The 129,188-nt window shown below is 41.9% G+C and overlaps 4 protein-coding genes across 12 annotated transcripts; 2 read left to right on the top strand and 2 right to left on the bottom strand.

The window, feature by feature from the left end:
• The first annotated feature begins 8,608 nt into the window (after positions 1 to 8,608).
• Positions 8,609 to 13,706, top strand: dpt (dermatopontin). Its single transcript, XM_058072726.2, has 4 exons — positions 8,609 to 8,971; positions 10,391 to 10,516; positions 12,892 to 12,999; positions 13,079 to 13,706. The coding sequence occupies exons 1-4, from the start codon at positions 8,688 to 8,690 to the stop codon at positions 13,143 to 13,145; spliced, it is 585 nt and encodes a 194-aa protein (XP_057928709.1). The 5' UTR covers positions 8,609 to 8,687; the 3' UTR covers positions 13,146 to 13,706.
• A 13,871-nt stretch (positions 13,707 to 27,577) lies between these two features.
• zbtb11 (zinc finger and BTB domain containing 11) lies at positions 27,578 to 34,866 on the top strand. Its single transcript, XM_058072871.2, has 10 exons — positions 27,578 to 28,115; positions 28,637 to 28,866; positions 28,948 to 29,179; positions 29,246 to 30,240; positions 30,518 to 30,826; positions 30,897 to 31,296; positions 31,372 to 31,489; positions 31,561 to 31,719; positions 31,801 to 31,976; positions 33,698 to 34,866. The coding sequence occupies exons 1-10, from the start codon at positions 27,806 to 27,808 to the stop codon at positions 34,210 to 34,212; spliced, it is 3,444 nt and encodes a 1,147-aa protein (XP_057928854.2). The 5' UTR covers positions 27,578 to 27,805; the 3' UTR covers positions 34,213 to 34,866.
• A 1,252-nt stretch (positions 34,867 to 36,118) lies between these two features.
• Positions 36,119 to 91,160, bottom strand: tp63 (tumor protein p63). 6 transcript variants are annotated; one of them, XM_058072872.2, is made up of 15 exons: positions 91,017 to 91,157; positions 68,562 to 68,706; positions 64,607 to 64,741; positions 63,642 to 63,753; positions 51,893 to 52,150; positions 43,276 to 43,462; positions 43,081 to 43,196; positions 42,622 to 42,731; positions 42,419 to 42,555; positions 42,172 to 42,254; positions 41,968 to 42,092; positions 39,531 to 39,676; positions 39,143 to 39,290; positions 37,084 to 37,177; positions 36,119 to 36,995 (listed from the first exon to the last, which is right to left on the bottom strand). In XM_058072872.2, the coding sequence occupies exons 2-15, from the start codon at positions 68,612 to 68,614 to the stop codon at positions 36,699 to 36,701; spliced, it is 2,001 nt and encodes a 666-aa protein (XP_057928855.2). In that variant the 5' UTR covers positions 68,615 to 68,706; positions 91,017 to 91,157; the 3' UTR covers positions 36,119 to 36,698. The 6 variants fall into 6 exon arrangements, with proteins under 6 accessions (XP_057928855.2, XP_057928857.2, XP_057928858.1 ...); XM_058072874.2 differs by having other exon boundaries at positions 42,431 to 42,555; positions 91,017 to 91,156; XM_058072875.2 differs by lacking the exon at positions 68,562 to 68,706 and having other exon boundaries at positions 91,017 to 91,158.
• On the bottom strand, positions 90,556 to 120,240 carry tprg1 (tumor protein p63 regulated 1). Of its 4 annotated transcripts, XM_058072885.2 has the most exons (6): positions 119,922 to 120,240; positions 119,035 to 119,126; positions 115,739 to 115,915; positions 103,583 to 103,736; positions 94,354 to 94,476; positions 94,153 to 94,179 (listed from the first exon to the last, which is right to left on the bottom strand). In XM_058072885.2, exons 1-6 carry the CDS (start codon positions 120,087 to 120,089, stop codon positions 94,168 to 94,170), a joined length of 726 nt encoding a protein of 241 aa, XP_057928868.2. In that variant the 5' UTR covers positions 120,090 to 120,240; the 3' UTR covers positions 94,153 to 94,167. The 4 variants fall into 4 exon arrangements, with proteins under 4 accessions (XP_057928867.2, XP_057928868.2, XP_078646371.1 ...); XM_058072884.2 differs by lacking the exons at positions 94,153 to 94,179; positions 94,354 to 94,476 and adding an exon at positions 90,556 to 91,209; XM_058072883.2 differs by lacking the exons at positions 94,153 to 94,179; positions 94,354 to 94,476 and adding an exon at positions 98,092 to 100,020.
• Between the last annotated feature and the right edge of the window lie 8,948 nt (positions 120,241 to 129,188).

Genomic DNA, 129,188 nt, shown 5'->3' with positions numbered 1-129,188 from the left:
TGTTCCAACATGTGCAACAACATGCAGCAGCCTTACACGGGCATGAAAACTACAGCATACAGCAGGTACACTTTCAGCTTATTATTATTTCCCCATTCACATGGGAAGCAAACATGGCCGACAGCACTGACAGAGGTGTCAGTCATTGGGTGCGTCAACAACAAAGTGCAATTATTTACAAAGTGTTACTCCGAGTTCTCGGCGAGGTCACCTCAGAGTACGATCCTTGCCAAGTGCAAGCTGCTAAACCAGAACAGCCGCTAGGTCACACACACTTGCTTCGAAATGTATCTGCATTTAGATGTAGCGTGGATTCAAACCCAGTAGGAAAATACATACTGATCTTGCGGGTTTAGGTGTGTTTTTGTTTTATTTTTAACAAAGAAAAACATTTTTTGAGGTTTTATACAGTATATACAGTGCAGTGAATTTAATATTAGTGTATTTTTAAAATATATTTTCATACAAATTTATTTATTTATTATATTTTATTATTTATGTATTATTAAAATAAAACATAAATTAATGTAACTTTTGTTTTAATATTATAATAATTATAATAATATTATAATTTATTTTACTATTATTATATTTATCTATATCTATCTGTTATGTAGGTATTATAAAAAAATTACATGGTTTTAATGTTTTTACATTTTTTATTTTAAAAACATTTTAATTTTAATTATTTTATTTTAATTTATTATTATTATTGTTACTTTTATTACTATTATTTTACATGTCATATCCATTTTACATATTTATTAGTTGATTTACTATGCAGTGCACTGGTTTTAATATTATTTTTTATTTTAAAAACATTTCATTTATTGTTATTATTATTATTATTATCACTTTAATTACTAAATAGCAGTGTAGTCATTTTAATATTAATTTAAAAATAATCTATTGTTATTCTATTTTATTTCTATTATGTATTTTTATTATTATTATTATCATTATTTATTAATTGACTAATTGATATGTAGTTCAGTGCAGTAGTTTTAATGTTATTAATAAAACATTATTAGTATTGTGCTTATTATTATCATAATGATCATATATAGATATTATATTATCATATAATATCATTATTATCATTATTATTATTATTGATATTATAATATATATAAATATAATATAAATTCATGGATTTAAAAATCTATATAATTATTGTTAATGTTATATTTTATTATTACAACTATAAAAATATTTTTATATTTTATTATTTAAATACTATTTAATTATTAAAGATAGAAGAAAAGAAAGAAAAAAGAAAGAAGGTCAAAACAGCCTGTGATGCTTCCCGTGCTACATCCTGACTTTTCCTGTTTCAAATCGTCAGGTTTTTTTCAATGATCTGGCTTCTTTTTCCACTTGAAAGACAGGAGCAAATAGCTTATGGCTGTCGTTTCATGATGGTGACAGTTTGACTCTGGAACAGATGATGTCTTTGTAGAGAAGTAGATACACATTACACATTGTGTTAGCATGAGAACCCTTCCAAAGCACATGGAGTATTAGCATTGATCAGTCAGTCAGAAAGCAGTATAAAAATATCCCTGACATTAGCAGGAAGTCATCACAAAGCTGACAAACTGTCAAGTTTTGGAAGGAAATCAGACTTGAACAAAGTGCAACAACAAAATGTTCCTTTTCAAGGCTTTGGAGTGATGTCATGTACTCCCACCTCACCTCCACTTGGTCACAAAAGAGGAAGCACTATGATTTTGCAAAACCAGAAGTAACTTTTTCCGATGTGGACTTCTGCTGTGTTTTCATGCCGCTCAAAGTCAACAATGTAACGCGTGCGGTGGTAAGGCTACTGATTTGGAGACGATAACACAGCGAGTGTCCTGCTGTTTGCATAGATCAAGGCTCAGCCAAGATGACCAGGAGGTGCGGCATTCCGAGATAGCTTGTGGACTGAATCTGGTATGCGGGAGTGCGAGCCCACCAACAATAGTGTGTCTATGTGGCCCACCATGGACTTGTGCGGTCTTGGAAAAAGAATACTCCAAAACAATTGGAATCAGTATTTTCTGTTACTTTTTGATACATGACCTACTGTATCTTCCGAATGTGAGTACAGGGGAGCCTCTGTTTTTGCAAGGCTGTTACATTTTGTAGAGAATATGGAATGATACAGTCGAGGGCAAATGGAATACTTTGCTACGTGCAATATTGTACAAAATAGTAAGAAACGCTGATTTCTGGAACTCATTTTATTCTATCTTGCCAAAGTTAGATATACAGTAATGTAATGTGGTTGACTAAAGCCAATTATAAGTAAAAAGAAATATTTTAGCAAATTGTGAAAATGAAAATGGCTTAATGAAGTCAAATACAAATATAAGTCATGCAGAAGACGCGTTCAAAGATATGTAGGTGTCAGTAATGTTACTTTAATGTTGGACACACAAGACACACAAGCACCAGACTTGATGGCTGCAACAACATGCATTATTGCAGGTTTGAATGATCTCAGGGCAGCACGTCTGCAGCGCGCAGACCTCACAGCCAGGAGACCAGGGTTCAATTCCACCCTCGGCCATCTCTGTGTGGAGTTTGCATGTTCTCCTCGTGCATGCGTGGGTTTCCTCCCACATTCCAAAAACATGGTAGGTTAATTGGTGACTCCAAATTGTCCAAAGGTATGAATGTGAGTGTGAATGGTTGTTTGTCTATATGTGCCCTGTGAGTGGCTGGCCACCAGTCCAGGGTGTACCCCGCCTCTCGTCCAAAGACAGCTGGGATAGGCTCAGCACCCCCTGCGACCCTCGTGAGAAAAAAGCAGTAGAAAATGAATGAATAGGTATAACAATCCTGAACATGGGTTCCTGTTGCAGCCGTAACCTACGCCAAGATAAACCTCCTGTTTACCCTCCAATCAGCTCCCCCAGCACTGGAGCACAGTTACAGCAACGCACACAAGCACAAGTCTTATTTATGTCATTATTTTCCATTATAATCCCTGCTATATTGGGTAATAGGAGTGTAAACGTGATTATAGGGGTGTTATTTCATGTCTAGAGGGCTCTAACAATGTTAAAAAGCATATTTAAAAGGTGGTAAAGATGTTTTTAACTTAATTGGTAGCCTGTTGTTAATTTAGTTAATTCTTGAAAATAAAACTAACCAAAAATGCCATCATTTTCACTATTGAGAAAAAAACCCCATCTTGTACAGTGATGCGGCTAATTTCTGGCTAAAAACTACATTTCCCGTTAAGCTTAGAGTGCAGCTTCAGGAAGTAGTGACATGCTAATACCTTTTGAAGTCATATTCAGCAATCTCTGACACAATTGAAGTAAATTTGATCAATTGTAGGATGACTGCAGCTTCTGTTTGGACTGCTCGGACCGCCAACTGTTTCAAAAGGCTGGACCGTTGTGTAATGAAGATGATAGCTCATGCTAAATGCCGAATTTGCCTCGAGACAAAAATGACAACAAAAGGACAAAGAGGCTGACAAAGTGTGTGAAAAAGGGATTATAAGGAAGTTGAATTGTGATGCTAAAGAAGCTGACTTTGGTGGTTTTAGTTCCCAGGAGGTGGATGAGGACTACCATGAATGACTTTTCTGGTAGGCTACTGTTTAACTAACAATATTACATGCACTGCTTCAAAAAAAGCATTTATTTAAAAAATGATTTCTGTGTAACATCTTTCTGTGTGGCCGCATGGTGGTTGAGTGGTTAGCATGTTGGCCACACTGTCAAGAAATTTGGAAGACCTGGGTTTGATTATCCGCTTATAATAATAAAATATATTAGCCGTTTTACTTTCTTACTTTGTTCAGATTATAGATAATCTCCGTCATCCTTTTCTCCTTGAACCTGCTGACCCTCATGAGGCGACAGGCTATGACCTTTGCCCTTTATGTGGCAGGCCTCACGCTGTTGCGTCGCCACACGGCGTCTGTCAACCAGATATATATATATATATATACATATATATATATATATATATATATATATATATATATATGTGATCAAGTGAAACTGCAATATTTGAAGTGCCAAGTAATGTGGACTCCAGTGAAAGTATCTCCATGATACAGACGTATCCCTAGTCCAAGTCCAAGTCCAAGTCCTGATGCTAGCAAACTAACCAGTACCATCCCAACTGGAGGCGGGGCAACTCAAAGCTCCTGAAATAGTCGAGTGATGCTTCTTTTTCCAGGCAGTCACAGTGAGGCTTATCGGCCCTCCTCCTCCTCCTCTTCCTCCTCCTTTGAGCAACCGTGACTGCTTTGTCCGAGTATGGTGATTTGTAGACGTTATTATGCTGGCCTTTTGGCCGGTATCTTAATTTTATCAGTGCAGCCCAATTAAACAGCAAAGGTCTGACGGGAGAAATGGAACCACGCTGAGTGACCTTTTGACATGCCGGCGGTGGCGCTTGCGCAACGCCTGCATACCAGAGATTGTTTTCTTTCTTGTGTAGCTGTTCATTCATAATTATTAGCAGCAATTGTTAGTCATGTTGGTCGCTTGTAGGAAATTCCTTGCTTATGCCAGAGGCGAAGTAGAGGGGTTTGTAGCAAAGTGTTGTGGATCTTCTAAAACTGTACTTCTCAACCTTTTTTCAGCTAAGTTCCCCCAAACTAGAAAAAAAGCTAAATGAAAGGAAAGGTATACAAAACTGTGAAAACAGAACAAAACAAAAAACAGACTGTGTACATATATTTATACTGTTATTCTGTATATTTTGAATTTTTCATTCTTTTTTTAATAGATGTGTCTGCACCTACTATACCAAAACAAATTCCTAGTATGTGTTTGATCATACCTGGCAATAAACCCTTTTCTGTTTCTGATTCTGATTCTGATTCTGAACTGTGGTGAGACCAGCCATGTTGTTTGGTCTAGAGACAGTGCCACTGAGGAAAAGACAGGAAGCAGAACTGGAGGTTGCAGAGATGAGGATGCTGAGGTTCACTTTGGGAGTGACCAGGATGGATAGGATCAGGAAGGAGTACATCAGAGGGACATTACATGTTAGAGGCCTTGGAGATAAAGTCAGAGAGGCCAGACTCAGATGGTTGGGACATGTCCAGAGGAGAGATAGTGAATATATTGGTAGAAGGATGCTGCGTTTAGAGCTGCCAGGTCAGAAGTGTAAAGGAAGCCCAAAGAGGAGGTTTATGGATGTAGTGATGGAGGACATGAGGGTAGTTGGTGTGAGAGAGACAGGGTTGGATGGAGGAGATTGATTTGCTGTGGTGAACCCTGAAGGGAAAAGCCCAAAGAGAAAGAAGAAAACCGCCCAAACTAGAAAAAAGCATTCTGTAACTATCTGATTTATTCCCATCTAAAACAGCGCTCATCTGTTGTGGTGGAGCTTGAAACATTTGGAAATAAATGCATTGAGTGAGTTTGGACGATTTGTTCACATTTTTCACCGGTCCTGACACCCTTGCTAATGTTTGAGGTTTCATGCATGGTAAGAACTCCCCAAAACTGTGTCAAAATGTATGGAATAGTAACAGCAGTAGTCCATCAGTGTCCCCAGTAAACTTCAGGGTGCCATTTCCATCATACACACCAATTATGATCAAGATCTGACCTCATGGATTTCAGTTAAAAAAAAATTGTGGCGACCCAGCTTGTCACCATGCCCCCCCCCATATCCAATAGTGTAGGCTAAAAATGCTTGGCAATTTGTCATCATCCATCCATTTGGTATCTGTGATTTTGACTTTTGCAAACTTTTGCAGTTTCATGCATGTTTAGGCCCCATAAAAATGCGCAGAAATGCAAGGAATAGCAACATAGCAGATGTATCACTCAGTTCTTTTCCCTCTCAGTTACAGTAAACCTACCATTAAAGTTCTGCACTCTTCCTGTTCTGCCCCGCCTTACATTAGCATGACTGTCACAATACAGAGCCTACATCTTCATTTGGGTAATTGCATAAAACGGTCAGAAAGGTCACTTCTTGTCATTTGGTAACAAATGATGAAAAGCCTCCATCTCACACACACACACACACACGCATGTGTTGCTAAATGCTAGCATGCCCTCATGGGACACATGCAGCTGCCATGAAGCTATTAGGGTTTGGGATGGAAGACACAGTCCCGGCTGCCTGTTCCTGTGAAGATGTTCTTGTAAAAAAAAAAAAAAAAGTCTATTACTTTTATTTATGGGATGTCGCCTTTCCCATCATCACCCTCCCCCTTACCTTACATCATGTACGAGCGAATAAAAGATTTCATAACGATGGCATTGGGTCACAAGTCAAGGTGTTACATGAAATGTAAAGTAGCAAATACGCTGTCTGTTTGTGAAGGTCGCATGTAATAGGATTTGTCAGCAGTTTTAATTCAGTGTCAGTCGTGTACTACAAGGGTGTCCAGACTGGAAGAGGCGAGGGCCACTTGCCAAGTTCCCCCAAACTAGAAAAAAAGCTAAATGAAAGGAAAGGTATATAAAACTGTGGTGAGACCAGCCATGTTGTTTGGTCTAGAGACAGTGCCACTGAGGAAAAGACAGGAAGCAGAACTGGAGGTAGCAGGGATGCGGATGCCGAGGTTCACATTGGGAGTGACCAGGATGGATAGGATTTGGCACAAACGCCAAATATGGTTAAAGAATGTTAATTAAAGAACCCTTTAAAAAATTCCTATATCCAGACGATGATCTGGATCACCCCCAAAATGCCATCACTTCTGTCGTATCCTGTTTCCGACAATTCCTGAAAATTCATCCAAATCCATTCCAAACTTTTCACGTTATTTTGAACACAGACATACAAAACATAACCTACGTGCTGCGCTTTGTCGTGCGCTTGGCAGAGGGAAACTTTTCTACTGTTTTTATTTTTTTTCCAGCTATTTAAACTTTCTTCTTGTAAACTTCATTCATTCATTTTCTACCGCTTTTTCCTCACGAGGGTCGCGGGGGGGGGGGGGGGGTGCTTGAGCCTATCCCAGCTGTCTTCGGGCGGGGTACACCCTGGACTGGTGGCCAGCCAATCACAGGGCACATATAGACAACCATTCACACTCACATTCATACCTATGGACAATTTGGAGTCGCCAATTAACCTAGCATGTTTTTGGAATGTGGGAGGAAACCGGAGTACTTGGAGAAAACCCACGCATGCACGGGGAGAACATGTAAACTCCACACAGAGATGGCCAAGGGTGGAATTGAACCCTGGTCTCCTAGCTGTGAGGTCTGCACGCTAACCACTCGCCCACCGTGCCGCTCTTTTTGTAAACTTGATTCTCGTAATTATCACTTTATTCCCACAATATTTTGACTTTATATGTGTAATATTGCAACCTTTTCCCAACCAATTTTTTCATAAAATTACAACTTTACCCGTTGTTTGCTTCTCATAATTTTAGGAAAAAAATATTATTTCAACAATATGCTACTAAAATTACATGATTTATACTGAGAATATTATTTTTTGTAAAATTAGGGACTTGGTTAGATCACAACTTTTTCTCCTAATATTTAAAAGTTATTCCTGTAAAATTACTGCAATTTTTGCAGTTTTTTAGGTTTTTTACTTGTTAAATTACAATTTTAGAATTTCCTCGGGGTCAATTTAAAAACAGCTAGAGGCCATACGTATATGGGGCTGCACTTGACACCCCTGGTTTACACTCTCAATCCCACAGCAGCTCTTTATGTTGATTGGTTGTTATCAAGCATCCTTTGGTCTCCATGACGACATAAGGAGCACCTTTTTGTCACCTTGATTAGCCAGGGGAGGAAGGCATTTGCTCTCTGAGTGATTGGACTCCCCCACTGCCAAGCCCACCACGCAGCATGAGATTATCTTCAAAGCATCCTAAAATAAAACATGTTCCAAAATAGCAAGTCAAGGAGTTCCACAAAAAAACAGGGAGGGGGGCTGAAATAGCATTTATTTATAGACGGCGCTGTCTATTTCAGGCCGTCTATTCAGAGCAGAGCCTTTGACTGAATGTAGAACTTCATTCATAACGCATGTGATTGTAACTAACACACCCGGAGGCCATTTTGCCACACGTCACGTGACGGAGGCTGCACGCTGTGTTGTCATCCATCATGTGACGTGTTATTTACTGTCGTTGCTGAGACTTGTCGTCTCTGCACCAATCCATCTCAACACCACTGAGCTCCTCACTCCATCAAGTCCGCATTAGACCCACTCACCCCTCGCTCGGCTGCCAAGCATGAACTTCAATCCATTGTTTACTCTTCTCATTTCAATTAGCTGAAGGCAATGAAACGCTAACTTGTGGAAAACTGACGTAGCTGCTTTGGATACATGGAGATGTCATGTTACAATAAGTGGTTGCAGGGACATTTGGAGCTACACTCTCACGTGTTCCTTGGTCCAACAAAACAGTTTATATAGACGCTTTGAGAAAGGGGAACACATGGCAAAGATTGTTAACACGTGAGAGAGTTCACACTCCAGAGCCTCGTAAAGCATGACGTCAATATTTGAATTGCATGTCATATCAAAGTTCTGGAATTTTTAAGGTGCCCCCCGCCAGTCATACTGACACTTGGCTTTCTTTTTGCAGTGTCCACCTTAAAATGTCCCCTCATCTCATGTATATGGCAGCTGGATGCCAAACATCTGGAGCTTTTTTTGTGAGGCGGGGGGAGGAGGAGGGCTTTAAACCTAGGCAGCTGTGAGTTAGCGGGCCAGACAGACCGCTTCCTTCCTTCGACATGAATCCCGCTCTTGTTGCTCTGGCCTTGGCCCTGCTCGCCTCAGCAGCGGCACAGTCTCAGGACCACCATGACCACCAAGACATGGGCTGGGTCAATGGCTACCGACAGAGCTTCAATTTCCAGTGCCCGCACGGCGAGGTCCTGGTGGCCATCAGGAGCTACTTCAGTCAGAAGGACGGCTCGGACCGCTTGTGGACGTTTGAGTGCCAGCCCACGCCTGAGGGCCTTGGCGCCCCCACCGACTGCTGGTGGGACGACATCAACCGTGGTGGGATGGAGTGGTAGGTACTTCTTTAACCTTTCCATAGAAGAGTAGTAGAATTTGTCCGTACGTTCACCTTGAACTCACCAGCTTTTTGGACTTTTGCAAGAGTCACTATTAGCACACAACAAATAGCACGTGTGCAGTTTGTAGTTACAACAACATTGGCAAATAACGCTGATACTTTTATGATCGAGCCTTGTTTGTTTGTGTGCTCGCTGGCGCCTTTGTCCTGTTTAGTTGAGGTAAACAATTTGACTCCAAAAACTAAATGACTACACTTCAAAATAAAACCTGTTTACAAGTTGTCAAGTTTTTCGCAAGCACCCGTGAGTCACTGGAACTCGAGCCTTTGTCAATTACCTGCGAGTCAGTGAAAGTTTTTTCGAGTTCTTGTTGCTTTAGCCAGTGAAACTTGTGTCTTTGTTGAGTACTCATAAGTCAATCAAAATCTTGGTCGCGTACCCTTGAGTCGGTGAAACTCCAGTCTTTGTCGAGTACCCATGAGGCAGTGAAACTAGAGTCTTTCTCGAGTACCGGTGAGTAGTGAAACTGGAGTCTTTGTGAAGTACCCATGAATCACTGAAACTCAAATCTTGGTCGGGGACTTGTGAGTCGGTGAAAATGGGTTGTTGTTGTGTACCCATGAGGCAATGAAACTCCAGTCTTTACCAAGTACTCCAGCAAAACTGGAGTGAAACTTGACTCTTTGTCGGGCACCTGTGAGTCAGTGAAACTGGAGTTCTGAGTACCCGTGAGTCAGTGAAACTCGAGTCTTCACTGGGCAGTGAAACTCCAGCCTGAAGTGAGTGAAGTAAGTCGGTGAAACATGAGTCTTGTCATGCACCCATTAGTCATTTAAGCTGGAGTTTTCTTCGAGCACCTGTGAGTCAGTGAAACTTGAATCTTCGCTGTTCATGATTTGACCATGTCAAACTGCAAGGGTGTGAATGAACCCTGAGAAAGCTGGTTTCCACTTTGGAACGGCATGTAAAACACATCAGACACGGGACTTGTACTGTAGCCTGCCAGAAGTTTGAGCATAAAAAAGCCATCAGACAAGGAACAGGATGACTTCAGCGTGAAGAGAATGTGTCCTCTTTTGATTTACTGCCAGTTGCTCCCACTGCACAGATTCAAAATCTTTCCTTATTAACGCCACACCTGTTGCTGCTGCTGTCTGCTTCCATTTACACTGCTGGAGACGTCCGCCTGCAGGGAAACCACCCCCCTCTATGAGCTTGTATATGCCGTGGGCCCATGGAGGCCATGTTTCCATGACAAACGTCTGCACACGCTGAGGCTCCCCCTGCTCCCGCATCCTATTATTCCCTGGATGTGCCACTGCGACAAATATAAAATGCAGGAGCCAATAAACACAATGGTGTGAAAGGAAAATGCATGTATTTGAATTGATGTCTGCACCTTGTCTTTGCAGGACGTCCACATGCACCCGTAACGGCCTGGTGGCGGGCGTGCAGAGCAAGTACTTTGACAGCGTTCTGGACCGGGAATGGCAGTTCTACTGCTGCTATTACAAGCGCCGCTGTCCTTATGCCTGCATGTATGTCACGTATTCAAAATGAAAAAAACAATAGAAAAACAAAATGACATTTGAACTATGACAAAATACAATTGCATGCATATTTTAATGCACAAATGCACACTGCAGTTTAACTGTAGACCTGTTGCATTTTTGGATCTAAATATAGTACCTTTTTATGGGCTGCAGTAGGCCTAATGTGCATTTTAACTGCATTTTGTCCTGAAAATACAATAGCATATTTGAGAGAGTATATTAAACTGCACATTTTAAAATGGCCTGTTTTGTGGTCAAACAAAAAATATAAGGTAGTTTAACTGTAGATCTATTGTATTGTTGAATCACAATACAGTACTTCCTTACTACCTTTTCATAGGCCACAATTGGCCATAATGTACATTTAACTGTATTTTGTCCCATAAATACAGTACATCAAACTGCATGTTTTGGAGTAGCCTTTCATTGTGGCCAACTTGTAAAATACAATCGTTACTAAATGTAAGTTGGCTTAAGTTACAGTAAACCAAACTGCATGTTTTGGAGTGTCCTTTTATTGTGGCTGACCTAAGTTTAACAATTGTGTTAAACTTAAGTTTAACAATTGTGTTGGGCACAATAAAAGGCCACTCCAAACCATGCAGTTTGGTTAATAAGTTAGGCCAACTTAAGGTTAACGATTCTGTAACATGATTTGAAGTGGCCTTTTATTGTGGCCAACCTGTAAAACACAACGTTAAACTCAAGTTGGACACTCCAAACATGCAGTTTGGTTTACTGTAACATGTTTTGAAGTGGCCTTTTATTGTGGCCAACCTTTAAAACACAACGTTAAACTCAAGTTGGACACTCCAAAACTTGCAGTTGGGTTTAACATGTTACAGTAAACCAAACAACATGTTTTGGGGTGTCCATTTATTGTGGCCAACCTGTAAAACACAACATCAAACTCAAATTGGACACTCCAAAACATGCAATTTGGTTTACTGTAACATGTTTTGAAGTGGCCTTTTATTGTGGCCAACCTGTAAAACACAACGTTAAACTCAAGTTAGACACTCCAAAACATGCAGTTGGGTTTAACATGTTACAGTAAACCAAACAACATGTTTTGGGTGTCCATTTATTGGGGCCAACCTGTAAAACACAACATTAAACTCAAGTTGGACACTCCAAAACATGCAGTTTTGTTTACGGTAACATGTTTTGGAGTGGCCTTTTATTGTGGCCAACCTGTAAAACACAACATTAAACTCAAGTTGGACACTCCAAAACATGCAGTTGGGTTTAACATGTTACAGTAAACCAAACAACATGTTTTGGGGTGTCCATTTATTGTGGCCAACCTGTAAAACACAACATCAAACTCAAGTTGGACACTCCAAAACATGCAATTTGGTTTACTGTAACATGTTTTGAAGTGGCCTTTTATTGTGGCCAACCTGTAAAACACAACGTTAAACTCAAGTTGGACACTCCAAAACATGCAGTTGGGTTTAACATGTTACAGTAAACCAAACAACATGTTTTGGGTGTCCATTTATTGGGGCCAACCTGTAAAACACAACATCAAACTCAAGTTGGACACTCCAAAACATGCAATTTGGTTTACTGTAACATGTTTTGAAGTGGCCTTTTATTGTGGCCAACCTGTAAAACACAACGTTAAACTCAAGTTGGACACTCCAAAACATGCAGTTGGGTTTAACATGTTACAGTAAACCAAACAACATGTTTTGGGTGTCCATTTATTGGGGCCAACCTGTAAAACACAACATTAAACTCAAGTTGGACACTCCAAAACATGCAGTTTTGTTTACGGTAACATGTTTTGGAGTGGCCTTTTATTGTGGCCAACCTGTAAAACACAACGTTAAACTCAAGTTGGACACTCCAAAACATGCAGTTGGGTTTAACATGTTACAGTAAACCAAACATGTTTTGGGGTGTCCATTTATTGTGGCCAACCTGTAAAACACAACATCAAACTCAAGTTGGACACCTCAAAACATGCAGTTTGGTTGACTGTAACATGTTTTGGAGTGGCCTTCTATTTTAGCCCACCTGTTAAACTTGAAGTGGCCACAATAAAAGGTCACTCTAAACATGCATTTCGGTTTACTGTTTTTTTTTTTTAAAGGAAACTTAAGTTTAATTGTACTTTACGGGTTAGCCACAATAAATGGCCACTCAAAAGTGTGCAGTTTAACTATTGTATTTTCAAACCAAAATACAATTTACAGGCAAATTTGGCCTTTGACCAATAAAAAGCGCTATGGTTTGGGGGGTAGGTCCAAAATGTGCCCAAAATTCTTTCCTCTTATGCATGCTAGCTGCACATCAAGAGTTTTTTTTAGGTACAGACGTGGCACAGAACAAACCTGCGATGCTTTTCGCAGGAAGACCAACGACATTCCGGAACAGTACCATGAGGAGGCAGAGTTGGTGGTTCCAAGCTATGGCTACTTCATCCGAGGAGCTCAAACCACTTTCAGCGGGGTGCTGAGGTCTGATCTTGACTTACCTCGCTAGTTTATGGTTGGTTTTGCCATGTTGACAGGATGTTGTCTCTGTCTTTCCTTGCAGGGATCGCCAGTGGAAGTACATTCTGTGCAGGATGACCGACTTTGACTGCGATTTTGAGAACTTGTAAAGGGGCATTGTTTTGCTTTCCGGAAAGACATCTGTATTTACTCGTTTAAATGTGATTTTTAGATAACGGTTCCTGTAGTTTGCTGACAAGCACTGGCCTGTACAGGCCTTATTTACTCGCATGCAACATAGAAACACAGTCATTAAGTTGAAGTCTTCCAGCAGGACCTGAAAGGGGTTTTCCAAAGCAACACATTGAATCGGTCAGCCTACATCACATGACTGTCATGGCCGTAGAAAATGGTCGCCAACATTTTTATGCATCACAAAGCCATTCAATGAGCAACAGCATTCAAGCCTTTGTTTAGGAAACCTTCAAGGAGGCTCCTTTTGGATCATGGAGTGGCAAATACCAACTTGGTTTTATGATGACACTGTGTGAAACAATTAAAAAGCCCCTTTCTGATTATTCACTGTTAGCTTTTCTGTCTTCAATGTGCCCACACCATACAAACGACACAGTATGGAATGCATTTCAAAACATCCTCTTAAAGAGCTACTATGTACTGCAAGAAACTAAGCAATATTAAATGTCTAAAATCAAGGCACCAAACACCTACATTTGACTCAGGATATTTGTTTTTCCATGTTGGACCAATTTGCTTATTTTCACAAGCATAATACTGTATATACTACAATCTTGAGAAATAAACAAAATACTGCAATCTGCCAACAGAGCAACGTTTGACTTGCCTAAACACTTTTGACCTTCATTTCAGATATTGAGTCTTCAGGAGTTATATTATTTACATCATCATTCAATCCAATTTTGCTCCATGTCGTGTTTATTAGCGCTATTGCACTCACTAAAGCTTCTTCCTGTATACGTTCCTTCCACCAATAAGATACAATGGTGATGTCATGTGGTATGAACATGGGTGTTGTACATTACCGTACCAGGCAACAAAGATGTGCCAATGTTGGACTGATGAAATACAGTAGTAGTTATGGAATTTTACTCAATAAATATTGACGTGTCTGCTAATATTCACTTTGTATTCTCAGGAAGTTGAATCAATTGCAAGTGGCTCAGGTTGTCTTAAAAGACGTTCTTGAACATCATGCACAAAGACTATATAGCAGGGGTCTCAAACTCAGTTTACCTGGGGGCCACCGGAGCTAGGTTCTGGGTGAAGCCGGGCCGCATCAGGTTTTCAAAAAAACCCCAAAACGCATTTATTAAAAACTGGAAAAAAAATCAATAAAAAAACTATCTTCAATGCTTTTGCTTCTGCTATACCCTACACTTTTTCAGTACTTTGGTTCTGGTTTTCCACACCAAAATATCTGATAAAACATTCCGCTGTTCTCAAATATCTTAATTTTTATTTTTCTATACACAAAATAATATTAAAAAAAATAAATAAATTAAGAATAAAGACAATAAATCAATCAATCAGTAATAAATAAGTAAAATAATAATAAAACAGCAAATAAGAAAAACGTAAGAAACCACATACAGTTGGTAGAGAAATTATATTTTTCAGATTCAAATGTACAGTATTAACAGTTATTTAACCTTTAACATGAACATTAATGAAACTTAATAATTTTACCCAATTAGCAAGTTAGCATCGTACTCAGTTCCATCTGGGAGCAGCGTCGTAACTTTAACAACATGTTTGATGAGATGCTTTATCTTGATGTGTATTTTCCGTTTTATTCCAAATCATTTCCTGCATTTATTTGTACCTAGCATCATAAGCCTTTAGCTTCATTGCTAATCCAAAACAGGGTAGGGTAACAGTATGGGCAGGGCAAAATCATGTTAATTGTGCCCGGTGTGCACACAGCTTTAAGCTGTCATTTCAACATTAAACCTTGGTATCAAGGTGGGGGCCTCAAACTAGCGGGCCGCAAGTTTGAGACCCCTGCTACGTATATAGGATAGCTCTTTTGTGAAAAGACTGAAACCATTCTCGATGTAGGGGCTACTGTTACCATAGAGACCTCTGATACAACACCATTCCCTCGGATTAGAACTGTTCTATCTAGTCTTCTATCTAGCATGCTGCTGAGATGCAAGGCCAAACCTTTTCTAAGACGACCTGCACAGTACAGCTGCAATTGATGCAATTCCTTGAGACCCATTTTGGGTCCTTTAACCTGACTTTGGGAAATCCTGGTAGAGTTGAACCAAAAAGTTGGTCCAAAAGGTCCAAAAGGTCAGTTGAAAACCAAAGCATTGCAAGTTTTACATGCAGAAGATAAAGTGAAGTCATAAACAGAAAACTGGTTTTGTCAATTATACAAAAATGCGGGCTTACAAAAATTCCATGTATTTCTTTGTCTTTCCGATGCAACTTTTCCAAAATCCTTTGCCAGAGTTCCTGCTGCAGCGTGTGGTGTTTCCCACGTGATGTGAACTCACCGTGTGTTGGGAGCAACTATGGAAAAAATGAAGAGTCCCAAAGACAAGCCGATGCTTTGTTCACGCTCACGCTTGTTTAAGGCGGGAACGGCTCGCTCTCACTCCATTTAAGTGGACTGGGGGATAATGGCCGAGTGTGCTGGCTAAGGGTCCGTGGGCTCAGCAAGCAGCCTGGAAGAAAAGAGTGGCGGGGTCCGAGCCAGCTCCTTTCAGCGTTGTTTGTTTATGGCAGCTGCTGTCTTGAGGCTCAGGGCCAAACGCCACAGTCCCCTGAGCCACTGGCCCATGGCGAGCCACACGCCTGCTGAGGCCTCCCACCCCTGAAACCTTCCGTCCCTCAGCGAGAAGGTTCTCCTCCAGTACAAGGCGACTTCTTTTTTGAGGTGAAACTTGCAGGACCTCCTCTTTGGAGATGAAACCATGCCCACGCAACATGAATAGTGTCTAAAACAGGGGTCTCAAACTCACGGCCCGTGGGCCAAATGCGGCCCGCGAGACGCTAGTTTGAGGCCCCCACCTTGATACCAAAGTTTAATGTTGAAATGACAGCTTAAAGCTGTGTGCACACCGGACACAATTAACATGATTTTGCCCCACCCATACTGTTACCCTACCCTGTTACCCCGCCCTGTTTTGCTTTGGATTAGCAATGAAGCTAAAGGCTTATGATGCTAGGTACAAATAAATGCAGTAAATGATTTGGAATAAAACGGAAAATACACGTCAAGATAAAGCATCTCATCAAACATGTTGTTAAAGTTACGACGCTGCTCCCAGATGGAACTGAGTACGATGCTAACTTGCTAATTGGGTAAAATTATTAAGTTTCATTAATGTTCATGTTAAAGGTTAAATAACTGTTAATACTGTACATTTGAATCTGAAAAAAATAATTTCTCTACCAACTGTATGTGGTTTCTTACATTTTTCTTGTTTGCTGTTTTATTATTATTATACTTATTTATTACTGATTGATTGATTTATTGTCTTTATTCTTAATTTGTTCATTTATTTTTTATCTTATTTTGTGTATAGAAAAATAAACAGTGGAATGTTTTATCAGATATTTTGGTGTGGAAAACCAGAACCAAAGTACTGAAAAAGTGTAGGGTATAGCAGAAGCAAAAGCATTGAAGATAGTTTTTTTATTGATTTTTTTTCCAGTTTTTAATAAATGCGTTTTGGTTTTTTTTTGAAAACCTGATGCGGCCCGGCTTCACCTAGAACCTAGCTCCGGTGGCCCCCAGGTAAATTGAGTTTGAGACCCCTGGTCTAAAAGGTTACTTCCACCAAGCACAAGAGATTGTTTTGATGGTGGTTGGTTTGGTAGATGCAAAAACTTGATACACATCTTGGGTAGAGCATATTGGATTGTGCAGGTGCGCCTAATAATAAAGTCAAATATTGTTTTTTTTCTTCTGGTCCCCGGCAGCCAAACGTTTGTCTTTATGCTTCAACGCTGGCCGGCAAACATTCTGTTCTCATGCCGTGAGCTAGCGAGAGGCCATGTTTGGACACGGGGAGGGAGAGCCCGAGTGGGTCAGCGCCGTGCGGCTTGACCCTCTGACCTTTACCCCCCCCAAGAGGGGCTGCCTGTTTATTTTAGGGATCCTTTGGCTGCTCTTGCTGCGTTTGGCCTCAAAAACAGCTGCCTCCTCGTTGCTCTCACGTGCGACAACAAGTGCAGCTGTGGGCCAACCCGGACGCTAGAATCCAGTCACAACAAAGTCCAGCATCTGGGTTTGTTGGCCTTTATTATAATTAGGGATCCTCCGATCGATTGGCCACAATCCATAAATCCATACGTGTGACGTAGGGTTGCCAACAAAGTGACGCGTCTTGTATTGATCTTGACACAGACTACCGACAAATCGATGGGTGCAACCAATTGCCATTTGACTATTCTTGGATCTTTGTTGACACAATTTGCCAGTTTGTCACTGACTGTACAGTAACAAAGAAGCAATGTGGTTAGTTTGGAGCTCGTTTTTTGGAATTCTTGGAATTGTCTAATCTAAATCAGTTAATCCATGTGATTGGTATCGGCCACCATAGTTTCCACCAACTATGTCTCTTGACTAGCCTGGGAATGCCTCAGGATCCGCCGGAAGGAGCTGGACGGATCAGTGGAAGAAACTGTATGGCTGGATGGATGTGAGCGAGTCAATTAGTCAGCCTCTTAGTCAGTCGGTCAGTCAGTCAGTACACCGATTAGTCCCACAGTTGGATGGTCAGCCAGTTAGTTGTGTTGGTCGCTTTGTCAGTCAAGTTGTTTGTCGGCTGTTCAGTCAGTTATTCAGTTAGTAGCCACGTATACATGGACCCAAATATTCCAATTTGGTTTATTTGCTCAAATGCAAAGAATGTAACCTTTGTATATACCTCATTCCGAAAGAAAAGTGCCAATTCGAATGAATAGTATATAATCGGATTCACAGGGTGGAATATTCCTTTCCCCAATCCGATTGAGGTATCTTGTACCTGCTCAAACGGAAAGTTGTCAGGGTGCGTTCTTCTTTGTCATGTTTTTCTTCTTCTGTTGTTGATTGGCGTTTGGCAAGCAGCTTTTGGTGTGCATTACCGCCATCTGTGGAACAGAATCCAAACCCTTCTATACTTTATTCACAGTTCCAGTTTTATTAAAAAAGAAAACATATAACTATATAAAACATGTTCCAAGTTTAATTATAAAATATTAGCAAGATTGAATTTGTTCTTTTCCTGTTTAAATTTATCCCGGGTGCGTTCTTTCAGCGCATGCTCAGATATGACGTAACACGCAGCTCCAGACGTTCTTCAGTTTTAAAAATGGAGGCGAGCAATCGTCACTGGACTGCTGTGGAAAGTTTGTTTTTGATCCAAACTAAATTTCAAGACTGGATGAATGAAAAACTGGCAATACGGAGTTATTCCAACAAGTGAAAAAAAAAACCTACGTTTTACTGCACATGCCCCATTGACAATTCTGTTTGATTATAGCAGCGCATGTAGACAGGAGATTGGAATATTCCTTTCCATGTATACCAATGTTTTCTGAAAAGTCATTCGGAAAGATTCCATTCGGAAAGAGGAAAAACTCGTGTAAATGTGGCTTGTTCACAGCCAGTCAGTCATGTAGTTAGTTGTCACCTTGTTAGTTTCTATATCCAGTGGCTATTTTGTTAGCGCTTTAGATCCCCATTCCATTTGGCAATGCCTTAGCTATTCTTCCTGGGTTCCGGTTAGTGACAGGGCTTGAGCAGTTTGCATAGCTTATATAACTGTCCATAAAATCCATAAACTGACAACCTTTGTGAATTTTAATATAAAATGACATCAGGGCGTTGGCAACCTTCCCTCCTGGTCCACCCCGCATGCAGCGACATGTGCAGAACACTGTGTACATTATGGATCAGTCCTAATGGATTGTGGGAGGGACAGCGGGAACGTGTGCCAGCCTGTGTGAGGCTGAGTGGGCGCAGCGAAGGTTAATAAGGTGTCTTCTCCACTCCGCTCGTTTCTCGTCACTAATGTCATTTGCATGCTGCCTCTTCCTTCTTAATGGTGCTCCACTGGAGAGTCACTATGGGCTCTGCAAAGAGTGAAGTCACTCCAGCTGTGAACAAAAATGTTTGATTTAACCCCAGCGCACCCTAACAATTTGTGTTTCAGCGACTGACTCGTACTTCCTTCCATCCAAATTTGCTGAAACACAACCGTGGTCGTGTGTACACGCTCCACTCATGCATGTCCCGTGATGGCAACTGTAGGGGTCCAAGTGGAGATTTAGTATGAAGAAGAATAACAGCCTGCTCCCTCCAATGCTGTAAAGTGAGCTGGGTGACCTTTGTGGTTCCCAGCCTTCCCTTTGGCGCTCTCGCTTTCCCTGCGTGCAGCAGCGCAACCCGAGACAAAAGCGTCATTATTGTTGCACTTGGATTCTCTAGCGGTGGGGAGACATTGCAAAATAAATGAGATGCTTTATGGGCTGCGGTGAGCAACAATTGACTGCAGCTCGGCCAATGTTTGGCCTCATTTTCCACTCATTCTGTGCCAACATCTCCACCGACTCCCTCGTTGGTCAGCCCGTCCTGCACTTTCCTGAGAGCGGGAACGTGGAATAAAGTGGCAAAGACACACTAGTTGGTCTGTCCAAGGGTGAAAGTTCAAAGCACTGATGTGGAGTTAATCTGACTGTCAGACAGAGACCCGGCCAGAGTGCTGAACAAGGCTCTGACAGGATTGTGCCACACAAAACAGGCTCTTCTCGCACCGTCAAGCATGTGCTCATGTCTGAAACCCTATCCAGTGATCCCAAATCACTCACAACCAAACAGTACTACAGCGTGTACACCATGGACTGGACATGTCTACATTAGATCTATAGGGGTCTATGATGTGTAGGGTTAGGATTAGAGGCTAACTCATAATGACGGTATGGTATGTACTGTACCTCAGTTTCAAGGTCATGTTTCAAGCAACAACTAAATGTGTACCTTGTGGGACCTCAGTACGCCTCTGTACCAAACCGAATGTTCCCAAAAAATCAGGCATTACCATTCATCTGTATTCCAGAAGTAAACCTTGCACTCAAGTCTTCTGTAGATAAACGTAACTGTTCTTAAAACAGAAGAGTGTCACTTTAATCTCACCTCCAGTCGTCACCACTGTTTAGTCTTTCAAGCGCAATCAACTGTGACCGGGCAACAAGTAGCAAAAACACACACGTGTTATCACAAGCAAGCAGATTAAGAACTATGCTAGACTAGCCTTGCTAGTGCTTTGCATTGTTCCATTCAGAGTAAAGCGTGTTCACTGTGTTTGAAAGAAAGATAAGAAACCTTTCATGCTGCTGAGTGCTAGGACTTTCTGGTACGTAATAGCAACTAGAGCTTTTTTGTTACATGTCTGAATAACATTAACTTGTGTATTTGGTAAATAATCATAATACAGCAACACTATTTACAACAAAATGTATGAAAAATAACCGACAAAAGCCCATAACTGATGTTGATATATTCCATATTTGACATTTTTTCTACAACTTGAAATTCGTCTTTGAATAAGTCTGTGAAGAAATTCAGAATGATCAAACTTACTTGTGTGTAGGTGCCTGTTTTATTTTCATATTTTCTCTACACATGTTTACAGCATTGGAAAACGTTAAAAATGTTTGCATCATGTTTGTTCCCTCACCCATCTTTTTCCATTTTCAAACATTTTTCAAAAAGCTCCAGGGAGCAGCGGGTTGCCAACCCCCACGCAAGGGCCTCGGAAGAAGGTTTTTGAAAAGCGGAGCAAAGAATTGAGGAAGATGATGGTTTTATAAAATCACATTTGGTATGCTCGTACTCGACCAGAAACTTCAGTCACGGTTACTCAACCAAGATTCAACGTTCACCGACTCACAGTTACTTGACGTAACAAATACTTAAGTTCACTGACTCACAAGGCACTTGACAAAGACTCGAGTTTTGTTGACTTATGGATACTCAACAAAGACTTCAGTTTTACTGACTCACTGGTACTCAATGAAGACTCAGGTTTCACTGACTTGTAGCCACTCGAAGAAGACTCGCATTTCACTGACTTACAGGTACTCAACAAAGACTCGAGTTTCATTGACTCACTGGTGCTCGATGTCTAATGAAGACTTGAGTTTCACTGACTGATGGGTATGCGACAAAGACTGGAGTTTCACTGACTCAAGTTCCACTGATGTACATCCACTCGAAGGAGTTTCACTGCCTCGTGGGCACTGGAAAACTCAAGTTTCACTGACTCATGGGTACTTGATGATGACTCAAGTGTCGCTGGCCCATGGGTGCTCAACAAGTCTAACAAAGACTGAAGTTTCACTGACTCATGGGTACTCTAAGAAGACTCCAGTCTCACTGACTCATAGGTACTCAAAGAAGACTCGAGTTTCACTGACTCACGCATACACAACAAAGACTCAAGCTTGAGTCACAGATACAGGTTGAAGACTCACAATTTCATTGACTCATGAGTACTCGACAAAGACTTTGAGTATTACTGACTCAGATGAACTTGAAGAAGACTTTCACTGATTCACACGCACTCGGAAAAGACTCCAGTTTCACTGACTCATGAGTACTCGACAAAGACTTGAATTTTACTGACTCATAAATACTCAAAGAAGACTCGAGTTTCACTGACTCACGCATACACAACAAAGACTCGAGATCGAGTCACAGATACAGGGCGAAGACTCACAATTTCATTGAGTCATGAGTACTCGACAAAGACTTTGAGTATTACTGACTCAGATGAACTTGAAGAAAACACTGATTCACATGCACTCGGAAAAGTGACTGACTCATGAGTACTCGACAAAGACTTGAGTTTTACTGACTTATAGATACTCAAAGAGTACTTGAGTTTAGCTGACTCACTGGTACTCGACGAAGACTCCAGATTCAGGGACTCATAAGTACTCGACAAAGGCTCCAGTTTCACCGGGCAGCTACAGCTCAGCTGCAGCTAGATAGATGTGTCATGAACAAACCACTAAAAACTGAACGGCTGCTTGTTTTCCTCAATGCCAATTTGTAAACAGGTTTTATTTTGAAAAATTGTTATTCTCCACAAAAAGGAGCAATTCAGTTGCTCAGCCCGCAAGTTTCACCGATTCACAAGGATTTGAAGAAGACTTGAGTTTTACTGACTCGCACGTTGACAAAGGCTTGTGTTTTCACTGACTCGACCTGACTGACGGCTTCTATGCATGAACTCTGTGACCGAAGTTCCAGATTCACTGGTTGTGGGGGACTATTTGCGCAAATGCTTTGTGACAAATGACTCGAGTGCTCGATTCATTTCAGTAAGTGACTCATAAGAGCTAGAGTCAGTAAAAGGAATAGAGTTTTCCATCACTTGGGTTGTATTTTCCCATCCCACTAGGATTTGTATGTAAACATGTGTTATCCCAGTAATACTCATTAAAACCACTGAAAACGGTTATGACACAAGCACAGCTCATTGTGAGCTCTTACATCACCTGCATAGCTTGTTGGACGACCCCCCACTTCCCTGGCAGCGCTGAAATCCCACCACATGAGAAAAGATCAACACAACAAAACCTCTTTTCTCACGTCCACTCTCTCTCTCGCGCTCTCTCACGACTTCTGGCGTGTCATGGAAAAGTACTCCAGCAGCAGCAGTAGCAGACGGCGGGGGCCGTCGCCAGCCTTCTTTCGCTGGCCTTGGCCACAGGAAGATCCTGATAATCAAAAAAGATAAAACGGTGTGCGCTCAGCTAGTTCCCCGGCAGGGTCTGCCCTCTGAGAGGCAGACGCCATTATCTCGCTGGTGAGTCTGGGGCAATCGTGAGATCGTTTTACTGCCTTCTAAGCTTGAGCGGACAGCCATTAGAGTAACAGGCCAGGAACAAGATTACGTCGCTCAAGGATTCCAAATGTAGATTGCAAATTTAGACCTTGCGGGGCTCTATGCTTTTAGTACATCACAGCGAGAGCAAATGTGGAAATATGGAGTGTGCACTCGAGCTGGGAAAAAGAGCAGCACAATTTGGAGTTCATCATTGTCTGGAAAAAGTAATCGGACATTAAAAATGTCAGCGTGACTAATGCCGTTGTTTTCCAGTAACGGTTAATGCAATTCATTCAATACCCCCTAGCGTTTTGGTAGAGAATTGCAAGTACAACAAATTAGAATAGAACTATTTTACATATTTGGAGGTTTTTCAAAAAAGTAACACATAAATGATTTTGCCTGGTAAATAATTACATTTATGAATTGTATTACGAATTCATATACTTCTGTTTTTGGAAAGTAACTAGTAGTGCTCCCAATGCCTATCGCTCCCGGTGGAGCGTATTAAGCCATGCATGACTCCTCGTCTTTATGAGTAACTATAGCTAACTGTAACTAATTACTTTTTTTTTCAAGATTGCAAATCAGTTCCATAAGCATCTTAAAGGGGAACTATTATGCCTGTTTCTCGACTTTGTATTGAGTTGTGGACTCTTATAGAGCAGCTACACACGATAACCATCACAGAAAGCTAAATCTTCCAGAATCTGCACCTATTCCAGTTGTATTTCTTTGGATTTCATGCTTCCCGTGAAAACGGTCTGTTTTAATTAATTCCACCCACGGCCTGCCTCCAGGCACGCCCACTCCGCTGTGGTTAGTCACACTCCCGAGTGCTCAGAAGTGTTGTCCCGATAACTCCCGAACCCAACTTTATAGGAGTTGATAATAAACTACAATTTATCTTTTTTTAAATGTCTGCTTTTAACATACAGCCATATGTGTTGGATCCCGTATCAGGTCCAGAAGTAGAGATTTGACAGTCTGATGTTTCTCAAGAAAATTATTATTGTTATTTCAAGACGTTGCTCAATGGCAAGTAGCTTTAGCATTTTAACGTTTTCTACAGCATTTTTTGTAGGACTACTGGTGTTTAAAAAACTTGGTTACACCCACTGATTGTGGTGGGAAATGGATGTTAGCAACTCCAGACTTGGTGAGCTTGTAATCTGCACCCCACTCCCTGTATGCACACTCTATAATGCTACACAGACAAGTGCTTTTGTTCCACTTCATGACACAAAATAAACACAGTTAGGACACTGTTATATAAACTGTAAGTAATGTTGGAAAGGCGTAGGGCTTCAGCAAGTTTGTCGGCTAGTCCAGCTGCAAAGTGGCCCATGTTCACAAAACAGTCCAGTGTGAAATGCCGTTGACAGATTAAAAATATTTGTCTTTTGCTGGTGGTAGAGAATCAGGAACTACATAACCACTTGTGCCTGATGTTTTCCTCATTATGAATTGTAAACAAATGTAGCTTTCCCTCACACACGTAGAAACACTTCCTGGGAGACATTGCTAACACCGTGAACAAAACTGGACACCCTCTCTCCTGCTAGCATACACACCCCGGGGCTTACCCACACGTCGTTTCACCACTGACCCGTATTGTGGCTTAGCCAGGACCTTGTCACAACCTTGACTACTAAGCTTCAGCCTTAAATGAAGCAAACAGGACTGGGCCGAAAATGGATCCCTGTGGAACACCTGTCAACCCTTTGCAGCATCTACTGTACACTGTGAGCAGAGTACAGAGCAGAGCACATCAACCTCTACAGATAGATGGATAGTTAGCGAGATAACCACTTCCTTGTAGCGACCATAATAAGCTAAGCTAGTCATATAAGCATCACCTTCGTTTTTCCTTGTTAATTCATTACAAAACCGAGGCACTGACTCACATGCAAATCTAATCAATCTGTTCCAAAAACCCGCAAATATTAACAAAAAATACATTTTATAGAGAGTGCAGCGAGTCAGCTGCAGTTCGTTTGGCCAGTTGATGTGTCAGAATACTACAGTACAAGGCAAACGGACTAGTTTGTTACATGCAGCAACGAAGAAGACAGTACGAAGACAACTAAGACAGTGTACAAAAACTGAGGCCAAATTTTAATGAAAAGTTATGACAAAAAAGGAATCATGTGAAAACTAGGGTGTACAAAACCGAGGTTTGACTGTATGTAAAAAAAACTGTTGGTAGTTGACCTACTGCTTCGCTGACCTAATGTACATTCCCGACAAAAAAGCTGAGTCGACAGTCAGTCAGAGAAGTACTTTTCCTGTTTTAAAGCAGGAAGGTCTTTCAGTAACAGCAAATGTGCCATCAAACAATACCACTAACACAAAGAAATAAGACAAAAACTGTTGACAAAACGCCAAAAAAACACTGAATGACCTCCCCTGCAAGTGAGTTATCAGCATGGTTTGTCTTTGACTGAAGCATATTTGACTTGTCTGCTTTGGTATGCGACACATGGATGAGCAACAAATGAAACACCCTCCCCATCTCCGTGCATAATGTGACGAATGGCTTCCAAATTAAAGCAATAATACACTGCCCCCAGTGGCCGCTCTGCTGTTGAGCAGCAATGACACAGTACTTTGTTATTCATTCCATTTTCTTGCTTTTAGCTTCAAGCTTATCATTCAAAAGAGGAACAAGGACAAAAGCTCTGAAGCCGCTATGTGGAATGTGTCTGGAACTGCTGATTGTGGCAATTTGGAAACATCAAAAGAGAATTCATTGTTTTGCCTTGACACCTTGTACAGTTTATGCTGTATGAAAAAATTATGTTACAAAAGTGATGACCTTTCCAGCCTTACGTGTTTATATGCAAACATCAATTCATCAGTCTTAGACAAAACTTGTTTTCTTTCCTTCCAAGAATTTTCAGTGAACTGTGGAGTTAAGGTGTAGTGTTTTTGTAATTATCATATACAATTGTGACTTTAGGTGGCACGGCGGTCTAGTGGTTAGCGCGCAGACGTCACAGCTAGGAGATCAGGTTTCAATTCCACCCTCGGCCATTCTGTGTGGAGTTTGCATGTTCTCCCTGTGCATGCGTGGGTTTTCTCCGGGTACTCTGGTTTCCTCCCACATTCCAAAAACATGCTAGGTTAATTGGCGACTCCAAATTGTCCATAGGTATGAATTTGAGTGTGAATGGTTGTTTGTCTATATGTGCCCTGTGATTGGCTGGCCACCAGTCCAGGGTGTACCCCGCCTCTCGCCCGAAGACAGCTGGGATAGGCTCCAGCACCCCCCACGACCCTCGTGAGGAAAAAGCGGTAGAAAATGAATGAATGAATTGTGACTTTAATTAACCTACAGTGTACCTTTCCGTGACATCTTAAAGACTGCGCTTAAGTCACCTAAAATATGTATTTTTGTAAAGATGGCAGATAATGAAGCGCCTTTGGTGAAAATGAATGTACACCTCGACAGTGTCAAGACACTCTTCAATTAAGTCATTCTTCGATGATTCCAACACGTGTGATTTTGTAAACATTGATGTAACTTCAAGTTTGGTGTTTTCGTAAACATCAAACACAGTGTGCATTCTAATAACTTGAAAATCTATTTTGTCCTTAACTCACCTGAAGTATGTGTTTTTGTAAACATCGCAGATCATTTACTGGCTTTGATGAAAGTAACATACATGTTTACGTACACAAGTGTCAAAACACAGAAGATAATCTTTGATTGATTGAATAAAGACAGACTTTGATAAACCTAGCTTACCTTCTCGTATAATCTTCATGACGATTGTTGTTGTAAAGTCTTCAAAACGTGTTCCTGAACTCACCGAAAATATGTGTTTTTGTAAACATCGCCGATAATGCATTGAAAGTAATGTACAAGTTTACCTACACAACAAATATTGTTGACATTTAGTGTTTGTAAATGAAAATGATGAAATGAAATGAAAGACAATGTGATGGTTCTCACAATCGTTTTATAAACATCCTATAATCATAAAATATTGTAAATGTATAAAACTAAAATACAGAGTCAAAACGTCAAAGAGTTAACATAAGGAAGAAGTCAACATACATTTTTATAAATACTGAAAGACTGTAAGGGTCTTGGAAGAACCTAAAGTACACTGCAAAATTCCAAACAAGCTGTTCTTTGTACTAATAACTATTGAAGTCATTATCTTGACCTCATCTTTGTGAGATTAGAACATTCAAACGAGCGGCCAAGTCAATGACAAGTTGCAATATTCAGTACTTATCCGAGATAACTTTATCTGGAAATACAAAGTGCTTGAAACTGTTGAAGGGATAAGTGTGTAGAAGTTAACACTTATCTGTTAGCTTGCCTTCTGTTTGTTTGTGTAAAAGCAGGCCCTAATGATCTGTTTTCCATCTCTCATGAACACGTTGGCAACATGTAGACTGTGTAAACATCCCTTTGCTTGCTGAAATTGATGTTTACACACCTAATGCTACCTACCTGATGACTTCATGTGTATTATATTTATTAAATTGATACAGTTGGCCAACTTTAGCTACACATTTACACAAAATAATAACGACCGTCTCCAATTGAATAACCCTGTATTAACCTGTAACAATATGTTTACAATTGTGGTTGTAATTTGCAGTGATGTATAATTATATGCATTACTTAAACGTACCACATTATCTTTTCGCGCTCGTTTGTAAAACAAGCGTTGTACCATGGCGCCCTCTCATGGTATATTATTGTGATGTTCACTTCCGCCACCACTGACGCAATATCCGGTGGTGCAGCAGCCATTTTGTCTGTTCGGGCACGTCTACTCCGACGTTTAACAAACTGCCGTTCCACCTTGAGAAATATTCCGAAAAATAGTCACGATGCCTTTGTTTAAAGTTTTATGTTAGCATAATCTGATAATATAATAATTCCGGGTCCGGAGAGTGGCGATAAAAGCCAAAGTTAGCACGGTCCGCGTAGAAACATGTCGTGTGAAGAAAGCTACTTGGCCATCATTCGTTATCTGACGGATGAGCACGAACCTTACGCCCCGGGCACTCCGGGAAACACCAAGAGGAAGATCCGCAAGGCGGCGGCCTGCTATGTGGTGCGGGACGGGACTTTGTTCTACCAACGTCGGCGGAAGGGCCAGGATGCATTCGCGGAGCTGGAAGTGGTGCTGCAGGACAGCCGCAGGAAGGAACTGATCAACCAGTCGCACATCCTCGAAGGAGGGGAGCATCTCAACCAGCAGCTCACCTGGGAGTCCATCTCTCAGAAGTACTGGTGGAGAGGTAAGACCCGCAGCTACAGCTTTATAAAAATATCGGAACCATCTAAAAGGCCAGTTATTGCTACGAGGATGAAAACGTCATGCTTGCTTGTTACATGGAGGCAACTTGTCGTCACAGCGGCACAGGCTGACGCCATCTTGTGGCCAGTCGAGGTAACGCGCATGTATCTGTTGTGCTTGTTGTAGCTGTACTTGAGACTCGGGAAAATCAACATTTTCCTTAATTGTAAAAGCAATATGCCACACTTTGAGAACATTTTATTATTTTAATACAATTATTATTCAGTGCCATCATTATTCTTGATGCAATATATACTATACAATAAAGCACCTATAAAACAGTGCTGTTCGAATAGTGGGGCCTGCTCCTCTGGGGCAAGGTGGGAGGACTTTCAGCACTGTCCTTATTCATAACTGAATGATGCTGGCGCCAGCAACTCATACAGTAGTTTGTACAGATATATACATGCATATTATGAAATTATCAGATTTTTTTATTCTTCCTGTTTCTGACATCTTAAGGTATCCTGAAGCATGTGAAGGACTACATCCGAGAGTGTGGTGACTGTGTGCATCGGCGGAGCACAGATGAAGGACCAGGGCGGGGAATGTTTGGCCGCCCAACGAAGCGCAAGGTCGCCGATGAGGACGGGGAGGAAGAAGAAGAAGAAGACTTCGATGATGGCCTGTTTTTTATGGACCCGGCCGATCAGCACAGATCCAAGCTGACAAAGAAGCAGGAGCTGGTCTTTGTAAGAAAAATTGGGTATTTTGTGTCTTTTCATACGGAAATGTGGGGGAAATCGACCAATCATTCAGTTATTGTCTTCCAGGTGAACAGCACAGGTGAGGTGAGTCAGTTCCTGTCCCAACACGGACAAACGGTGTTGGCCAAGCTCAACCAGCAGCGTCTCGACAATAAATTCTGTGACATCACGCTGCTCATCGAGGGCGAGGAGTACAGAGCGCACAAAGCTGTGATGGCGGCGTGCAGTGAGTACTTCAATGAGCTCTTCTTCGAGAAAGGTGCCGCCACCACACATGAAGCCGTGGTGGACCTTGCCGGTGAGTTTTTATTTTTGAGTGGCACCAGTGCTCCATTTGACTCACTGTGGACCCTCCCTCCTCCAGGTTTCACCAAAGACAGCTTCCTGCCGCTGCTAGACTTCGCCTACACGTCCACGCTCACCTTCAACTTCAGCATCATGGCGGAGATCGCCAACCTGGCTCGCCACCTCCTGATGGCAGAGGTTCTGCAGATCTGCGAGCTGGTACACAAGCAGGTAGAGGAGCGGCAGCTGAAACTGTACAAGAGAAGGGACGTCCACACCCCGATGGCGTCTCCTCAAGACGCTAAGGATGCAGGCGGCGCTTACACGGTCACTATTCAGAGCGATGGCAGCGCCGTTGTCACCCACACGGGACTTGCTGTGGCTGGCGAGCCGTTCACCATTGTGACGCCTGCCGGCCCAGAGGAGCCTGTGGCAACCACTGCTCACACGGTAGAGGGCGCCACGGTGCTGGAAGGTGAGGGCGGAGAAACACTGACACTAATTGCGCACGCTAGCCAAGCGGCGCTTATCCCTCGTGAGGATGAGGACGGGGAAACCATGACAGTGGTCACCCACAGCGGACAGTCGGGCAGCAGCGAGTCCTTCTGCCTCGCCATTGAGCAGCCACAGGCGGCAGTGGCGGAGGCCTTTCTTTTAAAGGTGGAGGCGGACCAAGCCAAGCCCTCAGAAGTCACCCCGTCTGCCGTCACCCCACCCGAGGTACACACCCCGGCAGCAGAGGAAGGCTCGGGCACCGAGATGTTGGCACCAGCACCAGACCAGCTCGCTCCTCCTCCCCAGAAACGTAAACGTGGACGGCCGGCCAAGGTGAGAAAGGAGATGGAGGTGGAGGTGGAGGTGTATGTGCCGCAGGAGGAGGAAGACGAGGTGAGAGAAGAAGAGGAGGAACTCTCTGCTGATGGAGACAAGCCAGAAGCGATGTCTGACTTCAACAAAAGGCGCCTGCGCCATCGCTCCATCGCAGAGGGGGGCTATGCTCGCTTGCATATGGGCCTGGAGGATGACGAGGAGGGAAAGAATGTCACAACCCCCCCGTCGACCCCCACCCCAAAGGTAAAGACATCCAAGTCAGGGAAGACTTTAAAAGGCTTATTAATGTGTTATTTCTGTTAGGAAGCTTATTATAATGAGTCAAGTGTTTCCACAGGACTGCAATGTATTTGTGGCGTGGAGGGGTGCGATGTAATGATGTGAGGAAAAATAGGGAAAAGAAAACAAATATGTTTAGAACTTTGTGGTAATTTTTCTTCTGTCGCTTTTTTAATGGCAGTGCTGTGAGTACTTTTTGCAACAGTACATGCTCACTCTAAAGTCCACACATTTTGTGTAGGTGGGCCCGAGGTCCGGGAAGAGGGGGCGCCCTCCAAAGCAGCCGGTGGAGAACTCGGCAGAAGAACATCCCGATTCTGTGGCGGCACCAGAATCCGAGAGCACTCTGGTTGAGGGTGTGTGCTCGGATGATGCTGCCGGCAAGTCGACGGAACCAGAGGTTGCGCAAGACGAGCAGGACAAGGCCCCGACAGACGGCGGCGGGGAGGCAGTGTACACTTGCGTCGAGTGCGGCGTGTCGTTCCCTCGACGCTACGCTCTCATCATGCACGCCATGAAGCACGACAAAGCGCGAGGATACAAGTGCAGTGTAAGCATCCCATTCACTGCCCCGCTTGGGAAAAACCAAAAGTCTTCATCAAAGTGTTTGTGTCTCGCAGCTTTGCAACAAAGACTTCCAGTACGCCACCTCGCTGCGAGCCCACCTGGCCCGCCACAAGCAGAAGAGCACCCAGCGAACGGTCAACGCCGCTAAAGCGTCGGCCGAGGAGTGCGACAACCTGGGTGAAAAGACCTTGCAGCCACGCAGCACGCGCAAGTTTGTGTGCGACATCTGCGGCAAGACCCTGCCGAGGCTCTACTCGCTCAACCTGCACATGCTGCAGCACACGGGCGTGCGGCCGCACTCGTGCAAGGTGTGCGGCAAGACCTTCGCCCACAAGTACAACCTGAAGATGCACCGCGTGCTGCACGACGTCACCAAGCAGTTCCAGTGTCAGTACTGCAACAAGTCCTTTGTCAGCAAGCGCAGCATGGAGGAGCACACGAGCCTGCACACAGGTCCCAAACGCCACGCACCTGCTTTGGAGAGGAACCTCCAGCTGCACACTAACCTGCGACTCTTGTTTTCTCCAGGTGAGTCCAAGTACCTGTGCAACACATGCGGAGCAACCTTCCACCGAGCCTCGGCGCTGTGCAAACACCTCAAGAAGCACAAACCCAAACCAGATGTCCGCGCCTTCGCTTGTTCCCAGTGAGTGTCACATCCCACGCCGCATCCTCCCCAGTATAGACACTGACTCCGCTTCCATATCTCTCCCGCAGTTGCGAGAAGCGCTTCTTCGAGGCCAAAGACCTGCAGCAGCACATGAACAAGCACTTGGACCTCAAGCCCTTCCAGTGCCAGGTGTGCGGCAAGTGCTACAGCTGGAAGAAGGACTGGTACTCTCACGTCAAGTCGCACAGCGTGGTGGAGCCCTACAAGTGAGTCACGCCACGGGCGCCGCCTGCAGGTGACATCTCTTCCGCGCTGATGCCACACCCTCTCCTCCTCCTCTTCCTCAGGTGTAATGTGTGCGGGAAGGAGTTCCTGGAGAAGGCGCTCTTCAGGAGGCACGTCAAGAAGGCCACGCACGGCAAGAAGGGCCGCGTCAAGCAGAACCTGGAGCGCCAGTGCGAGCATTGCGGCAGGAAGTTTGCCCAGCTCAGGGAGTACAGACGCCACATGAACACCCACCAAGGTGAGGCCATCATATTCTTCTCTGGACACTTTGTAGATCTGAATGGAGCTTGTCGTTCCAACACTGTACAGTAGATGGCATCGTAAGTCTGCTTCTTAACACACCTCATGCACACCTCACCTGCCAGAAAATAAGAAGGCGTTGCAGGACTGACTCGTACTGTCAACAACTTTTTTCTTTAATGCCACAAACTGAGCCGCGTGAGAGTGCTTTTAGATGGTTGAGATGAGCCGTACATGCTTTCATATCAGTCAGTTAGGTCTTTTCACCAGATTTGTTATGAGTTGCTTTTTTGAAAAGGGAAATTAGAGGCGTCTGATTACTCGTTAAATATAGCCATATAGTTTGCAAGACTGATTCCTCTGTTACTGTTCTTATTCTCTGGCAGTAAAAACCGTGCATGGAAATCTGACTCAATCTGTGTTACACCCAAAATGTGTGTACGGACAAAAATATTCTGACCTAACGCACACATTAACACTGCTTGACTTGGTGACCAAATGTGTGTACGCAACTCCACCCCACGTAACGTCCTCTCCACGTCATGAATGCGACGTCCATTCATTCATTTTCTACTGCTTTTCCTCACGAGGGTCGCGGGGGTGCTGAAGCCTATCCCAGCTGTCTTCGGGCAAAAGACAGGGTCCACCCTGGACTGGTGGCCAGCCAATCACAGGGCACATATAGACAAACAACCATTCACACTCACATTCATACCTATGGACAATTTGGAGTCACCAATTAACCTAGCATGTTTTTGGAATGTGGGAGGAAACCGGAGTACCCGGAGAAAACCCACGCATGCGCGGGGAGAACATGCAAACTCCACACAGAGATGGCCGAGGGTGGCATTGAACCCTGATCTGCGCGCTAACCACTCTACCGTTATTTAATGACCCTTAATTTATTTGTGGAGTTGAAACTGCAAACTTAAAAGGAAAACTTTTTTGTATTGCTTTGAAGTAACTTAATAACGCCCACGACCCTCCTTAGGATAAGAAAATTAATAAATGAATGACTGAATTAAATTTTAAATCCAGTGTAGTTATTCTGACTGCCACAAATAGATTTGGCACTTAAAAAAAAGTTTTTAGATTTTAATTATATTCATTAGCTTAGTAAAATAAGTGTTTATTTACTTATTTTATCACTTTTTAAATTACATAATAAATTAAAAATATTTTAAAATATAGAATAAGCATATATAAAATCAGAAACTGTATAATATTGTATATTGTAATCTTATACACATTTTATATTTAAAATTCAGACAATTGAAATATATGTAAAGATGATTTAAATATAAAACATTTTATTTTTAATGTTTATTAAAATCAATATTTCATGTCATTTTGTAAAAATTATATAATTACAGTAAAAAAAATAATCCTGTATTTTTAAATTTAAATTAAAATTAAATGAGTAAAGTTTCATGTGCGTGTGAGCCAGATTGCGTGTACTTTAATCCATCTTTATCACGTTAAATTGGTTCCAGACCTGGTAAGTGAATTTCTGTGAAGGATTCTTTATTTATAATAGAAACCCGTTTAAAACCTTTTAATGCGTTTTTGAAAAACCGTGATAGTGAAGCCATGACATTTGAAGAACAAGGTGTGATTACCATACATATTATATAACATTTCAGTTGGATAAATAGAGATGCTTATAGTTGTAAATTGAATCAGAATTCAGTCATGTGAGCACTACTTTTTTTTTTTAAGGTATAAAGCCGTTTGAGTGCGTGACATGCGGCGTGGCGTGGGCTGACGCCCGCTCCCTCAAGCGCCATGTGCGGACGCACACAGGCGAGCGTCCGTACGTGTGCCCGATCTGCCAGGAGGGCCACATCGATGCCCGCACGCTGCGCCGCCACATGACCAAGCACCACGTGGACAGCCTGCCGGGCAAGATCATGCTGGAGAAGGACACGCTGCAGTTCCACAACCAGGGCACACAGGTGGAGCACGCCGTCAGCATCCTGCCGTCTGATCTGCCGCCCGAGCTGCGCCTTGCGCAGCCGTCACCCTCCGAGGAGATCGAGACTGTTCTCATCACGGAGGAGACGGTGGAGGCCATGGATGCCGTGGAGGCGGTGCAGGTGGCCGACGGTTCGGTGGCGACGCTGTCCGATCACGGCATCATGCAGGTGGTCAACTACGTGCTGGCGCAGCAGGCCATCACTGCCGTCAAGCTGGAGGACGCGCCCGAGGCCGTTCAGACCATGGAAGTGGAGTAAAGTTGACTTGCTAACAATCATGTGTACATAGTGTTATTAAAAGTGAACTTCAAAGAATGACTTTTGCACTCAGGTGAAATATTTGTAGGAAGTCGAGACTCCTGACTTTGACGGCTTCAACGATGAAGCGAATAAAATCAACGCTGACACATCTTGTTTTTGGCTGTTTGCTCACGGCAGGCTCACTGCAAGGTGAAAGGTCGACTGTGTTGGAGCTGTACGTGTAACGCTCACTGGACACTTCATTCGGTACACTTGCCTGAAATTCTGCCTCAACCAAGAAAGGTACTCTTTGAAAATGTTTGCTATTGTTGTGGCTGCATTTACAGTACATGCGCTGATTTTAAAGGGTCAGAATATTAGAAACAGACTTTTTATAGAGCAGCCTTGTAGCGGGTGTCCCCTATTTCGTGTCTTGTCTGTGGATGAAACAAAGAGAAGAACTTTTGTAAAACTGTAATGGAAATTTTGAATGTGGCTAACATTGGCCTGACATTTTTTTTACCAACTTGGTGGCTTAACATTTTTTAAAACTATTTAATCTGGGGAATACGCCATCAACACGGAAATGTTATCCTTGTACCGCACTTGACATTTTGCATATCACATTGATATTTTGCATATCAAAGAAATAAAAATGCTAACAAATAAATAGCTAGCATGCTGACAGATAGCATTTTTGGATGTATGTATCTATAAAGGAAATGTCATTCTATATCATGTGCTGCCATGCTTACAAAGAATGTTGCAACACGTAAATGGAAATTGATCACGTCAAGTCAAATCTAGTGGTGTATCGTGTGGGAGTTCTTTGCACGATGTGACCAAAATTCATCACAAAGATATAATAGTGACTTAACGTGGGCAAAATTTATACATGGTGGTGTGTTTTTTTATGCTAGTCTGTTGCAAGCAGGCCCGTAATAATAAAATTAGCTGCATCTCTTTGCAACCTTGGAGGTTGCAGGCCCATAATGAAATGGGCTGCATTGCTTTGCAGCATTAGAAGTTGCTATTGCACCACAAGCGGGCCCATAAAATGATATGGGCTGCATTGCTTTGCAGTATTGGAAAGTTACAGGCCCATATGAAATGGGCTTCATTGCTTTGCAGCATTAGAAGTTGCTATTGCACCACAAGCAGGCCCATAAAGTGAAATGGGCTGCATTGATGTGCAGCATTAGAAGTTGCTATTGCACCACAAGCAGGCCCATAACAATGAAATTGTCTTCATTGCTTTGCAGCATTAGTTTCTATTCCACCACAAGCAGGCCCATAAAATGAAATGGGCTGCATTGCTTTGTAGTATTGGAAGGTTGCAGGCCCATAAGAAATGGGCGTCATTGCATTGCAGAATTAGAAGTTGCTATTGCACCACAACCAGGTCCATAACAATGAAATTGGCTTCATTGCCTTGCAGCATTGCAAAGTTGCAGGCCCATATGAAATGGGCATCATTGCTTTGCAGCATTAGAAGTTGCTATTGCACCACAACCAGGCCCATAACAATGAAATTGGCTTCATTGCCGTGCAGCATTGCAAAGTTGCAGGCCCATATGAAATGGGCTTTGTTGCTTTGCAGCATTAGAAGTTGCTATTGCACCACAGCCAGGCCCATAACAATGAAATTGGCTTTATTGCCTTGCAGCATTGTAAAGTTGCAGGCCCATATGAAATGGGCTTCATGGCTTTGCAGCATTAGAAGTTGCTATTGCACCACAAGCAGGCCCATAAAATGAAATGGACTGCATTGCTTTGCAGTATTGGAAGGTTGCAGGCCCATCTGAAATGGGCTGCATTGCGTTGCAGCAATGGAGGTTGCTTTTGCATGGCAAGTAGCCCCAAAACAATAAAATGAGCTTCATTGCGCTCATTCGAGGCCCATAATAAGACACGACACAGTGGATTATTCAGGAAGTGTGGATATTTATTTTGGATTTATATCAAAATAGCCTCGGCATATTGCGACATATTTACAAAACATTGTACAAAAATAGGAACATGCAGCTGTTCTTTGTTTTCTGGCCAACGCCATTGTATGCAAACCTTTAATTTGAGTTCCTGATGACAATCCTGCATTGTTTTTAGGTTTGAGGGGAAAGGAACTATACAACATGTATGTACATTAAAAAAAAAAGGTTGCGGCCTGCTATTTAGTGAAATAATCCTCAACCAAAACATAAAAGAAATACTTAAAAATAACTGAAATGCAACATGAGACCTGCTGTTCCTGTACATCACTGCGCCTATATGTGGCGTCACGTGAGCTAAATATAGAAGCTGGATCAGGACCAAATGGGTGCGACTTAAAAATAATACTTTGTATCAGCAAACGTTGAAATGAAACGTGTGGTGAAACACTTGACACAAACTTGAAACCCTCTTAACATTAGTAAGTGCTCTCAACAAGTAGCACAGCCGGCGTGAAGAAGTATAAGTGCACGTCTACGTGAGCTCTACTTGCACTACGAGCGGCGGCGACGGTCCTACTCGCCCTCCTCCTTGATGCGCTGCTGCTTGTTGCGACGCGAGTCCAAGTCGAAGGAGAAGTCGGACCAGTCGTCCCGCTGGGGGAAGGAGATGGTCTGGCGCAAGGTGAAGCGCACGGCGTCGATGACGCGCTCGCCGCGCGCCTCCGAGGAGCCCACGCTGACGGTGGACGCCCCGCTGGTGGTGCGTACGATGTGGGGCGGGGGGGAGAAGTCCATGGCCTGCCGGTGCTCCAGGATGCCCTTCCAGATGATGTGCTGGAACTCGATGGGGATCTTCAGCCGCGACAGGTCCTAGTGGTCATTACACAGGTTAGTGAGGGGGGGGTCGCTGGGGCGAGGAGGGCTCTGTTCCTGTGTGGGACGGCTGGGGGGGGCTCACCTCCATGTTATAGTTCTCAATCTGGTAGATGTTGGTTAGACCCTGTGCTGTGAAGTAATCCAAGCAGCCTGCGCAGCCCAGACGAAGGAGGAAGCTGATGGAAACACAACATTCATGTTAGTCTGTGGCTACACGGCATCGTTTTCAACGCTAATGCTTTCTCGAAAACCCGGAACATCACAAAGCTTCAGCTGCTGGATGTGCAGTGCTATTTTTAAGTATCTTCAACGAGCAAACTCATTGCAACAGTTTCTGAAAGTCTGTGATTTCCTGTGCGATACGGTTCTTTACGGTAACCGTCACAGCAACTCCCATTAGACCAGGCTTGGATCCAAAGCAGATATACAGAAACTTTGTTTTTGTTGAATTGCAAACATGCAATCTGGAAGGTATACTGCACAGCAGAAAATCATCTGAACGGCCGCCAGCAGGAAAGATATTTGGCGAAGTTACTGTTAGCCAAGTGGCAAAATAGAGAAAGTGGAACTAAGTTGAACATTTCATCAGCAGCCCAACTCTACTTCCTTCCAACAGATAATGCCATGCTGGGTCCAACCAACTATACTCTAATTGAAGCCATCATGGTAAGAATTATTCCATTATTCTCCTGTTGCTGTTTATTTTTTCGTGGTCCCTCTTTGCAATGAAAGCTTTAAACTTGAGAGGAACTTCATTTTTGGAGCAAAAATGCCTGAACCAGCAACAGTCCTGATCCAATCCGTCTTGCCGAAAGTGCCACTCACACTGTAGGCACTGTGAGCAGATGTAAATGCGATAACTAGCCTTGTATACAGGAAGTTCTTGTAAACAATAACCATATTTGCCTGCAAAGCCGCAGTGTCCTAGATTTTCAGTGTTTTTTTTTTGGTGCTGTGAAATAATGTGTATTACAGACTACACGACTTGCATGAGTTTCAGGTGGTAGCCATCTTTATTATTATTAAATTGACTAGTGTCCGACATCTGTGGCACCGTAAAAAAATTTCGAACCTGAACGGATTCTTTCAGTCTTGCCATACGGCTGACGCAGACGAAGCGGCGCCGCATGGAGCTGGTGTGAGCCTACAACAGGCATTTCGATCTTATGGAATGCTTGCGGCGGCTGTGATGGATCCAGTGTGAGCGTGGGGGTAACACATACATAGGACTGATGTTGGTGTGTGTTGCTATAAACGTGTTCCGGTGTTGGACAGGTTGTGACGTCATGGGGTTTAGAGTTGAGTTTTCACTTGCCGTGGGTTACGGCTACAACAATAACATGCCAATAATATGTTTTGTTCAACCACAAAACAACATATTTTAATAATATATTTATGAAAAACACCAGCGTGAACCGTGAAATTGGAAAATGGTGATACCGAGAGGGATGACTGTCATTAATATTGTCGTTCTACGCAGCAAACAAATATAGTGCAGCCCAGACGGGCTAGCGAAATCTTTTGAAAAGTCTCTTCTGTGCTCCTCTGTTTATGAACGCTAGGCCTTCCCGGTGAAACATGAAAACTTGGCTTAGATGGGGAACAGGTCTACAAGCTGAAACTTAATGCTGCACTTTATCCAATAAGAAACTTTAGTGGCTACTTTCTGGACAGGCTACCTTGTGACATTGTGTTTTTCAAATAAACAAGGAAAATGGTTAGTTTGGAGCTTGTTTTTGTCCCACAGGACATGTTCATGGGGCACGTACTAACTTTCTCTAGTGTCACTAAACAAATTGAACTGAACAAATTTAGTGAACATAAAAGTGTGTCCAGCGTTCTGATGGTGATACTATTACAGGGGTCTCCTAGCTTCCCCTGTATTTGTATTACTACAAAACATCAATCAAAAACCATCAGGCTTTTATCAATGGCCCCTACCATTGTAATTGTCAAGCAACGGCCCGGGCCCACTCATCATAAATAAATAGAAAGATGTACGCTTCATCCATGCATTGGTAAAAATCTTGTGATTTAAGTTGAAAATATTTATTTTCCTCCAAAAAATGCAGACTAACGCTTTAGTTTGAGGTAGAACGTTGTGTCATGCGGGCACGTGGCTGCACGAGGTGGGCAGGTACCTGGAGATGCTGCTGTCCATGGGGTATGGAGGAGGGGGGGTACAGTGTGAGGAGGGCACCAGGGGCAGCTGGGGCTGCAGGGCGTGAGTGGGGCTGAGTGAACTCATGTCAGCGCTCATGGGGATGTGAGTGCCCATCATGGGAGTCACTGCAGAGACAAAAGGAGCGGCGGTCAGCCTTTCTGCTTTATTTTACTTTGGAAGTCTGACTGTGCGGGGAGTTGGGGGGGGGGTGTGCGTGCAGACATTTACGCTCAACATGACACATCATGGGGCATGGAAAGATGACCTTTTTTGAGGAGGAAGTTTGTTTTTAAAGTGGGCGGGGTGCGAGGGAAGGGAGGCGTGGTTGGACTGACCCATGTAGGAGGAATTGGGGGCACACTTACTGTCAGTCAGGCCTCCAGACATGCTGGACGGAGTGAGCGTGTTGCGCTGCTGGGGGTTGATGAGCTGGCTGACTGATGGTAGCTTGTTGACTTTGCCGTGCGTCGGCGAACTGGAGCCGAAGGTGGGCTGCGGCGGCATCGACGTCCTGTACACAAGAGACGGGGTGCCATTTAATAACAAAATTCAAAGATTAAATCAACTGAATGTGCAAAAACCACACAAAGAAAAGAGGATCCAAACAAAAAAGCTTTTTATTAGCAGCCGCAAAGACAAAGGATCTGTTTCAAACAGAGAAAGAAGAAACTGCCCTGCAGTCACTTGAAAGAACATGACCAGCATTGACTTGAAAGCCACACAAAAATAACCCCAAAAGTCCTTCGAGAGTCCAGCTCTGACGATGCAAACACTGAAGTCAGGAAACATGCAAACACTCAGGAGAAAGAGTCCAGCAGGAGGCGTGACATTCTCATCCTCAAAAGAGTTCATGAAAAGTGGGGAAAGGAGTCAAGAGAGGAGGTCCAAGGAGGACGAGGAGGAATGAGGAGGCTCAGGAGGAGGTGCAGCGCCGCCCTGCAGGCTCCAGGAGCTGACTGCCAAGGCGAGTTTTGATCAGACTGCAAGGAGGAAGCAGAAAGGAGAGAATAAGGACAAGGAGAAAGGAAACAAGAAAGGGAGGTGTAGTACTGCCGGAGGCCACTAGAGGGCCCTACGCAAAGTCTGTACAACTGCTGAACTTGAAATGTTAGGACTAAAAACCATAACATAAAAAAAACATTAGACATTCATTAGACTACATTTTAAAAAATATATTTAAACTTTATTCTTGTAAAATTACAGTTGTCCATTTATTTCAATGTAAATATTCATAAATATCATAATCATGACTTTATTCCCTTAATATTTTGGCTTTGTCATAACGTTTTTTTGTGAATTTTCTTATAATTTTAGCTCATAATGGTAACATTATAACTTTTCCCCCAATCTCATTTTTATGACAACTTTATTAGTTGTTTTATTTGCCATGTGAGTTTTTTTTGTTTTGAACATATTTTTTCTCAACACTTTGCCACAACATTTTTTTATTTAGAGTTTATTCTTGTAAAATTATGCCTTTTTCTGTACAATTTTTTACTGTTAATATTTTGACTTTATTCATGTAAAATTACAGCAGTTTTTTTCCCATTTCTGTTGCTCTTTCCTCTTGTAAATATTCTTAGAATTTTGACTTTATTATGGTATGCTAACTTTTTCCCCAACTTTTCAAAAATGACAAATTTACAGGATCACTTATCTATTTCAACTTGATGCTACTAAAATTGCATTATTTTTTTCCTCATCATATTATGTTGTTCTTGTTAGATAACTTTTTTCTGTTAATATTTTAACTTATTTTAAAATTACAGTTGTCATTTATTTCAATGTAAATATTCATAAATCTCATAATCATAACTTATTCTCTTAATATTTTGGCTTTATTGTCATAACCTTTCTTGTGAATTTTCTTATAATTTTAGCTGTATAATGGTAACATTTTTCCCCAACCTCATTTTTATGACAACTTTATTAGTTGTTTTATTTGCCATGTGAGTTTTTTTTGTTTAAAACACATTTTTCTCAACTCTAAATATTCAACGCTTTGCCACTAAAATTACAGTTTATTCTTGTAAAATTATGACTTTTTCTGTAGAATTTGTTACTCTTAATATTTTGACTTTATTCATGTAAAATTACAGCAGTTTTTTCCCCATCTCTGTTGTTCTTTCCTGTTGTAAATATTCTTGGAATTTTTTACTTTATTATGGTAACACTAACTTTTTCCCCAACCTAATTTTTCAAAAACGACAAATTTACAGGATAACTTATCTATTTCAACTTGATGCTACTAAAATTGCTTTAATTTTTTCATTATATTATGTTGTTCTTGTTATATAACTTTTTTCTGTTAATATTTTGACTTTATTCTTGTAAAATTACTGCTACTGTTTTTTTGGTTAAATGTGTATTTTTAGAATGTGGAGGTAGCCACAAATGCCCCCCTGCCCTAATCTCACCCCAGGGCGGGGTGAGGTGTCAGGGTAGGACTATCAGGACTATTTAGGTAGGACTATTTAGTGCCGACCTGCCAACACGTGTGCATTTTTCATGCTCGGCATGCGTTATGACCCTTGAATAGGAGTAATGCATGTTGTTGCATTCTGCTGGTTTCAGTTTCAAGTTCAGTTCAAGTTCCTCCCTACAAACCATTTTGTGTTGCAAGATGTGCACCCCAGTGCCAACCCCGGCCTAAATCCTAAACCGGTCCTTAACCAAAACACTAAACCCAGCTGTCACCAAATCCCAAACTGTAACCCAAGCCCTATGACTGACTCCGGTCCTAACCACAATCCCAGAGGAGGTTTGGGATGCTAAGGTGCTAAGAAGTCCGCTAGTACTCACTGTTTCTGCAGGAGGTTCTGCTGCTGCTGCCGGTACGACTCGATCGTGTGTTGCGGCAAAAACTGCATCAGCTCCAGAGACTCTTTGATTTTCACCAAAATCTCGTAAATTTCACGTCCCTTGATCTAAGAGGAAGTGAGAGAAGAGGAGGTGGTGAGGACAAGGGAAGTGATCAGGTGACATCGGAAGGCGGGGCTTACTCACAGGCAAACAGAAAACTTCCTCATCTGTGGATCTTCTCTTCTTGATGGCCGACATCTGGATGCCGTGTGAAACCTGGCGGAAGGCTGCAAGGAGGAGAAGATAGCGTGAGTGCGGGCGGCTTTGATTTCGGACTCCTACGCCAGAGCAGGAAACAAGCGGGGGTGGGGGGTTTGGCGGAAAGGTGGCCAACAGAGGACCACGACAGGTAAAGCTCGACAGCCCGTCACCGGCCCCCAGCTCTACTTACGGCGCTTCGTACCCTCACTGCTCTTTGCGGTGTCTGTGATGTGCTGCTTGCGGATGCTGTCCTCGTCCGCCTTGCGGTCTCGACCCGGGCAGGCGCAGATGCGAGCCTCGAAGCAGCGACGGCCCAACACCTGACCGCTGTGACACAGAAAAAAACATCAGCGACGGCCCCGCCACCTGATTGAGGTTGATCGCTTAACGTACTCTCGGGTCTCCAAGGTGACGATGATGAGGATGGGTCGTCGGTTCATGCCGCCCACACAGCTGGAGTTACACATGAAGTTGTACAAAATGGTAGTGAACTCTGTCCCCACCTGGCGGGAAAGACAAGGCACGCCTTTACCAAGGATCGGTGTCAATCAAGACTTTTCTTGTGGAGGGGTGGGGCTTGGGTCAAGGAAGTTTCAGAAACAGTCTGGCCTTGGCAGAGGTCTACTTCCTCTCAGTGAAGACAGCCTTCGCTGAAGACCGTCAACACCTGACTTTGTTGACACTTTGGAGGAAGTCGAAAAGGAAACAAAAACCAGGCTGCTGTCCTGATTCTGCTGGGGGCTTTTGGGGATTTCGGGGGGTCATTTGCTATTGTCAACACTTTGGGGAGACAAGAGGCGACCCCTGTCAGAGGCTCTGCTGTCAGGTGATGATGTGGATGAGGAGGCTCACCTGGGGGGGCTCGTAAGGCACCAACACACTCTGCCTTCCAGTGATAGAGTCCTCCACGTACTGGGCGTGGCTGTTGCCCTCCACGCGGATCAGGTGACTCGGTGGGGCAATCTGACCTGATGTGGGGGGTCGATTGAAGTCAGTTAAATGTGGACATGGAGAGACGTCACAATCAGATCAGATCCATGGACGTACCGTCGTTGAACTCGCGGCTCAGCTCATGGTTGGGGCAGCGTTTGACTACCTCGGTCACGTGCTCCGCCTTCTTGTAAACGGGCATGGCGCGGATGACGGCCCCCTGCGGGGGGGTGGTTAGCACTTTGATCTGGATGGGACACGTCTTGGCGATTTGGCAGTACAACTTCTTCAAGTCGGTGGAGTACTGTCAGGACAAATACACACACAACAGGAAGCATGAAGCAGAGTGTACTTGTTATGGCCGCAGACATCTTATTGGCTACATTTATAACTTATTGGTTACGTTTCTATCTCATCAGAGGTTGATACCGAACAACTTCCTCAAGGACTTAAGTAGTTTGAAAGTAGTTTCATGTCAAACGTATTGGGTTCCAGTCCAGGTGTCTGCAGCCATAAAGTGAGAGCAGGACTCTTTAAAAGTACACAACTATTAGCACATTTTACAAATCCAAGTACCAAAGTACCACTACTGGTACACAAGATCCTTCTGGTAGTCTGGAACCCCAGAGATATTTTTTAATGCAGTGGAACCCGTTTAAGTCAACACTAACTGATGTCAACATAAGTGGTTGTTGACATAACCACAATCCTTATCGATGTAAGCAGCTGTTGACACAAGTGGTTGTTGACATAAGCGGTTGTTGACAAACAAAGTCCATGTTGACATAAGTGTTTGTAGACATAAATAGTTGATGACATAAGTGGTTGTTGATGTAACCGAAGCCGATGTCGGCATAAGCGGTTGTTGGCACGAACAAAACAATGGTGACATAAAGTTGACAATAGTTGATGTCCACCTAAGCGGTTGATGACCAAATGTTAACCAAAATCATTGTTGACATAAGCAGTTGTTGACAGAAGCAGATGTTGACATAAGCAAAAGTTGATGTTGACATAAGTGGTTGTTGAGATAAGCGGTTGTCATCATAACTAAATGTTGATGTCGATATAAGTGGTTGCTGACTTAAGCGGTTGTTGACATAACCAAAAGTCAATATTGATATAAGGGGTTGTTGACATAACCAAAATCATTGTTGACATAAGCAGTTGTTGACATAAGCAGATGTTGACATAAGCAAAAGTTGATGTTGACATAAGTGGTTGTTGATGTCTGCGGTTGTTTACATAAACAAAATTGATGTTGACATAAGCGGTTAATATAAGCAGATGTTGATGTTGACATAAGTGGTTGTTGATGTATGCGGTTGTTTACGTAACCAAAATCGATGTCGACATAAGCGGTTGTTGATATAAGCAGATGTCGACATAAGCTAAAGTTGATGTTGACATAAATGATTGTCAACAACCACGTAGTATATCGACATAACCAAAATCGATGTCAACATAAATGGTTGTCAACAACCATGTAGTATATTGACATAACCAAAATCGATGTCAACATAAATGGTTGTCAACAACCACGTAGTATATCGACATAACCAAAATCGATGTCAACATAAATGGTTGTTGAACTTAACTAAAACCAAAACTAGCTGTTGCGCAGGACTTTAGTTTTGTGAAGGTTTTTGTTGATTCTAAATGGATGAATCCCCCTTGTGTTGCTACTAGCTAGGATCCTTTAGCATCGTGCTTCAGTAAAAAGTGACATCGTTTACAGGCGAGGCCACTTTAAGGCTGGAAAACAACAACAGGCTGCATTTTAGGATGGATGGTCGGGTGGAACACCTGTTGGCTGGACTGAGCCTTCAGGCAAAAAGGAGGGTTAAAGACCAAGACTGTGATTAGGACCCACTTGAAGGCACACACACACAGAGGGAAGAAAGAGTGTGTATTGGACAAACTTTTAAGAAGTCTGAAGGAGCCTGTGGGACTTCCGAGCGTCTCCATAAAAAGGACGCCTCAAGCGGCAATTAAAGTGGGCCCAGCTTTCATCTTTAAGGGAGGGTCGCTGTGCCGTAGCATCTTAGCTAGCGCCATAGGTTGGATTCAAACCAGTCCGGCTTGACGTTGGCGCTAACATGTACTAGAGGTGGGCTTTATTTCCTCAATGTTCAATTCCAACGGCATTATGTTTACGCATTACGATTAGTAATGACTCAAGCTGGGCTTCCTTCAAGCGCTAACTACAAGAATGCTAGGATGCTGAAACCACAACATACACTTCTGTATTATTATTATTATTATTAGTTGTATGGCAAATACACCACATGGAGGTGCTTGATGTGACATTTCTCACAAGCTCACTACGTTACCGTGTTTTGATGAATCACGATGAAATTTGGTCCACACCTTTTGGGAGACTGACGAGATTTGAGCAAGATTGGTGGAAAAACATGGCCGCCCCATCTAATTGCTCTTATGGTAGAAGGACCACATTGTTAGCACTGGGGAGCATTCAAGTTGTTCTATATGAATGATGCGTTCGGGAACAGGAATGAACCTCCTATCTTTTCCGAGAAGTCATCCTGAAAGCGATGCAAAAGACGAATGATTGCAGTTGTCCCCTTCGCTCCTAACCCGATACTCCCCGCACGCTGCTGTCACTCTGCTAAATGAGGTGGAGAAGCCGGATTGGGGGGGGGGGGGGGGGGGTTTGGGGGGTGCGGTTGGAAGACTGAAGCACAGCACAGCACGGACGGTCGCTGTGTTGTGTTTAGAATAATTACAGGCTGAGGCTTTTGTGTAGCTGTAGGCAAGAAAGAAAGATCTAATCAGAGAGCAGCAAAGTTTGTTTAGATGATATCAAACTATCCGAGACTCGCACCCACCCAGGAGAACCATCCCAGCCCTGCAGCTAAACACAAACTATTTGCTCAGCGCTGAGGTGGGAGCTAAAGCTAACAAGCGCGGAGGGCGGCCGGTTGAATGATGGGATCCAGTAGCAGGCGCAGGGCGCGGCGCTCAGGTGTGAACATGTAATTAGTGTCCTTTCAGTGGAACTTCACCGCAGGAGAACGCCAAACGCGCACCCGGCACTCGTGCACGCGGCCTATGAGACATTCCGAGACATTCCGATGCAACGCACGATGCGTGAGCGGCCCCAACGTAAAGGACGCGCGCTTCCCGTGGTGGAGGCAGGTCTCGGCAGGCCCGCAGCTGTGGCGTTCCTCTGGAGCTGACAGGCGCTGCGGGCGCATGCAGCAGTCAAGTCCTGACAAACACGGGTCCTTAAACAAGCACCGTGTGGCGCCTCTGGTCTTGTCTTCTTCATACCTGACATGTCGCGTCTTGCCTGCAGCTTCTCCTCAACCTGTTGAAATCTTTTTCGCCCCCCTCAGCAAACACCTGCATCCTACTGGGAAACCTGGAAATACTTTTTCCCCCTCTTTTTTCCACCGCTGTTGCTTCCTTCCCTCTTTAGGAAAAACACAATCACTGCTTCTCAGACATCCACTTGCAATCTCAACAGATCTTTCAAATAGAAGATGAAGCTGCCATTCACCAAATCGGCCACTAGGTAGCGCAACATATCCCTAATTTCAGCAAAGTAAATCCACAAGATTCCCTGTGGGATACATTGTGGTCTTCAATCCACACCCGTCATGCTTTTCTCTCAGGGGTGCCACGTGGCCTGAAGAATCAACAACTGGGGGTCAGAATCTTCAACTGGACCACTGATGGCCCGTGACTTCAGTTCAAAAGCACTCTTGTCATATAGAGGATCTTTGATTTTTGCAGTATGTCCTTAAAGCAGTAATGTTTATGCGGATCTTTGAAATACACCCTGAAAACTGTCATATAGATGATCTTTGATCATCATTTTTGTGGTAGGTTCTTACAAACCACAGTGTTTCTTTGGCGAGTGTTCTTTTGCAGTACATCCCAATATCCAGCAGGGTACTCCTGTCATAAAGAAGATCTCTGATCAGAGTTTTTGCAGTTAGTGCTTATAAGCAGCAGAATTTCTGACTTTTTGGAGTAGGTCCCCCCAAAATGGCCGCGTGTTTCAGTTATATATAGGATCTTTGACTCGGTCAGTGATCTTTAAAAGTGCTCCTGTCATACAGATGATCTTTGATCAGCATTTCTGCAGTAGGTCCTTAAAAAAATTTATATAGAGGATCTTTGACTGGTGTTTTTGTCGTGGTTGTTGTAGTCAGTCCTTAAAAATGTGTTTCTGTTATATAAACAATCTTTGATGAGCAGTTATTTCTTTGTTTGCAGTTAGTCCTTAAACACAGCAGAGTGCTCCTGTCTTATAGAGGATCTTTGGCTTGTAGGTTCCTTAAAAACAACAGTGTGTTTCTGTTCTAGAAGATGTTTGACTCGTATTGTTTTTTTGCAGAACATTCAGTATATATCCAGCGGGGTACTCATGTCATATAGAGGATCTCTGATCAGCATTTTTGCAGTTAGTGCTTAGAAGCAGCAGATTTTCTTTTACACTGAGGATCTTTGACCTTTTGAAGTAGCCCCCCATCCCAAAATAGCCATCCTTAAAAACAGCAGTGTTTATGTTGTATAAACAATCTTTGATGAGCAGTTGTTTTTTTGTTTGCAGTTAGTCCTTAAACATGGCAGAGTGGTCCTGTCATAAAGAGGATCCTTGGTTTGTGTTTGTTTTTTACAGTGGATGTTTGACTTAAAAACGGCAGGGTGCTCCTGTCATACAGATCAGCCTTATATACAGTAGTGAATCTGTTGTTGTATTGAGGATCTTTGATTGATTAGTGTTTTTTGTTTTGTTTTTGCAGTCGGTTCCAAACAATGTTAGTGTGTTTGTGTTATACACAGGATCTTTGATGTGTGTTTTACTTTTTGTATTTGATCCTTAAAAATGAAGTGTTCCTGTCAATTAAGTCCACACGGGAACATATTTTTATTTCATTTTTTTGGGTGGTGGCTCGGTGACGTCATCGTGCTCGTATTAAGCTTTCAGATTTTCCCACTCTGGGTTTAAGGATGAGACGATGTACGTATAACAGATGTCTGACTACTAGCATGAATGTATGATTTTCTGACTGTGAGCGTATTAGCAATCCACTGAGGTAAATGTGTGAAGTGAATACTTCATAGTTTGGTGGCCGTCCCTGCTGTCTGCAACATATTTCATCCAGCAGCAGCCATGATGTTGATGATGGTGTTTTTTCTAAAACCGTGTTCCACGCTGCATTTGGTGTTTTATCGCAGCACAATCCTTCAGCGGTGTTTAGTTTCTGAGAGAGTGAACTTTTCCACAACACGGCCCAAATCCTAACCCCCTGCTTTCCGCACCTTCCGTCGCTCGAGCGAGGCGAGTCACGACAAGCTTCCTGACACAAACAAGTCTCGGCCCCATCTCGTGAGGCGTGGGACGGGCCCGCAGATGTTCCACCAACAAGTTGCATCTTGCCACCTTTTCGCCCGAACGCTCGTCTTCTTTGAGCGCCTTCTCCTCAATGGCAGACGCGGACGGCGAGCTGAACTCGCTGCACCCCCACCTTGCAAAAAAAGGCCAGCAGAGCCCAGAAGGTTGACGGTATTTACCCGAGTATTATCCTCGCTCCATTACTGTAATCCCTGCAGCGCCGCCACATTCCTTGCCTTTCAAGACGCATGGCAAACACCCGCCATCTTTAGCCGGACAACGGCGGCTCAAACGACAACACGCCGTGAATTCATCGAGAAGCACCCTGCTTGGAGATGACAGATGTGTTTCTGGGAAGATGCGCTGTGTGTCACCGTCTTCCCAGACAGGAAGCGGTGACGCTGAGGGTGAGGATTAGGTGTGTCTCCATGAGAGTAGTCATCAAAAAGGACGCTACACGGCCCGCTAACACCCCCCCCCCCCCCTCGGGTCTTTCAAAGGATCTCTACCATGTCTTCTGGGCTTGACGGCCTTTACTGGACTTCAACACTAAATGGGCTTTGAGGTACTCTACAAACACTTCAATACAGTTCCCTGTGGAGTCCCACCACTTTTTACTCACTTTATGCCAATGATGCAAACTCCCCGCTCACTGCCGCAAACAGATTGAATAAACTTCCAATGGATGAATGATTTCAAACCAAGTTACGTGCTGACGCTGTAGTAACTTTATTGCTACACTGTGATCAATCACACCCGTCTAGGCGGTGTGTTTGTTTCTGTTATGGGGCAGGAAAACCGTACTTGTTGTAATCCCTCAGCGGATGACAAAGATCAATGTCCCCCCCGCTTTGGACCCGACCGGTCAGCTAATGTCACCATGAGTCCATCTAATCTTTCAAACCTCTTAAAGCAGGGCTGCCCCAACCTTTATCCTACCCTACCTTTGTCACTTTGATATTTTGGAACGCAACACATGCATATGCTGAGAAGTTATACATATTTAAAGAAATATATATACAAATCTTCCGAGTTCATTCTCATTTTTTTATTAGCTCTTTTATTTTATTTATTATTTATTTATTTTAGTTATTAGTTTTTTATTAGTTTTTATTATTTTATTAATTCTCATATTCTCAGAAAATTCATTTCTGCTGTAATTTCTTTTTGAAATTGTCCAACTATTTAAATTTCTTCATGTAAATTGGTTTCTCCTATTTATAATATTTTGACTTTTTCCCCTAATTTTTCAAAAATTACAACTTTTTTGTTTCTCATAATATTTGGCCTTTTCTTTCTTTAATATTTCAACTCTATGCTACTAAAATGAATATTTTCCCTCATAATATTACGAGTTAATTCTCATAAAATTGGGATTTTTTTTTACTTTATTGTTATAAAATTACAGCTATTTATTTTGTCATTTTTTGTTGTTTTTTCTAACGTTCTCTTTGTAAATGTTCTTCTCCGAATTGTGACTTTATTTCTATAATTTCACCGTATTCTCTTAACATTTTAACTTTATTTGTTGTTTTGTTTATTTATATTACGACTATGAGGAAATAACTTTCTTTAATATTTTAACTTTATGCTACTAAAATGGTCAGGCGCAAACGGCTCCTGATCTGTAGCTAACACGTAGCAGCTGTGGAGATGTAAACAGATGCCGGCGGTAATGACAGACGACGAGACGTCCACCTCGCCGGGCATCAGCTGGATGGCCGCCGTGTGGTCTGTCATCATGTGACCGTAAATGTCAACCTGCTGCCGCTTTGTTCCACCAAGGAGTTTGTTGTATCTGGTCAGTATCTGTCGACATGGCCTGGCCTTGTGAGGTATATATTATTATATGCAATATTATATCATATTATAGTTTTAATAATACTTTTATTATATTTATATTTGGATCTAAATTTTAATATTATTTTGTTTAGTTAGTACATTACATGTAATATTATTACATATTTACTAAAATATAGTATTTAAGTATGATGTATATTAGTGTAATTTTACCTCTGGCAAGCACAAATCATAAAAAATGGCAGTTCCAAGACCAGCAACACATCCTCATAGTCAACACCCAAATTGTCAACATCAACATGTCGCTCCAATAAATTAATTTATCCAACGAATACACGACTCCCGCACGTCGGATTAACGATCACAGGGATTCTCAACTGGCGGGTTGGGACTCAAACATGGGTCTCAGATCGCCGACAACTTGTGAAAAGTCACATACAAATATACTAGCAAGTCATTCAGATGAAATATTTCAGTCATCTTCAGTCTTCTTCTAAATAGATTTTTAACTGGATTAGAGCCCTCTAGACATGAAATAACACCCCTATAGTCACCTTTACACTCCTGTTACCCAACATAGTAGGGATAATCAGGGAAACTAAGACACAAATAAGACTTGTGCTTGTGTTCCAGTGCTGGGGGGGCAGGGAGTGACATGGGGGGCAGCCTGTTGTTGCAGCCATCAAGTATGGTGCTTGTGTGTCTCAGCCAACATTCCAGTAACATTACTGACACAGAGTGACCAGTGTAGAATACTACATGTCATCATGTTCATTCAATCCTTTTCTACCACTTATCCTCACAAAGCTCATGGGGGTGCTGGAGCCTATGCAAGCTGTCTTTGGGCGAGAGGCGGGGTACACCCTGGACTGGTGGCCAGCCAATCACAGGGCACATATAGACAAACAACCATTCACACTCACATTCATACCTATGGACAATTTGGAGTCGCCAATTAACCTAGCATGGTTTTGGAATGTGGGAGGAAACCCACGCAGGCACGGGGAGAACATGCAAACTCCACACAGAGATGGAGGAGGGTGGAATTGAACTCGGGTCTCCAAGCTGTGAGGCCTGCATGCTAACCACCCGTGCAGCCCCATATCATCAGTCTTTTTATTAATAAGAACTGATCAAAATATGTATTTAAATTGAAGAATCCATTTGCTTGGTTTGACTTGAATGAAAGTGAGTCCCAGGTTTGAACCCCCACATGGCCACCCTCCATCCATCCAAGCATTTTCTATGCCGCTTATCCTCATTAGGGTGGCGGGTGTGCTGGAGCCTATCCTAGGGGTGGGGCAAATGACTGACCCCAGGCCACACACTGGACACCGCCCCCGCCTCAGAGGCGGCAGCCCCCAATCCAAAGAGTGTGCGTGGCGACATGAGTGCGGCTAAATGTGTGCACTTTAGCAAGAAGAAGCGCCTGAGGGTCGGTGTTGATGTGAGTGACATTCCTTGCAGATGTTGAACTCGTGTTCCTCCACTCCCGCCTGCAGCACCGATGCTCGGATAAGAGGAGTGGATTATGTGACATTTTACATCAGCCGTGCTCCATCTTACCGTCCACGTGGCCGACTTGGCCGTGCTGGACTGCTGGAAGGACACGTCGAAGGTGTGCGGCCCGGCGTAGTCCGTGTTGGACGGGATGGCTGGCGAGGGCGACAGGGCGTCGAAGGTGGAGCTGGGCTGGGCGTAGGGCGACGGTGCTGTCACGTTGTTCTGCGCGTGGTCGTTGTTGTACGGGCTGGTGGATGTGGAACCGCCGTTCTGGATGTTCTGGTCCATGCTGTTCAGGAGCCCCAGGTTGGTGTACTGAGACTGGGGGCGACACAGATGGAAGATTAACCACCGTCTCTACACTCACAACACAACATCTTTCGTGTGAAGAGAGAAGCGGGATACAGACAGGAAGTTACACACCTCTAGTACAGCGGCTAGGAATGTAAAAGACGGGGTGCAAGCTTTGCACAAATGATTTACCATGGCCGCAGTTTGACTTTGGAACTGATTATTTCCCAAATACATGCACTCAAATATACACTCCAGTAAACATAAATATACAATGAAATACGCATATATACCACAGATATACTGTATACTTCAATAGAAATCGTACATAGTACATAGTGTGTAGTATCGCCCACCCACTCGTTGTCAACATGTTGTTTACTGGTGAACAACATGTTTTGAAAAAAAAGAAAAAGGTCAGAGGTGAAGGCGGGGGCATCAATCAGATGCCCTGCTGCCGATGCTGACGCGACTTTAAAAAACCTCCTGCTTCTCCAAAAACGATAATAAAAAAAACATATCCGCCTTCAAACGCCGCCTGCCCCTTCCGTCCTCGCCATTCCGTTGCGTTTATAAACAGCACATTCCTGGACGAGGCGCCCATCAATCTGTCATGTTTATTTCAAGCCCGGCTGACCACAGCTGTCCCGCTTGCCCCCGCCGCCGGCCAGGTGTTAGCGGCACGCTGCCACACCACCGAAACATGACCGACTTATTAAAGCCTTGTCACTTTAATGCCGCTTTGTCACACGCGCATAAACACCTCAGCACATATGGCAGAATGGACCAGGGGTCGTTTGGGGGCAGGCGGGATGCGGGTCAGTGTGCATAACTTTTGCATTAGAAAAGATGAAAATTATCCCCAAAAATTCACAGAATGGGAAAATTATACAAACATAAGAGAAAATTAGGGAAATTATCTGCAAAATAAGGGAAAATATGGAAAAAATTGTGAAAAATACAGGAAATTCACCAGAAAAATACGGGAAAATAAGGGAAAGTTTCTGGAAAATGAGAGAAATGTAATGTAAAGGTAATGGGAAATGAGGGAAAGTCTGGAAAATGAAGCAAAATTATGAAAAATAATCTGGTGTAAAAAGACAAAATAAATGAATATTAAATAAAATTTGAGAAAAATAAAGGTAATTATGTGAAAAAAATAACAGAAATGTTCTGGAAAAAAGAGAAAATAAGAAAATACGTCTGGTAAAATAAAGAAAAATAAAATAAATTCTAAAAATGAGTGAAATATTGTCCAGCAAAATGATGAACATTATCTGAAAAATGTAGGCAAATAAAGCAACATTTTAGGAAAAATAAAGTTATGTGGGAAAAATAAGGACATTTTCTGGAAAAAGGAAAAAACAAGGGAAATTCTCAAAAAAATAAAGGAAAATAAGAGACATCCTCCAGAAAAAGCCAGGAAATTCTCATCTTCCAAAAATAATTCTCCCACAAACACCCCCCATGTTGTTTTACTTGTGTGCTTTTACTTTGAAGGCCTGACTGGATGTGATACGGCAGTCTTCTCTGAGTGTTACTGAACAGGACTTTCTTTTATAAGAACGTTGAGATACGGGAAAGATGGGTGAAATACCCGAGTTCCACTGTAACAATGGCAGGGTTGCCAGGTAGTGTATTTAGCAACGACAGGACAGTGCGGCTTAAAGGCATTATCAGAACAATGGTGCTGCGATGCGGGTGTTGTGCGGATGAGGAAAGACAAGAACATTCCACAGAACACACACACACACACCAATGAACCGACATTAAAAGCCAACACACACGGGAATTCTTCTTACACAATCCCGTCTTTTCCGCGAATTAGGCGGCAGTGACATCACCACATTGAAGTGGGTGGGGTTGCTGTGACGTGGCGGTGATCCGAAGGTGGCGTCTGATAATTACGGCCTGCCACATCTCGCAGAGCATCATCAAATATCAGCGGGAAGAAAAGCACCACGCTGGCCTCCGACCAAAACACATAAAACCCAATTCCAGCCATGGGAAGAGGACTGATGAATGAAGACTTTGTGTCATCATCAAAAGATTTCAGGTTTAATTGAGTGGAAGTTGTCTTGGATTTAAAAAAAAACAAAAAAAACCAACTCTCCCTTGCCTCTAATCACACCTGATTCCTCTACAGGACACTTTAATAAGACCTTCTTGATTCCTCTACAGGACACTTTAATAAGACCCTTTGAGGAAGTCAATCATCCTCACCAGCCTTTCATGATGCCTTTCTTCTGTCCGCTCCAATCCTGGAAGCCTCTATCAGGCCCTCAGGAGGACAGACCGGCACCGAGCAAGTGAACACATCAGGTACCCCAGACAAAACCGTGACCCACGGACCATTGGTGGACTCCAAAAAGCACACCTGGCACCATCATGTTATATATTATTCATGATATATGGCAACTTGCATAACAAGAAACATGTACTTGCAGGAACGTACGCACGACTGGCCAACCTGTATGTATCACATTATATATTATTCTCAATAATTAACTAGTTTTTTCGCCACTTTCCTCACACCCGGCCGGGAATCAAACCTGTGCTATCTGCCATAAAAGGGCCGACTTGTGCAATCACACCTCCAGGGATAAATGCCACCTTGCACAACATCAACAATAACAAAACATGAATATAATCCACAAAATCCAAACACACCACAACACATTTTGCAAGCAATTCAATGGCCACCATGAAAACACAACAAAAACACTCGCAATAAGTCAGGACAGCTGCAAGGATATGGCATGATGTTTGACATCATTCATTATTTATGGTTCATAGGTACATTTTCAGAACGAAAAATGTGGAGCTTTGACCACTTTTGGCCACAAGAGGCAAAGAGGAGGACTCCAACCTCCAGTTTGTCTTATCAACCATTTTTCCTCTAGACACAGTACTCCCTCGCCACTTTGTGTGGCCATTTTCACTGACACTGTTTTTCATGAATAAATCACATTGAACTAATTAAATCCCAGCCATTTCTTTAAAAAGTTGTGCCATTTTTGATGATTTTGACTGATTTTCCAAGCCACACAGAACACTGTGTTCTTGGGCTATATAGACATGGTATATACCAAAAGAAAGATTAGACTCTCATCTTTCATCAGAAAAAAAATGTGTTTTTACCCTTTTCTGTTCTTTAGAAAACATCAAAACACATGTATGTTTCAGCAAAATGTCAGTAAGCAACAAAAAAGGGAGAAAAAAGACACATTTCAAGCATAACTTTGACACAAATTTAGCCATATATACTTGTCTAAAATGTCTAAACAATGATGCCACAACATAAACAACGCATGTTCATATTTGACATGGAAAAAACATTTTTTTAACATTTAATATAACCATGAACTATTTATAATATTTATGTGAATGTGCTAAAATTTCCCTTCAATGCGTAACCTCCTTCACCCACCACGGCAAGATGCCTTCTCACTTTCTGGTTGTTGCATGGCGCTCTTTTACTAGGCCGAGATATAGGCAGTGCTCTATAAAATGCACTTCTGCTACTTTGTGGAACCAAACATGCTCTCTTTTATTGTGGAGTTGCATCATCACTTCCTTGTGCCTTAGAAAGACACACAAATATGTCTTTGCTAGCAAATGAGTTAATATTATTTATCAAAACATATCCATATCGAAACAAATGTATTTTGTTGCCTAAATAAAGCATTTTCAAGCATAAAAATGATTCAGATATGATATGTAGTATTCTACACTGGTCACAAGGTGTCAGTAATGTTACTGTAATAGTGGGTGAGACACACAAGCACCAGACTTGATCACCAGAACAACAGGCTTTTATTTCAGCTTTGAATGATCTCACCACAGGCACATCATTCCTAACACGGGCTACTGTTGCAGCTGTAATTCAACTCTGAACCCCTGATGGCACTTCCTGTACGCCCCACACTCAGCTCCCCAAGCACCGGAACACATTTGCATCAACACACCAGCATGAGTCTGTTATTATACTGTAACTATATTGGGTAATAGGAGTGTAAAGTTAACTATAGGGGTGTTATTTCATGTCTAAAGAGCTCTAATAATGTTAAAAAAGTAGTACATACGTTTTCTATGCCCTAACCATGAAACTATTCCATTTATAAATAAGGAATCCTACTTTGCGGAAATTCACAGAACCCATTAACTCATTAAATTTTGCGCGAAAAGGCAAAAAGATATGATGATGTCACGGTTAGAACAATTTTTAGCTATAAAAACGGCCACAAGGGGGCAGACGTGCATTCAATAAGAGTCCAACATGGATCTTTTGCATGTAAAAACACACTTGACAGCAAGGAGGACATGAAAGAACGTGGAGGAGTGTAGCGTGCAGAAGGTTGCGTATACATGGTAAGACATTTTAACGCATGCACACATACAATTTAGTTCTGAATGTGAAAACATTAAATAGTTCATGGTGTTATATGTTGTGGTATAGTTGTTTAGATATTGGAACTGTCACAAAAGCCAAAAAAAATTGTGTCAAAGTGAAAGTTGTATCGCCCTTTTTTGGAACTGATATTTTCTTAAAAGTTACCTACGTTCTACTGCTGATTACTAATGAATGAATGGAAAAAGGTAGAATAATTTTTTTTTCTGATGGAAGATGAGAGTAGGTTCCATGTTCATGTAGCCATAGAACATGGACGCTGAGTGATTTGAAAAATCAGTGAAAAAGGCAGCTACTGGTGGGATTGAATTTAGAAAAATGTCTGGGACTGAACTGCGATAAACAAGAGACTACGGTATTTATTATTATTCTTATTGCTCATATTATTCTTATATGCTTCCATTGATAGAGAGCCAATCTGCACCTTTACCCAGACTCTCACCACCCTAGCGTGGTAGTTCTTATTGTTTTACTCCAAAAGTCATAAACACAACAACACAAATACTCCCTCGTGCAAAAGATGGACAGCAGGAACCCAAGCAGACCCGGCCTGAGGGAGGGGGGGCTGTGATGAGTGACCACAGAGTAAGGGTGGGGGTGTCATTAAAAGGGGTGGGGCCAGGCAGCTGATTGTATCAACATCAACACACCATTAAAGCAATTACCAGCCAGCCACCAAACAGCAGCACCCGGACGGACGCATTGTCCGCTTCTAGAGGCCGTGTCGGCTCCCGGGAGGCCTCAATGGGAGGGGGGGCGGGGGGGTTAAGCTGGTTGAGGCGCAACCCGATCCCTAGCTCAGTGGATCTGCGGAGGGATTGAGCCGGACAGCACTTAAAGACCCCCCCTCCTGTTCAACAACAGGTTGAAAGACACACCTGTTTTAGTGCAACCTGCAATCTGAGAGTGCCCCCGAACGCCTCATCTTTGCACCAAAAGACCACTTGGTAGTTTGCCACCAAAAAGCACACCCAAAGCTTCTTGGAACGACACACCAAAGCGACACAAATGTTTTCAATGCAAAAACGGATAGCTTGCATTTTGCTGCCCATCAATCAAAGCGCTTCACTTTCACACCCCGACTTGTTATCACAACGCATTTTCACTTTGGCCAAACGTACGCTTAAACTGCACAACCCAGGGAGGTTTCTCCATGAATACACCAGAACATATAAAAGGACCTCAAGAGATTGGTCTTTTTCAGTGGAAAAAGCCCAATTATTCAGTCCAGACTGACAAACATCTGGAAAAGCAGCTGTTTACATTCCGCACACTGACGCACACAAAGCAAATCCCACAGATCCACTCTGCTCATCTCCAAGTCAATCAGAATTTTTAACTCGATGTTGCAGATAAACGCAAAGAAAAAGTGTACGAAAGCAACAAAACTCCATCCAAAACACTCCAGTACTTGGACCATTTTTGTGCCAGCGCCCCCAAAGGAAGGCGGCGTCGCCCCGGGTGCCATCCCCTCACCCTGTGGGGCTTACCTCGCTGTACGGCGTGCTGGTGCCCGTCTCCAGGTACAACATGTTGGCGCTGAGATTGAGCAGAGCGGCTGCTGTTTGCTCCACCGGCTCCAGGATTCCACCAAAAATCTCTTCTCCTCACTCGACGGGAGTGACACGGGCGATGGCGGGATGCGACGTTGGACAGGCGGGAAGCTCCTAAAGGATCCATGGGAAGGCGCATATATAGTGTGTGTAGTGGGGGGGAGGGGTTTAAGGAGCCACCTGTGAGGTACCTGGGTGAGTCCACACCCATCCCTGCAAGGAGAGGCTCCATCTTCTTGAGAAGAGAGGCTTGACAACTGCATCCATGAATATTTTCTGCATTTCAAGTCGGCTTCGGAATATTTGTGCTTCCTGTTCATGTCTTTCACCCATGAGATGATCCACCAAGCACAGCCTATCATCAGCCAAACTCAGGCCGAGATAGCTGCGGCCCACATGCTAGTTAGCATACCAATGACACCCGCTCCAGACCCCCAAGCAACACTTAATGCGTCGTGAGGACCGCCCCCTGCCACCCCCCAACAACAATGTGACTCCTGTAGATGTCTTGTATCCATCACAGATGACGGCTGTAGATTTGTTTGGGGAACGCGATGCTAGTCACCAGCGTGCTATGCTAGCTGACACACTGTCACTCAGCTCAGCACTTGTGTACATGTATTTATATATGATCACCTTATTTACTCTAATTTCACAGGAAAAGCTCTCATTTTAGGTGGCAATATATTCAAATCAAGAAATATATTATATTGTGTACATTTTATATTATATTTACCTCCACCAAGCGCCAACGCAAAGCACCATGCGTTTTTGCCGGTGTTTATCTATTTGTCTATTTGTGTTCAAAATAGCTTGAAAAGTTCTGAATGGATTTGGATGACATTTTCAGGAATTGTCAGAAATGGGATATGGAAGAACTGATAACATTTTGGGGGTGATCCGAATAACCGTCTGGACCCAGGAATTTTTTTTAAAGGATTCTTTTAACATTTCACAAAAAGTGGAACCAACAGGTTCGACAAAATATTAAAAGATTGATCCAAAAAATGTGGGATTACTATTTTGGGGTGAATCCCATGCGCTTGGCAGAGGTCTTCTACAGCATATTTTAAATATCTAAAATAATATCTGTAAATATGTATACATGTATTCTTATGACTTTATTTGCTCTAAATTCACACTGACTCACAAGACTGAAATGTGTCATTTTAGATGTCAATTCCGTAAGAGAGGAAATGTTTACTGTGGAAAAAACACCACAAATATAAATATATATTCATTAATTCATTCATTTTCTACCGCTTTTTCCTCACGAGGGTCGCGGGAGTGCTGGAGCCTATCCCAGCTGTCTTCGGGCGAGAGGCGGGGTACACCCTGGACTGGTCGCCAGCCAATCACAGGGCACATATAGACAAACAACCATATTCACACTCACATTCATACCTATGGACAATTTGGAGTCGTCAATTAACCTAGCATGTTTTTGGAATGTGGGAGGAAACCGGAGTACCCGGAGAAAACCCACGCATGCACGGGGAGAACATGCAAACTCCACACAGAGATGGCCGAGGGTGGAATTGAACCCTGGACTCCTAGCTGTGTATGCACGCTAACCACTCGTCTGCCGTGCCGCCCATGAATATATATATTCTAAAAATATTTATTGATAATTTCAAAATTTAATAATAACGTAATAATTTTGGGGCTGTGAATGCAAATTGCCAGGGGTCCTCTGGATATATACGGTATTATATATTATTCATATAGGATATAATATATGTGTATATACTGTATATATTATTAATAGGGATGTCTGTTATCAGCATAAAACTGCAATATTGGCATCAGATTTTTATCCTGATCATCAAAAAAAATGAAAAATGAAAAATGCAGTATACAACACATGTGTTCATTCCACCACAAGAGATACGTATGTCATGTTACACATATCGGTATTCGCTGATATCGGTGTCGGAAATTGAGAGTTGGACAATATTGGCATATCGGTTTTCGTCAAAAAAGCCAATATGGGACATCCCTAATTATTAGCATCACTGAATAGGTTGAAGATTTTATTTTTATGAATAGTGAATGGTAGATCAGTACAGACACTTTTCTTTCTATACAAGGTAGAAATGTAAAACATAGATGTCTGCACATGACAACTCAGGTCAGGTTTTAGAAGAGTTTCAGTGCAGATATGACAGTTAGACATCTGGGGGGGGGGGGGCAGATGACATTAATTGCCAGCAAGCTCTGGGAGGGCTCAACTTGCCCTTTGGTCACAATCATTTGAAAAGTGTCTTAAGCACAATTATGAGCCGCAGTCAGTGTCTCCAATCAGTGGCGGCCACACCCTGCTCACCGGGGGGTTTGGTGGGTGGGGGGGCGGGGGCGGGCCTCGGGGCTCAGCAGCACATGGACACTTTAAAGTAAAGGCTGCTGCAGCCTTGTCAGGGTGATAATTAGCTGGCCTAAACAAACTTGTAATTATGTTAAAACATCACTGGAAAGGAGTTAGGACCCTCTGACTCACAGTGGGACTTTTTTCATTCCACCTAGAGCTGTGAACAGCAAGAACCTAACCACACTACACTCTCACTCAGTCAGGTAACAGCAGGATGCATATTTACATTTTAGGGGATGAATGTCAACTGTTGACTGTTGATAGAAATCATTTAAACAAAGATTCAATATTTGAAAATTAATTGATTCATTTTCTACCGCTTATCCTCACGAGGGTCGCGGGAGTGCTGGAGCCGATCCCAGGTGTCTTCGGGTGAGAGGCGGGGTACACCCTGGACTGGTGGCCAGCCAATCACAGGGCACATATAGACAAACAACCATTCACACTTACATTCATACCTATGGACAATTTGGAGTCACCAATTAACCTAGCATGTTTTTGGAATGTGGGAGGAAACCGGAGTACCCGGAGAAAACCCACACATGTACGGGGAGAACATGCGAACTCCACACAGAGATGGCCGACGGTGGAATTGAACCCTGGTCTCCTAGCTGTGAGGTCTGCGTGCTAACCACTTGACCACTGTGCAACCCATTATTCAAAAATAAACAATTTAATTTTATAATTTAATTTAGTTTAGATACATTATAATATCATATTATCACATTAATACTAAAAGCATTTAATACTAAAAGCAAAACAAAAGAAAAAAATAAATAAAATAAACCTAATTTTGATTATAATATATATTTATTAAGGCGGAGTCCAGGGTTCAATTCCACCCTCGGCCATCTCTGTGTGGAGTTTGCATGTTCTCCCCGTGCATGCGTGGGTTTCTCCGGGCACTCCGGTTTCCTCCCACATTCCAAAAACATGCTAGGTTAATTGGCGACTCCAAATTGTCCATAGATATGAATGTGAGTGTGAATGGTTGTTTGTCTATATGTGCCCTGTGATTGGCTGGCCACCAGTCCAGGGTGTACCCCGCCTCTCGCCCGAAGACAGCTGGGATAGGCTCCAGCACCCCTAGCGACCCTCGTGAGGAAAAAGTGGTAGAAAATGAATGAATGAATATATTTATTAATTCCATAAAATATGAATGTTAAAACAAATAATGTTAATTAGCTGTGTACATATTTATTCTCAGCCTTATTGCCGCATAATTACAAACATAAGATGTACAGGAAGAAAATGAAGTGACACGCAACTAGGGAGAACTATGTAGTTCATTCCTATTCCTATTCCTATTCCTATTCCTATTCCTATTCCTATTCCTATTCCTATTCCTATTCCTTCATATCAGCATATATTACAAACTCTCGTGCTGTGAATCTTTCCCTGCCACCAGAATGGGATATTCCTCCTTTCCAGAGGCCTGGCTTATTTGGCTCCAATAAGCTCAGTGCTTCAGTGTGGAGAAGACCACCAGCAGGGCTTAAGGAGAACAGGGGGATGAGAGCAGAGGAGGCTTTACCCAAGCTTTTCCCCTCCATTTGGTTAGTATCAGGTGTCACACCTGCTTTGAGAAAGGAGCCCTAGCTTTGCTCCGTGTGCCGTTAAAGACCACGAGCAAGGTGGCAGCGTTAAGTTCCACTATAATTAAGCTCCCGACTTCCAGGCTGCTGATTTGCACGGCAATGACGTCATCACCGGAAGGCTCCTTCAGACGCTGCCAGGTTTTTTTTTTGTTCTCAGAAGATATTCCAATGTTCATTCAAGGTTCTGCTGGTGTGAAGGAACCAAAGAAGCAGGATGCGGTGGAGAAGAACGCCAACACAAACACGTAATCAGATATCCCTGTGTCGATGGAGCTACTCTGCCACCCAACACCCCCATCACCCGGCCCCCGACCCCCTCATTGGTGTCCTGAAAGCTCAGCTGATCAGAGCGTTATCAGTGTGTACAATCAGCTGTTTGGGGTAGGATATAGCGTTTCTTCTGCCGCTATTTCTGCTACATTCCATCGTGTTATTCTACCCTCTCTTAACCCCCCCCCACACTTTTCTCTCACACAGGGAGACACCCACTGATCGATGAGAGATGGGAGCGCTTGCGAGGTGACGTGTTAAATTGTGGCCCTGCAGCTACAAGCGAAGAAAAAAGGAATTTCAGATTAAACATAAAACCCTCCACAATACAAATAAGCCCCCCGGGGCCACTAAACACTGAGCTGCAATCAACAGAGGCACACCTCTACCTGGGTGGGGGCGGGATGGATGGAGGGGGTGGGCCCCTACTAACACCAGCACAGCTTTTCACCTTCATGGAAGCTCACCTATGAGTGCCGAGCTGCACGGACGTGGGCGTGCCAATCACAATGTGGGGGCGGGGCCATTCATCACCAGGTCAAGAGGGCGCCCCCACCCTTGAGGGGGGCATTACTCAAGTCCGCCATCCAGATTTATATTTGGGATTTTTCCCAGCCTGCAGCCTTCCACCAGGGAAATAAACATCTAGCCTCCGTGTTTCAGTGAAAAGGGAAAGGAAGCTTCTTCATCGTGTAGCATAAATAAAACCCGTCCACCCCCGCACCCTCAGGGGGTTGAGTCGGAGTCAAAGTGCAGTGGGGCTGCGTGAGATCATATCTTGGCCCCAGCAGACAATATCTACTGATAACTCTACATCGGACCGTCCTGGGAAATTCCAACAGAAAGTACACACCAAAAATGATGCAGTCTTTTGATTTCCATCACAATGTCTGAGTTTTCATACAATACTCCATGTGACAAACAGAACGGGGCGCCCAAACAAAGCACCTACATTGCTGACTCACATTTTTTAATCGCGTGTGACTGCTTAATAACCCGCCATGGGGCCAAAGAAAGTTGCAAGTGGTAGGTATTTGCTCAAGAAATCACCCCGGAGAACCGCATCATCTCAATTCTTATCCAAGTAGATTTTTTTTCCAGAATGGTGCAGCCGTAAAACATGCTTGACATGGCAGCCAATGGCAGTGCAGGAAGGCGGGACTGACACGGGAAAGCCAAGTCACAGCGAGAGGAGCAACGCGTGCCCACAGAGTTGATGGGATGACTTCATGGACAGTGAATCATCAATCATAGATCATCAATTCAGGGTGATTGTTCTCGCTTCAACACTTTAGGCGCCTCTGAACAGCGACGTACTTACAGATAGCGTTTGGTCCGGTTCGTGCATGGTAATGCAGTCCATACTGATCTGGATGGTGTTTCCTGCAGAGCCGTGAGTCGGACCCTCGCTGTAGACTGAATGTAAGGCCGATCTGGATGCAAGGAGACAAACATCAGTACAATATTGTCATCCTTCATGCAAGACACTCAAGAACCATTTCCATTTTTTGCTGTTTCTTTTAATTTTCCCAAATCTTTCATCTTGTTAATCTTCATAAAATTTCACCTGCTATTATTATGACTTTAGATTATAACTTTTATTATAATATTATAACTTTTGTCTAATAATTACAACTTAATTTTGTGTAATATTTCAACTCCATGCTACTAAAGTGACATTTTTCCTCATCGTGTTATGTGCCCTGTGATTGGCTGGCCACCAGTCCAGGGTGTACCCCGCCTCTAGCCCGAAGACAGCTGGGATAGGCTCCAGCACCCCCGTGACCCTCGTGAGCATAAGTGGTAGAAAATGAATGAATGAATGTTACGACTTTTTTCCTCTTAATATTTTGACTTTATTCCCTTCTTATAGTGTTTTTTGTAACCTAACCCACATTTTTCCTTAATATTCTAACATTATGCTACTAAAAATGATGTTATCTTTCTTCATATTCCAACGTTATTCTTATAAAATTACGCAAAGTTCTTTCTAAAGATTTCTCGTTTCCTCCTAATATTTTGACTTTATTGCTGTGAAATGTTGATGATTCAATATTAAATATATTTTTTAAAAAGTGACGAGCCAATAAAAAAAGACAACACTTGGACACCCTTTGATACACCATGACGTTCACCATTTTCATCGATAAAAAGTTAAAGTTTGAGATCATTTTACCAAAAAAATAAACATTTCATGTTCGCCAAGATTTTATTTTGGTAGGTGTGCACTTCCTGTGACGGGTGTTTAAGTGGTGTTTGTGCTGTTTGACAGGAACGAGCACTCACTGGTCCAGCATATCGAAAAGTTGGTTGAAGACGTCCTGGCTGAAGAGCTCGGCCGTCGGCGTGGATTGACTGTGGGATGAGGCGCCGAGGAAGGGGGCGTCTCTCCAGGACAAACGGGACGAGGGCTCCCTGAGTCTGGGGGGGTAGAGGGGGTGGGGGTGTAAAGGGCGGTTTAGGATCCACGCCATCAAACCACAAAGGCGTTCAAGTCAGACGCTCAGATTTCAAAAGAACAACCAGCTGCCACGTCAGCAGACTTCCAGGATGAACGCTGTTGCCGTGCGGGCCTGAGAGGGGGTGGCCACCCAGCCAGGAGGAGGAGGAGGAGGGAATCAGGGCCATTGTCAAGAAGTCATCCTGCATAATAGTGAATATTTGTCCTGCACATAACGCTGATTGTGCACCATTCACACTTTGACCTGAAACATTACACCTGCTTCACAGCTCATACCACCATTGTTGCTGCTCAAGTGGCGCATGCTGACACCCCTACCCCCTCCTCCCCTGAGACACACGGAATCCCCCCCCTACTAGCTCCACCACCCGTCGACTATACGACACTGTAACTTGTGGTATGAGTACAGCTGGACAGGCAATGTGAAGCATGCCTCACTTAAGGCAGGAGTGGAATTCCCCTTCAGTGGCAACAGCATAGCAATATTTCATAATAAAAAATATATTTCAACGTTTCATGCATTGCTGACTTGGAAATCAAGGAAAATGTCCTCTAAAAATCCTCTCATTCATGCAAAACAGCAGCAAATTATCACTGCAAACTGTTACAAGTATGCACATACTAATATTAATACAACTACTAACAATAATAATAATAATCGAGAAAAGCATGTCTTGGCCAGGAAACATTTAAATAGGGAAATGTGGGTGTGGGGGTGAAGTGCAAAAACAATTAGTGATTACACCCAGCATTTTTACACCCTTACAACAGAGGCGTCCAAAGTGTAGCCCAGTGTAATTTAGGCCTGTCATTTTGTTTTAATTCACCTTAAAAAAAATAATTTCATTATTGATTATAAAGATTTGAGTAATTGCTTGCCGCTTTTCATTTCGAGGCTTCACTCTAACACGGCTTTTTAAAAATATATCAATAAATCATACTGTTTCATGGTTGAATACGGCATATTATTTGCTAAAGCTAATTTTTGCCGAGATAAAGCATGCATAAAAATGAATACAAATATAAGGCATTCACAAGATGCATTCAAAGATGTTGTGATGATATGTAGTATTCAATACCGGTCACTCAGTGTCAGTGATGTTACTGTAATGTTGGGTGAGACACACAAGCACCAGACTTGATCGCCGGAACAACAGGTTTTTCATTGCAGGCTTGAATGATCTCACAACAGGCCCAATAACACGGGCTACTGTTGGAACCATAACCCATGTCAAGCTAAAACTGAACCTACGACGTATGAACTTATGAACTACGACTGAACCTACAACAGGACCCACCCACCCAGCTCCCCGAGCAAGGGACCATATTTACAGCAACACACAAAAGCACAAGTCTTATTTATGTTTTATATGCCTTACTTTCGCTTAATATTGTCTACTATATTGGGTAATAGGGGTGTTATTTCATTCTTATTAAAAACATATTCCATTTATAAATAAGGAATCTTACTTGGCAGAAATTCACATAAAACGGTCGCGTCTGATAAAGGAGTGAGTATTGCATTCCCTACTACACTAATGTGATTTGTCACATATGACATCAGTGTTGGATAAGCAGCATAGAAGATAGATGGATGGATGGAAGAAGTCATTTCATTTCAGAAAGTAACTAGTAATGATAACTAACAACTTTTTCAGGGAATATGGCCAAGATTGCATTGCAAACATTGACCTACATTAGCATTGCTAATGTCTAAAATGTAGAAATACCATTATTGGATGTACCACATGTAATTGACGGATGGCTTCACCCCTTTTGTTTGTCTGCTGGCGGGTGTCTGGTTTCGGAGGCAGCCCGAGGCAAAGGCTGTTCAGCCTCCACTTAAAGACAGCGCAGCGCCTCCAGACGAGGTCGGGTCAAAGGTCGCCTCTAAACAGGGCCGCCCATTGTCTCCTGGCAGGTCGGGCACAGTGGCCGATGAAAATGCAATCAAAACAAACAGGCCGCCCGATCAGGGCCCTTCTCCGGTGTCCTTATTAATCACTTGTTCAAAGACTCTCCCCCCACCACCCAACCAACGTCTGTCAGCCCCCGCTGGAAGGACATGACCGCCAAACAAAAGAAAGCCCAGAAATTTCTCCACCACTTATCCCCTGACTTCTGTTCAACTGAAACAGTCTAAGGTCCAATTCTCTGAGGCGCACATTCTTCTGTTCAAGCTTTGGAATGCAAATACAACACAACTCCAACAGAACACCAACATGACACAAACAGGAAACCAACAGGACTCCAGCAAGATACTAAGAAGACACCAACAGGACTTCAACAAGACATAGGACTCCAGCAAGACACCAGCAGTACACCAACATCACTCCAACAAGACACCACCAGGACTTCAACAAGACGCCAACTAGACACCAACAGGACACTAACAAGACACCAACAGGACACCAACATCACTCCAACAGGACACCAACAAGACTTCAACAGGAAACCAACAAGATACTAACACGACATCAACAGGACTTTAACAATACTCCAAGAAGACACCAACACCGTGATACATCCCAAAACAACATTAAACTTTCACTGCCTCCTACTGTTTGAATTAGAAAAGAAAGACCTCCGCCAAGGGATCCAAGTTGCGCAGGATGAAACCCTTCACAAATTGCAACCTGGCTTGCAATTCTACAAGTGTTGGCCTAAAAGCCAGGTGGGAAAGACTTAATATCTATGGAGTATTCAAATTAAAATCATCTAATTACATAGATATTACAATATTCATTAAAGAAAACATGAAATAATGCACAATATGGCCCATTCATTAATTGAACTGTGAAATAATAATAATCATCATCACTATAATAATAATCATCATCATAATCACAACAATCATAATAATAACTACATGCAATCCAATGCATTCAGTAACAAAATAACAAAGGTCACTAGTTAAACAGAGAATTTAATTCAAGTCAACAAAAGCAGATCTGTAAATTACACTGAATGAAATGATTAAAATTACAACAATATTGTATTACATTTGAATAATGATTAGAATTCAAACATCAAACATACACACTAGATCAGATCAGCGAGAACTTTAACGTTATATCAAATTTATTTTCAATTAGATTTTTGTTTTTTTGCACATTGTTATTGGATTTTTGGCAGCACAAATGTGTGGAATCTCACCAAATTCCACAAGAAAAATATTTGGCCCAATACTCAAAAAAAACACCAACACAGGCATGCAACTACCCATCACTGGAAAAAGCCAAGTCAATGACAACAGCTAATTGTTAGCTAGACTCAATCAAAATGAAAAGCACCCCACCAGAATAAAAGTGTGTTGCTGATGTCGACGCACAAAAAGGATGGATCGGAAAGACTTAGCCAAACACGGCCAACACAGTGACGCGGGCACACAAAGCAGGTTGCGTGTTTGGATTATCACTTTCACTTTCATTTTTGTTTTTTGGTCTTTTTCACGTGCTTGCAAAAAAAAATGGACTGAAGTCGCTTGCAAGGCATCTTTGGCCACTTGAGCCTTGATGCTACTTGACACACGTTTTGCCACCGTGCGACACACGCTTAAAAATACATCCGCACGCAGCGGCAGCTGTGGAAGGAAGCAGGCGGACACAACTGTTGTCAGGGTGGCTTTGGAACATCGGCAGGGGGTCAGTACAGTTAGTCCAGCAAAGAGCGGGGGGAATTCCCAACAATGACTTTTGGAAGAAAATGCTTTCCCTTGCATTTGTGTTGTTAGCCACATCAGGATGTTAGCATCACCGACATGTTGTTGTAAGTACTCACCGGTGAAACGGGAAATCGGGGTAGCACTGCACAGCCGTGTAGGGCGAATTCATGTTGTCATGCCAAATGGGATGAAGCGGTTGCCTTTACGGGTTACTCGTGTGACATTGAGGCCAACGACTGATTCCTCCGCTTCAAAATAGGTCTACAATAAACAGAAATAAATATCAAAAACAGCATTAAAGTGCCTGAGGGTACAGTGCAGAGTGGGGGCTGTCTGAGAGATGTTTTGAATTTAGGTATTTTGGCTTCAGCTGGTCCACAAAGGGGGAGGGGCTTGTGGCGGCCTTGCGACCAATCGGCAGCTCCACTTGTGCCAGATATTACTCATAAACACAGTTGCTAGGATATAGATATCAAGCTGCTCTCTTTGACCCTGTTGCCCTGACACACACACACACACACACACACACACCAGTGCCCTACTGCCAGTGTGTGTTTGTCTGGGACCTCTTGATGTTTCCACTCACACCCACACATACACACACTCCCTGGTGTTGTTAAGGGGGGGCTCAAACAAGACGGTTAGAGTCTGACACCCTCCATTGCAACCTGGTTGAGAAGCAAAGGTACAAGTACTAGTTGGATTGGTTAAAAAACACGGGTACAAGGACTGGTTGAGACACACCGGTACTGTACAAGTTCAGAAGTTCGAGTACAAGGACTGGTTGAGGAGCACAAGTACAGGTACTAGGAATGTTCGAGAAGGACGGGCACAGGTACAAGGACATTTCAGAAACACGGGTACAGGTACAAGGAACAGTTGAGAAGCATGGGTCCAGGTACAAGGAATGGTTGAGAAGCACGGGTACAGGTACAGGGAATAGTTGAACAAGACGGGGCACAGGTACAAGGACTGGTTGAGAAGCATGGGTCCAGGTACAAGGACTGGTTGAGAAGCACAGGTACAGGGACTAGTTGAGCAAGACGGGCACAGGTACAAGGACTGGTTGAGAAGCATGGGTACAGGTACAAGGACTGGTTGAGAAACATGGGTACAAGTACAAGGACTGGTTAAGAAACATGGGTACAAGTACAAGGACTGGTTAAGAAACATGGGTACAAGTACAAGGACTGGTTGAGAAGCACAGGTACAGGGACAGGTTGAGAAGCACAGGTAGAATGAATGGTTGAGAAGAACAGGTATGAGTACAGGGGCTAGTTTAAACGCACCGGTCCAAGGACTGGTTGAGAAGCACAGATACAGGTACGAGGACTGGTTGAAAGGCACAGGTATCAGGTACAAGGACTGGTTAAAAAACATGGGTACGAGTACAAGGACTGGTTGAGAAACATGGGTACAAGTACAAGGACTGGTTGAGAAGCACAGGTACAGGGACAGGTTCAGAAGCACAGGTAGAAGGAATGGTTGAGGAGGATAGGTATGAGTACAGGGGCTAGTTTAGAAGCACCGGTCCAAGAATGGGTTGAGAAGCACAGGTGTCAGGTACAAGGACTGGTTAAGAAACATGGGTACAAGTACAAGGACTGGTTGAGAAACATGGGTACAAGTACAAGGACTGGTTGAGAAGCACAGGTACAGGGACAGGTTCAGAAGCACAGGTAGAAGGAATGGTTGAGGAGGATAGGTATGAGTACAGGGGCTAGTTTAGAAGCACCGGTCCAAGAACGGGTTGAGAAGCACAGGTGTCAGGTACAAGGACTGGTTAAGAAACATGGGTACAAGTACAAGGACTGGTTGAGAAACATGGGTACAAGTACAAGGACTGGTTGAGAAGCACAGGTACAGGGACAGGTTCAGAAGCACAGGTAGAAGGAATGGTTGAGGAGGATAGGTATGAGTACAGGGGCTAGTTTAGAAGCACCGGTCCAAGAACGGGTTGAGAAGCACAGGTGTCAGGTACAAGGACTGGTTAAGAAACATGGGTACAAGTACAAGGACTGGTTGAGAAGCACGTGTAGAAGGAATGGTTGAGAAGTACAGGTATGAGTACAGGGGCTAGTTTAGAAGCACCGGTCCAAGGACTGGTTGACCATGCACGGGTACAAGTATGAGAAATGGTTGAAAAGCACAGGTGCAGGTACGAAGACTGGTTGAGAAACACAGGTACGGGTAGGAGGGCTGGTATGGGTACAATGACAAACACAGGTACAACATTAGCAAAGACGAACCAGACAGACATTTTTTTCCCGCCACATTATTAGCCTCCCCTGGCCTCCTTGCGTCTCAGCCATGTAGTATGAGACTGTAAACCTAGAGGTGCTGCTTAGATGGGCAGCAGGTGAATCAGCATGCTAAAATAAATGACAAGTGGGGGTCACGGCAGGGGGGGAATGCTAATAAATAGATGAGGTGTATCCAGGGAACAACATCCTAGTATTTTTGACTGAACTATCGGTGGGACATCCAAAGTGTGACGTTGAGTACACACACACACACACACACACACTTGGAGGTCTCACAGTTTGAATTATTTCCATAAAGAAAACTAGGTTTTTACTGTGTTTTCTTTGCAGAATTTCCAAAGAATGTTTAAAAAACAGTGGAACCTGTCCATATTTGGTAGTGTGTAATCTAGTCTTAGTTTTCCTGAACTTTTGTCAATATTTGTGGGTGTTTAGAACAGATTCAATAGATTTAGATTTAGATCATTTTTTGTGGAAAAATTGCTCATTTTTTTGTCAGACCTTTTGGATTCAATTAGAGCTGCTATGTCACCCGGTTCAAGGTTTCATTTGTTCCAATCAAAAATTTAAGATCGCCATCACTACCACCGACTAGTCTGTTCCAAACAAAAAACGCCTATATTTATCACAATTACACAGTAAATTGCATAAAAGTGGGCATACACAGTTGTTAATACGACAGGCCATTCACGGATGTCTGGCATTCACATACAATTTACATTCATGTTGTTATGATGATAAACAGTGCTCTATCAGGGTTTTAAAAAAATATATTAATTAATAATCCATGTGGTTTTGTGGTTGAATACCGCCTATCAATAAATATGCATATTTAAGGAAATGTATTTGTTGCCTAAATTAGGCAATTTCAAGCATACAAATGGCAAAATTAAGTAAAATACAAATATAAGGCCTTCAGAAGTTGTGTTCAAAGACACTGCGATCATATGTAGTATTCGACACTGGTCACTCGTCAGTAATGTTACTGTTGGGTGAGACACACAAGCACCAGACTTGATGGCTGGGAAACACAAACACTGAACCCCGATGTCATTTCCTGTCCCCCGCCCCCCCAACTTGCACCGGAACACATTTACAGCAATACACACAAACACATGTGTTATGTTTTCACTCATTCATTTTCAGCTGTCTTCGGGCGAGAGGTGGGGTACGCCCTGGACTGGTGGCCAGCCAATCACAGGGCACATATAGACAAACAACCATTCACACTCACATTGATACCTATGGACAATTTGTGTGGCCAATTAACCTAGCATGTTTTGGGAATGTGGGAGGAAACCGGAGTACCCGGAGAAAACCCACGCATGCACGAGGAGAACATGCAAACTCCACACAGAGATGTCCGAGGGTGGAATTGAACCCTGGTCTCCTAGCTGTGAGGTCTGCGCGTTAACCAATCGACCGCCGTGCCGCCATGTCTTATGTTTTACTTTCTCTTATTAATTCTACTATATTGGGCATTAGGAGTGTAAATGTGACTATAGGGGTGCTATTTCATGTCTAGAAGGCTTTAAAAAAAGTACTTAGAAGATTTTCTATACTGCTAGGAAAATATTCTATTTATAAATAAGGAATATTCGCAGATATGAACTTGACACCGTTAGGTCTGTAATCAATTAACTGCCATAAACGATGATAGCTGGCTTGAATGGCTAAACATTGCCAAATTGCCATCATTAGCTAACAAAAAACGTACCAAGTAGGCTGGGATACGCATTCAAGAGTTAGCGCCCTCTAAGCAGCCGCTTATGCGTGACATACGGCAACTTTAACATACAGTAAATAGATATCAGCGGTTGACAATTCATAAAGTCAAAGCTAAATCCAAATCCTTGTTAAAATCTCAGCATGGTTATGTTATTTATACAACAAAACCCCATTCGTTAATCTTTATATGCGTGCTGTCGCTGTGGCAGAGGACAAAGTGACCTCCAGGTTGCCATCCGATGCTGATATTTACGAGTCCACATGAAACCCTTACATCATTAATTACACTAAGGCCCCGTCACCCAAACCCTATTACTTCATTTGACATGCATGTGTGTGTTTATGACTTAGCAGCTACGTCATGCTGTCATCGAGCAAGGGGAGATAGAGGATGTCTAATGTGCTTATTGCCCTCCCATACCCCGGTCCTGACAAGATACACTTTAGTCGACACCCTAGATGGCCGTCAGCATGCGTTGGTAAGTAAGCGGCTCTAATTGGTGTTGTTCATTGTCCTGCAGCCGTGATTGGAGTTTACATACAACATGCCAGCACGCAGTTGGCCCAGCAGCTGATAAAGCAGCAAAGAGACGGCTGTCAGTCACGGTGGCCCATCACTCTCACACTCCCAGGGGGGGTGGCGGGGTATATGGACATACTTGAGTGCGTCTGTGTGTATATTCCACTTGGTGACTAATGCAGGGGAAATCCAGATGACTCAAAAGCAGCATGCAGTGCAGCGTCTGCCGGGTGATAATTTACAGCCTATAGACTAAACCTGCCTGGCAACCCGGCATTGTTCCTCACCCCAGATATCATGAATATCATGTGGAACGCATAGCTGAAACTTTAGTTCAAATTATGTGTACACAAACGTTTGCAAACATTTTAACGTCGTAAAATTGATGGAAATTAGAGGAAACATAATGTCATTATAATAGCAGTTGCATAGAGCTCTTTTACAAGGCAAGGATGCAGGCCGAGCTCTTACAAAAAGCACTTCTGCCACCATGTGGTCACTTTTTTCAGCTTAAAATGGCACCAAACATTCTCTCTTCTATTGTGGAGTTGCATCATTACTTCTTTTTTGCCTCTCACATAAAGACGGCTGCGATTGGGCCCACTCCCAAGAGTTCCCGAAGACTTCCGGACTACTTCCGAACACCACTTTCTGATAATAAATAAATAAACCCCTTGGAGAACAACTTAAAAGGGGTTAGGAGTTACTGTTAGCTCATGAGCTACTGGCTGGAGACTGACTTGTCGTAAATCAACTCAAACTGTGTTAACATAGGTTTTCTACAAAAGTAGAAATGTGATCATTACATGTCTTTTTGCTAGATTACCCATGTTTAAAACTTAGTAGACCACTGACTCGTCGTGGAAAAAGGCTATTAGCAACTCCAGACACCGGTGAGCTTGTAATTTGCACCCCGCTCCCTGTATGCACACTTTATAATGCTACACAGACAACCACTTAGTACTGATAAATTCTCACTGACTTCTTGCTCTGTTTGTTTTTTTCTGAATAATTGGGAGTGCATGATAATTACTGGACTGATAATTATCAGGTCCATATCAGGGAAAATGTATAAATTAAACATTATAAATAACAGAACGGTCCAATTATGCAAGATTATGCGTACTGTGCAGGTGAGCTAATCAAGCACTTCTTCATTCTTCTGCCTGTGATGTTAATGGACGCTCACTTGTAAACAAACATTAACTTTAAGAGGAAAGATGTTGTATGCAGGGCTTGTTGGTCTAGGCGTATGATTCTCGCTTCGGGTGTGAGAGGTCCCGGGTTCAAATCCTGGATGAGCCCCTCAACTGAAATCATGTAACTCAGTTGGTCTAAAATGTTTTTGCAAATTTCCCCACTGAGGGATGAATAAAGGCATATCTCTTACCAAATGCTCCGCGATGGGAAAAAAGACTAACAAGCACACAAAAACGGCATTAGAAATGTCAGCGCCACAGCGTTTGAGTGCCAAAGGTTTACCAGAGATCTCCATGGCCTCACACTGACTGCTCGGAGTGTGTGCTTGAATACAGTGCACCTTGCTGGTACACACCAGGCGGCTCCTCCTTCGGTTGTGGTGACCTCCATAACGGCACACTAGCTGCTTGGAGCATGTGTCCGAATATAGTGCACCCTTCTGGGCCACAGCAGGTGCCCCAATCTGGTCTATTCTTTGGTTCTCCTGATAGTAGTGATGTGGTTTTAGTAACGTCTTGACATTCAACAGGTGCAGTTGGTCAAATCCAAATTTGTTCTTCTTACCTCCAGGTACGCACAAACTACAGTCACTAAATAAAAAAAGTAGATCTAAAAGAACTTATCTGTATCACACTGGTCTTGAAAAACTGAAGGTGTGGGTTTGAAAGAAAAGATAAAGCGCATCTAAGTGTGTTGTAACGATTGTTGTAACTATTTCAGCAATTTTGTGTGTACCATTGTACCAAGCAATGTACTGAACAATGTTTTCCCACGCTGTAACTGTACTTTTTAAAGTGGCCTTTGTCCCACTGTGTTTTTTTTTAATGACATATTATGTTGCTGTCGTGTTTGGGAAAATTAAACTTGCCTGCAGCAACAAAAACCCAGTGAGTCAGGATTGACTAATCCAGGAGGCGTTCGTTTGCTTGATAGAGAGCAAACTTTGTCCCTTTTGGATGTTTGCGTTCATGACAAACACATTGTCATGTGCATACACAAGAACGTGATTAATGGTTTGACTGGCATATTAACACTTATAACTGGGGTGTCCAAACTTTGTCCTGTGAGGGTCACATAGTGAAAAATGGAAGGAGGCAACTTTGGCACATTTTGTAAAGCAACACGTGTAGATATGCTAAGAAGTTATATATTTCAGGAAGAAAGCACTAATTAGTATGAATTTTTCCGTTTTTTTTCCCCATTTAAAATAATGTTTATAATTTTATTTGTAATATTTTAACATTCCCATAATATTATACCTTTTTTTCTCAGAGGAATTGAAAAAATGACAACTTTTCATTGTTTTTTGTTTTTCATAATATTCCGACTTAAATTAAAATATATTTTTTGTTTAATATTTCAAGTCTATGCTACTAAATGATATATTGATGATATATTTCTTCACAATATTCTCATGTAATTGTGAATTTTCTTCTTGGTACAAAACTTTTTGTCTTAATAGTTTGACTTTATTCTTGTACAATTCCCTGTTTTGTTTCTCAAATTAAGTTTAAAAATATATTTTTTTAACATTTTTTTCTTTTACTTATTTACATATTACATATGTTACATGGTTCAATGAGAAGTACATATTACAACATTATTCTAGTATTCTAGTACTTCCTCATTGGATTACTTATAGATTCTTTTCAGTTTGTTTTTTTTTTTTTAGTTTTCTTGTTAAATTCTATTGTTAAAATGCAGGCCTCAAAATGGACATGCCTGCCTGAATTAGAGTCTAAAATATGCTTTAGAGAATAAATGTGTTTATTTGTCATAATATTAAAATCTTTTTTTCTTTCAAATTTCAACTTTATGCTACTAAAATGAAAGTTTATTCTCGTAAAATTCAGACTTTTCCTTTCAGCTCGTAAAATTATGGCAGTTCTTTTTCCTTTCTGCTGTTTTTTTCCACCAACTATTTCAACTTTTGCAAGAATTATTTATAGTAGTAATAGTATTTCCATACTATTCTGACTATTCTGACTCATTAAATTATAACTATTCCTGCAACCTAATTTTCCCCAAATTAACTTTATTTGTTGTTTTATTAGCTCCTCATTATAAAAATATTGTTTTTTGTTTCATATTTCAACTTCATACCACTAAAAGGGTTAATTTTAACGTTATTGTTTGTTTAAATATTTTTTTGACTTTATTCTTGTAAAATTGCTTTTTATTTTTTCCAGTTTCCTTGTTATTTCCTTTGTTACTTGTTAATTTGTTGTTATAATTATATCTAATTATAAATTAGACGTTAGGCGGGCCAATAAAATTGCAAATGGCCCCTGAGCTGCACATTGGACACCCTTGTCATTCCATGTTCTCATTCACGAGGATGAAGATCAACAAGAGGAGCCAAAAATCCATCAAGTCGTGCAAGAGAAACAAAAACATCAAACTGTAAACTAAAACGCTTTTCTTCTCCCAACAAGTAGAACTGGATTTTACTGCCTCTCTTCCCAAGGACAAGGAAACCCTTTTTTTTTTTGGTACACAACAACACAATCTGAGGTTTCCTGCAATCCGTGCCAATGCTGAGAAACAGAAGTCACGGGAGCGCAAACCGTTAAACAGCAGCAATCCGTCACTAAACCTGTTTTAGCTGCTGTTGTCTTCTGACACCAGTCAACACCTCGCAGAGGCCAAAAACTACTTGAAACATGGCCAGTACTTAAAAAGACTGGAAAATCACATCAATAATCCTGCAGGCTGATTCTTAGGTCTGAGTACAAAACAAAGTAAACAGCATGACATCATCCGGTAGGCGGCAAAAGGGGACAGTAGAGTTCTATATGGCTTAGTAAAAACAGGGATTCTCAAGATTTCAATTTGAAAAAGCACACAGAACACTCAGATTCCTCACACACAGTGCTTATTTGAAAGGAGACAGAAAGGAGTTCTTCATGGTTGTGTGAACACACAACACACAATATACTATATCGGAAAATTATATACAGTATATATGTTTTTTATGGCATGATCAAGGGAATATTCTTGCAAGTAGACTAAAATCAGGTTTGGGTGCCAGGAAGTTGCATAGAAACAAACTCTCACCAAAAACAAAACACCTTGGAAGAGAAGCACTGCCCATCCCACAAGTCCGTAAATCAGAAAAACACGCCCAAACTGATTGTGTCTGAAAATATAGGAAAAACATTCTGATGCAACAATTTTCCTTTTCAGTTTCTTTGGAACTTTGATTTAAGTTAAAATAAATAAACAAATAAATCCCTCGTTGGTTGCAGTAGGGTCTGGAAAAAAATGTAATCTCGGATATAGGATTCAATTTTAATCATGCATTCATTCATTTTCTACCACCAGGGTCGCGGGGGTGCTGGAGCCTATCCGAGCTGTCTTTGGGCGAGAGGCGGGGCACACCCTGGACTGGTGGCCAGCCAATCACAGGGCACATAGTATAGACAAACAACCATTCACACTCACATTCATACCTATGGACAATTTGAAGTCGCCAATTAACCTAGCATGTTTTTGAAACTGGAGTACCTGGAGAAAACCCACGCATGCACGGGGAGAACATGCAAACTCCACACAGAGATGGCTGAGGGTGGAATCGAACCCTGGTCCTCCGAGCTGTGAGGTGCCGCCCAATTTTAATCAATGGAATATTTTTGTAGTTAGGCCTCGAGACAGCCACTAGCCAGCTAGTTAGCAAGCAAACCATTTAGCTTTGAATATATTTTTACTAAACTTAAAGAGGCCCAATACTTACCACTTCCCCACTGAATGGGAAGAGAACTTTTTTTCATGTGGGACATGCCTTGGCTAACTTCATGACTTTATGCAGTGTTAAAGGGGAACTGCAATTTTTGGGGACTTTTGCCCATCATTCCCAATCCTTATGTGAAACATGAAGACATATTTCTTTCCCTTTTCTGTGCATTATAACATTAGAAAAACAAGTTAATTTCAGCTAGCTTCATTGGGATACACCTATTTTGACTATGTTTTGACTATGGTTTTGATATCTAAAAACACTACTCAATTTTCTTTCCTCGGTGCATTGATACTAGCTAACTAACATGACACCTCAGAATGATGGAAGAATTAAATCAGAATCAATTTAAAAAGGTCCGAGGAGGCCGCATCACTAGCTAGTTGTTGCACCTAAATGAAGATAGCATTCATTTGCATTCATTCGCTTTGCACTTGGCAGTGCAGGTTTGGATAGCACTATTTCAACTAAGTCATGAAATCATTAAAGCTCCCCCACCCTCAGTTCATCCTGATTTTTAACACATTTTTGGCAGTCGCTTGTAATTTATTGCTAAGTATATAAGCATGATTAATAATTCATACTTGATTTCCTTACAAAAAACAACAGGAATCTAGGAAACCTCACCTGCGCTGTCTAAGTACCGTACATTCCGGACTATAAGCCGCTACTTTTTTTCCAAACTTTCAACCCTGCAGCTTATTCAGTGATGCGGCCAATTTATGTAATTTTGCTAACGGCCGCCAGGGGCTCTCGAGTAGAAAAGGTAAGATTAAGACTGGTGGAATATATGCGGAAGAAGATATGAGGAAGACTGCAACTTCTTGTCTTGTGCATAAATTAAATTACCCTCATACCCTCATCATGGAAAATGCAAAAAGAAAGGCATATGACGCAGCTTTCAAGCTAAAAGCAATCGAGCTGTCCGATAAAGAAGGAAACAGAGCTGCTGCACGTAAACTTGGCATAAACGAATCCTGTTATACTGTGTTGCTATTGTGTTGCTAGTGTGTTGTTACCATGTTGCTACCGTTTTACTGCCGCGTCACAGGCACCGTTTGTGAAGAAAGTTATATTATTATTATTGTTAAGTTATATTATTAAAACTTTGAAAACTCTGTGTACCGTCTTTCTTTGTAAATATGTTTACATGTTTTAATGTGGGCACATGCGGCTTATATACAGGTGCGGCTTATGTATGTACAAAATCGGTTTTCCTCTAAAAATGTAGTGGGTGAGGCTTATAATCAGGTGCGCTCTATAGTCCGGAAATTACGGTATTTATTTCACAGTCACACTAGTTGAATTTTTGACAAAAAAGTTACTCAATCATTTTTGGATCCTATCGTTCTAAATGAACCAATATCGTGGTTATTAAAACGAATATCTGCTCATGCAACAAGCTAATTTATTAAGATAAATATACAAAAAACAACACGGGCAATAATGTCATAATATGATGAACCGACTAACCAACCGCCATAAACTAGGGATCACTATATAGGCCGGACATCCTTTATTTTGGCATATTTACTACTAAAAGTTTAGTCCTGCTTTAAACAACAGTCCCTAACCCAGTTCCAAGTAATCCCGCATAGCGACACGAGGAAACAGCCAAGAATTCGGACAAGGGTGACGATACTTTACACCGACATAGCAGCTGGCTGCTGTGACCCGCTTCGACGCTTCTGCAAGGTAATTCAATCGTTCATACTCTAACTTTCGGAAATATAGAGCATGATGTAAAAGATCTGGAGCGGTGTTTAGCAACCACACGGGTCAGCATCCCGGCAACAGCCTTGTGACGTGTGCCATTGGTCTGTGCCTGAGCCTATTAAAAAGCATGTCTGCGGAGGGCATAATGATGCCGGGGGGCGGCTCAGCGACACATTAGCCCGCGTCCATGAGCTTCCACTCGGCCGAGGGTAATCTAAGAGAGGGGAAGTTGAAGTGTCCTTTGTCACCGGATATGCTTCCAAAATAAAACATGCTGTCTGTGTTCTGAGACACTTAGAAGAAAGTGGATATTTCACAGGCATTGTCTGTCAGCTCCAGGCCAGACTGTGACATTCCATAGTCGATACAACTTCCACACACCACGCACTTGAAAATACGACAAAAACAGTCATCACGGCTCAGCTCTTACCAGGCAGAATCAATAAAAAATGACCTTGAATTAGATTGATTTCTCATAGTGGCCACCCGGCTGCTTCATGCCCACCGGGTGATGTCAACCCAGGCGGAGATTTGCTAATTGAGGGGCTTTAGAGAATCGACATTGCTATGACCGCATGTGAAAGCCGATCCGGCACAGCGAGCTGGAACGCTCGTTGTGTCAGGTAGAGCGGCTTCCTGCGGCGTAACGTCACACGTCAATCTGTCTGTGACATGGTTTGGGATTGTGCTAGGGTATCTGTTGTATCTGTTTAGGTGTCAGGGGACTAGTGGCAGACCATGTCGCCGCTGGCCGCTTCCGCTCTACTACTTCTAGTATTACTACAGACGGACACCGCATTTCGCTCTGCAGACTGATCACCGCATGCGAAGCTGATGTTGATCGAGGTGGCAAGTGTCTCTTTTAGAGTAATACCAATACTGAATTGCAAATACAATTAAAATATTATGAAGAGAAAATGTATGAAGACGATTATTTAAGAAGAAAGCTGAAGTATTGGGAAAAAACATAACAAAAAACACAAACCTTGGAAAAATTTGCAGGAATGATAAAAGTAAAAAAAAAGGGGAAACAAGAAAAAGATTTTACAAGAATATTATGAGAAAAACATTTCAGTTCACTAAATTTTTAATATTATAGAAAAAATACGTTTTATTAAAATATGACAAACAAACAACAAATAAACTTGTCATTTTCTGAAAATCTTGTGTAGAAAGTTATAAGGCTATGGAAATAAAGTTTAAAAATTGCAAATAAAATAATTACAAGAATAAAATTTACAGGAAAAAAGTTGACATGGTAGTAAAATTAAAATAGAAAAACCTGCTGTAATTGTACAAGAATTAAGTCAAAATATTAAGAGAAAAAAGTATTGTAATGAGAAAAAGTAACCGTTTTATGAGAATAAACTCTATACAGAGAAAAAAAATGTCATTTGAGTAGCATAGAGATTTAATAGTAAAGAAAAATGTCAATTTAAACAAAACAACGTTGTCATTTTTGGAAAATTAGGTTGGAAAAAAGTTATAATATGGGAATAAAAACAAAACGTGCAAATACAATTAAAACATTATGAAAGGAAAATGTATGAAGAAGATTATTTAAGAAGAAAACTGAAATATTGGGAATATTAAAATACATAAACATTGGAAAACTTTGCAGAAAAAAAGAAAGAAGGGGGACCTATTAAGCGTTTTCACTTTTCCACGCTAAAATGCTAAAGCCACTTACAATTGAGAGACGTCTTGAAGTAACCTCTTTTCTTGAGATACTTCCGACTGTCCAGTCGCCACTTCCGGATTGGGTTTGGGATTCAACACAAATGGCTGTATGTTAAAAGCCGACCTTTCAAAAAGATACATCGCTGTTTATTATCAACTCCAAGACCGTTTATCAACTCCTATAGAGTTGGGTCCACAGCTTGCGGCACAAACCGGAAGTCCTTCTAAGCACTCGGGAATGTGACCAACCACAGCGGAGTGGGTGTACCTGTAGGCGGAATAAATTAAAACAGACTGTTTTTGTGGGAATCACGAAATCCAAAGAAATACAGCTGAATAGGTGCAGATTCTGGAAGATCTAGAAAGCTTTCCGTGTTGGTTATCATGTGTACCTGCGCTATAGGAGTCCACAACTCAATACAAAAGGCCGAATAGGTCCCCTTTTAAGATTTGATCAATATTGTTGTAGAATTACTGTCTGTTTTCCATTTTCTCTGATGGTTTTAAAAGTTAAATGTTCTTTACTTGTATTTTTAGAATGTGCAGAGGGCCAATAAAAAAACACCATTGGCTGCAAATGGCGTAAGGCTGCAATTTGGTGGCTATTGTCTCATCAATGTAAGATTACTGACACCCATTGGCCAATGTAGAATACTACATATCTTGTCTTTGAATGTGTCTCCTTAATGCCTTATATTTATTTTTTGTCCATTTATCCATATTTATACTTGAAATTGCTTCATTAAGGCCAACAAATTTGTAATATTTGCTTGAAAATCTTTATTTTTGGGTGAATAAAGGGATGTGATCCACCACAAAACAACTATAACTTTATTATTAACATTATTTTCAAAAACCTGTGGTAGAGTGAAGTCGTGAAATATGTTCAGCAAAGTTGCGACTGTAATTTGAAATTCGAGCAATTTGGAAGTGAAGCAGAAAGATATTGTGTTCAACTTTGGAGGTTCCAGAACTTGGCTGGGTCGAAACTGTCGTTTGTTCAGCCGAGTCCTCATTTAATTGGAAGAAATGCTGTAAAATAACAAATAACTTATGTTCCTCCCCCAGGTTGCATCGCAGCAGTAAAAGGTGAGGAGTCACGTGTGATTTCATGTTTAGAAGGTTAAGGAAGCCCTCAGGTACAACATGCTTTGTTACGCCTGCATGAATTACACCTTCAGAGTTTGTTTTTGCTTTGTCAAACAAGAAGTTTTAAACAAGAGGGAAATAACCAGTCTGGAAAAACAAATGTGTTCTTAGGGTAGCACCAGGCTGGCAAAGAAGCTTGCAGAACTGGTTTGGAGAGCCTCAGGGGTCCTGTGCATCCCATTTGGTTCTAGCTTGATGCTTCCAGAGCACGGTGTCCCGCTTTGACGGCTCAGCTAGCATCTGAAACATGCGTCTTCCTGACAGGCGCTCACATACGACATCCCGAAAGCAACACCATGACGAATCTCTGAACTTTAACTCGGACATCAAACAGCGATCTCGGGAGGACAACGTTTAAAAGGATCATTAATGCGCACCGCTGGCTTTTTAACGCTCGTTATTCCCACCTGGCTGTGTTTGCAGACAAAAGTGAAGGGCGGAAAATGTGATGAATGTGTCATCAGTCAGTTTTTCCATCTAATCTGCAGACACGCAAAATTGCTCCTCTTCCAGCCCCACCCTGTCCCGATCCTTCCCGGTGACTGCTCGGTGTTGCAACATACGTACACCCAGCTAAAAGTCTCAAAGTAGCATTACCAACCTTTTTAGTGTCTTCATGTCCGGACCGTCATTAAAATGTCTATGAAGCAAGGCCAACGTTGGATATATTATGATATTTTGTAAAGCAACACCTCTAGATATGCTAAGAAGTTACAGTATATATGTATATTTCAAGAAAAAAATGCATCTCAGCTATTGTAACATTTTGCAAAATTTTTGAATTTGATTCATATTTTGTTTATAGGGCGGCACGGCGGACGAGTTGTTAGCGTGCAGACCTCACAGCTAGGAGACCAGGGTTCAATTCCACCCTCGGCCATCTCTGTGTGGAGTTTGCATGTTCTCCCTGTGCATGCGTGGGTTTTCTCCGGGTACTCCGGTTTCCTCCCACATTCCAAAAACATGCTAGGTTAATTGGTGACTCCAAATTGTCCATAGGTATGAATGTGAGTGTGAATGGTTGTTTGTCTATATGTGCCCTGTGTACCAAGGTGTACCCCGCCTCTTGCCCGACGATAGGCGAGGAAAGGTGAGGAAAAGCGGTAGAAAATGAATGAAGGAATTTTGTTCATAATTTTATTGATATATTTCATTAATGCAATATATTTTAATGTATATGTTATTATTATTATTGTTATTATTTTCCCTCCATAATATTAAAATGTTATTCTTGTAAAATCACATCTTTTTGACTTCATTCTTGGAAAATTGCTATTCAATATGTTTGGTTTCTTTCTTTCTGTTTTTAATCAGATTAATCACAATTTTTTAATTCACTAATCATGATTAATCACGGCTGCACGGCAGTCGAGTGGTTAGCACGCAGACCTCATTCCAAAAACATGCTAGGTTAATTGTTGACTCCAAATTGTCCATAGGTATGAATGTGAGTGTGAATGGTTGTTTGTCTATATGTGCCCTGTGATTGGCTGGCCACCAGTCCAGTGTGTACCCTGCCTCTCGCCCGAAGGCAGCTGGGATTGGCTCCAGCACAGAAAATAATTGAGAACCACTGAATTAGTGAGTGATAACTTCTTGTTTTTCTATGTCTTTCTATTTATTTTGACCACACATGAATGCATAACTGTGACTATCGGAGTGTTTGTGAATGCATCTAGCGGTCATCTAGTGAAATGAGGATGTGTCGTTCAGAGGTGGACTAGAGATACATTTATGCTGTTGGAACTGCTGTTGATGTGTCCAGGTCAGAATAAAGTTATAAAAGAGGTTCAGACTGTGTGTGACTGGGTAGGGACATTCCACTGTGCTTCCGTCTGCCATCATAACAGCGAGGTATGGTTCCAATAAATTAGTCACCACTGTTAACAAGCTAATATCGACAACCCTAAAGATCACTGCAAATTTTTGCTGTTGTTATTTTTGGTTATATTTTTAGAATGTGCTATGGGCTGATAAAGAAAAACAGCAGGGGGGTGCAAATGGCCCCTGGGTTGCAGTTTGGACACCCCTGACTTATACCTTTCCCTTCATTAACTCCTACTAGTAACCCTTACCCGTAACCCCTTCAACCTACCTCTTAACCCCTAACCCCACCCTGAAGCCTAAATCCCTAAACCAGTGATGTCCAAAGTGCAGCCCGGGGGCCATTAGCGGCCTGCTGTTCATTTTTATTGATTAGGGGCACATTCTAAGAATACAAGAAAACTTGAAAGGAGCAAAAAGGCATAACGTGATGCAGAGCCTGCAAACAGGCAGCTCACCAAAGGATTAAAAAATATTTACTTGGACTCTTAGAACTGTTAGAACTGTTCCAGAACGAGTGGTGTGGAATTGGATTGTAAATATGCTATTTGCAAATGAAAGCACTGGTTATACTGGTCTAATCTGTTGTGTTTCTTTCATGCGAGACACGCTGTTAAGAATTTCACTCATTGTATTAGTCTATATATGGATGTTTGTGCCACATAGAAATGTGCAGCTTTCCAAATTGGATCATTTCAGCATTATTTAGTTGGATTCTTATTGGTGAATATATTAACTATTCAGTCTAAGTAGTGGATAGTAGAATATGTTATTTGTCTGACTATTGCTCATGATCTTTCTGAATGACTATTTTGTTGAGACAAAAGCTTTAAAAATACATATGGCATTTTTTCATCTAACTTATATTACAGGATTTATGTCATTTTGCACAGTGTTTATTTGTGAAATGCATTGATTGGTATCACAGTAAAGAAACATCATGTTTTCAGTATGGTTGATGGGAATGCGAGAGTATTGATTGATATCAGTAATAGAATGCTGAACGGATATTGATATGAAAGTCAATATGTGAATCCCTCAGCACTTCGCACTTTGAATGATCTCACAACAGGCACAATAATCACAACCAATGCGGCCGTAATCTACACCAAGATAAAACTCAACTTCGACATCACACATTTACAACAATGCACACACATTTATTTCCATTTTCTCTTATTAAGTATACTATATTGGGTAACAGGAGTGTAACTGGGACTATAGGGGTGTTATCGCATATCTAGAGGGCTCTAATAATGTTAAAAATGTATTTGGAAGGCAATTTCGATTCCACCGTCTGGCATCTCTGTGTGGAGTTTTCATGGTCTCCCCGTGAATGCGTGGGTTTTCTCCGGGTACTCCGGTTTCCTCCCACATTCCAAAAACATGCTAGGTTAAATGGCGACTCCAAATTGTCCATAGGTATGAATGTGAGTGTGAATGGTTGTTTGTCTATATGTGCCCTGTGATTGGCTGGCCACCAGTCCAGGGTGTACACCGCCTCTCGCCCGAAAACAGCTGGGATAGGCTCCAGCACCCCTGCGACCCTTGTGAGGATAAGCGGCAGAAAATGAATGAATGAATGAATGTATGTAAGGTTTTCTATGCTCTAAAAGAAAGTATTAAAGTATTCCACTTCTAAAAATTAAATCACAGTCAGGTCTGGAACCAATTTACCGCTGTAAATGACGGATTACAGTATTGAGCATCTCTACAAAGCATATTGGATAGAAAAAAACAAAAACAATAGAGGAATACATTGACCTGCATCTAAAATCTCCGATATCAGCACTCTGATACAAGCATTCCATTCCATACTCCTCTCTAACACTTCTATTCAGCGTGATCACAACAAGAGCATGTGCTAACATGCTAGCATGAGTGACATCGAAGTCTAAGTGCAAAACCCATTGCACACAAGTCCCTCGCAGTAGCACAGAACCGGGAATTCGATTAATCCCATCGTGCATTCGAACCAAAAAAATAGAAAGGAGTTCCTAGCAAAACAAACCCAAACAACCAACACCCTCTGAATGTTGTTTCTCATACTGTTGCTGATTATTGTTCTCTGTTTGAGTAATATCACTTGATCAAGCTTTTTCCAATATGTCATAAAAGTATGTATGATACCTGCTGATATCGGATCAGATTGATATTAGTATTAGCCGATACGTTGCAACATCGGTATCATGTGGGTGAATGAAAAGGGTGTTTAACACTAGCCTGGATAAAGTGCATTATTTTGGTGTGGTGCTGTATACATTCAGTCGTATGCGCTGCAAGGCGCCAACGTGCCAACACAACCATAAACACATTCATACACTGCATGACGGAGTCGGCTCCAGTGTCTTTCCGCTCAAGGACACGCTGGCAAGGCAGATCGGGAATGAAACAACAAAAGCCAGAGAGCATGGGCATGTCCTTTTGTTTTGTTCATCGTTATATCCTCTATTTTAGCTTTTTGTCCTCACTATGAGAAGAATACCTTCTGCGTACACACACACACACACACACACACACACACGCATACACCTAAGCCTGTGTCTGCAACAGTCAAAGAGTCACCAGGCAAAGAAAAGAAGCCCATCTTTCAACGAGTGAGGCCTTTCAAAACAACACACTATCCCAGGTATCAAAACAATGTTAAAAGAAGGTCTTGAATAGATTTCAGTGATGCCAGGAAGCATTCAAATGTAACCCAAGTCAAGCCGGGCCTGGCTTACATCAAGCTGCAGACGGAGAGCGGCACAGCAGAGAAAAGCTGCTCTCTCTCTTACGCTGACGGAATGTAAACTCTGTCGGAATGCCACTCGCCGTTCTTTGGCAGAAAAGTACCAATGACAGGTTTGATGCAGTGAATAAGTCCTAACTAATTAGTCATTTTGAGAAAAAACTGCACTTCAGCTTTGCCATATTGGTGGAAATGCATAATAATAATAATAATAATAACAATAATAATAATGGATTAGATTTAATATAGCACTTCTCAGGGCTCTTCACACTGGTAGAAGACTTTATCCAACAACAATAACAATAAAAACAACCAAAAATTACAACATTATTTGTTGGTGTGTTCGTTTCTCATGATTTGTTTTATTTTTTCGTTTTTCATTTATACTTTAACTTTATCCTACTAAAATGTCAATATTTATTCTTGTAAAATCAAACCTTTTTCTGCTAAAAAGGACCTATTGTTCTAATTTTTCGGCCAGTTGTGTGAGTTGTGGACTCCTATAGAGCAGCTACACACGATAACCAGCATAGAAAGCGTTCAAGTTCTTCCAGTATCTGCACCTATTCAGCTGTATTTCTTTTGATTTTGGGGTTCCCGCGAAAATGGTCTATTTTAATGTATTCCACCCACAGACCACCTCCAGGCACGCCCACTCTGCTGTGGTTGGTTACAGTCCTGAGTGCATAGAAAGAGTTCCGGTTTGTGCTGCCAACTTTATAGGAGTTGATAATAAACAGCGATTTATCTTTTTAAAATATCATCTTTTAACATACAGCCATATGTGTTGGATGCCGAATCCGATTCGGAAGTGGAGACTGTACAGTCGGAAGTTTCTCAAGAAAAGAGGTTACTTAAATACGTCTCTCAATGGTAAGTAGCTTTAGCATTTTAGTGTGGAAAAGTGGAAAAAGCATAATAGGTCCCCTTTGTTTTTTGACTTTTATAATTTCTGCTAATTTTTCCAATGTTTATGTATTTTAATTTTGCATAATTTTCTTCATACATTTTCTTTTCATAATACTTTAATTGTATTTGCATATCATAACTTTTTTCCCGACCTAATTTTCCAAAAATGACAACTTTATTTTGTTTGAATTGACATTTTTCTTTACTATTAAAACTCTATGCTACTCAAATGACTATTTTCTTCATATAGAGTTATAAACGGTTACTTTCTCTCATTGCAATACTTTTTTCTCTTAATATTTTGACTTAATTCTTGTACAATTACGGCAGTTTTTTCCATTTTAATTTTACTACTATGTCAACTTTTTTCCTGTAAATTTTATTCTCATAATAATGGTTTTATTCGAATTTTTTCTACCTAACCAGATTTTGTGTTGTTTGTCATATTTTAATAAAACTTATTTTTTCTACAATATTTCAAATTTAGAGAACTGAAATGATGTTTTTCCTCATAATATTCTTGTAAAATCTGAACTTTTTCTTGTTAGATTCCAACTTTTTTCCAACTGTGATATTTTGACTTTATTATTGCTGATTTTCCCATTTTTGTTTGTGTTACGTTTTTTGTTGAATTATATTTTTAGAATGTTTCATGAGCAATAAAAAATAACAGCCACAGGCCACACTTTGGTCACCCCTGGTTTAGTCAGAAGTCTAGCATCACTTCCCGGAAGCCCTGCCACAAACACACCGTGCTCCAGGCTCATACCGTGCATGCACACTACGCATAGGGGATGTCCGGCTTACGTCGGCTAGCAACCGTGGACATCTGGTGAAATGGGAGCCCACAGCTGTCGCCCGTCTGACATCCCCACGCTCTCAAATGTACCTCCTGCCAACGGGACATCTGCGTACAACATGCCAGCCATGTCCCAGGCATATTTGTCAAGTATGAGGGGAGGTTGCTGGGAGAGCGAGAGAGCGATATCCCACTCTCACCCTCAGTCCACCACGCCCCGTACCAAAGGTCAGTAGGCTGGGGGGACAGTTCGAGGAGAGCTGGTTAAACTGAGGCTCAGAGTGACATCTTAACCTCGCTCGTAAAACGTTACACTTTCTGAGCAAACTGGCCCCCCAGGCATAAAAGCCCACAGTGATTAACATTACTGAAGGGTAATAAATGAACTCCAGGCCACAATAGAGCTTGAATACTGGAATTAAAGGAATTGTTTTTTTATATTACTTGGACTGTCAAAAGATTATCAGATTAATCACAGTTGTCAAATTGATTAATTATAACTAATCACCATGTGCAATTATGGATTACGGGATTATAAATTTGAACCACTCCTAAAGTCACAGTCAATTTTTAAAACTACTAAAATTGTACATCATACTGTTTGGACAAAGTGGAAATACTTTTTGTGTTCAAACCCAATGTCTTATATTTGGTTGTCTTTATATATATTTTCTTGAAGTGTGTAATATGTATGATTGTATGCCTCTTATCAAAAATGCTTGAGCAGATTGTGGTAGTGAGTTCACACTTGCGGCATTAATGTTTATTTTTTGTGTTTTCAGATTTTACTATGTTACTTAAAGGGGGGCATATTGTGCAAATTTTTTGGCTCTTTGTATTGAGTTGTGGACTCCTATAGAGAAGTTACACACAATATTCTGCACATAAAGGTTTTTATATCTTCCAGAATCTGCACCTTTTCCAGCTGTATTTTCTTGGATTTCCAAAACAGTCTGTTTTAACTTATTCCACCCATGGCCCGCTTCCGGGCACTCCCACTCTGATGTGATAAGTCATACTCCCAAGCGCTCCGAACTACTGCTGAATGCTACTTTCTAATTTTGTTGGTGTAGGAGTTGATAATAAATCAATGAAACCTTTGGAGAGCTACTTGAAAAGAGTATGGGCAGCGCTGTTGCGGTGCAGCTCTGGAGAACCAGGACGTGAGGATGCTCCGTCCACCTCGCTTGCCCCAGGAGGAGCACTCATTGTCAGACACATTTTGCCAGAAGCACTCAGGAGCACTTGCAAGCACTTCCAATGTGCAAACCTCATTATCTGAAACTTTGCCACCGTTTTACATGAGAATACAACATTCTAACCACATTTATAGGTCAGAAAAGTGGAAAAAGCATAATAGGTCCCCTTTAAGCTTTCACTTTTGACTTTGGAAAAGGCATCTTTGGAAAATGGATGGATGGATGGATGGATGGATGGAAGTGGCTTGTTGCCCTTGACACCATGTCTTTTTCCAAAAGTCTTCGCCTCAGTGTGCATATACAGTAGATGCACTCGATTCTGCCTGCTGACATTCCTGAGCAAGAGCTGCACTGGTGGTACCCCGATTCTACAGTTAAATCACCCTTCAAAGACAATCCAGACGCTGGCTGGACTTTCCTGGGTGCCCTGACGACTTCTTCACAACAACCCAAATCCTTCTTGAAGTTCTTAATGATCTGATGAATAGTTGGTTTAGGTGCAATCTTACAAGCAGCAATATTTTGTGAAGCCCTTTTTGTGCAATGATGATTGCATACATATGTTTCCTTGCAGGAAACCATGGTTGACAGTGGAAAAACAAAAAATTAAGTCAAAACCACCCACGTTTTTAAAGCATCCAGTCCATTATTTTTAATCAATCATCTCCAGCTTCTGTCCTTGTCAACACTCTCACCTATCTTAACCATCTTAACCAGCTGCTCATTTTGTGGCAGGGCTGAAATGCAGTGGAAATGCTTTTAGGGGATTTAGTTCCTTTCATGACGAAGAGGGACTTTGCAATTAATTGCCATTTCTCTCACCACTCTTCATAACATTCTGGAGTATAAGCTGATTGTCATAATAAAAACAGAGGAAATTGGAAATTGATATTTTTGTCATTCTCCAAAACTTTGGCCATGACTGTACAAAAGATGTGTTGAGTCCCCCTGCTGGCCAGAAGGTGAACATCAAATGCAACAGGACAGAAATGTGAGGTTCAACATAATAAACTGGTACAAATTTGGACTTGGACCATCATCACATAGAAGACAGCTGTGCAGTGTGGTATAAATAATAAAGAGTGTGTGTAATGTGTGTGTGTGAGATCAGCTTGCCTGCCCATGCCAACAGACTCTGCTCATTCTTCTTCAGTGAAGCCTTTCCAGCAAGTTGTCATCGCCGCTCACCCTCACTGCCGCTGACCGTCTGCCCGCCTTCGAATGGAGGGGCATCCAAACTGACCCGGGAAGATGACTGACACGGCAGCGCAGATTCACTCTCGGATGCCATCTGACATGTAAAATATGTCTGAGAGTGCAATCATCATTATCATCCACATGCCAGCCCAAAAGTTGCACATGCAGCCATTTTACAACATTTACTTCAAGTAAATAAATTGCATCGATGTGCAAAAGTATTGGGACACACCTCTTAATCAGTTAATCATCTTCATCTGTGAAGACATTTTGGAAAAACGTATGCTTCCAAAAAAAAAAAAATTCCCACACACCCACTCCAACAGATCGAAAACGACACGTTTTCCTCACTTTAAACTGGAGGCGCCCCTATATTTTCATGCACACCTTGCACCTGCAGCTGCAGCACGTGATCAGCATTGCTGATGCTTTTCCATATGCTTGTCAAACCTGGACGATGTTTACCCCAAGCTTTACTATTTTAAAACTATCATACCGGCATTATCTTTAGCTATGAACATATTTTTAAATGTCTGTGCATGGTATTTTTAGAACTTGTTTTTATTTCAGACACACTTAAGAAGATGCACACTCACTGCTGCTTCACTACATGCTGGAAAGGTAAGCTTTTCATTTTTGTGCACTTTTTCAGCAAATGGTTAAATGTCAATTATGAAGTCAGAAAATCATAACCTGAAACAGATGCAGTATTTTAAATGCTGGTAAAATATTCAAGGATCCTCTACATGATAGGAGCACACTGCTGTTTGTGGGGACCTATTTCCAAAAATATGCGACTGAATATTGTTTTAATAAGTTTTTAACCCCCCATCCACACTCATCAAAGATCCTCAATATAACAGGAACACACTGTTTTTGAGGACATACTGCAAAACACTAGTCAAATATGCTCTATATAACAAAAGTGATGTTTTTGAGGATTATGCTTGTCATAGATTCTCTGACAGGAACACGCTGCTGTTTTTAAGCATCAACTGGGCTCATTAAAGATCCTCTATATGACAGGAATTATCTGCTGTTCTTCAAGACATACTGCAAGAACTCTAGCCAAAGATCCTATGTACGTATTTCAGGAGTGCTTGGTTTAAGACTCTACTTCAAAAAAAAAAAAATATTGTCAAAGATCATCTACATAACAGGAGCCCTCTGCCGTTTTTAAAGGAAAATTGCACTTTGAGGGGAATTTTGCCTTCATCCACAATCCTTATGTGAGACATGAAAACATATGTTTCATGAGTTCTTTAGTAATCAGCAGGAGAACATTGATAGCTTAGTGTAACTTTCATTCTGACTCATTTTGTTTTGTGACAGCTCAAATATCTAAACAACTATACCACAACATAAACAACAAAAAATCTACTGCAAAAATGCTCTTCGAAGATCCTCAATGTGACAAAAACACTGGTCAAAGATCCTTAGGAATCTTCTACAGATATATTCATCTCTGCATCATCTCTGTTTTGAACTGAGGCGGTGGGCGGGGTCGGATGACATTCGCGGGAACACATTCAAAAGGACAAAGAACATTCTAAAAAGCTCATGGCGATACAAGCTAAAAAGTATTGATGACTTAAAACCAGCATCAAACTTCAAGGCAGGAATACAAACCGCAAACAGAGCGCTAAAATCCGATAATAAACGCACTTCAAAACAGCCATAGATTTTTATTAGCGTATCTGTCCAACACTCAAACGCTGTTAGTTCTAAATGCAGACAAAAAGAGTGAAATATTTTCATTGCTTGAGAAAAGTTGTGATTATTGTACCGTCTTTTCATCACAGGGTTGTAAGATGTTCCGAAAGAGTTGCTGACTCAGTAGAAAGGTAGAGCCGCGTGTTTATTGGACGTCCCATTTCAGCTTTTGTTTTCCCCTGCAGGAATCCAGGGTGTGTTCTCGGCTGTAACATTCTACATAGTTGGGAGGGTTAATGGATTTGACACTTCTCCAAGGGTCCCATCGGCCGGCGAGTTCAGCAAAAGAGCTCCAGACACAACAGTGACAGCTGGGGGGAGGATAAATAAAAACAGTGTCTCCATGTCTGCGACAAGAGCAGGACAACAAGCCGGTAGCCTGCGTACACATACAGTACATACGTACGTGCGCACCTCCCCTCACACGTTCGCTCCTTCACACTTACTGCATCCGCTGATGCCAGGGCAACAGATGGGGAGGCTGTGGCGCCGCAAAATAGCATAAAAAGCCGATGGACTTGGCCCGTTAGCAACCAGCGCTCCCCTGACAGGTGGAACGTGTTTACCAAACAAACCGGGAAAATGCCGACCAGCGAAAATGAGGCCGGGTTACTTGGGCTGCGGATTTGCAGGTATTTCCGAGAGCCGAAAAGACGGCGTGCCGCACCGGGATGGCGAGAGCGTCTCGTAGAATTTGTCTTATGTTACGCGCCTCAAGCATCCCGAGCAGCTCTGGTCGTTAGCCGGGGCCGTTTGGGGTCGTAGGAATTGAGGGGTACTTTTTTAAGCCTCTCACTTTCCCGATCGCATTCCTCTTCAGGGCAGAGGGGAAATCACCTCGCCTCACATTCCCGAAAGATAACTTCCAGCAGACCTTGACCTCCAGTTAAACCCCAGCGACCAAATCCCTTCCCTGTAGCCTATAAGAGCCCCAATGTCCGGACCTCTGTCATTTTCCCCTCTATTCTGGCAGCTGCATATGTGTGAATGAACAGACAGTTGCGTGACGCGACAAACATATGTTACGTGGTTACACCAGTCCATAAATTAAGTACAATAGCAACCTATACCAGGTCCCCAAATTTTAAACCTTCGTCATTTGCAGCGCAATGGAAAACAATTGCACCCGAGAAGTCTTTGATACAAAACTCGTTCTTTAGCCCGCCAAAAAAGTCAACAGTGTGACTCGGAGGACTGTGCCAACAAAGTGTGTTTTTGTGTCGGTCCAAAAGCCGCCAACCGCCAACTGATCAGTCGACGGGCGGAGAAATAATTGGAGAGAGGCGGGAGGCACATTATCTCCCCCGAGGTAACAACTTACCTTTCAAGACAGGAATGCAATCATTGGCGCGGAAAGTCATTTTTTTGTCTGTAAAAAAAACAGGCTAGTAAGACTTAGAGGCGGAAATTGGACGAAAAAATCACCATTGGTTAAAATCTATCTGAATGTTGGGAACTGCTGTTTGTCTGCCAGTGTTGCACTGCGTAAAATACTGATGCCCGCAGTAGTAGGCATTGTACTGATCAACCTCCATGACCCGACCTCAGGTTTCCCTCTCCCCGCCTGCTTCGTATAGCTTCTCCCAGTCAAGAGAGACATAGTCTCTTCAACGTGTCCTGGGTCTTGGCCGAGGTCTCCGACCAGTCGTACGTGCCCTGAACACATCTGCAAGGAGGCGTCCGGAATCAGAATCCTTTGTCATTTTACATATAGTAGAATGAAATTGCAGCAGCTGCAAGGCATCCTGACCCGAGAGTCCTTATCTGGCTCCTCTCTGTGCCGTGGTGCTGCAGTTCGAATCTGACGTCCTCCGAGACAGAGCTTCTCATCCTATATCTAAGGGAAAGGCCCAGCCAACCTACCCTACCCAAAAACTCACTTTGACCGTTTGTCTCCGCTAACTTTCAGTCAATCGAGGTCTAACTGAATACTTTAGGAGACTCTAACAAGAACGCATGTATCGCTCTTCTCCAGAAGAACTACTTTTTTACCATAATATTCCCCAGACTGATTGAGCACACCTGAATATAAGCTGCAAAAAAGCTTTGTATGTACGTATATAGGCAGCACCTATCTATAAGACACGGGTGTCCACATCACAACCTGAGATATTTCAACTTTTAATTAAAGTGTTTTTTTTCCTAACAGTGCTATGCACTAAAAGCACTAAAGTAGTTTTCTTCAGTGTTGGAATTAAACAACCTCAAGATTCCTTCATCACACAGTCTCTCTCACACTCTATTGTTGTTGCTCTCTGTCTCTTTCATCCAGATGCAAATTAGCCCTTGAGCTTGAGCAGTCTTCTTCATCATGCAGTAGTCTGGCTTTTTGAAACCCGTTGGTGATTCTGCATTTTTTGACACTGCTCCACGCTGTTATCTCAGACTTGAGATCGATCACCTTTAACGTGAAAGCTGCATCACATGCATGTCTTTGTGTGTGTTCCATGATGAGGCTGTGTGCATGAAGCACTAAATGACTGTTCTGAAGCATACAAGATGTGACGACATCTTGCTTCTGTCTGTTTAAGTGGCAGGCTTCAAGGCATGAGAAAAAAAGTGGCTAGCTATTTTAAATTATCTGAGCTTAAAATTCACATTTTGGTCATGCGGATTTTTACCGTCACGCATTACCTCCTCTGGAAAAAGTGTAATAATCTACAAGTCACATTGTCCGTAGGATGCCGTACCTTTCAGATCTTGGTCGAGGGCGGGGGTTGATTAAAATATCAGTGCAGTCATTCATTCATTCATTCATTTTCTACTGCTTTTTCCTCATGAGGGTCGCGGGGGTGCTGGAGTCTATCCCAGCTGTCTTCGGGCAAGAGGCGGGGTACACCTCGCCAGCCAATCACAGGGCACGTATAGACAAACAACCATTCACACTCACATTCATACCTATGGACAATTTGGAGTGGCCAATTAACCTAGCATGTTTTTGGAATGTGCGAGGAAACCGGAGTACCTGGAGAAAACCCACGCATGCACAGGGAGAACATGCAAACTCCACACAGAGATGGCCAAGGGTGGAATCGGTGCAGTCCTGTTACCTAAATTATTTTCTTATGTTACCTGTTTATTTTTAATATGTACAGTGTCAACATGCTTTTGCAAACTCACTTCTGTTACTAAAATGAGTCATCTTCGGGTTAGGAAACTCCTTGAAAAAATGAAATAAAAGTTGCCTGAGATGGTAGGTCCATATGTATATTATACAATTTTGAGTTGAAAAACGACAACATTTATTTTGAGAGAGTAAAGCAAATGCCACCTATTCAGTAGCCATAAATCAAAACAATGTAGCCATGGTGCAATGTGGATTTAACACGTCACTTTGCTAAGCGTGAGGACTGTAGTTCAGGTCCAACTGAATTTAATAAGAGGCACGTTGCAGCACGTTTCGCCAGCTGTTTAGCCCAGTGAAAGGGCGTATCCTGGGGTAACAAACTAGGAAATGGCAACTTTTTAAATCAACCTCAACTTAGACGGAAGAATTTCATCTCTGGTAACAAACTTGAGTCAAGCAGCTAAAAAAAACAAAAGCACTGTCAGTAAAATTTAAGACCCAACGTAAGTATTGTCGACTTTTCAAATGCAAACGTTGATTATGTAGCCCAAGGGCGGTACATAATCTGCAATTGCGAAAAAAGGAGCAGCTGAGGACAGCGCTGATCATTGACAACAACACACCCACGCATACTGGTGAGGCACGCACACGCCCATATTTAACCTATATCCCGACTCTGGTGTCACTTCATGGAAGAAGATTCCACTGAGAATCACACATCTGATAATTAAACAATGGAATGAGCATGTCAATCAAAGTGCGGCCCAGTGGCCCTTCATAGCCCACTGCAGTTTTTTTTAATTGGCCAAGGGCACATTCTAAATATATAATTTAACGAAAAAAAAACATTAACAAAAACCAACAGCAGCAGAAATGGAAAAATCAGCAGTAATATTAAAAGAAAAAAGTTGGACTCTTGATGCTTTTTCCACTTTTCTGACATACAAATGTACTTACAATGTTGTATTCTCGTGTTAAACGATGCCAACGTTTCAGATAATGAGGTTTGCATATTTGGAAGTGAACCCTGAAAGAAATTTGGGATGGCTCAATTTCAAAAGGTGTGAGAAAAACATTCCTTTGTGACATCACAAAGGGGTGGATTTCCTTATATGGTTCATAGTTGGGAAGCACTTTAGGTGTGTGACCAATGCCTGGAGGCGGGCCGTGGGTGAAATAAATTAAAACAGACCATTTTAGCAGGAAGCACAAATCAAAGAAAACACAGCTGGAAGATCTAGAAAGCTTTCTGTGCAGGTTATTGTGTGTAGCTGCTCTATAGGAGACCACAACTCAATACAAAGGGTCAAAAAATTAGCAGGTCCGATTTAATATGAGTTGTAATATTATGAAAGAAAAACAAAACAGGGTCGAGTGGTTAGTGCGCAGGCCACACAGCTAGGAGACCTGCGTTTGATTCCACCCACGTCCATCTCTGTGTGGAGTTTACATGTTCTCCCCGTGCATGCGTGGGTTTTCTTCGGGAACTCCGGATTCCTCCCACATTCCAAAAACATGCTAATTGGCGACTCCAAATTGTCCATAGGTATGAATGTGAGTGTGAATGGTTGAATGAATGAACAAACAAAACAATTAATGTTGTAGTTAATGTGGTTAATTTTGAGTGGTTAGCATGCTGGCCTCACAGTCAAGAGACCTGGAAGACCTAGATTAGATCTCCTCTTGGGCATCTCTGGGTGGAGTTTGAATGTTCTCCCTGTGCAAGTGTGGGTTTTCTCCAGGTACTCCGGTTTCCTCCCACATTCCAAAAACATGCTAGGTTAATTGGCGACTCCAAATTGTCCATAGGTATGAATGTGAGTGTGACTGGTTGTTTGTCTATATGTGCCCTGTGATTGGCTGGCCACCAGTCCAGGGTGTACCATGCCTCTGGGATTCCAGCATACCCCTGCGACCTAATATGGATAAGCGGCATAGAAAATGGATGGATGGAAGAAAAAGTTGAAAGGGAAAAAAGAGCTTATACTACAAAATGTAATATAATTTGTCAATGACATTGGTCGGTGAGCCAGCTGTGAGAGGACAACATTTCTTCAGGGAGATAAGGCACCAATGTTTATGGACGCAGTTAATCCTGCGTAGTGAACATCTTTTACAACCTGGCGAGCAGAAATATGGACGAGCTGCTTTGCTTCAGGCCAGAGCAGCGCTTGATCCCAGATTAGAGACACGTCCTCACTTTGGGAGGAAACACGTTAACCCCTTCTAAGCCCTCAGGTTATGATACGTGATACTGAATGTGCTGAACTTTACTTTTTACTTTGCCTGGTGGAATTGCAGCTGGACGACACTCGCTACTTAACCTCATTTCCTGCCAAGAATGCCTTGAGAGAGACTATTACTGCGGCTTTAGTTTGTCTACATTCAATTGAATTTGTCAATCAGGACGCTACTGCAGGCATAGAAGTCTTACCTTAGATGTTTTTGCTCATCTGTTGTGTTTTCATAAGGGGAAAAACAAGCATTTCAAGTAAAGCATCAGAAAAATTGCCAGAAAAGGTATGCTTTATTTTTTTCTTTGCTGTACAAAGGATTGTTGCCACCAAATCAAATGAAACCGACGCAGGAATAGGACAAACAATTATTTTAACCTCTTAAAGCCTGGGCATAAGTGGACCATTTCGCAAGAAAAAGACAGATCCGGAACATATACAGTGTGTTTATGGCGGTTAATTGTTTCCAAACTTGACCGCAATAAGTTAATTTTCACAAAGTAGGATTCCTTTTTTAGAGCACGTATATAATGAGAGAAAATAAGCCATTTAAGACACTGTAGCTTGTAGTAGAGCAGAATCGAAGTGAAGTGAGTTGAGCTAGAATTTGGGCTATGCCAATTTCTGGTAAAACATGCTGTTACGACATTGCCGTGAGCTGCTTCAAAATTAATACAATTATTTTTGGATGAAGAAGAAGAACTTTTGCCCAGGTCTGTGAGTACCTTCATCCAAGTCTTGCATGGTGACGTATTGGTATATGCGATCAGGTCATTCAGAGTGCAATAGATTGGATGCATATCGGATTTACAGTACGCCTACATGCGAATAAGACCTGAGTTGTATGTAAAACCAGAACTGTACTGTTCACAATGACATGAAAAAAAGATCTGAATTGACCTGCAGTGTGACTGTAGATTCACGTCTTCAAGGAAGGCAAAATTAACCTTAAATGCCAAACGGTGGGCGAGTGGTTAGCGTCTTGGGTTCAATTCTCCGCTTGGTATCTCTGTGTGGCATACCTCCGCGATCCTATCCTATCAGGATAAGTGGCATAGAAGATGGATGGATGGGTCATTTATGTGTATTTTGAATTGTTTTCTGCATGTAAAACTACAACTAGTTATCCAGTTTTTAAATAATTTATGGAAGAGAGTAATAGTCTAAAACGAAATGCCATAAATAGAGCGGAAAGTAGACTTTCAAACACCATCAGATCCCCAGGGATTTGAAACACAACACAAAGACAAACGGTGAATTTTAACAAAACACAAAAGCACACAATAGCAAATATAAAAGCCTGACAAAAGTAGAGCCATCACCAGTGCATGTATGCTGTAAACAAACTACATAAACAGTGACAAATGTGCATCTCAAGCAGCTTTAAACACAGGACACCAAGGGAGGTAGAAAGGCGTCTTGTTGTGAGCGGGAGGAATTAGCATATCAGTGAGGAGCAAATAGTAAAAGCAGAGCGTCAGCAGGGGGTATCCATTATGCGGCAAGTGCAGCGCTGAATGAGAACGTTACCGTGCACTCACTGGAGGAAATCACTGCTCGATTGACGTAGCATAGGCAGTAGGAGTAGGAGACAACTGGTTGATTTGGTCCACATCCAAGTTGGGTTACTGTGTTCAGCGCAGACCAAATGAACCGCAGAAAGCCCGAACACTAACAAGAGTTCCATTAAAAGGTGTCTTTGTGCGAGAGCCTTCTAAAAGCCGAGGTTTCCTCTGGCTAGGCTGTAGCCCAACTTGTTGGTGTTCCCCAAGAAAGACATGAGGCCCACGTAGGCTTCGATGTTGATGGTCTGGTTCAGGACCAGAACACCATTGGCCTTTCCGGGGACCGGCTTCACCTTGTGGGCTTTCTGTGCTGCTTCTCTGAGCTCCTCACGGAAGATCTGAATCTGTGGACAACATGGCCCAAGGGTCAGACAGGTTTACTGGAATTAAAGACCACTTCCTGTCTCAGGATGAGCAGGTGCTGACCACTCGATGATACGGTTGGGGATTCTTGGCTTGAGTCTCAAGAGGTAAGTCGCAAAGAAGAAGTCTAGTGGAACAACTCAAGTTCAAGTCCTCAGATGCGTCTTTTTCCAATCGTGGCATTCCCCCTTCATGGCATATATTTTTCATGATATTCTAAATAAATGTGCCTCCAGGTCTTTTGGCCTATCAGGCAGTACTTTGAGGTGTTGGTCAAACTCGGCTCAAGATTCCACCGCCTACGCCTCCTTCCTGTAGCATGAAGTGGAGCTGAAACTCAGTAAAATATTGTGACACGGCTCAATTGTCATCTCTGGGTAAAAGCTGTGATTGCTCAATTCTTTTCTTCTCCTCATGCTCAGTGCAATTCCTCAACTCTGATGATGAAATTCGTGTGGAGGCTTTGCAATGCATTTGACTTTCAAAAGCACAGTCCAAGTCATTAAACATTTCAGTGCACAGTTACCTTCAGCAACAAAGTTATCTTTTTATCCAGTGTTTGTTTTTTTCTGTTGGAAGGATTGCAAATAAAAAAAATGTAACCTTGCCTTGATTTCCCCGCAGTTCAGAGAACGAGAGTTGAGAGCGCTAACCATCAAAATAAAAGCCCGGACTGTCAACTCGACGTCCAGCACGACTCTTAAGCTGTCAGGGAGTGAAGTTTATTGATGTACACCCACCCCCGTTATATTTGTACGAAACATCTTTGCGAAAATGCCTCCCTGACACCTCTCTGGAGAGATGTTCAGGGCATGTGCAACCGTAAGGAGGCCTGAGGGAAGACATAGTCTCTCCACCGTGTCCAGGGAACGCCTCGGGATACACCGGGATGAGCTGGACAAAGTAGCCAGGGAGAGAGAAATCTGTGGTTCCCTGATTAGCATGCTATCTCCCCGTACCAGCCTTGGAGTGGAAGTGGAAGAAGATGGATGGATGGATCTTTGGAGAAATGTAAGACCAGGGGAATTTGGTTGGTTGAAGAATAAATAATGAAAGTTAATGAAAATATACAATAGATACTGATTAGGGATGTCACCAGACACAACATCTAATTTGCCCTCCATTGGTAAAGCTTGGTAAAACTTGCACAGTAGGTAGTCGGAGGAAACTCCAAAGGTATGCACAAACATCCCCAACAAGATGTTTCCCAGATTACCTTGAGGGTTACCAATTAGTATACAATAGTATTATTTCGCTTGTATTATTTTAGTACCCGTGTCGTCCATATGATGCAGTTCCATTATGTGTTGTGTTCTACATGTAATACTTGTGGTATTTTTGGTTGCACCGTGAGTAGAAGCGCTGTGTTTGTGTTGTGCAAGTATGGGTAAATGTCAAAATAATTCCTTGCAGACAGCACTTCCTCTGGCCAATTATTGTAATGTATAATGGTGGCATAGAGTGTTGGAAGAGACATTTACAGTATGTGGGCGTCTCAATTACTCATGGATTTTTAGCATTCATGGGTGGTCTGAGATCGCAACCCACACGATTACGGTGTTAAGGGTAATAACATTTCAGATTTTTGCAAGTGGTACACATATGCCTGGTCTGGACGTAATTTCCGGAACTTTAAAGCACATTATTGGAACTTTTCTTTCCAAGGTAAAATGTGTTATATGACTCATGAATGATTCCGGTATGTTGCTTTATGATTGCTGTAAGTGACATGAATCATTTTGCCCACGCGAAGCTTCTCATCACGTTGTTATTTTCTTTTTTATGACATAATAGTTGAGTACCTGGTACACACCTTTTCCTCCAGTGTGGAATAGCATTTGAAATAGAAATGGATCCTACAACCTGAACTGAACTGGCGATGTCACAAGTCAATTACAATTCTTACTGTCCTAAAAGATTCTAAAGAGGTTATCTACAATTACGGTGATAGTAAAACATCAAAACAAAGTGCTAACTTCGATCATCTTTGCTGAACTGCATGATGGTGGCTGGCACCAATTCATGTTTCTTTCCTCACAATCTAGGTTGATCACATTATTGACATTGGTATATTATTGGTATTTTATTGTTTTAACTTACCTGCCCTCGGACTGCAGATGGAACCTACTAAATTAAACTAAATAGGGCATTTGATTTTCGAGGTTCTATTGTTATTGTAAAAAAATACAATAAAACAAATTGCAGAAACCCATAAAAACATCTATTAATGTATCTCTCTAATGTATTCAAGCCTGGGCTATGACTTAAAGTGCTCTTCATCACATCCATATTCTTGACATTTCCACCCTTACTCACACAATACAAAGCATCGGGAGGTTATCAACCAAACGCCAAACGCCTACCTCACTCACAGTGCAACCAAACGAGTAACCCCGGAATCACACTGGATCCATTGTGGCTCCGCCAGAGCGTTTCATGTTCCACATAACGATTGTGAATGATGGGCAAAATTCCCCAAAAAGTGCAGTTCACCTTTAAAAAAAGTACAATGAAAGAATATGACCGGACAAACTAACTTTTTTTCATTCAACCATGTCACAAAACAATGCAATGGTTTTAAATTTTCTCTAAAATGTCATAATTCAGGTTGGACGGTGGTCGAGTGGTTAGCGCGCAGGCCACACAGCTAAGAGACCTGAGTTCGATTCCACCCTTGGCCATCTGTGTGGAGTTTGCATGTTCTACCCGTGCATGCGAGGGTTTTCTCCGGGTACTCCGGTTTCCTCCCACATTCCAAAAACATACTAGGTTAATTGGCCACTCCAAATTGTCCATAGGTATGAATGTGAGTGTGAATGGTTGTTTGTCTATATGTGCACTGTGATTGGCTGGCCACCAGTCCAGGGTGTACCCTGCCTCTCGCCTAAAAAATGAATGAATGAATGAATGAATATCATCGTTCACTCTGTATTGTCTCCCAGGCAAGTCGTACTGTGTGCAGCATTTCTTGAAATGCTCGCTTTTCTACTGTGTTAAAGAGCAGCATTTCTTTTGTGATGACTTTCTGCGAACAAACAATATTTTGCGCTGTTCTGTTTGTTCATTTACATTCATGACCAAGTGTCTCAGTGAGTGTTGACTGCCGGGATGAAGGCTCTGTATTTCAATGTGTCAACTTTTTAGGCTGATATCGGGCTAATAATTATAGGTGGCCGATAGTCCAGAAGTCTCCTCATCTATGATGTCATCAGTGATTGACTCTGTAGTTCTTTGCTAACTAACAGTTACGCTGCAAGTCTCTGTGTTTCTTTTGATTGCGGCTGCAAAATAAGTCCCAACGGAGCCAAAGAAAGTACATTTTGATTAAGAAAGTGAGAAACATTCAATAAAAAACTAATGGCAAAACTAGTAAGTGGTGTCCGTTTTGATATCACGGCCATATCTCCGTCTTTGTCAACAATCGCATCTTCAATCTAAGTGCCGACAAATGTACTGTATGCATGTATTCATCTACATAAAAACCTATAATTGCAAGCTAGAAAAGCATGTTTTTCACAATACACGTAGCGTGCGTTGGCTTACATTGCAGATGGAAGAGAAGGCGTCGTTGAGGTGCCTCACAGGGTGGGATGTGAAGGTGACGTAGGGCAGGTCGGTGGCAAAGGGGTTCCACCAGGAGGTGAAGGATGGCTCCCTCAAACGATCCCAGAAGACACGCAAGCCTTCGCCTTCACGTCTGATCACATCAAGACAAGACACAAAAAAGGCGGTGACAAAGTGTCCTTCCCCATGTGGCATTTGAAGAACACCCATGTCTCAGAGGATAACATCATTTCAGTGGGGTAATGGTCAAAACATTACGCAACGCAAGTGAGGTGAAATTAAACATGGTAAATGCCAACCAACATTGGCCACATTACATTCACTCACACGTTAGCGTTCATACTTGGTGGCGATTTTTTCATCAACGTAACATTTACTGACAACTAGTGGCCAGGTTCGCGAGTAGTACACTCTTCTGCATGATGAATATATGTAATAGCAATTCATTTGCACGTTCCATGCGTAGAGCGGACCTGTCAACAGCATCCGCTGCTGCTGTATATGCATTTGTTTATGTTTCATATTCAACCACGAAACAGGGGTTTCGATTTTTTAAAGTCTGCTATACAGAAAGGGAGTAATGTTCCAACAGCAATGTAGTGAGAGAGGACTTTTAAGAAAAGCATAATGAAAAAATATTTTCAAAAATACAACAATATTGTATATTGCAATCTCGTCATTTCATTTCATTTCTACTATTTTCAACTCTGCCCACCTCAACCTACCAAGACAAAGAGACTGTATGACTGAAATTATGCCATTGTTCTATGGAACAAACGCACCACCAAAGTGTTAATGGGCGCTCAATCCAGGTTTTGGGGACTAGACACCTGGCTGGGACTTGTGGCATGCTTGACTAGAGAGTAGCAAAGAATACGGGCATGTTCAGTGAATATTCTCCTGATAGAAAGGCAAAGTGACAGAGATCAACTTAGTTGATCTTGATCGATGCATTGGTGATCCCTGATAAAAACATATGCCAACCATTCAACATACTTTCTTTGTTGCAGCGTTTTGTCTTTGCATACTTTAATGAATTGTCATCAAAGCACTTGTAATGACCTATAGTTTTAGCAGTTTAATTAAAGTGATTATGAAAAGCACAAACTTTCATCTGCCTGAGAACTTTCAAGTTTGTCCCTCTTGTAGTTAGATTTAAAAATATATAGCAGCTCTCTGATGTGTACTCCAATACTGTTTTTTTCTTTTTACCCATCATTTGACATGATTTCCCTGCAGGGGACAAGCGGACACAACGTCTCCAGGGCACACTCATTATGCTATGCGAGCGTGATCTCAGCTTTAGCAGACTTAAAGATAATCAACAGTGCCTTGGTCATATTCTCTTCTTTCTTCTGTGCTCATTTTAAGGAGAAATACCAAAGGTTGTAATGAAAAAGCCCTGGGGTCACATCTTTTCTCGGCTAGATGAGGCCTCCGATGACTGAACGCTCACAGATCCAAGTCTTTGAACCGCCGTTGTTCATCCTCACGTAAGCACTGAACAGCTTTACAACTCTGTGTTATGTTTGTCTGTCAAAAGCAAACTACGTCTCACAATCCAAGACTTTCAAACCTGCCAGGAATACAGTACCTTTGCTGCAGGTTCATAGGAAGTTCAAAATTCTCTCTACTGCAGCTTCGTTCAGAGAGATGCTACAGTATTTACCTCAAGTGCCGTGTGCTAGAAAGGTCTGTGATAGGAAAAACACAGCAGTGCCGGCTGCTCATTAAGAAGAGCGATACAAGCTATCATGTTAGTGCCCAAAAGTCACCTAGAAGGTACACTGGTACCTCCGTTTTGGTAGATTGATTGCGACAAAGTGGCCAGTCAAAGTGCGACAAAGTGCCCAAGTAGGTAACGCTGGTCCCTCATGCTTCCCAACTCTTCTTCCCTGGCAGTTGTGGTGCCATCAGCATCTCTGTAAGTTTCAAAAAGTCCAATGTAAGACTTTTTAAGACCAAAATGAAAACAATTTATGATCGATTTCACATCTATACTGGCAAAAAAATAGAAAGATGGAAAAATCACAGGCCCGTAATTACTTGCAAAGTACAGAAATCCCTCATTTATCACTGTAAATTGGTTCCAGACCTAACCAAGGTAAGTAAATTTGTTGTGATGTTGTAATTTCCTTAATAATAATAAATTGAATATTTTGTTGCTAGAGCATATAAAACCACTTCTAGATATTGAACATTAGAGCCCTCTAGACATGAAATAACAACCCTACAATTACCCGTACACTCCTATTATTCAATATAGTAAGTGAAAATAAGACAAATAAGGCATAAATAAGACTCATGCTTCTGTGTGTTGAGCCCTGGATAAATTGATATATAAGTGTATGCACGTCTGCTCCATTTGTGCTACAACGGATGGATGGCTGGTTCACTCTGCATGTGCCTGTGTGACTCTACTATAGGAAATGAACACATAAGAGAGTGAGAATATAAGCTATAAGCCTCTTTGTGTCAGTAGCGGGGTTACACGAGTGCTGGCAGTTAGCAAGCGGACGCAAATATGAATGAAGGCACAAAGGCAATAGTTTGTAAGCCGAATGCCACATTCCCCATGACTAGCATCTAAACTCACTCAAGTAGTCTGTCATATCCATTATTTTACACGGCTCGAATATGACCCCATGATAGTTTAACAATGCACTATTTAACTGTGTGTGAAGGTTTCACTGAAGTGTTTTTTTCTTAACAGAGACAACCTTTGTAATGTAGTGTCACTGGGAGTATTTCCTGTTTCCCAGAGTGTTTTGCTGTATAGTTTTTGTAAGAAAAAAGCTGGAAAGCACTTGGTCAGAGCTCACATGATTAATATTCTGCATTATACGTTGGCAATGTATTTTCTTTTTTTTATCCACCTATTGTGTTGCTGGGTGTGTGTAATTCTTTTGCGACCAGGAGTAGGAATTGTGATGCTCCACGATTTGGCGAATATGGCGTTTCTCATACAGGTACACTACCCTTGAGTACCATCGAGTGGCTCAAATGGGAAATGACACAATGATGACATGACACAATGACCTTTGAATGATCATCTTAATTATATTTAAGATAAAAAAAGTATCTAAATTATTGAATATCGGGCAATAATTAATAGTACAATTACAAACCAGCAAAATGTGTTATGACAGGCCTAGTGACATATTTATCACTGTAATTTTTGAGGACATAGGACTAGAAATGGGCAAAATAAGCACAAATGCCAGCATTAATATAAACTGTTGTTGCGCCTTTGTGTTATAGTCCAGTCATGAATGTTTGGGAAACTTACGACTTAACTGGCAACAGTCATATAAAACAAACAAAAAAAAAGTTTGATTCAGTCCTTATCGTCAGAATCATCTTTTGCTTATTTATAACAGTAGACATCACTTTTAGCAAACTGGTTGTGGGCGATTTCCCAAACACCAGCATTTCTTTAATGACCCATCATCATGCTATGTGCGCATTTCACCACAAAACTTGCACAAGATTAAATGAAAAACCCGCAGGCTAAACAATAGCGGCGTAGCTCGTCGTATGTCACGGAGGGCAGGGAGGGGCCGCATCATCGCGCACCCATGGGCTTGTGTTTACAGAACAGCTTTCAGGAAAGACAATGAAGCGCTTGAACATTCTGTGCCTCCTCCAGTGCAAATGTTGTGCAGAGAGAAAGGGGAGAGAGGAAGCAAAGAAAAAAAAAACAGATAGCACAAAAGCAAAGCCTGGCCTAAAAAGACTGATTACATTTCCACAGAGAAAAGTGAGGACGGGGGGGTTAGGTGGGTACACATTGGTCTTTGTGAGTGCACTGAGCTATGGTCCTCGTGTAAATGGGGATATATGTATATTAAAAAAAAGAGCTTTGTGAATTCCACAGGTAAGCTATCACTGGCAGCCAGACCAGCCCAAACAGGCAGAGCAGGGCGGGGCTTTTGCAGCCAGAGGCCTTGGACGTCTTCACTGGCTTTATGTGGGAGAGCACCGGGGTTTTGGACTTTCACTGCACCTCAGAGACACTCGGTGCCTCTGGCGCTTTCAGCAAATTAGAAACCATGACAGAATTTTAAAAAATACACCGAGTGACAAGGACCTCAAGTCTCAGGTTCGACCAGTCCACGGTGCACCCGACCTGTCACCCTTGGTCATCTGGTTGAGTAATCACAATTTTTAGGGTCTAAGGTGGGGTGTTCAAATCTTTTCACATAGTGAAAAGTGAAAGGATGCAACTTTGATATTTTGTAGAGCAACACAAACATGCCTGTCACTCTTTGTCTTTCCTCCCTATTTTGGTTCTTTCAGTTTCCAAATATTTCAACTTTCTTCTAGCAAATTTTCTTCTCTTACCTTATTCAGTCATTTTTTTTTATTTTACATCAAAATAATTTTTTTACTAATATTACACCATGAACTATTTAGGATTTTCCCATTTGGAAGTGACCAATGTGATTTGGAAGTGAACTATGTGTGTTCATATGTCGCTACAATGCATATTTTTTTGTGTGGTATGCAATGTAACTGCTGCTTTCAGGCAAGGGCTTCCTTTTCTTGTCATGGGTGCACTTCTGCCACCTAGTGTTTATTTTTAATGGCATTACGATTGCTCTCCAGCCTAGTCCATTGATGAGGAGTTGCATCACATCTCCTTTAGACAAAATACATAAAAGATGTACAAACAAAACAAAACAAAACAAAACATAAACATGTTGTTGTGACTGGGCATTTTGGTTTACCTAAACATAACCAGGTCCTTGGTATTGAATTAATTATGACTTTTTATGACATAATTTTCCATAAATTACAACTTTGTTTTGTTTGTTTCTCATATATTTCGACTTGAAAAAAATAATTTGTTCTTTAATATTTCAAATGGAGCTAAACTCTACAACTAAACACCAGTGAAGGCTGGCTGAACCTCGAGGAATGAATGGAAGCTAGCGGGGTTAGCTTAGTTTAGCATGACAGTGTGGTTACGTGTGCAACTCGGGCTGGATGAGGATACCTTCACCGCTTTACCACCTGACGATGACATGCAAGTTCTGAGCGCAAAAGACGGACGGGAAGCACATCATTATGAATAATCTTTATTGTTTTTTTTTATTATTATGACGATAACTCCTCCCTCACCCATTTTTCGGTATCGAGTTGTGGACTAGAATAGAGCAGCTACACAAAATAACCCGCACAGAAAAATTATTTATTCCACAGATGGCCCGCTTCCAGGCACACCCACACTCCCCAAGTACTTTTACTGCGAACAACACTTTCTAATATAGTGGGTATAGGACTTGATAATACAAGAATAAAGTCTTTAGAGAGCTAATTGAAAAGTGTTTAGGAGCTACTGGCAGCTTATGATCTACTGGCTGGAGATGCATGGCTTACCGTATGAACTCAGCTATAAGCTATAACACAAATAATATTATATGAATAGTAAAAAAAATGCAAATAAAGTCATAATATTATGACAAGTAAATTTAGTAGCAAGAAAGCTGAAACAATAGGAAAAATGAGCAAAGAATGAAGTTCCTATACTACTGGGCTTTTTCGCCAATATTGCAAAGCTGAGGTGCAGTTTTTTTCTTCACATATATATAACTTCTTTACAAAATATCAAATTGGCAAAGTTTCATCCTTTCATTTTCTACTATGTGGTACTCGCTGTCAGACGATAAAAACAGCAGCTACACAACAACAAATTGCATGGGAGAATATGTCTATTAAAAAAATGTGTGTGTTGGTGAGGACATGGCCTTTGTCCATTTGAGTCGAGACTGACGTCATCTAAATGTCTCTAAAAAAAAAAAAAAGCAAAGAATCCAACACCTGAAGGAGGAAGGTAAGGAAATCCACCCTTAACTGACCTCCCCTGTGGCGCTCCACTTAATCCCTAGTGTGTACATACACAAAACGCACACACGCCAAAGAGAAACACTGTATTGCGAGCTTCGGGGCAAGTGATGAAAAATTCCTCTGTGGGCTTTCAAGCGCTTCGGACTCAGTAAGTCAACACGCAAGATAAATATTGCTCTGAGCTCCAGCTGTCATGGCAAGTGTCCCACATTGTCTCACGGCGAACAAACAAATGTGCTGCGATTGCTCAACACACCGCCCGCAGGTCTGTCAGCCGCACAGAGGTGCATCCATCCACCGCTGCTGTCCGCCACTGAATGAAAAGGGAGAGCCTGGGGGTGTGGAGGGGCGTTCAGAAAGAACAGACAGTGACCATGTTCCGATAAAACTACCAAATTATGGCTACTTTATTCAGGTCAGGTGAATGAATTTAGATCAGTACGCCAGGAACATCATATATTTATTGGTCGTTGCTAATTCATACCCTCTGAAAGCTCCGTTGCTGGCCCTCCATTTTTTGTTTTTAGGGAATGTAAATGTTTTATTTGGCTTGCTTTTGGAGTATTGTAGGTTTTTTAATTTTAAATACAAAATCTGAGGTCAAAGCAACTCCATTTGTCACAGTCCTTTTGGAAAACATGTTCACCTGGCAGCAAAAGCTCCTAAAAATCAGTTCTTGGTAGCAAAGAATCTCATCTCTATCAGGCTCTTGCAAGTGTTGCCCTTTTGTCTTGCCATTGTAAAGCGCTGCAAGACGTTTTTTTCTGAGCAGCACTGGCCTCTGCTGGGAGAATTCATCACTACATTTTATGAAGAATGATGAAGAGAATTTATCTAACTTGACTCATCTTTTCTAATCTAATTCTAAGCTGCTAAATATCACTTGCATAGTACAGTCATCGCTCATTTATCCCTCTTAATTGTTTGTAGACCTGACCGCGATAAGTGAATTGCCGCAAAGTAGGATTCAATGTTAATGAACAGAATATTTTCTTAAAGCACAAATGCACTTTTTAACATTATTAGACCTCTGCAGACATGAAATAACACCCCTATAGTCACCTTTACACTGCTCTTATTCTTTGTTCAGCCCTTTGAGGCTCTTTTGTGATTATAAATAAATAAATTGTGATTATTAATTGTATAAATAAATTAGAATTGACTTTGTTCATGCCACATTGCGCATGATCACTGCAGAGGCATACGACATGGCCGCCATGAGCTAACTAGTTAGTAGAACTGGTTCAGTATTGACCGAGTTGTTCAAAAGGCTCACGTTTTTTACTGAAGCAAGAGTCACTCATATAATTCCAAGGTCCCTTGACAGCCAGGGGGCCCAAAAAATAGGTCATTTGTAACAAAATTAGTTATTAGTAGGGAGGGCAACATGATCCCCCCATGGGAGCCAGAATTAGCGGCTGCCCCCCTGCTACTGGCTATATGATATGAAAAAAGGAACCAAAAAAATCACCTTAATTTAGACAAAAACATATTATTAGAGCATATTTATATTCCAAGTTGAAACGGTGGGTGTGTGTATACGGTATGTGTGGTAAAAGCACAGTGAAACCACCTTCATTATATTGTGCTCTGACTGCCCTCTGCCGGTTGGATGCATAAAGTGCTCCATCTAGCGGAGGTGTGCAACGCCACATCACATTTCAAGGCTGACCTTCACAGCAGAAGCAGAATGGAAGCGACTGGCATTGTGGAAAATGAAGTCCAACTCCCTGTGGTGCTTTATTGTAAAAAGGGAGCTTACAAATGCTCAAACTGCCTCTTCTGGGGCCTCTTTAAAGCTCAACACCCAGTTCTTTCAGACAGGGTGGGAGTATAGAAAAATTAAAAAAAAAAAAACAAAACAGGAATGATGTGCTGGATAATTAGTTTGTCTAGACAGTTTAGAGAGAAGGCACTTAAAAGACATTTTTTACACAGATGCAGACTACTGTGCTTTTTGTGCACCTGGAGATTTAGAGATGAAAACCAAATCATCAGGACTAAAAATACAGACTCCCCCTCAGCAGCTTTCCACTGGCATCATTAAGGCTGCGTGAGCGGCACCGGGGCCGCAAACAAAGCCTGTAAACCGTCTTTGTTGTCAAGCTGCTAGTCAAATGTTCATTAAACAGTAAAACTGGTCACTTCTAAAAGTACTGATTGTTGGTGCATTGTGTTCGGAAGCGTTTGAGGCTACAGGGAATGCACTACTTGGCTGCAACCAGCAGAGGCGCTGTTGAGTTCACTCTCAATTAGCTTGCGGTCCAAATACTTTAAATACACCCGACCACAACTAGAACTAGATATGCAAAAACAAACTATGTAAAATTCAACTCTATTTGGTCGTTTTTCTTTGCTTTTAGTCATTATCTTCTACTGTAGACGTCGCTACAGAAAGACTTCCTGTCCCTCGTGTGCCACAAAGCTAAATGTGTTGAAGCCTGACAGACTTTGTGTGACCATATCATCATCATCATTCTCGTCTATGACAGCATCAGCGAGACAAAGCCAAAGACAGACTTGAAGTGGCGTGTGCCCTCAAACATGACCGAGGGTCCAAGCTGACATCCAGCCGTCAAATGACAAGCAAGTGTCAGCTGGCAAATTTGTACTTCTTCAGTAAGTAAGCACTGCATAGTCTTCACTATACGTCAATGATTAGCTTTACTTGCTGTATTCTTGTACCATTCAGTAGCTGTGCAGTCAATAAAAACACCAGTTTTACCCTGGAACAGATGAACTCTCAAGTGTCTGTGTCCCATTCTGGTGCAGCAACACAGACATACTAAAAGTGCAGACGTCTCAATGCGTACAAGTCTTTAAAAGGTGTGTCATCAGCGCTTTCGGTGAAGGACGAAAGACAATGAAACACGACACCATCTTTCTTTTGGTGTAAAACATGAATAGTCAAAAAAATCAAGGAAAAGCCAAAACTGCTGTCTAGTTCTGTTCATGGTTTGACTTTTCTCCTCTGGGTGTCTCAAACTGGATTAAAAACATTTTTAATCTTTGAATGTCTCGTGTACATTGTTACTAAACTGGAACTGCCTGAGGCCTCACATGGCTTTGAAGGGAAATAATCATACTAAATATTTTACTACATTTCTAAATGACCTTTTGAATTATACATTTTCTATTTGCAATGTAAGTTATAGAAAAGTTAATTTCATATTAGAAATAATTACAGTAAAATAATCTACAAGTCAAACTATTAAAAGAAAAAAGTTGCAATCTAATCTGTTGAAAGGTCAACAGTTTATGAAAATTACATAATATGAGAATAGCATAATATTGAGAACAACGCAACAGTATGAGATTATTTCACTTATCCTTAATTTTTTGAAAAGAAGATGTACACTAATACTCAAAAATAAAAGTCGTACTATTATGAGAAACAAAAAAACAAAATCAGGTTGGAATTTTTTGAGAGGCAAGTTGCATGTTACGAGAATAAAATAATATAATTAATAATGAAAATATTGTGAGCATAATAAACATGGTTGATACGATCTTTATCCAGCAACCTTTATACCGTCTTTCTCTGTCTTCACTCCCGCTATGCAGCCTCCCCTCGACAGTATCTCCGCAGGGATATCAAGCGCTGGGCATAGTGTAGGGATGCTCAAAGCTATCAGCTGCTCCCGAGTGTAAACAATGGAGCAAGCGGCAAGCTACAAACGTAACAAGATGAACATCCATAGCTGCACAGTTGCTTAAGGCGTCGGTATGGCAACAAAAACAATAAAGAAGTACTAAATAAAGCACTATTAAACACAAAAACGCAACAGGACATACGAACTTGCCGAAACTAGCTTGCACTCGAGCGGCTCCATCTTGAAACATGAGACCTCCGCATTAAATCCAGTCTAGTATATCGATATGAATGGTATGCTTGTTTTTTTATATCATTTGTGGCGGTCTGCCACAAATAAACAAATGCATGGCAAACACTGCGTTATGTCTCTGTCGTGTTTTGACAGATTCCAACCCGATTCCAGGCTCACAGGGTTCCCTCAAATGTCAAACAATGGCCTCAAACCCAGCTTGACATTAACATCCTCGCGTCACACAGAATTAGATGGAAAAAACCCCATCAAAACTCTATGTTTTCGCACGGATTTTGTGAGAAAGTTTTGTGCGGACTACAGACTCCCCAAAAAGTGCTCAGCGGATCACTCCGGCGTCAAATAACGAGCGGAGACAGAATGACCTTGCCGCAAAAAGGAGACACTTCCTGAGGGAGCGGGAAGAAGACGGCGAGAAGACAGAATAGCGGGGACGTCGAAGGCTCTCGTTTTTCTGGCATGGATCTGTCTCCCCACTGTCCCGCGTGTCTTTCACCGCCGTTTTATGTATAATTCAACGTAATGCGCGCAGATAAAGCCTCAAATAAAAGCCGGCGCTCTCTAAGCTCTTCACAGCACATTACATTTTATTCATCAAATTAGTTTTAGTTGGTTTCCTATCCCCTGAGCCATCTTTAAAAGGTTTAGATGAAAGGACTACATTAATTTTGCCACTAATCAGCTCAGTGACAGCTCCAAGTGACAGCTCTGCACTTCCTACCCTTCCCGAAGAAAAAACAACGCTCTGCTAACCTGGCGTTGACGCTCTCCAAGCCCGGCCCTCGCTTTGCCGCCCTGAGTTACTTTCACTTTTATACTGACGACTTACAAGCTTCAGAATCGATGAAAGCCTTTCTTGTTGAACGATTATACAATGAGGTGTGAACAAAATGTTTTTAAAAAAAAACTGTTTGGGTGCAGAACAAAACAGCGAAGCAAAGGGGATTTTCTTTCTTTTATAAAGCAAAGTGGAGCACCAGGCTGATAATTAGAAGGAATTTTGGTAACTCTCGAGGCAGAGAGTTCTATTTTTTAATGAGCTGCTAAAAGCCTACAAAGAGCAGTTTTAAAGTGGGCGTACTAAGCTAGTAACAATGACACACATTAGCAGAGACATGGACTCAAATGAACCTTGCATGCGTTTATTCCCTTTATAAAAAGTGTCACGTCAAAATGATCTTCGCTGACACAGACGTGCAAAAACTAGGGAGGCTCTCCCTGATCGGCCACCGATTAGTTTAGACTATTCCTGTGGAAAAGCACGTGATGGGCATAAGTCGATAAATGCCTTTCAATACCAATGGCCTCTGGCTCATACTATTGCAGTCTGCTGCCAGTAGCCATCCTTGTGTGCAGTGTAATGTCTTGTTCTCACGTCTTGTCCAACATCCCCCTCCCACTTTATTTGGCACGGTGCAGGCATGCAGCCACAAAACCAAAACAAACATTTCTGGTGTGTGGAACTTACCTGCCATTTGTGAGGGTGATGTTAAAATTAAAACTGCATTTTTTTTTTTGGGGGGGGAGGGGGATTTGCTCATCATCCACAATCCTTATGTGAGACATGACACCTCCAAAAACCTGCAAGATGGTTTTATATACCTAGTTGTGACCATGTAGTAGACATTTACCATAATTTCTGGTGAAAAACGTATCTCATGATATCTCCTTTATTTCAGAACTACTACAAATCGTTTAAATACTGCACTGCTTGCAAATCAGTGAGGAAACAGAAGCTCTTTTTAAAGCTCTTTTGGCAGGAGCCATTCATTCATTCATTCATTTTCTACGGCTTATCCTTATGAGGGTCGCAGGGGTGCTGGAGCCTATCCGAGCTGTCTTGGGCGAGAGGCGGGGTACACCCTGGACTGGTCGCCAGCCAATCACAGGGCACATATAAACAAATAACCATTCACACTCACATTCATACCTATGGACAATTTGGAGTCGCCAATTAACCTAGCATGTTTTTGGAATACGGGAGGAAGCCGGAGTACCCGGAGAAAACCCACGTATGCATGGGGAGAACATGCAAACAGAGATGGCCGAGGGTGGAATTGAACTCAGCTGTGTGGCCTGAGCGCTAACCACTCGGCCTGGCAGGAGCCAATCACAAGCTCTATGTGAACTCACAGCCAGCTTGTCAACCCACTGGAAATTGCAGGTGGTCATTACGCAGTTTGACTCGCGGTGTCATCTTACAAAGAATGCTAAGCTCATCACACGGTGATGCATGATGCATTTACTGTAGATGTAATTGTAATGAATGCTGTAGGGACAAGAATGTGTTCCTCCGCTGAGTGCCTCCATCGTGCATAAAGCGTTCAATGTGGGGTGGTTTTCGTGGAAAACCGAAACCCCCAAACTGAGGCGTATAGAGCCAAATTGGTACCATTGAGTGGAAAAGCCATAAAAGTATCAGGCAGGAGTGATTACTTACTGCAGTAGGTATTTCACAGGGAAGGTAAAGGTGCCGTAGCAGATTCGATCCACGACGTTGAGCGGGATCTTCTGGATCTGCTCACATTTGAAATTGATGAAGTCATACTTGAAGAGCAGAAGGAAGTTGTCCGTGATGATTGCAAGACGCTCCTTCTCGTTGTTCCAGTGGTCCACCCTGAAGACATAGATAGACAAAGGGTTTACTTAAATGCTCATTTTTCGACCCTTTTTATTGAGTTGTGGTCTCCTATAGAGCAGCTACACACAATAACCCACACAGAAAACCTTTTTAGATCTTCCAGAATCTGCACCTATTCCAGCTTTATTTCCTTTGATTTGTGCTTCTCCTATGAAACATATAAGTCCGCCCCTCTGTGACATCACAAAGGGGCAGTTTTACCACGCTTTTTGAAACCGAGCATTTTGACCCATCCCAAATTTCTTTCAGGGCACAAACCTCATTCTCTGAAACGTTGGCATTTAAATTGGCCATTCATTTCTAATGGGAAAATTTTCAACACAAAAAATGAAATAATATTCTGAAAAGCCTGAATAGGTAGCAAACCTGTGCTGAATGAGCTGAAATGTTTATGTTGGATTTGTTTGAATTGGTTAGGAAATAGAGGAGATAGCAGACAAAAAAATTCAGTGGAATAAAAAGAACAAAGAAGAAATAGAGGAGGAATAAATATGGCTGACTACAATAACATACGTATGTCGATTTCATTATTCACACAAATGTGGCTAAATGATCGAAAATACCAATATAAGGCATTATAAGACGATGTGATGATATATAGTATTCTACCCTACAGTAATGTGTCAGTAATGTTACTGTAATGTTGAATGAAACACACAAGTACCAGACTTGATCGCCAGAATAACAGCCTTTTCATTGCAGGTTTGAGTGATCTCACAACAGGCACAATAATCCCCAACACAGGCTACTGTAGTGGCCATAACCCACGCCAAGCTGAGCCCCTAAAGTCACTTCTTGTCCTCCTTGCAATCAGCTCCCCTAGCACTAAAACACATTTACAGCTGCATACACAAGCACAAGTCTTATGTCTTATTTTCTCTTATTGTGTGTGCTGTATTGGGCAATAGGAGCATCAAGGTGACAATGGGGTGTTATTTCATGTCTAAAGGGCTGTAATGTTAAAAAAATGCATTTAGAAGGTCATAAACAGGTTTCAATGGCACAACTAGAAACAATTTCTATTTATAAATAACAAATCCAACTTTCAATTAATGATTATAAACCGTATTGCTGTCGCCAGCCCTGCTCCCAATATAAGAGCACTCAGAGACAACACAGTGTTGTTTGTGAAATTAAAAACCCTCACAAAAATAAGCGACAAGAAAGTTCATTTGTATTTGTAAACACATTTGTTTTGCTTTTCATGTTTGTGTTATGGCCAGTTATGCAAATGAGATGCACAGAGACCAATAAGAAGTTTGTCATCTATTGAAACTGAACTGACTTTGGCATAAGTACGGTGAAATATGGTGGTGCAGAGACACCAGTCTTTCCACTGGATTTTTACTGGATTAATTCCAAAGCAGGGACGATTACCGACAACAACAATCTGGTGTGTGCGGAAATAGCTGGCCGGGCCCTTTTGTTAAGTGCTGCTGGCAAGATGATTGATGTTTGGTCTGATATTTTCCCTTTTTACCTTTAAAAACCAAACTCTTCAATGGCAGCAAAACAAAATCACTTTTTCTGTGGAGAGAGGCCGCGAGCATACTTGCTGTTAGTGTTTCTGCATGAGCTGCCTTCAAGTTAATCCAAAAAACATGTATAGGAAAGCTGCTCAATTATGTACTATAAAAGCTTCACAATTTCCAAAAATGCCTGAGGCAAAGATCATAAACTATGCATGCGAGTGTTTCTAAGGCCTCCGACAGCAGCCAGCAAATAAAGAAAAATTCATTAAGAGAAGTCACCTTTCAAAGCAGCAATGCAAATGACTGTGTCCCCCCCTTTGCCTTGAAAGTCTTTCTTCAAACCTTTTAATAAACAAACACACAAACGCTGCTAATCCTTTCTTCAAGTGGCCTCCGAGTGAAACACTCAAATCCTGCATGACAGCCACTTGACTGAAGCATCATGGGAAAATTGGGGGTAAAGAGCTTTGACTGTGCCAACGACACAAGTTAACCTCAGCTGGGCTACGCCCAGAACAAAAGTTTTTGGACACCTATAGGACATGAAAGGTGAAGAAAATGTGGAGTCTTTGCAGCTAGAGAATGTAATTGCTGCCAAAGGTGCAGCAGCATACTATTTATGTTAGGGTTGGGTGTTATATATATATATAGTCTTCAAATGATAGGAAAATGATAGGAAAATGACTTATACCAGTACAAATGATGTACTGTAAACCTAAACAAGCAGGGTAGCTTCGTTTAGCATGCTCGTGTGGTTGCATGCATGGCTCAGGGTACATAGGTCATCGCTTTAATGTAAGGGGCGTTTCACAATGAGGGATGACATACTACCGCCCTTCAAAATAAAAGCACCGTTTGCCATCTAACTGTGTAAACAAGAGTGTCATAAAAATATCTTCTATAGTGGAATTGCATGGGTGACCACATCTTCCTATATCACAAGCACAGGCATTACAGTTTGTTGAAGATTTTATACAAGAATGAATTTAAATTTGATATGGTTTTATCATATCGTGTGATATATCCCAATAATATTGTGATATATGTTATATCGCCCAACCATAATTTATGTGCTTGGGATGTCTTACTTTTGCAAATACTGCAAAACAACTTTTGCAATAAAACACCCAGTTTGGGTGGTACTGGAGGGTGGGCGTTGTGTCTAGCCCAAGCACACAGCAGGATAAAGGAGGAAGGATTCAAACCGACAACCCTCAGGTTTCTGGATGACCCGCTCTACCTCCTGAACCACTGCAAAACAGTCAAATGGAGTGAATCAAACTCAAACACACCGTCCAGCAATAGGTCACTCGTGTCTTTAAGCATGAACAGCCACAGAAGCGTCCAATTCTGACAACCAAATGTAGGACAAACCTGAATGTGAATAGTGTATTTATAATTCATTCCAACTCTGCCGGCATGTTAAATGTTTCCTGAAAGCTTGGAGCAGGCGCCCTATGAGTGGACATCCGACAAAACACCCGCTGGATAAACGTCCAAACTATTTTCAGCGTATCAGTTCAACGGTGTTCCCTGAGGTGTGTTCTTGGAGTTTGTGGTTTTCTGTTCACATTTGATCATTGGAAAGATGGACTCATGCGACTTGGTGTGTTGCCGACTTACTCTGCCAGCAGCCACACGCCGAGAATGTTGCCGTCGACTTGTTTATCCACCAGCGATTTCACCTCCTTGATGGCTTCATGCAGGGTGCCAGGCTGGGTGATGGGAGACACAAACACACGGGTGTCACTCGCTAAACTGTCTTTCCCCACGGGACACCCGGCATGTGTGCAGACAACAACACAATCATGTCACGGTGTCACACTAAATCACACACAACGAGAGGCCGCTTGCTGATGACAGTGAATAAATAAAGCTGAGCATGTACGTATTGACTACGTGTAAATCTTTGCAGTTTCAGTGTTTCGCCACACATTATTTTATTTGTGGCGGGGTGTGTGGATATTTTATGGTGAAAAGACCAAACTTAATTAATCCATTTTCTACTGGTTATCCTCACGAGGGTCACAGGGGTGCTGGAGCCTATCCCAGCTGTCTTCCGGCGAGAAGCAGGGTACACCCTGGACTGGTCGCCAGCCAACCACAGAAGACCAATGTTATTATTTTAATTTTTTTCTCGAATTTTCCATAAAATGCCCATCATTAATGTCAATATGTCATGGCATGTCTGGTTGGACACCCCTGTAATATGGGTTAAGTTGATGTAAAAGGTTATATTTTTGCTTCTTCTTGCTCCTGTACTATTGATGTATTCCAATGTAACCTGTATACAAGTTCAAAATAAATTCAACCATTACCATTATAGTCCAAATGTGACAAATGTGATCAAATAGATGAGTGTTGTTACTATTAGCCATCCATGCAAACAGTACTACACTATGAATCACTTATCAGTATGAAAAGGTGTTTTCTGTGCTGTTCATTTGGCTTTCAAACGTAACTTTAGCTACATTCTGACTTTTCATGAAGTAAACCTCAGCATTATTTACCCTCAGGACGAAGAACTTGTTGCGTTTAAACTGATCCAGAGGCAGCGGTGGTTCCTCGGACGATTGGCCGAACTGCGATGGGCTTCTTCCGCCTTCAGCTTGCATCTGCTCCGCCACCTCCGGGCGGTCATCTCCGGTCACATTTCCCACCTGCGCCTTTTCCGCCATTGAACTCTTCTTTAACGATTGTTTAGTGATTTAAAAAAGAAAGTCAATTGAAAGCTGTTTTTTTAAACAAAACAAGGACGTAAGTTTTGACGTCAAACTTTATTGCTCTGTCGTACACAATCAAACAGCAACAGGTGTAGTATTTCCTGCTTCCGGGTGTGACGTCACGGATGGTGTGATTTATTAGCCTCCGAGTTTCGTAGGAGAGATGCAAGCCAAATATTCACCGGTTTTCTTCTGAACTGAAAATATTAGATGAATCCCTGAAGCGGATATTCAAAAACAGAAAAGCACTGAAAATCTTTCATAGTTTTCAATTTTCATAGAGGTCTGTGACTGTTTTTGAACATTTTGCTTTCAATATTTTTTTCATGTCCCCCGTTTTTGAGGGGATTGTTTTTTGTTATCCCTGGAATTAAAGACACTGACTGTCAATAGAAACTTATTTTTAAGCCCTAAACTGTATTTTCCTCACATTAATCATTTGCTTAGGATATTGGCTGACAGAACCAAAAATGCAATGTTTGAAGAACTATTTCAAAACAAAAATCTTCAAAGAAAATGGCAAAAAAAAAACGGGTCGACGCACTGTGGGGCTGCTGATCCGGGTATTGTTCCAGCTGGGTGTTTCCCATGCTGTACGATTGGCATGGTGAAACCGGTCCCGCAGGTGCTGCGGGAGTTGTCATCCTGGACGGGTCTATCTTCAAAGAGCCTGTCGTGTTGTGGCGTTCACACAGGTTTCTGATTGTGGGTTGGGAACAGCCCGTAAGCCTGGTTGTATCGCTCAAACCGGCCTCCACCTTACCCAGTGCCTGGAGACGGCGTTCACTGGACTAACAATGCTGGCCTTTTTTGGGCATTTAAATAAACCATCTATCAAACCCACTGAGTATTGTGCAATATGTATATGGTCCACTTTTGCACAGAAACCAATCCATGTGCAATGAACCATGGCAACATGACAACTCATCATTATCTCAACTACCTGAGCACTAAGTCAACAATAAATCCACAAGGTAGAATTACAACCCTACTACAGCTAGAATTATGCATACATTTCTACCTCATACCTTCTATTGACTGTCATTTTCCTGTGCCTACCAGTGTTTATGTTATGCTGTACTCTTGTTTTCTCTTTCAGGTGCTCTCCTGAAAAAGGAGGTGGGACATCTAGGCACACCTGATTGGGTTCCACCTCATTTAAGCAGATTGATGTTTCACATAAGGATTGTGAATCATGGGCAACATTCCCCAAAAAGTGCAGTTGCCCTTTAAGAGCCAACAGTACAAAATGTAAATTCTTGCCATTCTTGTCTTGATGTTTAGATCAAGAGTGTATTCCATGTGCATTTCCGAGTAGAAGGGTTCTCGTTGAAACACTTCCTCTCTTCTTTTGGCTACAAAAAGTCTAATAAGGGTCCTCTCTTCTTTTGGTTACAAAAAGTCTAAAAAGGGTAACTATTTCAACATCGGAGAATGCATTTAACATAGAAAAACATGCCTTTCAATGTTATTTTTCACAGATTAACATGTGTTTTGTTGGCATGAGCACTTTTTCTGCACGATGTGCAAAAAAATTGTTTCCTCTAAACAACAGAGAGCTTATCTACAAAAAAGGGTGTTGCCTTATTTAATGACAGTTTAAGGATGCGGATGGGAATCTTTCACGACAGCTTGCATTTAAGTGTCAGGAAACGTCGGAGAAGACGTGACACGTGTCCAGATGAGAACAATGTGGACATGAAGAATCGTGGATCTCAGATCCCTGCCTTGACATCTCCGAAAATATCACTCAATGGTGATTACTGTACCACGTGACAATAAAACATCACACAAAGCAAATAAGATCTTTCCTCCCCCAAATCCTGGAAAAATAGCAGCGCCATTGAGGCGTCAATCAGCACGTAAGCTAACGCTTTGTGACACGGCGCACGCAGCCAGGCCGCTATTTCTCACGCTGGCAGGGAGCTCTCAAACGCCTCGTTGGACCTTGGAACCCAATCCAGCTGTAATGTGCAGCTGTCAAAGAAATGTTGGCAAATTTGTGAAGGTTTTCATTCCGCGTGGCTGCTTAGCGACTCCCAAAGACGCACGGCACGCTCCCTCCCCCTCACATCGTGTGCTCGGCCATCGCTTTGTCGCCAGGAAGACTTGAAAGCAGCAGCTGACGCCGCAAACTTGCTTTTGTCAACAAGTGGGGAAAAAAAAGATGGATTGTACTGGCTTTATTTAAGAATTACGTACGATACACCGCCTCAAGCTAGTTTTTTATTCATCATGACTTCCAATACAGTTGATCCTTGCATAGTCGCCATTCTGCATTTGCAGATTTCTCGTTGATTTGTGGGAAAACACACCCATTTGTAACACTTTAGGAGCAGGTGGAAGGAACACAGGTGTAGTGCGAGTCTGACGACCAGGCTAAAGGCTACACCGTGACTCTGGTTCCATCTGTTCCATTATCATTCATTAGTGGTGAGCACCATTTCTGCCCCAACTGAATTCTTATACTGAGGTTGTACACAAGGTTGTACGTTGGGTCGTGTATTGATTGCCTCCAGAGGAAGCCACTGTAAAACTGAAACATAGAAAATAAAACATATTCAAATAGACATGAAGCATATTCTAACAACAATACAGGATTACATCTTGTTAAACCTTCCTCTTTTGTTAGCTTTCTGCTATCATCTCTTATGTTACCGGGTCGGTTTTGACCCATGTATTAAATCAGCTATAAAATACACTAAAAACAATAACTTACCATCAAATTTGCTTCTCATGTCTTGGTTACCTTCTTAGGCTTCCTCATCCATGAAAATGTTGGTTTTAATACTTTTGGTTTGGGCATGCAGGTCTTTTTTTGTCACTATACCCATCCATTTCAATTTCCAAAAATGGTCAAATGAACCTCTAAAGAATCATATTAATAAATTGAAGGTTCTTTTGATACCTGGCTATTACTGAGGGCTATAGAACATGTCTCTTAAATCAATTAGTTTTATTTATTTTCTCATTTTAGTATTAATCACTAAAGAAACATCTATTGTGTTTGGGTCAATTTTGAAAGAAAAGAAAACAAACAACTGACTGACACATTACCGCCACCATCTGGTCGGAACCTGCACCGTAACTGAGCGTCTCATGGATAATATACTGTAGCATAGCGGCTGGCCTACCTCTGTTGTCTTCAGTTGATAACCTACTACACAGTCCCACGACCCTCGCGGCCCACTGGTGCAAAACTCAAAGGTGCTGGAGCCTATCCCAGCTGTCTCCCGGCGAGAGGCAGGGTACATCCGGGACTGGTGGCCAGCCAATCACAGGGCACATATAGACAAACAACCATTCATACTCACATTCATACCTATGGACAATTTGGAGTCGCCAATTAATTATTATTATATTTTTATTAATTATTTTATTAATTATTATTATTATTATTATTATTATTATTATTTCGCCACTGAAATAAAAATAATGCAAAACCACAAAAAAATAAACAATGTGATCGAAATGATTACCTGTCCACCAAATAAAAGGTGACATGATGCTGGCCGTTTGACCCAGGAACGGATCATTTCCAAACACATCAGTCTAATGAGCATCACTGAGGGGGTTTAACGGTTGCACCCTTTTTGCAGAAATCTTTGCAGAGTTGTCCATCTTTGACAGCGATGATGCGGACAAAGGGTCCAAATTGACTCCCAGCCAAGTTGAGAGTCCGTGAAGGCCTCAGTCAGCATGACGGCAGCACACAGACAGCGGTGGCTTCCTGCTGCTCCGATACTTTACGTAAGCCAGTGAACTGAGGACGCCTTTGGCCCCATGATGCATCACTTGAGGATGAGAGGCGAGGATACGAATAATCCATAATGTTGTATCTAGGCCAGGCAATCTGCAAATAAGCGTCAGTGCCTTTTATCACCTCAGGTTGACGTCTCAGCCTCTGCGTGCGCTTTTTGGCCGAGCTGCGAGGACATACGTGTTTATGACTGATGGGCCTGATCATGAATTAATAACAGATTGAATAAAACATGCCGGCATTACATGTGGAACCTTTTAATGGCTTGCTGAAGGGGACGCATATGTTTGCCATTGTTGTACACAGTCCATGATTACCATTATATAATGTTGCATGAGTTGCATCCCCTGCTGTGGACTTCCAGACACGCTTTGGAAGTTCTATGCTTTTCTTCATTGTCTGCTTTTGCTCCTCAAACCTTCAACACTCCCATAGAAATGAAGGGGAAATAGAAATCATCTGTTCCAGGGTCAAGCTGTGTTCGGCATGAAGCCTTTTAAGTAATATTTTTGCCACTGTTGCCAAGAATTAATTTAACTTTATTGACAAAAAAAATCTGGTGGAGCTCGAGGAGGTGGCCGGGGACCGGGAAGTCTGGGCTTCCCTACTGAGACAGCTGCCCCCGCAACCTGGACCCGGATAAGCGGAGGAAAATGGAAAAAATGGAAAAAAAAAAAAAATACTAATTTGTTAGAATTTTGAATGTTTTTTTGTTTATTATAAAATACATAAAATGATTGTTAAACCCTGGTGCTAACCACTAACCACTGTGCAATGTTACATTTTCTTTTATGTATATTATATCCTTTATGTTATTTACATTTATTTATTTAATTTATTTATTCTTTTATATATATTATATCCTTTGTTATTTACACGTATTTATTTTATTTATTTATTCTTTTATGTATATTATATCCTTTATGTTATTTACACTTTTTTTATTTATTTATTATTTTATGTATATTACATCCGTTATGTTATTTACACTTATTTATTTTATTTACTTATTATAAAAGACGTAAAATTGACAAACTGATCCGCAAAGCCAAATAGTTGGAGGTCTTTGTGACTCCACCCCATCCTAAAAAAAACTTACCCACTCCATCGGCCCATAAAGGGGCAGCAGAACTCATTGTCCAACAGACTCCTTCAGTTCTGCTCCCACAGTGAACGCTACAGGACCTCATTCATGCCATACGCCATCCAGCTTTGCAGTACCTCCCCTCGTATAGTATAAATGTATAGCATATAGTATATAAATAAGTGTAGTATATAGTATAAATGTACTCTTATTTACTAAATCTATTACGTCTTGATGGTGGTTCATACACTGCCATGTGTAAGACACTGGGCTTGGACCGTGTGTGTGTGCTTGTGTCGCACACTTAAAGAGTGGCGAGCAAGCGGGTCCTCCGTGACATCAGCTGACTTTCAGAGGCCATTGTTGTTGGCGGTGGGAATAATTCAGTGATGTCGCAGGGCATGTTTGCGTATCTTTACAACGCATGGCAGCACAGGCCTTTACTAATGCACCAGATAGGCAGATGTTGCTCGGCCCTCTTTGACCCCGCTCGGTTACACAGTGGTGATATGTCGCATGCGTGCAGCGGCTGGGTCGGGTGGAGGCAGACGTGGCAGCTCTGCATGGCCCCGCCCCCCCCAGCATGCTGATGAATAACGTTTAGACCCGCGGGTGGAGGTTCATGAACTCATCACAAGCCTGCTGAGCTGGAGAAAGCACAAACCTTTCAGCGCTCTGCTGAGCTTTGGACTGGTTGACTGATATCGACATAAGTGGTTGTAGACATAAACGAAACCAAAGCATCACTTACACATTGATTTGTCACTTTGTCCTGACACACAATGAAATGGGTCATAGTAGAGCCATTTTCCTCTGTTTTTCCCTCCTTTTTATATGTATTCATATGATATCTTATACTCAACATCATATTTTAGACTCAGTTAAGGAGCACAGGGGCCACTTGAGGTCTGTGACTGTTTTTTCTGAAAAAGAAAACACTAAAAAAGGAAAAATCTGCAATAATTTTACAAGACAAAGTCAAAATATTAAGACAAAAAAGTTGTAATTTAACATGAAAAGCCATAGTTTACAAGAATAATTTTGTTCATTCATTCATTCATTTTCTACATCTTATCCTCACGAGGGTCGCGGTGCTGCTGGAGCCTATCCCAGCTGTCTTTGGGCCAGAGGCAGGGTACGCCCTGGACAGCCAATCACAGGGCACATATAGACAAAGAGAATAATGTTGTAATATTTGCAATTTGTAATACATATTATGAGGAAAAATAACATCATTTTGTAGCAAAAATCCCAAATATTAAAGAAACAAAACATTATTTTTTGAAAAAAATAATGATGTTAACACTTAAAGCTGGTATTATTTGCGGATGATACCACTGCTTTTTGTTCTGGAGGGAGTACAGACGAAATCATTAGAAAGGTCAGAGAAGAAATGCTCACACTAAAAAGATTGTTTTATGATAATAGATTGTCCTTGAACCTAAGTAAAACTAAAATCATGCTGTTTGGTAACAGCAGAAAGAACACGCACCAGCAAATACAAATAGATGGTGTGGACATTGAAAGGGTGAAGGAAAATAAATTTCTGGGGATCACAATAGATGAAAATATGAGTTGGAAACCTCATATTACAAATATACAACATAAGGTGTCCAGAAATATTTCAGTATTGAACAAAGCAAAACTTGTTCTCAATCAGAAATCACTCCACACTCTTTATTGCTCTCTGGTTCTACCATATCTTACTTATTGTGTGGAAATATGGGATAATAACTATAAAAGCAATCTTCACTCGCTAAATGTACTGCAAAAAAGGTCAGTAAGGATAATTCACAATGTCGCCTACAGAGAACATACTAACTCCTTATTTCTAAAATCACAAATACTTAAACTTGCTGATATTGTTCATCTTCAAACAGCTAAAATAATGCATGAGGCTAAAAGCAACCAATTACCTAAAAATGTCATCCAATACTTCTCTACAAGAGAGAAATATGATCTCAGGGAAGAACTAAATTTGAACTACGTTTAAAAGCCATTGCATTTCAGTATGTGGAATCAAACTATGGAATGGATTGAGTAAGGACCCCAAACAATGCACAACGATGAGCCAATTCAAGAAACAATACAAGCAGTTGATGTTTGCTAAATACAAGGATGAAGAGTCTTGAACCAGTCATGATGTGTTATATATATCACTATATTGACACTTATTATGGTACCCATTATGTCATTGTATGGCCATATCACCTCGTACTTCGGTATGAGGTGCATTAATAAAAAAACAAAAAAAATTAAACTGTATTATGGAAAGCAGGAAGTGAACAAATGTAACAGTTACTGATTGTAAAGTACCAGATGGAGGGGTAGGATTTAATAAGCTTTGCTTCTTCCTACTCCTTTTGGACATGTGGAACTGTGAACTGATTATGTGATGCACTCAATTGTAATCTGATGCATGTTCAAATGAAATAAAACTATTACCATTACATTACCATTACCATGTATTTAATGAAGAGAAAGATAAATGATAGGACAGGATGATATATATTTCTATGTATAAACAACTCCAAATGAACTGAAAATGTCAATCAAGCTAAAAGATACCAAAAAATAACCCAAGTCTCTTTAATAAAGTTGGACCCACACTTTAAACGTGTTGTTGAGCAATGAGGGGCTGTGCTCAAAGACATCACGTAATTTGAGGTAAGTTGAATTGTTTTCTGTGTATTTTCTAGCATACCCTATTATACGTCCGAATTAAAAGTTACAAAATGATTGATAAGAATATCCATTTGTTTTTCTTTATCTTCCCGTTTATTTACACACATACGCGCGCCTTATAAAAGCGTTTATATGATGCTCCCTGACCGCATCTCGCGTTCTTGTAATGAGAATGAGGAAATGTGGTTCCCAGGATGAACAGACCAGACTTGTGTGAGTTGAAGATACATAAGGTATATTTCTTACCTTTACCAACTTGTAGGTGTACTTAAAGTCCCTGGTGGTCATACCAGTGTAAAAAGAAACGAATGTGGAAGCTTTCGTTAATATATTTAACTTTTCCCTCATTCTTAGCCGATTGTTTTGATACATCACACGGCGGACATGTTACCTCATAAGGTTCCTAGCTTGCCCTATAAAAGGCATTATAAAGGGACCTGGTTGTGGTTTTAGTGTACTTTCAGTCGGCTTCGACGTGCTTGAAGAAAGCGTGCGTCACATCACAGACAATAAGAAATCAAATCAGAGCACTTCTGAAATGTTGATGATGTCCCTGAGGCTGAAAGCTGGCAGCTTAAGCTTTCAAAAGTAAAAGACATTAGCCGAGTAATAATGCATTGCTTAAATCATCACAGCAGATGGGAGGAGGGGTGGGTTGGGGTGGGTTAGGGTGTTGATGGTGTAGCTTGCACTTCAGACCAGCCTTTGCCCCCAACGTTTCTTCCCTGCGCCCCACATCGGAGCGTGCAAACTTGTTTTCCCCGCGGCGTGAAAGCTCCAGTGATCCTGCCGAGTTCAGCTGTGGTGCAAAAGCAGAGAGAGAGGGAGAAGGAGAGAGAGAGAGAGATGGTCCCACCACTGAGCGGCAGTGTTATTCCAGTCTTTACACGTGGAACATTACAAGCTGGAAGATCTCACCAAGCCAGATCATTGGTATTATTAGAAAACAATGTGTCCCGGGCTGGCTACCTGTCATTGTTTTATCACAGTGTCCAAACTTTTTCCATTATATATATACATTTTGCGCTTTGCTCTTTTCCCTCTTTGCTCTTTGCCATAATATTGTACCTAATTTCCAAAATGACAACTTCATTCATTCATTTTCTACCGCTTTTCCTCACGAGGGTCACGGGGGTTGCTGGAGCCTATCCCAGCTGTCTTCGGGCGAGAGGCGGGGTACACCCTGGACTGGTGGCCAGCCAATCACAGGGCAGATATAGACAAACACTCACATTCATACCTATGGACAATTTGGAGTGGCCAATTAACCTAGCATGTTTTGGGAATGTGGGAGGAAACCGGAGTACCCGGAGAAAACCCACGCATGCACGGGGAGAACATGCAAACTCCACACAGAGATGGCCGAGGGTGGAATTGAACCCTGGTCTCCGAGCTGAATACTACTTTTTTTCCTTCAAATGTATAATAAAACTGGCTGCACGGTGAAAAAAGTGGTTAGCATGCAGGCCACACAGCTAGGAGAGTTCGATTCCACTCTCGGCCATCTCTGTGTGTTCTCCCCGTG

This window comes from Doryrhamphus excisus, linkage group LG4 (assembly GCF_037039965.1).
Source record: "Doryrhamphus excisus strain RoL-2023G ecotype Guam linkage group LG4, RoL_Dexc_Guam_v1.1, whole genome shotgun sequence".
Taxonomy (NCBI): Eukaryota; Metazoa; Chordata; class Actinopteri; order Syngnathiformes; family Syngnathidae; genus Doryrhamphus; species Doryrhamphus excisus.
Note: the sequence above shows the minus strand (reverse complement) of the source record. Positions and strands in the feature narration are given on the sequence as shown.

Excerpts from the sequence above, each read along its gene's own strand:
- dpt (XM_058072726.2), top strand. The coding sequence starts at position 8,688 with ATGAATCCCGCTCTTGTTGCTCTGGCCTTGGCCCTGCTCGCCTCAGCA. Across the intron at positions 8,972-10,390 it reads AACCGTGGTGGGATGGAGTG|GACGTCCACATGCACCCGTA; the intron begins GTAGGTACTTCT and ends TTGTCTTTGCAG. Across the intron at positions 10,517-12,891 it reads CGCTGTCCTTATGCCTGCAT|GAAGACCAACGACATTCCGG; the intron begins GTATGTCACGTA and ends TGCTTTTCGCAG.
- zbtb11 (XM_058072871.2), top strand. The coding sequence starts at position 27,806 with ATGTCGTGTGAAGAAAGCTACTTGGCCATCATTCGTTATCTGACGGAT. Across the intron at positions 30,241-30,517 it reads CGTCGACCCCCACCCCAAAG|GTGGGCCCGAGGTCCGGGAA; the intron begins GTAAAGACATCC and ends CATTTTGTGTAG. Across the intron at positions 30,827-30,896 it reads CGCGAGGATACAAGTGCAGT|CTTTGCAACAAAGACTTCCA; the intron begins GTAAGCATCCCA and ends TGTGTCTCGCAG.
- tp63 (XM_058072872.2), bottom strand. The coding sequence starts at position 68,614 with ATGAATTCGCCCTACACGGCTGTGCAGTGCTACCCCGATTTCCCGTTT. Across the intron at positions 43,197-43,275 it reads GAGCCGCGAGTTCAACGACG|GTCAGATTGCCCCACCGAGT; the intron begins GTACGTCCATGG and ends CCCCCACATCAG. Across the intron at positions 39,291-39,530 it reads GTCTGGAGGCCTGACTGACA|TGACTCCCATGATGGGCACT; the intron begins GTAAGTGTGCCC and ends TTGTCTCTGCAG.
- tprg1 (XM_058072883.2), bottom strand. The coding sequence starts at position 120,089 with ATGGCGGAAAAGGCGCAGGTGGGAAATGTGACCGGAGATGACCGCCCG. Across the intron at positions 119,127-119,921 it reads ACAAGTTCTTCGTCCTGAGG|CCTGGCACCCTGCATGAAGC; the intron begins GTAAATAATGCT and ends CCCATCACCCAG. Across the intron at positions 103,737-115,738 it reads CCTGTGAAATACCTACTGCA|ACGTGAAGGCGAAGGCTTGC; the intron begins GTAAGTAATCAC and ends TGATGTGATCAG.